Here is a 144,179-nt window from a genome sequence, read left to right as displayed (position 1 = left end):
GGTTATAAATAGGATATTACAACAGATACCAATAAATCCCAAAAGATCATTTTGAAAAATTATGTCAATAAATTTGAAAATATAGAAGAAATAGATAATTTTCTAGACTCATACATCCTACCAAAATTGAACCAAGAGTATATAAAAAAACTTAAATAGATCAACAACAAACAATGAGATTAAAGCAATCATTAAAAGTCTCCCAACAAAGAAAAGCCCAGACCTGAATGGAATCACAGTTGAATTTTATAAGATTTTTTTTAAAAACAACTCATATGAATACTCCTCAAATTATTCCACAAAATAGAAAAAAAGAAACTCTTCCAAACTCATTCTCAAAGGCAGTAGTACCTTGCTATCCAAACCTAATAATGATAAGATAACAAAAAAAGAAAATTATAGGTCAATATCGTTGATGAACATATATGCAAAAATTCTCTAAATAAAATACATACAAATTAAATTCAATATCACTTAAAACACCATGGTAAAATTGGTTTTATTCCAAGGATGCAAATCAATAAATGTAATACACCAAAAAGTTGAATTAAGAATAGAAATCATATGATCATCTCAGTAGATGCAGAAAAAGCCTTTGATAAAATTCAACATTCCTTCATGATAAAAACCCTAAAGAACAAGGGGTAGAAGGAACTTACCTCAACATAAAAAAGGTTCTATAGGAAAAATACATAACCAACATCAACTTGAATGTAGAAAAATAGAATTTCTTCCAAAACCAGGAGAAAGATATTGACGATTAATCAATAAACAACTGGAAAATTTAACTACAGCATTCAGGCCAAATATAGAAGTAAAATGGATCTGAACAGGAAGGGAGGAAGTCAAATTATCTCTGTTTGCAGGTGACATGATTCTATACTTAGAAAACCTTAAACAGTTGACCACGATTCTCTTAAAACTGATTAAAAAAAAAGTTTAGCAAACAACCATATAATTCAATTATAACACTTCCTGGATGTAAACCTGAAAGAAATGAAATCTGCATAAAAAAAGAGATAGACATATATCCACGTTTATTGTGGCAACATGCACAATAGAGAAGATATGGAATCAATCTAGATGCCAATCAATGGGTGAGTGGATGAAGAATATGTGGTACATAAAAACAATGGAGTATTATTCTGCCATGAAAGAGAACAAAATCACATCATTTTCAGGAAAGTGGATAGAAAGAGTCATCATCATGTTAATCTAATTAGACAGACTGAGAAAGACAAGTGCCACCTGTTTTCTCTTATATGTGTAATCCCAGGACAGGGGTGGGGGAGATGACATGAAAGTAGAAGTGGGACTATGAGGAAAGAGAAAGGGAACCAGGGATAGGGAGGGTAATTGGAAGAGTGAATATGATCAAAACAGGTTATGCACACTCATGAAATTGTTGTAATGAAACTCATTACTTTGTATAATTAATATTCACTAATGATTATAATAAAATGAATAAGTATTGAGATTATTTGATTGCATGTTTCAGATGATTATCTATGGGTACCAAATCTTTCGTGTGTGTGTGTGTGTGTGTACATGTGTTTTAGCACTTTTTATCCTCTAAATAATGTATTATAGGCAATATTCCGAGTAAACAAATATAAATCTACATTGTCTTATTTTTCATGATGCTGTCAGAGGCAATTTCCATTGTGGTACAGTTGGCATAGAGTGAAATGCATTAATCTTAATGCATACCTTTAAGATCAAGATGGAAATGTTCGCTATCTCCCCACCTTTAAGAAATTTCCCAATGAAATTCCTTCTACAATGTAACCTCTATTCTGTCCTCATCTACCATAGATTAACAAAAATCAATTGAATAAATACATCATAATTTATTCAACTAATCATCTTGTTCTTTATTAATGGACTTTTAAATACTTCAAATTGTTATTTTGAATGTAGTAGAATAAAGGTTTTTCTTTTTTTGTTTTTCACTATGGAAAGTGACTTGTTTTTGTTTTTTGTCTGCCTTTCTTTGCTCTATCAGGAAAATTAAATGCAAATATTTTGCCTCGCTTCCAAGGGAGGCTTCAAAAATTAATATCAACCTGACTTAACAAAAGAAAGCTACTTTTGTAAAATTACCAGTGATTTGGGATGTGGAGATAATAGATCTGCAAGACTTGTGATTGTAAAGAATAAACTTTGTAGAGAAAAAAAATGTATGTCTGGAAATCCACAAAGAAAAAAAAATATTACTTTCTTTAGATTAAAGGAGTATTGGAGAATTCAAGAGGGAGGAGGGAGAGAAGCTTTTGATTCCTCCTCAAGGTGCCTGGGAATTCATTCTAAGGCAGATGCTGAAGATAGGAAGGACTTTCTTGGATGAGTAGGGTGAGTGGAACTAGTCACTGGCCAATGCCAACCACAGTTATGAGGCCCAAGAGCCACTGGGTAGTGGAGTGTGTCCACCCAACTCCTTCTCAACTTGTTCCCCATTACAATTGGAGAAAAATGTACATGAGGGACATTCATCATCATTCGCATTGACATGTGTCTGCTCCAAGACTTCATGATTCCCATCTGATCACCCTGTGTAGACACTTTGCCTCCCCACATGCAGGATCTGCAGAGGGGGTTGGGGCCCCAAATACCTGCACTCAGTGGGGGATGTGGAGGGGTCTGAGATAAATGAGCTTGAAATCCCTGAGGTGAACATAGGTTAACAGCATCATTCACTAGAAAAATAAAAGTCATAGAGTCAGTCTCTCATTTCTCTCAGTTTTTATGCTAATCCTAATTTTCAATCTATTCATCTCGATTTCTGAGCAGCCTGAGTTACTATTTTCTCTGTAAACTTTTACGTGAGATGCATGTTCTAAAGTCACAAGAAGTCACTGAGATCATCATGTCTCTTCAGTTCCTAAGGAATTCACCCTAGATTAGGGTATCTATTATTTTCATAAATTTCTACTTGAAATTCTAGTGAGAGGAGTATATGCCTTATTCCCTCTTGTTAATCATCAGCTCCAGGAGGGCAGAATAAACAAATGGGGTATATAGCAATGTTGTTCACATAGCAAATGCTCAACAACTATTTCCTGAATGAATGAATGTCTCATTTCTTATTTTCCTTTGGAGTGACTTTGCAGACTTCTAATCACTGAAATGACTAGAACAATAGTTCTCACACTTCAAAATTATGCAGATATTTTTAGAAGGAGAATCATCTCAAGCAATTTTAATATTAATTTACATAATTTTAGATGTATTATTTAAACCCAGACAAACACAACATGCGACTCATATTCCTTACTTCAGAGCCCTTATCAAACGGTAGGTGAACATTTTGTAAATTGAATTTTTAAAAGCCCAATGCAGTAAAACTCAAATGAATGGCATTAATTTAATGTGAAGGATTAGAAACAATTTTCCTGCACAGCATGAATATGCTACTGAGTACAAGGCTGCAGGTGCTTTTGAGTTCATCTTTCGAATGCTACTACATCCATTTAACAATTTGTGTACTGCAAGGTATTCTTCCAGGCACTCTGGTTAACAGTAGCAAATGGGGTCCACAACACTCAGAGTACCTCACATTGTCAACAAGAACACAATGAAGAGGTTAGCAAAAAGACCAAGGAAGAAAGTTCCATGCATTCCTCTCCATCTCTCACACCAAGGGTTTGTACAAGATCATGCAGAGAGCTCAGAACCCAGGCCAGCTGGCTCAGAACCCATCTCATATCTTGTCAGTGAAATCTTAGATATTATCACCTTAACAGTGAGACCTAAGTATATATACTTGCAGTTTTTTAAGGCCATCAGTTTGCATTTTTATTTTCAATTTTAATTTGTCATAAACACTGCATATATGACACTTCCCCTCAACAGCAATGAGCTTTGTCCCTTCAAGGGCAGGGAACCATCTGTGATGTCTGATGAACACAGGACAAGAGTGGATCTGGGAATTAACCGGAAGATGGCAGCGAAGGGAGTGCATCATCCCCGTGCGCCGCGTCACTGTGCGGGAGAAAGACGAGGTGAAACAGCTGAAGGCTGTCTTGTTGGGAAATTCCAGCGAAATTGAGGTGCTCCAGAATCTAGTAGAGGGATTTCCATCGCGCGAGGTTCGGCTGCGGGGGCTCGGACGCGGGCGATTTCTCCGTACCGAGGGTCGCAGTGCCTGATCGGCGGATAGCCCCGCAGCTGGAGTCTGCGGAGCGTGCTGGGAAGCGGTGAGGTGCAGAGCGGGGGTGCAGCAATGCGGATTCTGGGGGCTCCTGCCAGCAGCATAATGGCCGTGCTTAGTGCTGAGTTCTGGCTTTGAGACGGAGGAGAGAAGCGATCCAGTTCGGTTCTCGACACCGGTCGGACCACAGAGGAGGACAGCGGCCGCCATCTTGGAGAGCTGATGGAATCATCCCTGTTTTCTACTGATCTCAGCTCATTCAGCTACGGAACAGGTGATTTCAGGCTGGTATTTGCCTGCGTCTCGCAGACAGATCGCTCAGGCTCAGGGCTAGAGAACCTGTGGAGAATACTCCTTGGGGCTCGCTCCTAGCAAAGCATGCACCGAGCTCTGAGCGGCCGGGTTCTGGTTCCCGCAGCTGCTTTGGCCCAGGGCTGGGGAACCCGCGGAGACTGCGTATTGAAGCCAGCTCCTAGTGAAGCGTGCATCGAGCTCGAAGCAGCTGGGTTCTGACCCCCGGAACAGTTTTGGCTCAGGGCTGGGGAACACGCGGGGTCTGCGTCTTTGAGCCTGCTCCCAGCAGAGCGTGCACTGAGCTCGGAGAGCTTAGAGCGGCCGGGCTCTGGCTCCCGGAGCTGCTTTGGCCTAGGGCTGGGGAACCCGCGGAGATCGCTCCTTGGAGCCTGCTCCTAGAAGAGTGTGCACTGGGCTTGGAGAGGCCGGGTTCTGGCTCCCGGAGCGGCTTTGGCCCAGGGACGGGGACCCCGCGATAACTGCTTCTTGGTCCGGGTCCTGCTGGGTGCAATGGGGGCCAGAGGGGCAGAGGGGAGCTGCCGCCTGCACCCAGAACAGGCCAAGTGACCCGCTGGCATGGTATCACGACACCCCATTTGCAGCTGGGGCTGAAGAGAGTAGCTGCCTACGCCTAGAACAGGACCAGCGACCCGATGGCGCGGTAGCCAAGTCACCCCATTTGGAGTAGGGGCTGTGTAGAACCGCCGTCTGAGCCTGCAAGGTAGGCAGACCTGCGACCCACTGGCAGGACAGGCCCGGTAGCCTGCCAGCGTGGTGGACACGTAGCACCGAGGCAGTCACGTCACACTGGTTGGAGTGGGGGTGGAGCAGAGCCACCGCCCGTGTCCGGAAAAGGCCCAGCGACCCATTGGAGAGGCAGTCAGGTAGCCCCATTTGGAGTGGGGGCTGAGCAGAACTGCCGCCTGAGCCCGCAAGGTAGGCAGACCTGCAACCCACCGGTGGAACAGGCCTAGAGGCCTGCCAGCATGGTAGACACGTCACACCAATTGGAGTAGGGGCCGAGCAGAGCCGCCGCCCACATCTGGATCAGGACCAACGACCCGAGGGCGTGGTAGTTATGTCACCACAATTGGAGTGGGGGCAGAGCAGAGCCGCCACCCGCGCCCGCAGGGTGGGCAGACTTGCGATCGACCAGCGTGGTAGACAGATCACCCTAATTAGAGGAGGAGCACAGCCACTACCCGCCCTGCAAGGGAGATTTTCCAACTATACAAGAGCAATATAAATAAATAGGGGGAAAATTTCAAAAACACAACAGTTTCACCAAGCAGAAAGAAACGCAAGCAGTATGAAAAGACAAGGAAAGAAAGGACCACAAGCAATGCAGGTCAACTCAACTTTAGAAGAGGTAATAGCTGCAACAGATGGAATGTCAGATAAAGAGTTCAGGATATACATGCTTCAGATGATCTGGAGTCTCAAGGAAGACATGAGACAGCAAAATCAGACAATGAAAGATCACTTTGACAAGGAACTACATAAACAAATCCAGGAAGCAAAAGATCAATTACACAGGGAGATAGAGATAATAAAAAACAAACAAATAGAAATCCTAGAAATGCAGGAAGCAATAAACCAACTTAAAAACTCAATTGAGAATACTATCAGCAGAGTAGATCACTTAGAAGATAGAACATCAGACAATGAAGACAAAGTATTTCAACTTGAAAAGAACATAGACAGCTCAGCAAGTCTGCTAAGAAACCATGAGCAGAACATCCAAGAAATATGGGGTAACATTAAAAGACCAAACTTAAGAGTCATTGGGATACAGGAAGGCACAGAGCTCCAAACCAAAGGAATAAACAATCTATTCAATGAAATAATATGAGAAAACTTCCCAGACTTGAAGAATGAGACAGAATCCCAAATCCTAGAAGCCTACAGGACGCCGAATGTGCAAAATCATAAGAGATCCACACCTAGACACATTATAATGAAGATGCCCAACATACAGAATAAGGAGAGAATTTTAAAAGCTACAAGAGAAAGGAAGCAGATTACATTTAGGGGTAAACCAATCAGGATAACAGCTGATCTCTCAACACAGACTCTGAAAGCTAGAAGATCCTGGAATAACATATTTCAAACACTGAAAGAAAATGGGCTCCAACCAAGAATCGTGTATCCGGCGAAATTAAGCTTCAGGATGGAAGATGAAATTAAAACCTTCCACGATAAACAAAAGTTAAAAGAATTTGCAGCTAGAAAACCATCTCTTCAAAAAATCCTTGGCAAAACATTACAGGAAGAGGAAATGGAAAATAACAATGAAAACCAACAGTGGGAGATAGGACAGTAAAGGGGGGAAAGTAATCAAAGAGGAAAACAAATCAGGTTTAGTAACATTAATAAACAAATATGACTGGAAGAACAAACCAAATCTCAATAATAACCCTAAATGTTAATGGCTTAAACTCACCAATTAAGAGACACAGGCTAGTTGAATGGATCACAAAACAAGACCCAACAATATGCTTCCTACAGGAGATGCATTTGATAGGAAAAGATATACATAGACTGAAGGTGAAAGGTTGGGAAAAATCATATCACTCATATGGACTTCAGAAATAAGCAGGAGTGTCCATACTCATATCTAATAAAATAGATTTCAAGCCAAAGTTAATCAAAAGGGATAAAGAGGGACACTACATACTGCTCAAGGGAACCATATACCAACAAGACATAACAATCATAAATATATATGCCCCAAACAATGGTGCAGCTATGTTCATCAAGCAAACTCTTCTCAAGTTCAAGAGTCTAATAGACCACCATACAATAAGCATGGGAGACTTCAACACACCTCTCTCACCACTGGACAGATCTTCCAAACAAAAGTTAAATAAGGAAACTATAGAACTCAATAACACAATTAATAACCTAGACTTAATTGACATATATAGAATATACCACCCAACATCAAGCAGTTACACTTTTTTCTCAGCAGCACATGGATCCTTCTCAAAAATAGATCATATATTATGTCACAGGGCAACTCTTAGACAATATAAAGGAGTAGAGATAATACCATGCATCTTATCTGATCATAATGGAATGAAACTGAAAATCAACGATAAAAGAAGGAAGGAAAAATCATGCATCACTTGGAGAATGAACAATAGGTTACTGAATGATCAATGGGTTTTAGAAGACATCAAGGAGGAAATTAAATATTTCTTAGAGTTAAATGAAAACACAGACACAACATATCGGAATCTATGGGACACATTGAAAGCAGTTCTAAGAGGAAAATTCATTGCTTGGAATTCATTTCTTAAAAAAAGAAAAAAAAAACAACAAATAAATGATCTCATACTTCATCTCAAAAGCCTAGAAAAAGAAGAGCAAAACAACAGCAAAAGAAGTAGAAGGCAAGAAATAATTAAAATCAGAGCTGAAATTAATGAAATCGAAACAAAAGAAACAATTGAGAAAATTGACAAAACTAAAAGTTGGTTCTTTGAAAAAATAAATAAAATCGACAGACCCTTAGCCATGCTAATGAAGAGAAGAAGAGAGAGAACTCAAATTACTAGCATACGGGATGAAAAAGGCAATATCACAACAGACACTTCAGAAATACAGAATATAATCAGAAATTATTTTGAATCCTTATACTCCAATAAAATAGAAGATAGTGAAGGCATAGATAAATTTCTTAAGTCATATTATCTGCCCAGATTGAGTCAGGAGGATATAGACAACCTAAACAGACCAATAACAATAGAGGAAATAGAAGAAACCATCAAAAGACTACCAACTAAGAAAAGCCCAGGTGGGTATACAGCAGAGTTTTACAAAACCTTTAAAGAGGAACTAACACCAATACTTTTCAAGCTATTTCAGGAAATAGAAAAAGAGGGAGAACTTCCAAATACATTCTCCGAGGCCAACATCACCCTGATACCTAAACCAGACAAAGACACTTCAAAGAAAGAAAACTACAGACCAATATCTCTAATGAACCTAGATGCAAAAATCCTCAATAAAATTCTGGCGAATTGGATTCAAAAACATATCAAAAAAATTATACACCATGATCAAGTAGGATTCATCCCTGGGATGCAAGGCTGGTTCAATATACGGAAATCAATAAATGTTATTCACCACATCAATAGACTTAAAAATAAGAACCATATGATCATCTTGATAGATGCAGAAAAAGCATTCAACAAAGTACAGCATCCCTTTATGTTCAAAACTCTAGAAAAATTAGGGATAACAGGATCATACCTCAACATTGTAAAAGCAATCTATGATAAGCCACAGGCCAGCATCATTCTGAATGGAGAAAAATTGAAGGCATTCCCTCTAAAATCTGGAACAAGACAGGGATGCCCTCTCTCACCACTTCTGTTCAACATAGTCCTCGAAACACTGGCCAGAGCAATTAGAAAGATGAAAGAAATTAAAGGCATAAAAATAGGAAAAGAAGAACTTAAATTATCACTATTTGCAGATGACATGAATCTATACCTAGCAGACCCAAAAGGGTCTACAAAGAAACTATTAGAGCTAATAAATGAATTCAGCAAAGTGGCAGGATATAAAATCAACACGCATAAATCAAATGCATTCCTGTATATCAGCGACAAAGCCTCTGAAACGGAAATGAGGACAACTACTCCATTCACAATATCCCTCCAAAAAATAAAATACTTGGGAATCAACCTAACAAAAGAGGGGAAAGACTTATACAATGAAAACTACAGAACCCTAAAGAGAGAAATTGAAGAAGACCTTAGAAGATAGAAAAATATACCCTGTTCATGCATAAGCAGAACTAACATCATCAAAATGGCGATATTACCAAAAGTTCTCTATAATTTCAGTGCAATGCCAATCAAAATCCCAACAGCATTTCTTGTAGAAATAGATAAAACAATCATGAAATTTATATGGAATAATAATAGACACCGAATAGCAAAAACAATGCTAAGCAGGAAGTGTGAATCAGGCGGTATAGCGACCCCAGACTTCAAACTATACTACAGAGCAATAGTAACAAAAACAGCATGGTACTGGTACCAAAACAGGCGCATGGACCAATGGTACAGAATAGAGGACACAGTAACCAATCCACAAAACTACAACTATCTTATATTTGATAAAGGGGCTAAAAGCATGCAATGGAGGAAGGATAGCATCTTCAACAAATGGTGCTGGGAAAATTGGAAATCCATTTGCATCAAAATGAAACTGAATCCCTTTCTCTCGCCATGCACAAAAGTTAACTCAAAATGGATCAAGGAGCTTGATATTAAATCAGAGACACGGCGTCTGATAGAAGAAAAAGTTGGCTATGATCTACATACTCTGGGGTCGGGCTCCAAATTCCTCAATAGGACACCCACAGCGCAAGAGTTAACAACTAGAATCAACAATTGGGACTTACTCAAACTAAAAAGTTTTTTTCTCAGCAAAAGAAACAATAAGAGAGGTAAACAGGGAGCCTACATCCTGGGAACAAATCTTTACTCCACACACTTCAGATAGAGCCCTAATATCCAGAGTATACAAAGAACTCAAAAAATTAGACAATAAGATAACAAATAACCCAATCAACAAATGGGCCAAGGACCTGAACAGACACTTCTCAGAGGAGGACATACAATCAATCAATAAGTACACGAAAAAATGCTCACCATCGCTAGCAGTCAGAGAAATGCAAATCAAAACCACCGTAAGATACCATCTCACTCCAGTAAGATTGGCAGCCATTATGAAGTCCAACAACAACAAGTGCTGGAGAGGATGCGGGGAAAAGGTTACACTTGTTCATTGTTGGTGGGACCGCAAATTGGTGCAGCCAATTTGGAAAGCAGTATGGAGATTTCTTGGAAAGCTGGGAATGGAACCACCATTTGACCCAGCTATTCCCCTTCTCAGTCTATTCCCTAAAGACCTAATAAGAGCATGCTACAGGGACACTGCTACATCGATGTTCATAGCAGCACAATTCATGATAGCAAGACTGTGGAACCAACCTAGATGCCCTTCAATATATGAATGGATAAAAAAATGTGGCATTTATACACAATGGAGTATTACTCTGCATTAAAAAATGACAAAATCATAGAATTTGGAGGGAAATGGATGGCATTAGAGCAGATTATGCTAAGTGAAGCTAGCCAATCCTTAAAAACCAAATGCCAAATGACTTCTTTGATATAAGGGGAGTAACCAAGGACAGGGTAGGGACGAAGAGCTTGAGAAGAAGATCAACATTAAACAGGGATTAGAGGTGGGAGGGAAAGGGAGAGAGAAGGGTAATTGCATGGAAATGGAAGGTGATCCTCAGGGTTATACAAAATTACATATAAGAGGAAATGAGGGGTAAGAGAAGAATAATACAAGTGGAAGAAATGATTTACAGTAGAGGGGGTAGAGAGAGAAGAGGGGAGGGGAGGGGAGGGAAGGGGAGGGGGGATAGTAGAGAATAGGATAGACAGCAGAATACATCAGACACTAGAATGGCAATATGTAAATCAATGGAAGTGTAACTGATGTGATACAGCAATCTGTATACGGGGTAAAAATGGGAGTTCATAACCCACTTGAATCAAACTGTGAAATATGATATATTAAGAACTATGTAATGTTTTTAACGACCAACTATAAAAAAAAAGAGTGGACCTGGGTTCAGTCTGTCTCTTGGGAGATGATCAATTTCATATAGGAAGGTGTATGGAGACTCACACACAAACTTCCTCGGTCAGGAGGAGTGTGGAGAGTTTGAAGATTAGCCTGGAGGAATCCCATGTGACCAGAGCATGCTGAAGAAGCAGGAAGCAATAGAGAGAAGATCCAGGTCCATCAGGCATGGACACCAATACTGGTGGGCCACCCATGAGGGTCTGGCTCACTACCAGTGGGAAATAGGCAGGGTAAAGGGAGAATCCCACTTATGATTACCATCTGAGGGTCAGGTGAAGAAGGCAGACCAGGGTGAAATCAGGGGGAATTCTTAGAGCCTTTTGAAGTAATCCAAAAAGGAGTAATGGGAGTCTACTCTCTGGGACCCACGTCTGAAGGTGGTAAGAGGCAGTGATGGGAAAGATGGACAACAGGAGGGATGGAGGGGTCTGGAAAATTCTTTTACTGGAGGAAGCCCACCACCCGCAACCCACTGGGGTATCCATGATTGTGAGGTGCCCAGTGTCAGTCAAAGAGAAGACTAGGCTCCATAGCAAGATACACTCTGCATTTCCTTCTGGTCTTAGCACAAATATTACCTTGACATGACCTTTAGGTCCAGACTGGTACCACTGATGGAAGAATTATTGCAGCTGGTTACCTATACATTTGAGAATTCTTTTAAATATTTATTTCTGATCTTCCATTTTATTGTTTTATTCTACTCATGTACAAGTTAAGGTCATCATGGTTTCCCAGAGGCACTGCTATAGCTATAGACTTGAACCTTTTTTTAAAAAAAAAAATGCTTCTAGCTCTGGACACTTATTTTCATCATTGACCAGATGCCTTCAGTAATGGAAGGGTTTAACTTATTATTCTCATTTCTCTTCCCCTTTTAAATCCTCACTTAAAGCTCTGACATTAAGTTGTCTGATTCTGAATATAGAAACTTAATGAAAAGAGAAAAGAGATGCCAGTTTCTAACTATTAAAAATAAGTTATTATTTTAGATAGCTCAGAGGTTCTTTATATATCCCTGGCCTTTGACAGTACCAAAATCATTTTGTTCAGGTTGATGCAGCTTTTGTACATCTGAATTTCTAAAATTATCACAAGGAAAAACAGCAATAATTCTTTTTTTTATTGGTTGTTCACAACATTACAAAGCTCTTGACATATCATACTTCATACATTAGATTGAAGTGGGTTATGAACCCCCAATAGCAATATTTCTAACAGATTTTTATCACTTCGTTGAGGGGATACATTTAATGCAAGTTTAGAAATAGTTATCTTCATAAACATACATGTGCATAAAATTTCTATAAGTCTTACATGTTTTACACATAAGGATTGTATATAATAATCTTTAAAAGGCCACAGTTACATTCTTATAAGCAAAAACAAACAAAAGAGAAAGAAATCAAAAGAAAAACTCCTCCATGTCTTTAGGGCAGCAGGAGATCAAAACACTGCTTTTCTTTTCCCCATAGAGTAAAACAAATTAGCTTAATCAGACACTGCTGATATATTCTATTAGCCAAGGTCTTATTTGCAAACTACAGAAATCGCTCTATTCAACTTAGTAGAAGGAAATTTATTGGAAGACCCATTTAGCCTTGCAGAATTGATGGACACAGTATCAGAAGGAATTAAGAGGGTCTTCTGAAACTCTGAAACTAAATGCAATAACAGGGATTAGATTTACCTTCCTGGAGAAAGCACAAATAGACAAAATATGTGAAACCATGTTTTCTAAGCCCCAAAACATCAGGCAATGGAAGACAGTGTTCCCTGAGAGACAGAAAACAAATGATGAGAGTCTTGTACTTACACTAGCTTGCAGCCTGGAGAGAGTTTTATTTTATATTTATTAGGTTTTCTACATTTTAAAAGAGCTGTAATAAAAGAAAATAGGGAGAAACATATTTCACAGAGATCATGTATAGCCTGCAAAGTGTAAAATTTATACCTGTTTTACTCCTCACAGAAAATGTTGGCCAACACTTGTTCAGCCTTTCCAAACAATTGAACTACCTCAGAGAAAGAAGTTTGAGAATATTTATAAGAAAAGGTACATATCCAAAACCCAGCAAGGTAAAATTTGCAAAGGCTGGCAATCCACAGAAAATTGCAAGTCATACCAAGAAGGAAAATATGATCTATAAAGTTGAGAAAGGAATCAATAAAAAATGATCCAGGACTGACATGTATACCAGAATAACAGACAAGAACAATAAAGCAGTTTTCATAATATGGTGTATATGTTCAACCAGTTCAGTAAAAGAAGGCATATTTTAGAAAAGGTCCAAACTGAATTTCTAGATAGAAAACTGATCTGGACATCTGAGATAAAGCAAAAACTGGAAGGAATTAAAGGTATTTATGTTACAAAAGAAAATATTAGTAAACTTGAAGTCAAAATAAAAGAAACCTGTGAAAAAAAGTGTGGGGAAACAAACATCTGGTACAACTTCACACACCTAATAAATTTATGTCCTTGAAGTTCCCCAAAGAGGATGTGAACAAACTGGGTAAAGAAAATAAAAACAACTTGAAGAAACAATTGATGAAAAATTCCAAATTGCAAGCTCAAACAACCCTAATCACATGAAGAAACATGAAGAGAATTATGCTAAGGCATGATATCATAATCGAAGTGCTCAAAATGATAATCAAGAAAACATATCCACAACACCCGGGGGAAAATAGGTCAAGTTAAAAACTGATCGATATAATTTATCTTTGATGAAGACAGAAATGAGAAGAGCAATGTATGGAAAAGAGAAAAGTTGTCAGCCAAGAATTCTATATTCAGTGAAATTATCTTTCAAAATGAAGGTAAAATAAAATCTTTTCTAACCTAAGAAGAACTGAAGGAATTTGCCCCAAGAAGACCCATACTACATGAAATGGTAAAAAATTAAAAAAAAAAAATTCTTCAGACAGAAGCAAAGTGATTCCAGAATGAAATATGAATCCATAGAAAGGAAGAAAAAGCAGAAAGAATTATACAAATAAAAGCAAATAAGTTTAATTTATAAATATATATACTTTGTACTGGGGATTGAACTCAGGGGCACTTTACCACTGAGCCACATCCCCAGCCCTATTTTGTATTTTATTTGGAGACAGGGTCTCACTGAGTTGCTTAGTGCCTGCCATTGCTAAGGCTGGCTTTGAACTTGGGATCCTCCTATCTCAGCCTGCAAGCTGCTGGGATTACAGGCATGTGCCATCGCACCTGGCTTATCTAAATATTTTAAAATGCAATTGGCAATTTACACAGAAGCAACAATATAACTTGGGTTTATGACACATGCAAAAATAAAAGATAGGACAACAACAACACAGAAGCCAGGAGCAAAGAAAGAGAATGTCACTAAGGTGCTTACACTATAGGTTAAGTGACATGACATCACTTCAAGGTAGAATCCAAGCATATTAATATGTATATTATGCCCTAAGGCAACTACTAAATTAACAAAATAGAGTCATAGTTACTAAGCCAATAAAGGAAAGTAGAATAAAAGAGGAAAAAGAAAATAACATATATTATTTTATAAAATATTTTTTAGCTGTAGATGTACATAATATCTTTATTTTATTTATTAATTTTTTGTGGTGCTGAAGATTGAACCCTGTACCTCACATGTGTGAGGCAAGTGTTCTGCCACTGAACTACAACCTCAGCCCAAAATAACATGTAAGTAGAAAACAAATAACCTAATCCTAATTATATCAATAATCACATGAAATGTAAATGTCTTAAATTCACCAATTGAAAGAGATACCTTAAAACTGATAATAGGCAATACAATGTGGATATAAAGACACATAAAGGTCTAAGATGAAAGGATGAACAAAGATATAACTTGTCAACAATAGTTAGAAAAATCCTGGAGTAATAACTATATTAATATCAAAGAAGATTTTGCAGAAAAAGTATTACAAGAGATAAGGCAACCCATTTTGTAATGACAAAGGGGTCAATTCAACAAAAGTACAATGGTCATACACTTAATAAGTTTCAAATTATATAAAGCAAAAGTGGATAGAACTGAAAAGTAGATAAAAATTAACTAAAAAGTAGAATAACAAACCATAAAACTATATAAGAAATTATAGTACACTTTGGCTTGGGCAATGAGTTTTTAGGTATACCAAAAACATAATTCATTAGAATAGTCATTAAACTGGAGTTTACCAAAAGTTAAAACTATAGTACCTCAGAAGGATATGATTTAGAAAACATATAAGTCAGAATTCTCTAGAGGACTAGAACCTATAATGGAATTGGAAAGTGCTGTACACAGCTCCAAACATAAAAGACTATATATATAATTACATATATTATAATTATAGAAATATGATTTATTACATTGGTTTGCACAGCAAGAAGCTGGATAGTTTCACAATGACTGTCTCTGCAGCTGGAGAGCTAGAGGAACCAGTAGCTGTATAGTCCAAGAAGTTGGGCCCTCAGAATAAGAGGCATCAATGATGGAGTCCCAGTTCCAGAACTGAAGGTCTGGAAACTCCCTGGAGAATTTGCTGAGTTTACTTTAGAAGAGTGAAGGAGCCAGATCCTGATGAAATCAGGTGATTACAGCAGCAATCAAAGTACCTTCTGAAGAAGAACCAAGTTCATACCTACTGCATTCTCATTCTTCCACTGTTTTATCTATCCAGGCCCTCAACCTATTGGACTGCGCTACCCATATTTAGAGTGGGGCTCCCTCTCAGTTTTCTGTGTCACATGACAATCGTTCCTAGAAACACCTTCATCAAAACATCCAAAATCCTTTTAATCTTAGGCATCTCTTAATATAATCAAGTTGGCAATTCAGATTAACCATCACAGAGAATGAAAATACAACCATAAACTGGAAAAATATTTATGAATCATATTCCTGATAAGAAAAAATTTATGGTAATATGTGTGTAAAGTACTTTCCAAATTTAATAATAATAAAACAAACCAACAAATAAATGGAAAATACTTTGTATAGGCACTTCACCAAAGGTGAAACATAGATTGAATATAAGCACATAAAAGTGATTATTATTAGTCATTAGATAAATCCAAATTACAACCACAATGAAATAGAACCTACATTTATTTGACTTTCAAAAATTAATAAGCTCCACAATTCCAAGTATTGGCAAAGCGGAGGCATTATATGGGACTGTCATATATTTTTTTGATAGACTATACATGGCACAACCTTGTGACTCAGAGGTAGAGCACTAACCTAGCATGCATGAGGCACTGGGTTCAATCCTCAGCACCACATAAAGTAAAATAAAGACATTGTGTCCACATATAACTACAAAATAAATATTTAAATATATACACCAACCACCTAATGTAAAACATAGTACATGAATGTTCCTGGTAACTTCATTTAGAATAGTAACTTCATTTATTTTAAATACACACACATACACACACACATATGTACATTGCATACCATTGAGCAGTAAAAAGAAATATGATATTAATACATGCTATACCTTGGATGAATCTCAAAATACTGAGTGGAAGAAAACAAATATGCATTTACTCTACATGATTCTAGTCAAACAAAACTTCAAAACAGGCAAATTAATCAAATGTGACAGCAATGGTTGCCTGGGAGTAGGAGCCAGGAAGGAGTAGGAGGTAAAGAGTACCAAGGAGCCCAAGGAAACTTTTGAAGGAGATGATTGTGACTGTAGTGATGGTTTCATGGGTGTACACAGTTGAAATATATGTATGTGTGTGTGAGTGTGTGTGTGTGTTTTTTTTTGTTTTTGTTTTTTGGTACTGGTGCTTTACCACTGAGCACATCCTCAGCCTTTTTTTTATTTTTATATTTTTTTGTTTTGAGAAAGGGTCTGGCTAGGTTGCTTAGGGTCTCACTAAGGTGCTGAGACTGGCCATGATCTTGAAATCCTCCTGCCTCAGCCAAGCTGCTGGAATAACAGGATTGTGCCACTAGGAGTGGCTGAAAATGTATCCTTAAAATATGTGCATCATTTTATATTTATTGTACTTTAATAAAGATGTTAGTATACTGTAAAGGAAGTTGGCACATGTGGTCAGGAAATTGGCAAACAGATGAGAATCAAGAACAAGGAGCACAGGGGTATTTCGAAGCCAGCAGAGAGGACAGGTCACTGTTGACCCTGCTGTTGCTGCCGCTTCTGGAGGAGTGTATCCCTCATCTGTCAGAATCCCAGGAGAAAGATTCTGATTGGCTGTGCTGATACCACGTGACATCCCCCGGTAGTGCCCCCATTTCCACAAAGGGGAGGGAATACCTGGGATGATCCAAAAGAAATCTAGGGAGGGTGTTTGGAAAGGAAATATATGCAAAGGCAAAAACAACAGTCTCACTCTAAGTGGCTTTGGGGATTTTGTTGCTATTCTCTGGGCATTTATCTTCTACCCCTTGTGAAATTTGAACACTGGAGAACCTAATGCATCTACCTTTCAGTTTGATTATTGAGTTCTCACATTCTTTGTTATTTACCAAGATTTAATGTTACATAGAATGTCTGTAGTGGTGTGGCACACCCCCCAATATGTGTGTGCATATTCACCAAATATCCATCCCTGAACGAGTTCATAAATCCCCTGGGTCTCATAACATGGTGTTTTGCTGTTCACTTCTCCTCAGGAAGTAAAAATGTTTGGATGTTTGTTCTCTCACACCCAATGGCATTCTTTATTCATTTACATTTAATAAGAAATCATCGGCACTCTCTGTGTACCTGACAGTCTCAGTTCTGTTATTATACTACAAGCTGAAAAAGCTTCTTCTTGACATACTGACAGCACTGGATTATACTTTTTCCTTTGTTTGTAAAACAGGGACTCAACACTCCTGCCTTGGAAACGTTCACCCATGGATTCTCCCACATTCTCTGCTAACAGTAGAATTTAGGGCAACTGATCAGAGGCTGCAGTTAGTAGACTGGATGAAAAGCCATTTCTCATGGGGTTATTTCTGCCTCTTGTGCTTCATTACACAGAAAACCCACTTTTCTGTGTCTTAATTTCCTCAACCACAAAGAAAGAAGAAACTATTTCTTTTGTGAACACAGGAAAAAAGATTCAATGACTAGGTTTAATGGGTGCATTTAATTTTCTACCTAAATCAATTACTAAATATATTGTAATTTGCAAAAAAGAAAGTGTGTAGTTTTAAGGTTGCCAACTTATATAAACCTAAACATTAGAATACACTAGTGTGAGTGCAGTTATGACTACAAAAGTTCCTTTGCATATCATTTGAGAAATAGTTCATGGTACCACCAGAAAAAGAATGAAAATAACTTTAGGCTGAATTGAAACTGTAATGTTGAAAACCTTGGTTATGTGAAAGAGAATACAATTTGCAAGGAATCAACTCAACAGATAAATCCTTGAATTCATCTTTAAACTATATAAATATGGCAAGTCAGGCAAACTGTTATTTACTTATTGCCTCTGGATATTGCTATCAATAAATATTTGGTAGTTTTTTCCTCCTCTTCTTTGAGAAACTATCTTTGTAGAGCCTTGTCTGAAAATCATGTCTTTGCATCTAATAAGTGTCTTAATCTTTCTGTGCTGTTTGTGTAAATTAATGTACAGAGGAGACAAGGTATTTAAGTGGCACATAAGCTACCACTTGCTCATTACAGGCATTATTAATCAAGTGTGAAAAATCTTTCTTATGGAATTCACACTCTGATTCAGGATCATTTTCATTGCAGAATATTCCTGGGCTCCATTTTACTTGGTTTTATTTAATGCCATCTATATGCCAGGCACTATTTTAAATATTTACCTATATTAACTAGTTTAATTATGATTCATTCTATGAGGCACAACTTATTTTACAGATAAGGAAAATTTCCTATTGAGTAAGCAACGGAGCCTGAAATCAAGCACCTTCTGTTTTTCTCCACTTTGTTACTTTTCCTGTGAGTTCTCTAGAGTCGACTTCAACGCAAACTTGGTTAGTACTGAAAACATGCCACAAACTTTTGATAGTGATAAGCATCCTCTGCTCTTTGGAGATTTTGTTTGTATCATGTTTTAGTTCTTTGCCATTTTATTCCTAGCACTGAGTCCAGGGTCTGGAATAAAATGGACACTCATTCAATATTGATTGAATAAATAAGAGCTGTCATGTCCATAGCCAGTATTACTAAAATATGCTTTCAATTTTTTTACTTTTATGCCACATCAGGCTATATTCTGCGCCATCGTGTTGGTCATTTTGTTGCAGACAATGTTCTGTCTCAGATCTTCACTGAGACAGTGATATTTATTCCCATAGTAACAATTTCTTTGGACCCCACATGTAAGAGTTCAGCCACGGGGAATCCTTAATTGTAGGAGTGGTAATGATGCTTTGCAGGACCTGACTTTTGCCATGCAAGAGAAGCAGCCTGAAATGAGAGTGGTCAATTGCCAATCTGGGAAAGGCAGGGAGGGACAGAGGAGCAGATGCTCTTGAGGATAATTAGTAGAGACTTGCAGTGACTTAGGTGGTTATTTAACTAAAAAGAGAAATAGAACAGAAGCCAAAATTGGATTATTTTGTGGGGATTTCATGGTGAGTCACTAAACAGACCTTCACAGTGACACAAATGGAACAAATTGGTAAGCCAGTGTTTATACTAAAGCATGCAGAATTTGAGTCAAGGTAACTCATATCCAATGACTTATCCTACCCTTCAGTTCCACCAACCCTTATTTCTTATGCTTTAGCACAATAAACTATGGCCCAACTTACCCAAATTATAGTTGACAATATAAAAACTCTAAATAACCAGAAAAGCACATATTTGGTATGTGATTATTAGAGGTTTTTTGTTTTTGTTTTTGTTTTTTTTATAAACAATGACAAGTGTATTTGAGGAGTAGATTGCAAAAAGATTGCTTTGCAAATTTCCTGGTATATACATCTGATAACCATAACTTGACGTGATTATGTTTCTTGAAAATGCCATCCAACAATGAAGGCTTTGGGCAGTTTTGAATAGTGAAAATAAGAGCATGCTGACATCAACTGAAGTGTTGATAAGAAAAGAAATAGGGCAGAAAGGGAACAAAGATATACTCAGAAAAGGCCACCAGTGGAGCTAAGAAGAATCAGAAGAGGGGAGGTATCGGGGGAACTCCTGGCACATGCTAATTGTACTATGGCCACCAGCTGCCTCATTGTGATCACAGTACAACTTCTCCCAAAGCATGGGTTACCAGCTGCCACCCTCCAGGGATAATTCAGCACAGTTCTGAGAGGTAAGCATTCCATGATTATGCTGAGTTGAGAGAAAGGAGACTAAAATAAGATGGAGTCACTCTTGTCATAATTTGAGGGAACCAGTATTTTTTATTTAAAAATAAACAATATTGTGTGACTTAGTAAGATGTAGAAAGAAGAGAGTGTCAATGAAAGGTTGTGTTTGCAAGAGATACCAGCATAAAAAGATACCGGCTGCTCATACAGTATGATGGCCCCTGACTGGTAGAGCAATGGTTTCTGACAGTTCCAAAATCAAATTGTGAATTTTGCCTATGAATTTTATAGATGCTTTGACTGATATTCCCCCACCTGGGCAGCCTCTGACCCAGCTAGCATTCTCATACTATTTTATAATAATCCACTGATCATTCTTCTCAGGTCTGTCCATTTCCAAAGAGTCCCAGACACCCAAACTGTTTCTGTCTGTCTCCTGGGGACTGAATTGTGTTCCCCTCCAAATTCATATGCTGAAGCCCTAACCCTCAATGTGATGATTTTAGAGAAGAGACCTTTGGAAAACAATTAAGTTTAGATGAGGTCATAAAGGTGGAGCCTTCATGGTGGAGGCTCTACATATGGCCCTATAAGAAGAGACACTACTGAGCTTTCATCCTCTCTCCATCTGCAGGAACTGAGGAAAGGTCAATTGAGAACACACAAGAATGTGGCTAGCTGTAGTCCTAGGAAAGAGCTCTTGCCAGACACTCACACTTTTGGCACATTGATCTTAGACTTTTAGAATTCAGAACTGTAAAAAATAAATGCTTACTGTTTAATCTATGGTATTTTGTTATAGCAGCTCAAGCTGACTGAGACACCCTCTTTGGTATCATCCAAAAGTAAAACTAAGAAAGTGTGTTATACAAAATGCATGTCCTTTTCATTTAGGAAATAAAAAGATCCAGGTTCTGTCAAGAATAAATCATGTAGGTAGACTACATAATCAACTACTCTACCCCACAAAATGAAGGATTTCGTTAGATGATCTACAAGAGTAGTTCTAACCCTCTCATCTGACAGTTTCAGGATCTTTTTCAAGAGCTGCTTGTTTGTCTGATGAATACAATTGGCATAAGGCCTGTAGGAGATACCCTGAAAAGGGGACTTCTTCAGTATTCATTTATGTACTCTGTGGCATTTATCTCCACTATTAATGATAGAAAAACAAGAGTTGGCAAGTTGACCCTCTGATTCTGCAGCTGCTGACCCCTGGTAGAGAATGTTAGAACAGAAGCGGGCCAGCCCTGGAGGCCTGGATGAATTCCAACAGCCATAAATATAGCTTGCCTGTGGTTGTTGCCCTGGGTAAGAACGGAATTGCCCATGTCTCCCATGCTGCTGAGCTGATGCTGACAGTGTTTCTGCAAAAGAAGAGTTGAACCCCTTAGGGTAGACTACACAGTGTGCATAACTGGACATGGCACCTGATGGTGGTTAATGTCATGCTGATATCTTCTTGGGGATTTCCTATAGACAAAGAATCAATGTGGCAAAATCCGAAAGGCAAATGTCTCCATTTCCTGTCATCCAGGGTCTTGAATATATCCCCAAGGCTATGTTCTAGGGTATTATGACAATTATTCCCATGCATTTCAAAAACCTGAGCTCAACTCTATTCTGGGATCCCTGCATTTCATTATTTCAGTCCCTGACTAAATGTAAATGCTATATAATTGCAACGTTATACTCAAAAAAAAGAAAGAAAGAAAGAATGAAGGAAGGAAGGAAGGAAGGAAGGGAGGGAGGGAGGGAGGGAGGGAGGGAAGGGAGGGAGGGAGGGAGGGAGGGAGGGAGGGAGGGAAGGAAGAAAGGAAGAAAGGAAGAAAGGAAGAAAGGAAGAAAGGAAGAAAGGAAGAAAGGAAGAAAGGAAGAAAGGAAGAAAGGAAGAAAGGAAGAAAGGAAGAAAGGAAGAAAGGAAGAAAGGAAGAAAGAAAGAAAGAAAGAAAGAAAGAAAGAAAGAAAGAAAGAAAGAAAGAAAGAAAAGAAAGAAGGAGACTTTTTCCCCCCTCAGGCAATAGGGAAAGGAAGGCAAGTTAAATGACATTCCTTTTAAGTTTTTCTCATCTTTTCCTATGCAACTATATTCTTGTTCATCTAAATTCTAAGAGGATGGAGCTAATGTAAAAGGAACTCTGAAGTCCATGACAAATGTGAATGACTGAGACAGATGAAGGATGCCTTTCAGAATTATTTGGACCAAAAATAACTTCAGTAATTCTTACAGCTTTCCTGGGAAGCAATGAAAAATCACCCAGGGAGCACTTTATTCACAAGAATAGGACCTTTGCTTCTAAAAAACAGACTCTTAAAACACTGCAAATCAGGAAAAAGTTTAAAGTGATAGCATATGACAATGACCAGGGTTGGATTCTGGAGAATATTTTAATGTTAAATTTGCAAAATCATTGTTAAATCTGTAGATTCTGTTGCTAGAAAGGCAAATTTTATATAGGAAAAAATGCCCTTTTAAATATTAATTTTAGAATTTAAGTGTTTACAAGAAGTCAATCTTTAAATATGGGAAACAATCATGTATCACATGAACCTAAAGTTCTTTTTCTCAATCAGGAGGGATTATGCTTCCCAGGGAACACTGGGTAAGCTCTATAGAGATAGTTGCCTGATACTAAAGAGTCATGTGAATTCCAGTGGCCAGAGATACCACTTAACAATTATCAACACACAGAACGACCTCACAGTAAAAATTATTGAGGCCAACAAGGCCAGAGTGTGGAGGTTGAGAAACCATGACTTATGGAATGTAATTTGGAAACACGGTAATAGAGATACTGAGCCAAAAGCAGCCAAATCTCCAGAAGAGGGTATTTTCATCAGGTAAGAGAATATGATTAATGATTTGAAAGACATTTCATTTCAGTGCTATGATTAGATCCATTTATTGGATTTAAAATTTATAACATAGTCTGAAGAGTTTACAGATTCCACATATATTATAAAAAGGCCACTCCATGGGAAATACAACACCCACACTGTCTGGACCCACTCCTAACGATAGGAACTTAAACTATTCCTGTGTTCTCATGGGTTGATGGAAAAATATGAGTTTGAAAACTCAGATGATAAAAGCACATTAACATTATTTTCAAAGTTCTGGTTGGTTAAATGTTTGCTAAGTAGAAAATGCTAACTAATTTCATCCTCACAGGGCTCATGACATGGGTTGGAGAAGAAAGTTGATGAGTATATTTATCACTTACTTATTCACTTATTAAAGGAAAATTTATTGACTGCCTACTGAGTGTCAGGTCCTGGGATGCCACCAAACACTGTGATTGGTCATCCTGCTGTGATGAGATAGAACTTAAGAGTCAACATGATAAATGGTCTACAGGGTGATCATACTAGTATAATAATTATTATAGTGAATGTGGGGGTATAAGTCAGGGGAGCCTACCTAACAATATCTAGAAGTCAGCAGAGGCCTCTGAGGAGGTGATTTTAAGGATAGGTAGAATTATTCAGATTAGGACCCAGAATATAGAAGCATTTCAAATAAAACATCATTATTGCCCTCTCTCCTTCAAACAGTTATAACAGTCAGAGAATGCAAATTAAGTAGGGATAACAAAATGAGAAAATAAAATGTTCCTTACTCTCTTGATTCCTTTAGCACTGTTCTAGGTTCCTGTTCTAACGATTGGATTTCTGCTTCTGGAAACCATTGCTATAGCATTTCTCAGAAGTTCCAGGATATTCGTTGAATTCTTCTTTCTCTGGCTTCCCTCCATTTGCTATGGAATCTAGAGATAAAGACATAAATCAAAGAACCAATTGTGAACAAATAGTACTAGGAAATAATTTAAAATATAAGGGGGGGCATTATTTTGATAAGCAGTTTACAAACCAAAGAGGTGCAGGATTCCAGATAAATCGAAAGTGTGCTCTGAAAGAAGAAAGAGAGGGGATGGTTTACATAGAGGATGTCTTCTCCCACCCGTATTCCCAGTCCAGTCAGCTATGCAAATGAGGAATGCAAGTGTGCATGTAAAATATTTTACAATATTTTGATCATTTTGACCCCTCTCAGATGCCTTTATCCTCTCCCCTCTGATATCCTTCCTTTTTAATTTTTTAAATTTACTTTTATTTGTTCTAAGTAGTTATATAGGACAGTAGAATGCATTTTGCTATATCATACATAAATGGAGTATAACTTCTCATTCTTTTAGTTGTACATGATGTAGAAATACAATGGTTGTGTAGTCATATATGCACATAGGGTCATAATGCCCAATTCATTCTACTATCCTTCCTGCCCCCATACACTCTACCCTCCATCTAATCCAAAGTACCTCTATTCTTCCCGAAACCCTTGCCCCTTTTTGTGAATTAGCAGTTACATATCAGAGAACACATTTGACTCTTGATTCTGTGGGATAGGCTAATTTCACTTAGCATAATATTCTTCAGCTATATCCATTTACTGGCAAATGCCTTAATTTCATTCTTCTTTAAGGATGAGTAATATTTTATTGTGTATATATACCATATTTTCTTTACCCATTCATCCATTGAAGGACACCTAGGTTGGACCCACGCTCTGCTTTTGTGAATTGAGCTGCTATAAACATTGATGTGGCTACATCACTGTACTATGCTAGCTTTAAGTCCTTTGGGTATAAACTGAGGAGTGGAATAGCTGGGCCAAATGGTAGTTCCATTCCAAGTTTTCTGGGGAATCTCCATACAGCTTTCCACAGTGGTTGTACCAATTTGCAATCTCACCAGCAATGTATGTATCTGCTGTTTTCTCCACATCCTTGCCAATGTTTACTATTGCTTGGATTCTTGATAACTGCCATTCTGACTGGAATGAGATAGAATCTCAGTGCAGTTTTATTTTTTAAATTTTTTCTAATTAGTTAGACATTACAGTAGAATACATCTTGACACATTGTACACAAATGGAATACAGCTTCTCTTCCTCTGGCTGAACATGGTGCAGAGTCACACCAGTAGTGTAATCATACATGTATATAGGGTCATAATGTCCATCTCAACCCACCATCCTTCCCAACTCCACACCCCTTCCCCTCCACACAATCCAAAGTCCCTTCATTCTCTGCCCCCTCCTCCATTATGTATCAGCATCTGATTATCAGAGAAAACATTTGACTTTTGGTTTGTTGGGACTGTTATTTTACTTAGCATGATATTCTCCAGCTCCATCCATTTACCTGCAAATGTCATAATTTTGTTCTTCTTCAAGGCTGAGTAATATTGTGCATATGCACCACATTTTCTTCATCCATTAATCTGTTGAAAGGCATCTAGGTTGGTTTTATAGTTTAGTTGTTGTCAATCGGACTGCTATAAACATTGATGTGGCTGTGTCACTTGGTATGCTGATTTTAAGTCCCTTGGGTATAGACTGAGGAGTGGAATAGCTGAATCAAATGGTGATTCCATTCCAAGTTTTCTGAGGAACGTCCATATATCTTTCTATAGTGGTGGCACCAATTTGTAGTCTCACCAGCAATGTATGTGTGAACCTTTTCCCCCACATCCTTACCAACACTTATTGCTGCTTGTACTCTTGATAATTGCCATTCTGACTGCAGTGAGATGAAATTTTACAGAAGTTTTGATTTGCATTTCTCTAATTGTCAGAGATGATGGATTGTATTTCTTCTTCTGTGAAGTGCCTGTTCAGTTCCTTAACCCATTTATTGACTGGGTGATTATTTTTTCTGGTGTTAAGTTTTTTGAGTTGTTTATATGTCTTGGAGATTAATGCTTTATCTGAGGTACATATGAATAATATTTTCTCCCATTCTTTAGGTTCTCTCTTCACATTATCGATTATTTCCTGTCTTCAGAAGAAGCTGTTTAGTTTGAATCATCCATATTGATTCTTAATTATACTTTTTGTGCTTTATGAGTCTTGTTAAGAAAGTCAGTTTGTAAGGTGACATGCTGAAGATTTGGGCCTACTTTTTCTTCTGTTAGGCACAGGGTCTCTGTTCTAGTTTTTGGGCCTAAATCTTTGACCTACATTCAGTTGAGTTTTGTGCAGGGTGAGAGATGGGGTTTAATTCCATTTTGCTGCATATGGATTTCCAGTTTTCCCAGCACCATTTGTTGAAGAGGCTATCTTTTCTCCATTGAATGTTTTTGGCATCCTTTTCTAGTATGAGATATGGGGGTTTGTCTCTGTGTCATCTATTCTGTAGCATTGGTATAAGTGTCTGTTTTGGTTCCAATACCATGCCATTTTTGTTACTATGGCTGTGTAGTATAAATTAAGGATTTGTTTTGTGATGCCTCCTGTTTCAGTTTTCTTGCTAACAATTGATTTGGCTATTCTAGGTCACTTATGTTTACAAATGATTTCATGATTGCTTTTTCTAGTTATGTGAAGAATGTCATTGGGATTTTGATAGGAATTGCATTACATCTGTACAGTGCTTTTGGTAGTATGACTATTTTGACAATGCTAATTCTGTCTACCCAAGAACATGGTGGGGGGGCTCTTTTAGTCTTCCAAGGTCTTCTTTAATTTCTTTCTTTAGTATTCTTAGTTTTCATTGTAGAGGTTATTCACATCTTTTGTTAGAATGATTCCCAAGTATTTTTTTGAGGCTATTGTGAATGGGGAAGTTTCCTAATTTCTCTTTCAATGGATTCATCACTGATGTATAAGAATGTATTTGATTTATGAGTGTTGATTTTATATTCTGCTACTTTGCCAAATTCATTTATGAGTTCTGGATATTTTCTTTTGGAATTTTTTGGATTCTGTAAATATAGACTCGTCCTCAGGAAATAGTGATAGTTTGAGTTCTTCTTTTCCTATTTGTATCCTTTTAATTTCTTTCTTCTATCTAATTGTTCTGGCAAGAGTTTCAAGGACAATATTTAATAGAAGTAGTGAAAGAAGACATCTTGTTCCAGTTTTCAAGGGGAATGTTCTCAAATTTTCTCCTTTTAGAGGAATGTTGAGTTTAACATATGTAGCTTTCACAATGTTGAGGAATGTTCCAACCATCCACAGTTTTTCTAGTGTTTTGAACATGAAGTGGTACTGTATTGTGTCCAATACTTTTTTCTGCATCTATTGAGATGATCATATGATTCTTACCTTTAAGTCTATCAATGTGATGAATTATATTTATTGATTTCCATATGTTGAACCAACCTCACATCCCTGTGATGAACCCCAATTGATTGTGGTTCACTATATTTTTAATATGTTTTTGTATGCAATTTGCCAGAATTATGAGAACACTGATACAACATATCAAAATTTCTGGGACACTCTGAAGGCAGTGCTAAGAGGAAGGTTAATTGCATTGAACTCATTAATTAAAAGAAGATATAGTCAATGAATAAATGACCTAACATTACATCTCATAACCCTAGAAAAAGAAGAGCAAATCAACACCAAAGCAATAGAAGACAGGAAATAATTAAAACCAGAGATAAAAACAATAAAATTGAAACAAAAGAAATTATCTAAAAAATTGACAAAATAATGTTGGTTCTTTGAAAAAAATAAATAAAATTGAATCCCTTAACTACATTAACAAAGAGAGAAAACCCCCCAAATTACTAAAATTCATGATGAAAAATGAAATATCACAATGAACACTACTGAAATACAAAAGATGATCAGAAACTATTTTGAAAATTTATACTTCAATAAAAAAGAAAATATTAAAGACATTGACAAATTTCTAGAGACATATGACCTACCAAAACTGAATAAGGAGGTCATACTCAATTAAAACAGATAAATTTCAAGTAATGAAATAGAAGGCCCTGTCAAAAGCCCCAGAAGACTCTGTCAAAAGCCCAGGACAAGAGAGATTCTTAGCTGAGTTCTACAAGACCTTCAAAAAAGAATTAACCCCAATACTCCTCAAATTATTCCATGAAATGGAAAGTAATGGGACCCTTTCAAACTCATTCTATGAGGCTAGTATTACCCTGATACTCAAACCAGACAAAGACACATCAAGGGAAGAAAACTTCAGATCAACTTTCCTGATGAACATAGATGTAAAAATTCCCCTTCCTTTTGATATGTTCTTAATTATTGATTTACTCATCAAAATTCTTTCTGGACATAGTTATTGAGAATTACTGACTTCTCTCATCTTTAGCTACTAATAAAATACCACAGAAGTAGCTAAAGATGAGAGAAGTCGGTAATTCTCAATAACTATGTCCAGAAAGAATTTTGATGAGTAAATCAATAATTAAAATTATTTATAAGTAGGTTTGGTTTTAAGAAAACCTGGGCTGGTACTCAGATTTGGTGTAAAATGGAGATGATTTGACTAATTCAATTAGCATGTTATTCTTATTAAAAATTATTAGTGCTATAAATATTCTAACTAGAAAATTCATCAGGCATAATTTTCACTCACACTCCATGAAAAATTTTTCATTATTTTGAACAATTAATAGCTACAATGGTTATTTGCTAAGTGTGCATGTACATACACACATACACACACACACACACACACACACACACATACACCCCACATACAAGTACACACCAGCAAGTAGGAAAATTTATTCTACTGACCCACACTTGACACAATTGGATATAACTGAAATATTCAGAGAGGAAATCCTAAATTCAAAAATCACTTTAACTCACAACATGCCAAAAGAGAGGGGAAATATGTTTTATTGGTCCATAATAATAATACAATAGTGGGTTTCATTGTGACATGTGTGTACATGAACATAAAACATTTTGATCATTTTTATTCCCTAGTACCTCCCTTGCTCTTTCCTCCCTCTACAAATACCCTTCTTCGACTCTACTAAACTCCTTTTTATTTTCATGAAATACATTTTTCACATTTTCTCTCTTTAGCTTCCACATATGAGATAAAGCATATGGCCATCCACTTTCTGAATCTAACTTACTTTGCTTAACATAATGTTTTTCAGTTGCATCCATTTCCCTGAAAATGTCATAATTTTGTTGAGGTCAAAATAAAACTCCATTATGTATATATGCCATATTTTCTAATTCCATTCATCTGTGGATGGACACCTAGGCTGATTTAATGACTTGAAAATTGTGAATCATGCTGCTATTAAACAGGGTGTGCATATATCTCTGTAGTATGCTGATGTTAGATTCCTAATCTTTTGAGGAACCTGAGAGGAATTCATTTTATATCCATAATTTGTGTAAGTTTTAAGTGATGATGGGTATGAATCCCCTCAGCAGCAAATCAGTGTGAAGGGAGCCCAGAGTGCATGCCACAGATGGATCTTATGCTTAATAGAATAGAAACCACGTTATTTAGTTGTCAGGATTTTAAATATAATGAGTCATTCTTTTACAAAAAGGCAAAGAGTTTGTATTAAGTATTAGCAAGAGAATAATCTTCTTTAATCAACTTTCAGCTAAAATGATAATGAACAGAGAAGATGAGCTGATTAATCTTGGCCTTTTGCTTGAAAAAGGGAAAGAGAATATATATTTCTTTCTTATTTAGTAAAAAGAAAAATAATATGGAAGGGGCAAAGATGTATAATTTTCCTTCTTATTTCCAAAAAGTAGGACATAAAACAAAGCCTTTGGATTTCCCTATAGAAAAATCTCCATTGACTGTCTGTAAAATAACATCCAGATGATTTTATACGAAGTTTAAAATAATTCTGTGACAGGATTACTATTTATATATTTTTACTCTTTTAACAAATGAGGAATTTCAGCTCAGAGTGATTAAATATTTTTATAGGACTATAAAGCTATTTTATATGGTAAACCTGACAGATGATTAGAGATAGCACCAATTACTTGTCCATGTGACTCTGATTCTAGTACCAAGGAACATAGAGGAATTGATTCATCTTTCATAGATTGAACAGATTCATGGACACTAAATAAATGCTATGAAGTTTTTCAATGGAAGCCCAGGAGAAGTGCAAAAGGAATAGTTAAAATTTGTTTCTGAGTAAAGAGGTAGACCAGAAGACAAGGAGATGTTCACTTTTCAGGCCTGACCAAGCTGATGCAGGGATTCATGAAGAACAGCAAAAGCCAGGGAGTTAGGAACAGCTGAAAGAATGGGAAACACAGTGGTTCTTTGCCACTATGTGTTCATACACAGGGCAGAAGGAGGTGGGGCTGGGGGTGGCCAGGGAAAGTGATGAAAAAGGAGTCTAGCCAAGTAGGGGAAGAACAAGAAGTGTTTTAATGCTTTTGCTAAAAATTTCAGGTTAAGTTTTCCAACACTCAGAAACCATGAAAATTTTAAGCACATTAAAAATGCTCACACTAAAAGTCCACTATTTTCAGAAGAGATAGGGTAATGAAGAGCAAGGCTGGGAACTGAAGAATAATTGGGTTCGTGTTTTGATTATCTAGACTAGACCATGACAATGGCCTTGGGCGTCAATGTGCATTGCTTCTTCATGTTTTCCACACTGTTGCATATCAGTTTTAGTGTTGTTATGTAAAGCAACACTAATATGCAGCTAAAGAGAGAAAATCCTTTCAACTGAGAAAAATGATTGGCATTATTTTTAAGAGGAAAATAATTAGTACATTCCATAGAACAGAATCGCCATTAAAAAAAAATGAAAAGAGAATAATGGGCAAAGATAGAGTCAGATAATAATTTCAAGTGGCCATCAAATATATGCAAATAAATGTCCATAACAACTACTAATTTATGAATTTAAAATTATGAGGAACATTCTATCATAGGTGTAGCACTTAAAAATAAATCCATATTTGACAAGGAAAATGCTCCAAATGCTTTTGGTGAGACCGATTTGAATTTTGGTTGATTGACTCCATAAATAAGGTGGATAATAGCTATGAAGAAGTACAGATTTTTTCACATTATTCATTTGAGTAGTTCAAGCTCTGGGGATTTATATGAGTAAACAGCAAAGGTGGCCTAGTATGAAGGCTAAGAGCAAGAATGCTGGGCTTGGATTGCTAAGGTTTAAATCTAATTGCTGATCCGGGTGCCATGGTGCAGGCCTGTGATCCCAGCAGCTCAGGAGGCTGAGGCAGGAGGACAGCCAGCTCAAAGCCAGCCTCAGGAAAAGTGAAGTGCTCAGTAAGTCAGTGAGACTTTGCCTCTAGATAAAATACAAAATAAGGCTGGGAATGTGGCTCAGTGGTTAAGCACCCCTGGGTTCAATCCATAGCACCAAAATAAATAAACAAGTAAAATAAGTCTAACTGCTGCAAGGTCTTGCATAAGTTACATAATTTTCCTTTCTCAATTTCTTCAACTGTAAAATGTGAATCATAATATGACCTGATCGTTCCTTTCCAAAGCTGAAAAATGTATTCCCTTGCGTATATGTACTACATTTTGTTTATCCATTCATCTGCTGGTGGACATTTGTGTTGTTACCATCTTTGGCTATTATGAATAATGCTCTTATGCATGTGGGTGTAGAAACACCTGTTCAATTCCCTGATTTCAGTTATTTGGGGAATCAAATCCAGAATCAAAACTATTAGATCTGATGGTAATTCTCCATTTAATTTTTTTTGGGGGGGCACTGAGATACCATTTTTCACAGTGACTACACTATTTTACATTTCCACCAGCAATACATAAGACTTCCAATTTCCCGACATCTTTGCCAACATGTGATTTTCTGTTTCTTTGTTGTTGTTTTGTTGTTTTTAATAGTAGCCATCCCTAATGAATGTGAAGTGGCATCTCTTTGTGGTTCTGATTTGCATTTCCCTAATGATTAGTGAGGATAGTAGAGGATAGGAAAGGTAGCAGAATACAACAGTTACTAATAGGGCATTATGTAAAAATGTGGATGTGTAACCGATGTGATTCTGCAATCTGTATATGGGGTAAAATTGGGAGTTCATAACCAACTTGAATCTAATGTATGAAACATGATATGTCAAGAGCTTTGTAATGTTGTGAACAACCAATAAAAAAAATGATTAGTGATGGTAATGAATACACTTTTATGTGCTTTTAGCCATCTGTACATCTTTTTTAGAGAAATTTCTATTCAAGTCCCTCGCCCACTTTTAAATTGGTTTTGTTGTTGTTGTTGTTGTTGTTGAGTTGTAGAAGTTCTTCATGTGATTTGAATAGTAATCTCTTATCAGTATATAATTTGAAAACATTTTGTCTCATTATGTGGGTTGCTTTCATTCTGTTGACACTGTCTTTTGATACATGAAAATCTTTAATCTTGATCTTGGGAATTGTCCTCTTGCTCTCATGCTTTTGGTGTCATATTGAAGAAATTATTGGTGAATCCAATATCATAAAACTTTCCTATTGTGTTGTTTTCTCATGGTTGAATATATTTTAACTGACTTCTTTTTAGGTAATCTTTTATTAATTGATCTAAGGAGTAAAAATCCTCATGGAATACAGTTTTTAATTTCTATTTCACTAGTTTCTCAGATGCCAAAAATAACCCCAATATTTATTCAGTATGACAGTAATTTAAAAAATAAGAAATGCATTTATTTTGAGGTGGGTTAAAATAAAGTGGGTGAAAGATCTTAAGGAAACCAGTCTGATACACTGAACTACAGTTCATTCATGATACTTCTTGTAGTTATGGGCAAATCTCTTCTCAAATAGATGTGTTTTGTTTGTGGCCCATGAACAACAATATATGAACTGTATCGAGCCACTGTGGATTAAGTGGTTGTTGGGAAATGAGTCCCATCTGTTAAAGCAGAATATCTAAGAAGTCATTCATCACATTTATCTGTATTCAGTCAATGTGGACATAATGGAACTAAATTGTAGAGATGATATTATGGAACCAAACACTGAAGGGCTTATGCAGCAAGCTACTTAACAAGCTGCTAAATGAGAGGCTGCCTGCATTTTGTATTCAAGAGCAAAGAGAAAATTTTAAAAAGCCAATACAATTTTTGACTCTTCATTTATATCTTTATTCCTAAACTATTTATTGACAATAAAGCAATTCATATTATGGTTTTGGAGGTTCTAGAGTCATTATGGTAATAATGGAAAAAAATTGAAGGAAATTAAAGATTTGATACCCTCCCTCAGGTCAAGAATACTCTTTTGCTTGATTTAATGAATGTACCCTGGCTTTAATAAAATTGTATTGGTGCTAGGCTGCCAGGGAAATTGAATTTGTCCTTTTAAACAAGTGGTGCTGGAACAACTGTATGCTCACATGTGAAAGAATGAAATTGATCTCCGCTCTAATACCAGAAACCAAAATTGACTCAAATTGGATCGAAGTTTAGAAGAAAATCTTAGGCATGAATCTTTAAGATCTCGAGTTGGGCAAAGTCTTCTTAGAAGCACATAAAAGTACAGCTGACAAAAGAAAAAAAATGGGTAAATTGCACTTCATCAAAATTAAACATTTTATTCTTCTAGGGGCACCATCAAGAAATGAGAAGACAAAGCACAGAATGAAAAAAAAATGTTTGCAAGAAATTAATCTTTGAAATTTGCAGTTTACGGAAATTCCTAAATGCATCCCACCTGAATGATTTTTTAAAAAAAATTATGTTCTTTTTAGATATACTTGACAGTAGACTGTATTTTGACATATTACACATACATGGAATATAGCTCATTCGGATCACATTCTTGTGGTTTTTACTTCAGTGAGCCTGACAGCTGACCAGTTGAGGCATTCATTCATTCACTCTGGGTATTATTGTATGCAAGGCACTGAGAATACAAATTCAAAAAACCCAAAACACTTACTCTCAAAGTTCACCAAGTAATGGAATGTGGGAGGGGTTAAATACAGTAAGTGAAGGAAATATGAAATCTGTGCATTGGGAGCCAAGTGCAGGGGACTCTTAACTCTATCCGTGTACGTGGACTTGGACTTTTACATCAAGGGGAAGATCAGGAGAAGCTTTCTTAAAGGGTGAGTTAAGAGTTTACTAAGTGGACAAGGGAAGATATCAAGACAAGGATGCCTTTTCTTCCTTGAACTCATGTGGACTTTATGGATTGTTACTCTCATGTTCATTAGAAAGGCCCAACCCAGGCCAGGTGCAATGGCACACGCCTGTAATCCCAGCATCTCAGGAGGCTGAGGCAGGAGAATTGCAAGTTCAAAGCCAGCCTTAGCAGCTTAGCAAGGCCCTAAGCAACTCAGTAAGACCCTGTCTTTATTTTAAAATTATTTTTTAGTTGTAGATGGACACAATAACTTTTTTAAATTTATTTTTATGTGGTGCTGAGGATAGAACCCAGTGCTTTACACAGGTGAGATGAGTGCTCTACCACTGAGCCCCAGCCCCAGCCCAAGGCCCTGTCTTTAAAATACAGAAAAAAAAATAGCGGGATGAGGATGTGGGTAAGTGGTTAAGCACCCCTAAATTCAATCCCGGGTACCCAAAACCAAAAGAAAGGCTCAACCAGGCTAATTAGCTAAAGTGTGATTTTACTAGCCATGTTCATAAAGTACCCTTTTGGTCACAGAATTAAAGAGTTTTACCTTCTTCCTTACCTTTTCTGACAGATCTCTGTCATTGTCTGCCAGATCTCTAAGTTTTATGGACAGTATTTTCAAGGCAGTCAAGAAACCTGAGCTGGCATCCCTTCCTTATTACTTAGTAGCTATACACTCTGTAATTCTTGGTTGCCTGTAAATTGCACAAAAGCTATGACTATCTAACTGATATGGTTCTATAGCTCTCTCTAGAGCATATAAAGCAATCAGTGTACTTAACATATCATAAAAATTCAATACATGGTAGCTAGTATTGTTATGTGTTTTATTTTTTTTATTTTGGGGGGTACCAGGAGCAGAACTCAGGGGCTCTTGACCATTGAGCCACATGCCCAGCCCTATTTTGTATAAATAAAATTTTCTAAATTTTATTTAGAGACAGGGTCTCACTGAATTGCTTAGCATATCAATTTTGCTGAGATTGGCACTGAACTTGCCATCCTCCTGCCTCAGCCTCCCAAGCCACTGGGATTACAGGCATGCACCCATATGTTATGCATTTCATAATCACATTTGCTTCTATAGAACTGATGAAAATATTAGAATATTCTAATCTCATAGGTTTTTCACCTCAGTGAGTAGGACCTACGTTGTTCAATAAGTGTACTGTTTTCTGACATATGTAATAAAGGCATGGAGAAGCACAAAATAAGTCCTCTGTTAAAATAAATATGCCAGAGCTCAGACCCACAGGGACAAAGGACTAAGGAAATGAAAATTAAAATAAGCAAGAGAATCAGGCCACATATGAAAAAGAGAGGACAGGTCAAAATGTCTCTTTGAAAACAGATAGTCTGGGAAAGTTGGAGAGCTTGCTGAAGTTAGAGGTCAAGCACATCTGCAGACAGAGGCATCAGACAGAAGCCAGGAGCCAGGAAATTACCAGGTACTGAACCATATTAGCTGGTACATGTTTCCTAATTTAGAGCAAGCACATCTCTTTTGAGTTCAGTCCCCAAGAAGGAAGGTGGAACATTCTCACTAATTTTCCAAATTGCTTTGCAGACTGATCCTCTGCCCGACTTGTCTCTTTGGAAGCATTTCCTTTGAACAAAGAAGATAGACCATATATGTGTATTTGTGTGTACACACACACATTTATATACAAAAACACGAATACATATATGCCATATTCCTACCACATACATTGCAAATCTCTTCCCGAGTTAAATAGCCTCAATGCCATTTCTTTCAGTGTGTGGTTGCTTTCGCTGAGACTACTCCTAACATGCTTCTCCCTGTAGCATCCATGGATGGAAGATTGCCAGTTTCTCACATGCTTCTTGGAAGCTGGGTTTGGATGAATGCTAAAATATGTTCACTGGAAAGTGGGGAACTGACGTTCTGACATTGAACGGCTACCGAGCTTTGTATGGTTTTTCAAAAAGCTATTCCATGGAGGCAGGCAAAAATGCTTTTTGGAAAATGTAGATATGCAGAGTAGAAGGCACCATTATCACTGCCAGTACAAGTTCCTGCCTGTCCAAAGAATGATCTTCATTCACAGATCTCCCTTTGTCCAGCCGCTTTCTTTCTATAATAAATGGAATGCTCATTCAGTGTCCCTCTCCTGAATAAAGGCCATTATGTCCTCACAGTATGATTTTTCCAGACCTACTTTTAAAATTGCTTCTGAAAAGAAAAATACACTACAATTTAGATTATTGGTATTGTAATTAATAAGCATTTGTATGCTCTTTTAAAAATTAATGTACTGTTGATCAACTGGGAAAGAATCCCCTTGAACTTAATGCCAGGGGTCGTGACTTATTCGTTATTGCTACCCAGTGAATTTAGACCAATAATTACAGGACTGGTTATGAGACATCAGAGAGAAATACTTGGTTAAGAGTAATAAAAAAAAATTAGATGCACCCATTTTAAGTTCACTCATCTTTCTTGCACAGAGTAATCTTTTACAGTGATTCTAATTTTTTAAGAGCATGTTTAATATGATTCTTTTTTAAAAAAACATATTTGGCATCAGTATTCTTTATTATGATCATAGGCAATATAGTCCCATCTATGTCTCTGACACAAATGGATTGTTTTATTCTCATTGCCCAAACACATCTGCATCAAGGAGTTTCAAAAACAGAATCAGAGCTTTTATCCTCCACATGAGAGGCTTGTTATTGGGTCCTCCTTGCTATTTCTTTGGTACACTCCACTTTTAACTACTGCTTTTCAAAACATAAAACTGGAGTAAATTAAAAAAAAACAACATTTTTTTTAAGAGTTTGCTAGATACTAATACTTTAGAGAATACCAAAGAAATACTCAATTTCAAGGGGTCTACACTGTTTACAGGGAGATGATGTGAATTTAAATCTTTATTCATGACTAGCAGTCATCACTAAAAACAATCCTCTGCTACTTGATAATTAAAATATCTTCGGGAAGAAATGAGAAAACAAAGACCATTTGTCCTTAAAGTAGAATGAGGGTTCAAAGTATTGAGTTCTAATTTTTCTTACTAACTTTCAACCCTCAACCCTTTACTGAATTTTTTTTATATAAAAAGTTCATAGGTTGAAATGATTTGTTCTTTTGAAACCTAGAAACACCTTCCCAGGGCAAGGCTATTGTGGTGACTGTTCTTCAGCCTACATGTGTGATAAATTTGCTAAGTGTATATTTTATGTAGTCAATCCAGAACTACTTGAACTATTATGCTCCCCATATAAAAGACGAGTCATGGAGACATACAGGACTTGCCCAAGATGTCATTGCCAGTAAGTAACATGTACAAGGTCATGTGACAGAGCAGGGTCTACTTCTGTCTCTGATGGACTCCACAGCCTCTTATCTTAATTGCTTCAATTTACTTCTCAGAGATTCTGCAAGGTAAGAATGAAAATAATCAAGAGTCTCAGGTATTTTATCAGCTATTCACATTTCGGGGTGAGAGAAACCCCTCCTCACTAAAGTGTATGGGATTGATCTGATAAAGGAAGCTCCATATAACTGAGAGGATTCGAGAGTGAGAGAGGAAGGAGATGCATAATTTGCTACTGATTTTTATGTCAAAGTTTTTATGGTGGTCATCGTTAATTATCAAGTTTAATTTCTTAAGGAAAGTTGGTATAGTACTTCCTCCATGATGGAAAAATGATGCAAGCATCTGGAGGGAAAGAAAAATGACATTTTTCAAATAAAACAAAAAAAGAACAACTAAAATAATGTTGAGAATTTTTTATCCAAATTATATTATACAATAGGCAAATTTGCATATAAACTTTCTTTCTTTTCAATAAAGAAAACAAAAAGTTATCCAGTAGTTCAATAATATGTATGTAGAAAAGAATAGCTTTGGTTGTCATAAGTATTTGTCATAATGTGATAGCTTGAGGAAACCAATAATACAAAATATTAACATTACATAATTGGAGCTAACCCTCTGAAAGGTAAATTGCTTATAGTTTTTTAAAACATAATTCCATGTATTTTGTAAAATATTTTTAAAAATCTCATTCTTGTCATCAGTGCAACTCTTCCTGGTGTTATCACAAATTATGCCTGATTACTAACAGACTGCATTTAAGATGCTGAAAAATACCACTAGATTATATAAAATGCATAATTTTACTTAGAAGATGTTTTCAACAGTATTTGTGGATTGTTTCCCCCATGGACTAAGAAATGCATCTTTTATTTAACTTTAAAAAAAAGGTCCCCAAAGAAGGAACCACAAAGGTCTGCACTACTTAATATTAAAAATAGACATTATTATTGTTGTGTGTATATGCGTGACTGTATGACCAATGTGATTCTGCAACCTGTTCACTCAGAAAAATGAGAAATTATATCCCATCTGATTCAAATGTATGATTTGTCAATATCATTGTACTGTCATGTATAACTAATTAAAATAAATTTTTAAAAAAGAATTGTAGTGCATTCCACTGTCATAAATAAATAAATTAAATAAATAAGAGAATCAGCAGGTAAGATTTCAGGAATGTTGAAGGATGAGCTCAGTGAATCCACCTTCCTGGTTAAAGCAACAAACATAATGACAAAATTATCAGTAGCAATAATTTCAGACCTCCAAAGATCTATAGAAGACACAGAACAAGATGTTTAATCAAGAAAACCAGCTAAACCTGGGACACTATGGCTTCCTTCTCCCCTCTTCAATCCCATGGAGCAGTACTGGCCTCATATCCAACAAAAGAGACTGAACTATTTCGGAATTTTGTTAAAAGTCCCATTCCCAGAGAGCATAGCCATTATTTTGGCTACTCTCATAGCTTCCTAGAAAATCCCTAGTCCTAGGGCATTGATTATTATTAATCAGACTCAAAACTCAGCTTTGCAGAAAAAACTTTAGCCTCAAGGCATTATCAAAAATAATAGCAACCCACTGGAATTGTTCACATCATAGCTGCCTAAATCCTGAGCAAACAGGAGACTGAAAAAAAATCTAAAAGGAAGATGTAGGTACTGCATAATATACTTTACAAATTTCTGACAGGTTCATAGGTATCTAAAAGGTTGTGAATATTGACAGGCTTCTTTGCATGCTCAGCAAGAACTGGGAAAAGTGTGGGCTTGTTATTCACTTATGCCTGATCTCGAGACTTTTTGCAGATAGGAACTGAAAGCTAAGGCTGACTTATAAAAATGCCTGAAATTGTGAAGGTGTCATTTCCCACATAAGCCTCCTTGACCAAATAATCAAGATCTGCTGGGTCAAGCTATTGAAGGAAATACTGATTATTATTGGACCATTAAATAATGATAATTCAAGGTGACACCCTAGGATGTCAGGCTTAAAAATGCAAACAAGAATTTTAAAACAAAATGAAAAAAAGGAAGGCAATAATTTGGATATAGTTTGAATGTGTTCATCAGAGGTCCATGTGTTGGAAGTTTGTTCTTCACTGTGGTAGTGTTGGGGTGATGAATCCTTCATGGGGTGGGGCCTACTGGAAAGTGGTTCGGTGATTAGGGGCACTGCCCTTGAGAGGGATTAATATTATTCTCATGGGATTCTGTGAGTGCCCACAAAAGCTAGCTGTAATTTTTACAAAAGCAAGCCTGACCCCTGAATGCTTCTGGCTGTTTTGTCTTGCCATGTGATCCTTTCTGTCATGGTAATTACCTTTCTTCTCCTCCATGTTGTAATGCAACCAAGGAGCTCTCACCATGACACTGGTGCCATGCTGTTTGGGTCCTCTGATCACTAGCATCATGAGGAATAAAAAACAAACCTTTTTATAAGGTATTAAGTACCCATCCCCAGGTAATTTGTTATCACAGGAAACAGATTAATACAAGGAACAAGCAAGAATTCAGTGATCTAAGATGACAACAAGAAAAAGCTGATTCCAAGATTGTTACAATATATTATTTAAATTTCCAATTTCACCAAAAAAGTTCTAAGACATGCAAAGTCACAGGAAAGCAAGCAGCTAGTAGAAAATAATTCTGAGGGTCTCAGATGTTGGACTTAGTCGACGAAGATTATTTTAAACATATTCAAAGAGTTAAGGAAATCACAGATGCAGAAAACTAAAGATGCAGAATTAAAGAAAGTGATGGAAATTGTGTCTTACTAAGGAAATGATCAAGGAAATAAAAATTACCTAGAAATTATTTTTTTAAAAAAAGATTCAAATAGAAATTCTGAATTTGAAAGTAAAGTAATTAAAGAGTTCACAAGAGGCAAAAGAAAGAACCAACAAATATGAGGATGGGTCCATAAAGTGATATGGAGGCAGGGAGGAGGAGAAGTGGGAAAAGGAGGGAGAGGAGGAAGAGGAAGGAAGAGAAAGAAGACAGAAAGAAAGAGGAGAGAGAGGAACGAGAGAAGGGAGAGGGGAGAGAGAGAGGAATATGGAGAGGGAGAAGGACAAAACAAAACCCTATGCAAATATGCAAAATTGGAGTCCAAGAAAAATAAGAGAAAGACAATGGCAGAAAAATTGTATGAGAATAAGTTTCCAAATTTTATGAAAATCATTAATCTATACATCCAAGTGGTTCAATAAGCTCCAAGTCGAATAAATTCAGATTTATTTATTGTATTGCATTACAAACTGTTACGAAATCTAGGACAAAAATAAGGTTTTGAAATCGGTAGAGGAAACACTTTTTGCCTTAACATGCTCCAAGAGTCTTCAATGAGATTAACACACATCTTATTGGAAACAACAAAAATCAGAAGGCAGCAGGGTAATGAAGTCAAGGAGCAGAAAGTAAGAGTGTCAATCAGAAATTCTATACCCAGCGAAAATATCTTTCAAAAATGGAAAGAGAATAAAGTCCCTCTCAGATAAAAAAAAAAAGAGTAGATTTGTCATCAACAGACCTGTCCTATAAGAAATACTAAAAGGAGTATTTCAAACTGATGAAAACATCAACTCGTGTTCACACAAAAACAAAAACACACCACCATGAAAATAATTATATAGATGAACATAAAGGAGATCGCAAACTTTTAGAATTCTTTCAATCTGATTAAAAGACAATGCAAAATTTAAAAAAAATGAAATGTGATAGACATCATTATCCAAAGTATGTGTATGAAGACATAAATTGGTCTCAACATACTTTATATACAACCAGAGATATGAAAAATTGTGCTGTATATGTGTAATAAGAATTGTAATGCATTCTGCTGTTATTTTTTAAATCAATAAAAAATGAATCAGGTGGGCTTATAAAAGAAATAAATTATATGTTAAAACAGCACAAAAAGTAGGGCTGAAGGAAAGAGCTATGTTGTGGCAAAGCTTTTGTGTACTAGAATTTAATTAAGAGTAATTTGAAGTAGATTTCCTTAAGATGCAAACTTTATTCTCCCCAGGCAATACTGATGAAATAACTCAAAAAATTAAAAAGAAAATTAAAGGATTAAATGGCAGACTAGAAAGTGCATATGTGAACAAAAAGGAGTAACAAAGGAACAGAGGAACAAAAATGATGTAAGACACACAGATCACACACAAAAAATAGCAAATGCAAATGCTAATATATTAGTAATTCCTTAAATTTCAATGTATTAAAACTTAAAAAATCAAACACTATTACACTGGATAAAAGGATATCATCTGAATATACGCTGTCCATAAGAGATACAATTAGTTTCCAAGACATAAAAATGTTTGAAGTAAAAAAATTGAGATAGAGACTAAGTGCAAACAGTAACCTAAGGAGAGCTGGGGTGGCAACACTAAGATTAAACAAAATATACTTTAGAATTAAAAAAATTTTCCAAAGACAAAGAACTGTATTTTATAATTGAAAGAAGGGTAAATTCAGTAGGAAGATATATAAACAAATATGAACCAAACAATGGAATCACAAAATAAGTGAAGCAAACACTGATGGAATTAGAGGAAGAAATGGGTAATTCAACAATAATTCTCCAATCTTAATAACAGACACACGAAATAAACAGAATACCACCAAGAATATAAAAAGAACTTCATCAATACCATGAACCAATATGACCCAACAGATAACTACAGACCATTCCAAATGCAGACTATACATTCGTTTCAAGTACACATAACATGTTCATTGGGACAAACCATGTAATAGAACATAAAAGGAATTTGAATAAATTTTAAAAGATTAAAGTCACACAAAGTATGCCCTTGGATCATAGTGAAATTTATTTGAATTTCAACAGCAGAAACCTGAAAATTTCATAAATAGAAATTAAACAATAAATTTCCATTTAACCCATAACTCAAAGATAGAACAAGGGACACTAGAAAGCATTTTGAACCATACAAAAGTGAAAACATGGATGAACATTTTCAAAGATCTGTATGATATAGGATTATAGTAAATAACAGTGTATTATATTCAGTATTTTTGCTAATTAAATAGATTAGAGCTGTTCATACCACTGGGAAAATGGGGAACTGTGAAATAATGGACATATAAACTTATTCCACTATAGTGATTATATATATGATACATATAATTATATATGTGTGTATGTATATGTACATAATTTTATGTATTTTAAATATACACAATAAAATTATTTTTAAAAATTAAAACAAAAATGTATGGAATATAGTTAAAAAGAGTTCATAAGAGAGTTCATGAAATCTAGAGTATCATGTCTGTTATTAGAAAAACCAATCTCAAATCCGTGACCTAAACTTTCACCCAAATAACTTGAAAAATAAAGGCAAACTCAACCCAAGGCAAGGAAAAGTAGAAATTGATAAATATTAGGGCAAAAATCAATGAAATAGAAAACAACAAAATGGATAAATATCAGTGAAAACAAAATTTGTTCTCTTAAAGTAGTTAAGACAAATACAATGTAATGTATTTATATAATGGAATACTATTCAACAATGAAAAGAGGAATAAGCAAACTGATACATGCTACAGCATAAGTGGACCTGATAAGTGAAAAGAACGGTATCCTTTAAATGGGTGAAATATATAATGTATAAAATATAATCAATAAATTTTTAAGTGATTAAGCAGTAAACATGCCCTGTCCCCTAATTCCTATGAAGCTGAAAGGAAATTTGATTTGTCACAGTGAAAATGCCCTTGAAATTTATAAACATTAGCGCATCCTCACAAGGCTATCAGTCCAAATTATACTGCAATAGATAAATCTTAAGTGATGAATTAAATTCAAACTTGTTTCCTAATACTCAGTCTGAGCATTTGACAGGTAATATAAATGAGTCATCATTCTGTACTCAAATCTTTAAGAACACTTAATGAGAAATGAGCATCTCACAAAGAAAAATTGTTTCAAAGAAATGAGCCATCATGAGTAATAACCAACAGAAGCAACAGTGTGTGTGTGTGTGTGTGTGTGTGTACACATATATATGTAATAAAAAAAGTAATTTATCAGGAGTTTATCAGGAATCACCATGCTTAACTGAAAAAATTATATATTAAAATTGGAGAAGTTGAATAACACATTAGATACAGCTACAGACAGGAATACTAAACTTAAAATATGTCAAAAGAACTACCTAGAATACCTCACATAGAGAAAGAAGAGACAGAAAACAGAGGCTATAAGACATGGAAATAATACTCATTATTCAATGTTTGGAAAGGAGATGGAATAAGAATGAAGTAGATGCAATGTTTGATGAGATAATGACTCTTGGTTGATTGTAAAAATTGTTGTGAATTTTCACCCCTCCCTGTAAGCATATCCTTTTGCAATGGGACTTTGGCGAGACTCCGATCAAGAAGTGAAAATGGTTTTCCCATACTTTGAAAATAGGCTGCTCTCTGAACTTGCTTCAGTCCAGAATATAGGAGTGAGAGACTGTTCTGAGCATCTGCGTCAAGATGTCAAGATGTCAGGATCTGTCCCACCTTTCTTCTTAGCACCTTACTACTGTCAGAGAAAAAATTTGCTATTATTGAAGAATAAGATTCCATGTGGAGAAAAATCCAGTTGTTTCAGTTGAGGACATCCTAGCCAAGCTTATGGTCAGCTGCCTCCAGGGATGTGAGCTAGCCCAGCCAACATCATCAGAATGGACTCCCTGTCTCGTAGCTGACACCGGACCCATCAATGAATCCATTCAAAATGAGCACTTCCCTGGGGACCTGGGAGATTTAGAGGTAAGTCCTTATTTGTACACTAAGAAGGAATGAAACATATACTGTGCATTTTTGTGAGTAAAATGATAATGAATCAGAACATCAAAAGCATAAACTGGGCATAGCAGCTCATGGCAATAATTCCCATGACTAGAAAGGTCGAGGCAGAATTGCAAGTTCCAGGCCAGGCTCAGCAACTTAGTGAGACCCTCAACAATTTGGTGAGATCTAGTCTCAAAATTAAAAAGAACTGTATATGTACACAGTAGTAAAGTTCCCTGGGTTCAACCCCTAGGACCAAAATAAAAGAAAAAAATAACATTGAAAATGTAAACTGATTGCTTTTAGCTGTATGTAATGCTGAACCGTAAAACAAAAAACAAACAAACAAAAAAAAAAACACAGTAGAGATGAGCTAATAGGAAAACTTGCCATCATGCAAATGTAACTTAGAAGAAATAGATAGGATTGGGAAATATAAATATATTTTTATTTCCTCATTAGTAAAATTTTCTAATGTAAAATGAGTCCTGAAGGCTTAAGATAAAAATCAAGAGTGCAATAATGAGGATCTTTCTAAAGAAGGCTGAGAGAATTTTAAGTTTTTTATGGCAGGCTTTTCCAGCTAGATAAAAGGGATTCAAAAAAATGGAGTGTGTAACCTCACATATGTTTAATATCAAATGTAGTAATTGAGTCTAGAAGGAAGATTATTCAAAAACAGTTGTAGATATGGTATTTGAGGCAATCTATCAGATATGTAGGATATCACAAAATTTGTAAGTAAAGTGAATTGGCAAAAAAAGCACTGAGTCTAGATTGAAAAAATCTGAGAATATTCATACTGCAGTAATGCCACGGTGCTTCTAGCTTGCTGTGAGCAAGAATCAAGTTGAGAATGATACTCGATTGTCAGCTGCCTCTAGTCAATCTTTAGAAATGGTCAAGAAGTTAAGGCAAAAGGATGGATGTGTTAGATGGAAACTATGAGCCATCAAAGAACACCCACATTATTATTTGAGAGTGATTTTCTTTATACATTTAAAAGCTTATTTTAAAATTTTCTTAAAAGCTGCCATTCTGACTGGAGTGTGAGGAAATCATAGAGTTGTTTTGATTTCCTTTTCTCTAATTTAAAGAGATGTTGAACTTTTTTTATATATTTGTTGATTGATTGTATATCATCTTCTGAGAAGTGTCTGTTCAGTTCCTTAGCCCATTTATTTATTGGATTACTTTTTTTTTTGAGTTCTTTATATATCCTGGAGATTAGCATCTGATGTGTGTGTGGTAAAAATTTGCTCCAAAAAGAATCTGCAGGCTCTTTCTTCACCTCAGTGATTGTTTATTTTGCTGAGAAGAAGCTTTTTAGTTTGAATCCATCCCATTTATTAATTCTTTTTTAAAAATATTTTTTAGTTGTCAATAGACCTTTTATTTATTTATTTATATGTGGTGCTAAGAGTCAAACCCAGTGCCTCACACATGCTAGGCAAAGGCTCTACCACTAAGCCATAACCCCAGCACCCCATGTTTTGATTCTTGATTTTAATTCTTGTGCTATAGGAGTCATGTTAAGGAAGTCAGAACCTAATCCAACAGGATGAAGATTTGGGCCTACTTTTTCTTTTATTAGGCACAGGGTCTCTAGTCTAATTCGTAGGTCCTTGTTCCACTTTGAGTTGAGTTTTGTGCATGGTGAGAGATAGGGGATTAATTTCATTCTGCTGCAGATGGATTTCCAATTTTCCCAGCACCATTTGTTAAAGAGGCTATTTTTTCTCCACTATATGTTTTTGTCATCTTTGTCTAGTATGAGATAACTATATATATGTGGGTTTGTCCTCTATTCTATACCATTGGTCTGCAAGTCTATTTTGGTGCTAATACTATGGTGTTTTGTATCCAAACAACAATAAGTGTTTGTGAGGATGTGGGGAAAAAGACACACTCATACATTGCTGGTGGGGTTGCAAATTGGTGCAACCAATCTGGAAAGCAGTATGAAGATTCCTTGGAAAACTTGTAATGAAACCACCATTTGGCCCAGCTATCCCACTACATCACAAGAAAATGAAAAAAGGATTTAAAACAGCATATCACAGGGACACAGCCATATCAATGTTAAGAGCAGCACAATTCACAATAGCTAAATTGTGGAACTAACCTAGATGCCCTTCAATAGATGAATGGATAAAGAAATTGTGGTATATATACATAATGGAATATTACTCAGCATTAAAAGAGAATAAAATTATGGCATTTGCAGTAAATGGATGGAGTTGTACAATATCATGTTAAATGAATAAGCCAATCCCAAAAAACCAAAGCCCATATGTTTTTTCTGATATGTGGATGCTGATCCATAATGTGAGTGGGGGTGGGGAACATGGGAGGAAAGGAGCATCTTTAGATAGGCCAAAGGGGAAGATAGGGGTATGGGGTTAGAAAAGATGGTGGAATGAGATGGACATCATTACCCTAAGTATATGTATGAAGACACAAATGGTGTGACTCTACTTTGTGTATGACCAGAGAAATAAAAAATTGTGCTCTATGTGTGTACTATGAATTGAAATGTATTCTACTTCATGTATAACAAATTATAATAAATAAATATAAAGAATAAAATTTGGGCCTTAAAGTAAAAAAAAAAAAAAGTGGTGTTTTTGGCCTTAAAGTAAAAAAAAAAAAAGGAGGGGGGACTGATGTTTTCTAAAACATCGATTATATTGGATCATTATTTATAGGATCTAGCACAGAGAAGATATATTAGTATTCCCATGGAATTTTTAAATGACTATCCTGAGATATTGGAATTTAAAACTCACGGTTTAGATTACCCAACTCATTCATTTGTATTATATCATTTCTGATAGAATACTGAGGTAACAAGCACTCTGTGAAATCTTCACTGAAAATATGAACAATGTATCACTCTGATGGGATAAATGTTGTAGGACAGTATCTATCATCTTTCTCTTTCTCTCTCTGGTATCAAGCATTGAACCCAGAGTTACTTACTCACTAAGCCACATTCCCAGCACCTTTTAGTTTTTTATTTTGATATAGGATCTTGCTAAGTTACCTAAGGCCTTGTAGAGTTGCTGAGACTGGCTTTAAACTTGTGATCCTCCTGCCTTAGCCTCCAGAGCCACGGGATTACAGGCATGGGCTGCTGTGCCTGGCCCATTATTTCTCTTGGTCTGAAGTTTTGTCCACTACATCACAAGTTGCCTCTAGTCCTGCTGCAAAATAGCATAAATGCAAGAAATACCCAACTCTCTTCATTGAATCAGAGAGGAAGAAATGCTGTTCCATTGTTTTCAATACAAGAATTTTCTATTTCCTATACAATTTCTATATTTACATGGATTATATTTCTGAGCAAAATGCCACCCATAAAATAGTATTCACTTTTCTTTAATACATATAATAAACTGTAAAAACTAAAAGTATACTAACAGTTAAAGAACAGGTCATCAGTGCTACAGAATTTGTCTGCTTTACAAATTCATCATGTCATACTAAACAAAGGCACCATACATATACATTGGAGAAAGATAGTTTCTTCAAAAAATGTTGCTGAGAAAACTGGAAATCCATATGTATTTATGAATGAATTTTAACCCCTCTCTCTCACCCTGTACAAAAACTGGCATTTCACAGAAGAAGAAATATGAATGGTTAACAAATATATGAAAAAAGGTTCAACATCACTAGCAATTAGAGAAAAGAAAATTAAAACTACACTGAGATTTCATTTAACTCCATTCAGAATGGCGACAATCAAGAATACAATAAACGTTGGCTAGGATGTTGGGGAAAAGGTATACTCATACATTGCTGGTGAGTCTGCAAATTGATGCATCCACTCTGGAAAGCAGTATGGAGATTCCTCAGAAAACTTGGAATGGAACCACCATTTGACTCAGTTATCCCATTCCTCAAAATATAACCAGAGTACATAAAATTAGCATACCACAGTCACATCAATGTTTATAACAGCTGAGTTCACAATAGCTAAGCTATGGAACCACCCTTCAACAGATGAATGGGTAAAGAAAATATGGTATATATACACAATGAAATGTTACTCATCCATAAAGAAGGACAAAATTATGGCATTTGCTAGTAAATGTATGGATCTGGAGACTAACATGCTAAGTGAAATAAGCCAGTCGTAAACAAACCAAAGATCAAGTGTTCTCTTTAATATGTGAATGTCAACACACAAGAAGGTGGGGTAGGGAGAAGAAGTATAGAAGTTCATTGTATTAGTCAAAGGAAAATGAAGGGAAGCGAGTGCGGATAGGAATAGGAAAGACACTAGAATGAACAGGACATAACTTTCTTATGTTCATATATGAATACACCACCAGTGAAACCCCACATCATGTACAACCACAAGACTGGGATCCTAATTAGTTATATGTATAATATATTAAAATACGCTCTACTGTATTATATATATATGTGTAATATATATGTATAATATATGTATAATATATAAAATACACTTTACTGTATTATATATCTAAAAAGAACAAATAAAAAAAATTTAAAAAATTCATCATGTACCATGATTTATGTTTTAATCCTGGCATTAAGAATACAATTTAAATCAATAGTGTTTTCTTCTTACTGAAAGTTCTTGGTTTTAATATTATTATATGAAAACAATCAACAGGTGAAAATTAAGTCTCTTTACAGGTTTTTCTTTAAAATACAAATCATACTGTGAAATCAGTAGTGAAATAACAGATTCAGAATTTGTTGGGCTACTCTTACTAAAACTCTATAAAATCTAAAAGAGCCAAAGTCTGATGATAACCTTGCATGATTATAACTCCAGGACTGCATGTGCCTTTTCTTTTGTTGAATGCTTAAAGGCCTGACAGTTTGATGGAGTGAATTTAACATATTTGGTCTTTCCTTTCTAGCAGATGGCAAGTTAAGACAAACAATGTTAACAAATGATAGAGGAATAGAGAAAGGCTACATTTCCAGTTGCTCTGTGGCTTGTGGTTCTCAGCAAGGTGGGTAAAAGAGGGATTTCACTAACATTCAATATTTGGCAATTAGAGTATCTTAGAGACTTAGAATTCAGGTGCATTGAACAAAGAACAAGAAAGAGTACATTGGAGTCCAGCCAGCAGCAATAGCAGCTCTGGCAGCAAAGGGGAGGTATGACAGGAAGAGAGGAGTACCTTGGAGAGATTTGGCATGGAAAAACATGTAGATCAGAAAAACAGCCTGAACTTAGCTGGTCCACAGTTTGCACAGAAAACTGGTGTTTGAAAAGTGCTTTCTGTTCCTCAACTGGCAAACAGAGAGCTCAGGCAGGGGTCATGTTCAGGGGACCATGCTGCAGCTTGCTGCTGTGGGAATCTGGGAGATGGTAGCAAACGTTGCCATATGGACTGTCAGGCACCTAACTCGTGGCCTAGGGTGTACCTAGCAGAACATGAATGAAACAGACACAAGGAAGATTGTGCCCTGGGGAATTCAAGTCAGTGAAACGAAGGGGTATCCAACTTGCTGTTCCTTTGAGTTTGGCAACTCACATAACAGGATGAAGAGGATTGAGGAACTGAACAGGTGGGAGTGAATACACTCAGGGACTCAGTCTGGGAAGACTGTGTTCATTGGAAGCAATGTGTGTGGAAGGTTTGCTCCTCGGCCCCATGAGTAGAATTCCTGGGAGGTTCCTGAGATTCAGACTCCCAACAGAAATCAGCAACTGCTGGGCCCTAGAGGTGGTGCTGATTTAATCTCTCCAGAGTAGTTGCCAACCATAAATTCCCCACGGCCTGATTAGACCCTAAAGCCCAGTCAGAGGAACTCCTCTCTTAGAATTCTGCAGCAGCCCTACCCTAGGAGTGCAGCCATCTGTTCTATGAAGACAAAATTGCCATGACAGTACTTTCCATTCTGGTGAGAAGGGAAGATGGGAGATGTTTCAACCAGCTTCAGGGTTAGGACACTACAACTGGCAGCAGCTTGGTGAGCAACACAGAAAGGAAGGGGTTAAAAAAAAATCAGCCCCTGTGCGTGCACACACACACACACACACACACACACACACACACCCCTCCCTTCCTCTCTCTCTCAGCATATAGCCTAAGAAAAAATGGAAAGCATAGTGAAGCATAGGCAGTAGCCATCATTCTTATCAACTGTCATAACCACCACAGTGGACAATTCTTTTTTCCATTAAGAATGTTCTTTTCTTTCTTCGTGTGTGTGTGTGTGTGTGTGTGTGTGTGTGTGTGTTCGTTCTTGCTGTGCTGATTGGTTCATGGAACTATATGCACATTTGTCCACATTTGTTTCTATTTTTTCTTATTTGTATTATTTTTTGAAAATATAGTTACTTTTCCTTGCCTTATCTTTTAAGGGTTAAGGTGTTTGGCTGATTTGTGTTTCATTTTTGTTGGTTTCTCTTTCTCTCTCTCTCTTTTCTTCTCCCACTAACAGCAGATTCTCTTGTTCTTTCTCCCTTTATGTTGTTTTTCCTATTTTTTTCTCCTCTTTCTTTGTGCTATCATTTGCTAGGTCTCTTTTATATCCTCTCTTTTCATATTTTGAACATTCTAAATGCTATTCTACCTTCCTATCACATTTTATTTTCTCTTCATGAACAGTATTTTTACCATCTTTTAGAACTATTTGGTTTATATAACTTCTGCTCCCACCATTTATGTGGTTGCAGTTATTACTGCTGTGGAAGATATAGTTGACTGCTATTTACAGTAATGCCAGATCTAGTTTATGGGTACTTATTATTTTTACTATTGTTATTGCTGTCCCCACACTTCCTTCTTTTGGGGAAATTAGTGTTGCAGATGTCATAGTAGGAAGTAGGAATTTATTCTAATGCTGCATATTATTTGCATTGGTTGTTGCTAGAATTTGTTTCCCCTTTTCCTGTGATGTGTTGGGACTCTATAGGGACAATACAAGTTTACAGGGTAGGCAGTTGCCGAACTAAACCCAGTCAAAAGGCAGCACACCTTGCTCTGCACACAAACTAATGACACTCAAGCTTTAGCTACACTTTAACAAAAAGGAGGAGGAGGAGGAGGAGGAGGAGGAGGAGGAGGAGGAGGAGACAAAAGGAAGAAGAAGGAGGAGGAGGAGGAAGAAGAAAAGGGAGAAAAAAACTTTTGTCTCATATACGAGAAAGCAGACTCCAAACTAAAATTAATCAGAAGAGACAAAGAAGGACACTTCATATAGGTAAAGAAAAAATATCCAACAAGAAGACATAATGATAGTAAATATTTATTCCCCAAATATTGGGCACCTAATTACATAAAACAGACACTACTTGAGTACAAGACTCAGATGGACCCAGTATAATAATATGGGGTAATTTCAACACATCTTTCTTACTAGTAGATAGATCATAAAAATATAAACTCTGTAAAAACTCTTTGGACATGAAAGCTCTTATAAAATCTAGTGAACTTTATAGATATCAATAGAATATTTCATCTAACAACAGCTGTTCATGGAACATTCTCCAGAATACTCTATATTTTAGACCAAAAAGAAATTTATAGCAAATATAAAAAATATAATTCCTGTATTTTATCAGATAATAATGGGATGAAATGGTAAATCAACAACAAAAATCCCTACAGAATCTATATAAACATACTGAAATTAAACAACACATTTTTGAATGATGAATGGGTGATAGAAGAAATCAGGGGAGAAAAACAAATGGAACCAAAGAATATTATGTAAAGCAATGTGATTCAAACTCAGAAGGTCAGGGGTCATATGCTTTCTTTCATCTATGGAAGCTAGAGAGGAAAAAGGAAAAGAAAGTTGTTGGGAGTGGATCTCATGAAAATCGAAAAATCAGTAAAGGGACAAGGAGGAAGAAAAAGGGGAAGAGAAAGAGGAAATATTGACTCCATTATATTTGTGTTCATGTATTAATATGTAACAACAAACCTCACTTTATGTACAACTATCACAAGCTAGTAAAAAATATAGAATTTTTTTTCAACTTTGGACTATTGCCCAATTAATTTCACAATGTGAATCAAACAGATATGATCCCCTTTTACAAAAGGCAACATGGTCCAGGAAAAAAAGTCCCAAATTAAAGCAAAAATATTGTTCCATTAAGTATCTATTATTTGCTGTCTATTTTTAAACTCTAAGAACTAAAAGTCTGTTGAATATTCTACTTGTATATTTGAGGATTTGCTATGATGATTAAGTGTGATAATGTATGTAAAACATTATCATGTGTATCTTCGCTATAGAAGAATAAAATATCAAAAATCAGAAGCAGTGTAAACTGCCTTTCTTGTTTAGCTGTTTAGTCGTAACAAATAATAGCTTGGAATTCAGTGGAGAGTACAACAGGAGAGGGAGAGAACAAGGAGAGATTAGATAAAGAAGAAGGAAAATCTGGCTCATGGAAAGCTTCCAGATATACTCTTGGAGGAAAATGTTTTTAAGTTACTGCAAACAAAAAAATACCTATGAGACTCAGACTTCTTTTTTTTTATTGTTGGTTGTTCAAAACATTACATAGTTCTTGACATATCATATTTCACATTTTGATTCAAGTGGGTTATGAACTCCCATTTTTACCCCATATACAGATTGCAGAATCACATCAGTTACACTTCCATTGATTTACATATTGCCATACTAGTGTCTGTTGTATTCTGCTGCCTTTCCTATCCTCTACTATCCCCCCTCCCCTCCCATCCCCTCCCCTCTTCAAGACTCAGACTTCTTGAGGATAAAAGTCTGATGCATCCTTTTTCTCTTGCATAGCTTAGTAAGATTATTACATGTAGGTTTCTTATCTCAAACTCTCTGGGGGAAAAAGTTCATATTTTATATTGGAGGTGCAAACTCAAGGCTTTAGCATATCTTCATTTTTTTTAAAAAACTGAAAATAAAGGAACCAAGTTTCCCAGGAACATAACAGTTCCCAGCCACATGTCTCTTGCTATGGTTAGATAAGTGTCCACCAAATACTCGGGTATTAAGTCTTGGTCCCCAGCTGGTGGCTCTATTGGAAAGTGTTGGAAGTTAGGAGCTAGTTGGAGGTCTTCTGGTAATTGAGGGAGTTTTCTTGAAGAGTACATCAGGACGCCAGCCTCTTTCTCTTGCTCTCTTTTTATCTTGGCCATGAGGTGAGAGTTTTGCCATGCAGTACCATCATGATGTGCTGCTGCCTCACCACAAGCCCAGAAGCAAGGGGCCAACTATTTGTTATAGTTTGGATGTGAGGTGTCCCCCAAAAGCTCATGTGTGAGATAAGGCAAGAGGGTTCAGAAGGGAACTGAACCCTGGGTTTGAGAGCCTTGACCCAATCAGTGAATTAATCACCTGATGGGATTAACTGAGTGGTAACTGAAAGAGGTGGCCATTAGCGGCATGTATTTGGGGTATATATTTGTATCTGGTGAGTGGAGTGTCTCTCTCTGCTTTCTGATCACCATGTGAGCTGCTCCTTCCTTCTGCCAAACTCTTCCACCATGATGCTCAAGCCCTTAGGAATGGAGCTGGCCTTTGAAGGACTAAGACCTCTGAAACTGTGAGCCCTTAAATAAACTTTTCCTCCTCTATAGTTGTTCTGGTCTGGTCCCCTAGTCACAGGGTGGAAAAAAAAACCAAAATACAAAAAAAGAAACTGACTAAAACACTAATCAGGGACTGACACCTCCAAAACTGTGAGCCAAAATAAACCTTTTCTCTTCTAAGCTGATTCTCTCAGGTATTTGTTACAGTGATGAAAAGCTGATGGACTTACCCCATCACTGTTTTGCTCATCAGACATGGAATTCCATCAAAGGGTTCAGAAAACAGTCACTTTTCCCATAAAATTCAGTTAATAGTGTTGCACAGTTTAAATTGTATTTATAGACCCCAAATTTTTGTATACTTTTTCCTCAACTAATTTTCTTCCTACACAGTTAGGCTTTTTGCTTGTGTTTCTGTAAAAAGCAGCTTGCTACCTTGCTCCATTCACCCAGTGAGTCAATGAAAGTTTTTCACGTTAAAGAAAAGAAGGAATTTTGGATTAGAACTAGAAAATTCAGTTTGTGTGGGGGGGAAAAATGATAATGATTTGCCAATACTGTTGCTATGCAACCACTGTAAAAACCTGCACTACAGTGAAGTGTAACTTCATAAGTGGGGGATGGTTTAAAAAGAATATGTTTAGACACTGTTAGTCAAGGCAGCACCTGCTGGGGCCTCCTAGAAGGAACAGGCTGGGGAGGAAGTTGTGGGCTTCATAAGAGTTTATATATATATTTTAAAAGCAAGTCCAAAAGTAGACTCATGAGATTATTTCTTAAATTCTATAATTACCTCAGGTGGTACATCTGGAATGCACAACTAATTTTGATTAAAGCAGTAATGAGCCACCGATACCAGTTATGATGCAAGGGAGACACATTGCCATTTAGATTTTTTTAGAAGTTTCAACTGTAACTGAAATAAGATTAGGTTTTAGTGACTGAGAGAACATGGTCACAAAGATAACTAGAAACATTAACTCTATAGCTTCTGTATGAAACTCAATATTTGATGAATATTTTAAAATAAGAATTATTTGAAGAAATTTTAGAAAATCTAAAATAATATCATCAAGTATTATGAAAACTATTTCTTGGAGATATATTATCTGAGTGCATTCTGTATCATTTTACCTGAGTGTATTCATGTACTTTTTGTCTTTTTCTCTGGGGTGCCAAATTGTGGCCTGAAAATTCACATATGAATAAAGACCTTCTATTTTTCCTTTCTTTAGGAAGAAAAAATGCAATGGGAAGATATGTATGGCCAGGGTTCTCTAGAAAGAACCAGTTGGAAATAGAGATAGAGGGATTTTGAGGAATTGACTTTCACAAGCATGGAAACTGGCAAGTCCCAGGAACTGCAGGGTAAGTAGGCAAACTGAGCACCCAGAAGAGCAAATGGTTTAGTTCCTGGCTGAATCTGAAGGCCTCAGAATCAGCAGAGTTGATGGTATAGGTCTAGTACAAAAGACCTGTGGGCTAAGATCCCATGTTTCCTCAAATAAAGAAAAAAGCTGATGTCCTAGCTGGAAGACAGGGTGGAGGAATCCCATACACTGGGGAAGGCAAGTGTTGGTCTTTTTGTTCTATTTGGACCTTCAACCAACTGAATGAGGGCCTCCTGATGCTTAGTGTACCAATTTGAAAGCTAATCTCTTTTTTGTTCTAATTAGTTATACATGACAGTAGAATGCATTTTGACACATCATACATAAATGGAGTATAACTTCTTAATCGTCTGGTTGTACATGATGTAGAATCACACCCATCATGTAATAATCGTATATGGACATAGGGTAAGAGTGTCCAATTCATTCCACTATTCTTCCTACTTCCACACCCCCTTCTCTCCATTCACTCAAAGTACCTCTATTTTTCCCTAGCCCCCACCCCCTCCTTATTGTGAATTAGCATCTGCATATCAAATCAAACATTCAGCCATTGGTTTTTTGAGACTGGCTTGTTTTGCTTAGCATGATGTTCTCCAGTTCCATCCATTTACCTGCAAATGCCATAATTTCATTCTTTTATAAGCTGAGTAATATTCCATTGTATTATATATATATATATATATATATATATATATATATATATATATATATATATCACATTTTCTTATCCATATTCATCTGTTGAAGGGCATCTAGGTTGGTCCCATTGTTTGGCTATTGTGAATTGAGCTGCTATAAGTATTGAATCTTATCCAAAAACAACCTCACAGAAACATCCATAATAATGTTTGAATAAATATCTTGGTGCCTCATGGTTCTATTAAGTTGACACATAAAGGTAACTACCAGAGTTCTTTTTTGAAATGTTCCCCTTGCATTCAAGGTCCTCGGTGTCTGGTTTCTGCTTAATTTATTCAAACTGGCTTAACTTAATCATCTGCCTTATCCAAGTTCTGAGCCAGCTCCACTGTCACCTCTAGGAAGTTTTCATGGATTTCTTTAGCTTTCACACATCTCTCATCTCTCCTATAGAGTGGAGTTTGCACCATCTAAGTTTTTAGTCCATTGGAGACTGTCCTTTACCATTTGCTTTGATTGTATTTGAAATAATATTCTTAATGGAAGGAAGGTTTGTTGAGAGTTACATTGAAGCCCTGTCTATACTGACATACCACACAGTCTTCTCAAGGCTCTTCTGCAATAGGAAAAAACTTATCTGAGAAAGAAGGACTTGTAAACAAGAAGAAAGCTACAGTCTTTATAAACTTACTTTTAGAAGCTATAAGACATCATTTCCCCCATGTTACATTTGTCACAAGCAAGTGCCTAAGGTCAGCTCACACTGATTGGGACAGCTTCACTTCTTGAAGGAATTATCAAAGAATTGTTAGAAATATTTTTGAAACCATTACGAGTTAAGCAGCAGTCCTCAGAACAGTTGAAAACTAAATTGAATTTTTAAAGATTAGTTAGGAGAGAAGGGTAGCAAAAAACGTATTTTGGGGTGAAAGACCAGAATATGGAAAAGCAAGGAAACATGAGGAAGCATAGGACGTTGAGATAATAGAATGTTTCCACGTGATCTGCCTTAAGTTGGTATTCCTACAAAGGGGCAAATGGAAGATAGTTTTAGCTAGCAAGTCAACAGGCTGCATTAGGCAATCTAAGCAGAAAAGTGATATGACCATATTAACTCAAAATTAAATTAAGGGAATGTAGAAAAAATTATTTGGAGGTAGGAGCCTATAGAACAGAAAGAACACTGAATATTTTATGTTTGGAACCTAGGTAACCTAAGTTATGGGTCTTAATTAAAGTAGTGATAACAGTATTAGTGTGGAAGTGTAATAATAAAAAGGTGTGAAGTATACTAGGTCACTAGGATCAACAGGTATTTCTTGCAGGTTAGGCATGAGAAAGAAGGGAGGAAGGAATGAGGGATGACCCTTGGTTTTTAAGCATGAGAAATTAAGTAAACTTGAGGTGGAATTTTTAAGAATCAGGATAACGAATACGTACTGAGGTTCCCTGAAGGAACTGCTAGTGGAGGTGTTCAGGAGGTTTGCTATCCAGCTTCTGAGATCTGGCTGTAAAGCTCTAGGGACTACAGCTGAACAACTGGGAAGTCACCTCTGTAATGATGTCTGCTGAAAACCAGGGAGATGAGAACGCTGAGTGAGAAGACGGGGGGGGAGCGGAAGGGAGATGAAGAACGGGAAGAAGAAATGACCTGCAAAGGAGGGAAGGAATCCTTACAGAGTTAACAAGGGGAAAGTTGTCTATCATCTCCTCAGAATATACAATGGTGCTAAATCCAGAAAAGCCACTTACTAGAAGCTTGTCAAATGGCTGACTGACCTGACCATTAATGTGGACCAAAACCAATCTCTAATCTGTCTTTTGGGATGATCTTAAAAAAATAAATCAGCTGATAGTCCTTTTGAAAATATCTCCCAGTTTTCACTTTATATGTTGCAAGCTTAGGCATGACAGTTATCTGCCTTATAAAACTCTTCATAAAAGTTCCAGTGACTCATTTGGATGAAATGTTATTGATCCGTAAGAGTCAAAAATTTACCTCAGTTCACAAAAAAGCACAATTATTGTACTATTGGTTCTCAGACAGAAATACTAAGTGCCCATGACATCAAAATGTATTTTTTAAGAAACAAAATTCTAGGTTAAAAAAAGTCCAAAAATTAAATACCACCCGGATTTCAGTTATTCATCTCATATAATCTGTAAATCTGATTACCAATTTTATGAAAGAGTTTGTGTTTCTGGCTATATAAATTACAGTAGCATAGCCACAACACAGAAAACTAAAAATGAAATTAAAAATAATAATTCACTATGCAAAAATTCTCACTAATTAGGTGGTGATAAGTTAGATTACTGCACAATTAGGTGGTGATAAGTTAGATTATTGTGTCTTTGAAATGCAAAAAAAAATTAATTTAAATTCTCTGAGAACTAATCAGTAAGTTGTCATACAATGAAGTAATCACAAGATTTCTCCTATGGCAACAATTAGAATACAAAAGAATGATCTTTGTCATTTACAAAAGCATAAAACCTAGAGAAAAAGAAAAACTGGCAATGCTTGTGAAAAGAAAGTTACAGAATTTAAGTGGAAGATGCAGAGAAATAAATATAATATATTACTATTGAACAGTTAGTACTTCCAAAATTCATATAACGGTTTCATTTAATCATGATAGTATTTTTTGTAGACTTGGGGAAAAAAGGTTTTAACATTCATTTGACAACATGGAAAATATAAAAGATTTATCTTCGCAAGTATTTAAAAGTTTATTCTCACTAATTTAAGGCTCTCTATCCATCTCTCTCCAGCCCTCTCACCAGCATGGAGGCTATCTTTGATATCAGAAGGTCAAGACAACATACCTCATTCTCAGTTCCTTGTGTTCCTTCCGACCACTTGTCTGTAAGCTCTACTTGTTCATCTTGTTCCGCAAGCTCTAGTATATCCAAGGATCTGCCTCTCTACTTCACTTCTGTAGTGAGCTTCACAAAAGCAAGAATCTAGATGGATCAGAGCATAAGGCAGAGCCCAGGTTTGTTCAATAATACTCAGCTATCAATTGCTCTTACACTAACTAGATTCGGTGTTGCTGATTAGACTCGTTAAACTGCATTGCATCTTGTTGGATCGTATACTACAATGGTCCCTCAAACTCTCACCATATGCAGACTGTTTCTCCTCTTCCTCTTGACATTTGGTTTTGCACTAAAAGTATAAATTCCATAATTTTGCACATTGCCTTATGTTCCCCCGAGAGACTTCCAACAGCCTACGGATCCTTCAACTCACAGTCACCAGCAGCTCTTACTCAAAGCTTACCACAATACAGCAATTTAGTGGCCTGTTCCAGGCATACTGTAAGCCCTCATCTCTTACTCCCTCACCTCTGAGACAGTGCCATCCATCCATTCAGCTTCCCTGAAAGACTTCTTAATCAGCTGCCTCGAATTGGAGGCCAAAGCTCCAGTGAGTTCAGTTACACCTGGGAAAGAAGAGACTACAGTTAAAACAAGTATGACACTTAATTGTGGATAATTTAAATTGAGGTACAAACAATTTAAATTATATATTACTATTGAAAAGTTAGTACTTCCTAAATTCATATAATGGTTTCATTTAATCATGATAGTATTTTTGTAGACTTGGAATCCACAAAGGGCAGCCAGCAAATCTGAAACAGGAAATTAGCTCAGGATCTTTCACCCAAAAGTTAGATCTATGGCTCTCTTCTGGAGCAGGGAGAAGTATAAATCTCTCTGGTTGTCTCTCTACATAAACACCTGGATCAATCCCCACTGTCTTTGCTTCATACCACGATGCCACTCTGGTACCTAACAGCTGCAGGCCTGCTGAATTTTCCTATGTCAGTTGCAGGATTGACCTCCATCTTCCCTAAGTAATACACAGCAAAGCCCAAGGAAATTTCAAATAGCTATTAATTCAGAAAATTTCCCCAGAATATATAGAATTGCATGCCATAATCAACCCTCAGAACATCTTCAGGTAGACATTTCAAAGACAGTTGTGAGTGCTCTTCCCTTCTTTTTTTTTTTTAGTTTTTTTTTTATTGTTGGTTGTTCAAAACATTACACAGTTCTTGATATATCATATTTCACATTTTGATTCAAGTGGGTTATGAACTCCCATTTTTACCCCGTATACAGATTGCAGAATCACATCAGTTACACTTCCATTGATTTACATATTGCCATACTAGTATCTGTTGTATTCTGCTGCCTTTCCTATCCTCTACTATCCCCCTACCCCTCCCCTCCCCTCCCCTCTTCTCTCTCTACCCCCTCTACTGTAATTCATTTCTCCCCCTTGTATTATTTTTCCCTTTCCCCTCACTTCCTCTTGTATGTAATTTTGTATAACCATGAGGGTCTCCTTCCATTTCCATGCAATTTCCCTTCTCTCTCCCTGTCCCTCCCACCTCTCATCCCTGTTTAATGTTAATCTTCTTCTCATGCTCTTCGTCCTTACTCTGTTCTTAGTTACTCTCCTTATATCAAAGAAGACATTTGGCATTTGTTTTTTAGGGATTGGCTGGCTTCACTTAGCATAATCTGCTCTAATGCCATCCATTTCCCTCCAAATTCTATGATTTTATCTTTTTTTAAAAAATATATTTATTTTTTAGTTTTCAGCGGACACAACATTTTGTTTGTATGTGGTGCTGAGGATCGAACCCGGGCCGCATGCATGCCAGGCGAGCACGCTACCGCTCGAGCCACATCCCCAGCCCGATTTTATCATTTTTTTAATGCAGAGTAATACTCCATTGTGTATAGATGCCACATTTTTTTATCCATTCATCTATTGAAGGGCATCTAGGTTGGTTCCACAGTCTTGCTATTGTGAATTGTGCTGCTATGAACATCGATGTAGCAGTGTCCCTGTAGCATGCTCTTTTTGGGTCTTTAGGGAATAGACCGAGAAGGGGAATAGCTGGGTCAAATGGTGGTTCCATTCCCAGCTTTCCAAGAAATCTCCATACTGCTTTCCAAATTGGTTGCACCAATTTGCAGTCCCACCAACAATGAGCAAGTGTACCCTTTTCCCCACATCCTCGCCAGCACTTGTTGTTGTTTGACTTCATAATGGCTGCCAATCTTACTGGAGTGAGATGGTATCTTAGGGTGGTTTTGATTTGCATTTCTCTGACTGCTAGCGATGCTGAGCATTTTTTCATGTGCTTGTTGATTGATTGTATGTCCTCCTCTGAGAAGTGTCTGTTCAGGTCCTTGGCCCATTTGTTGATTGGGTTATTTGTTATCTTATTGTCTAATTTTTTGAGTTCTTTGTATACTCTGGATATTAGGGCTCTATCTGAAGTGTGAGGAGTAAAGATTTGTTCCCATGATGTAGGCTCCCTGTTTACCTTCCCTTCTTGTATGTCTCTTCCATCACGTCCTACAAACCTTTACACTGCAATTTATACCTGAGAGCAGAAACTGCCATTCTCACTCATATGTCTGCAGCATAGACCCTGCTACATAGGGCTTTCTCTTGTTTCCACCAACTCCCAATAGTGATGCCATCTGGGGACCAAGTCTTCGACATTGGGGACATTGTAGATCAAATTTGTAGCAGCCCTCAATGACAAACATTTCCTGGATTTGAGAATCTCCATCCAATTAGCATCTAAAACCAGGGAAGGGTTAGCATTGATTTGTGAAGGAAACATCAGTAAAAGGACAGAGACATGAATGCAAAGAAAACTAATTTGGGACACAATTACAGTGTTTCTTAAAGGAGAAAGGGTGAAAATAGGAATGGATTGGTTTGATTTAATTAATTCTTGGGATGCCCAGGTCATCTATTTTTACTTTTGTTCTCTTAAGAGGTAATATTTATTGTACTGTTTAGAATGTGTGAGTTCTTAGCCTCCACCAGCCTTTGCCCTCATTTGCTCTGTGAATTTCTTTTCATAATATTGAATTCTATACTAAAGTAGATCTGGCATAATGCCTTTTTTTAAAGAGCATCCTTTCTAAGATTAGAGTAATTTTTAAGTGTTTCAAAACATGCTTTTCTTTTGTTTAAAAGAATAACAGTATACTTAATTTTGCTCTATTTGGACCCATAGAGTCATATTTTAATTTGGATTTTTATTATATATCTTCTTATGCTTTTTCCCTTTTTTTCTGTGGGCATCTCCACAGAGTTGGACCAAGGTGCTTTAAATGTTTCCCTCTTTTATTTATTGAGATAAAATTTTCTAGTTCTTGGATGCTTTATTTTTGTTGAAGTGCATTCTTAAAATTTCAGTTATTAAGGACTGGGGATGTGACTCAAGCGGTAGCGCGCTCTCCTGGTGTGCATGCGGCCAGGGTTTGATCCTCAGCACCACATACAAACAAAGATGTTGTGTCTGCCGAAAACTAAAAACTAAGTATTAAAAAAATTCTCTCTCTCTCTCTCTCTCTCTCTTTAAAAAAATTGAATTATTAAAACCATTCACAGTTTTAAATTATCTTTTTTTTTTGTTAGGCAAATGTACCTTCAAGGATATCCTTCTGTAATATGCACCACCTTAACTTAGAATTTACAGAACACCTGTACCTGACTACAAGGTAAAGGTCACTATTTGCCTTTGTAAATTGATTTTGTCTAAAGTTTTATCATACCATTTATTAATTTTTCATATCTATGCCTATATTTATTGAAAAAAATCTCATGGGTCCTGTTTTCAAAAGATGTATCTCTTTCTTCTCAAAACTCCTTTTAAAATCTTCTAAGTAAAAGCAAACATGTTTGGAGTAGTAGAAGGAGACTTTTATTTGGCTTCAGGTAACATTAAAATAGTATAAAACAGTTAAAAAATCAATACTGAAAAATTGAGGTGGAGACATATAAAATAAATGAGCTATCTTGTAGATCTCTGTTTCTCAGCATGGTAAATACAGTTAATAATGTATTACATGCCAACAGTGTAGATCTTAAATGCTCTTATCACCAACAAAAATAAATAAATAATAACTATCTGAGGTGATGGATTTTTTTAACTTGATTTAGTCATTTCACAGGGTATACACATATCAAACATTCTTGTCATACAGTTTAAATAGAGACGATTTGTCAATTTTGCCCTGATAAAGCTGGAGGGGGAGTGCAATTTTTTAAAAATGAATGATATTAATACTTGTGAGTAAAGATAGTGGAGTTGTATGTGTCCCAGATCTGAGGGTGCCTCTAAGGTTGAAGATGTGCTTAGGAATCAGATACATTTTCTCAGAGGCCAGAGAAATTCCAGAAAACTAAATCCACCTGTCCAAAAATATTACCAGCATACAGTAAGAGACAGGAAAAACACAGGGAAGGCATGACAAGGAAAAAAGAGAAGAAAAAGAGAACAGATAAGAAAAATAAAAGAAATAAAGGATCATTATTTAAACTAAAGGAAAGAATAGTAGAAATGATAGGGAAAAAAAAGATGCTCCAACATGTTTTAAAGTGCTTGGAACAGGAATAAAATCAAATACATAATTACAAATTTATAGGTCCTTTTCAATGAAATCTAGATAATTTTAATATTTTCCAATAACACTATCCATGTAATTTTCAAACACTCTTAGCTTTTGTCTAATTTTGCTTTTGGGAGGAAGGTGAATATTTGAAAAGAGGATTTATAAAACACACTGGTTTATTTTGTACTGTGGTTACTTTTGGCAGTATATGATGAATTTTTCAGATAAAGTAATAATTTCAATTATTTTAACAAACTTACGAAGATGAAAATAGAATATCTGTAAATGATCCCAGAGAAATGCTGTTAACTCTCCAAACCTCAGTCACTTTATCAATAGAGGGGAGCATATGCTATCCGTGCCTCATTTCCCATGGTTATTAAAAACTTAAATGAGATGCCCTGTAAATGATGGATAGTTAGGAGAACATCAGCATCATCAGGAAGAGACCCAGCGTAGAGAACTCAGAATATAATGACATGTACTTCAAGAGGGCAGGCAAAGCAGTCTCTGAAATCTGTAGACTTTTACAGCCAATCCTAGATTGGCAGCCTGTTTAAGAGATGTAACTGTTTCAGTGAGCCTCTTCACCACTGTGACCAAGGCACCAGGCAAGAACAACATATAGGGGAAAAGTTTATTTGGGGCTCAGAGGTCTCAGTTCAGAGATGGCTGACTCCATTGTTCTAGGTCTAAGGTGAAGCAAACCATCGTGGTAGGAATCTGCTCAGAATAGGGCAATCATGAAACAGAGTGTGTTAGTCAGCTTTTCCTCTTCTATGACGTGAAGACCCGGCCAGAACAACTGTAGGGGAAGTAGGGTTTATTTAGGGGCTCAGGGTGTCAGAGGTCTTAGTCCACAGGCTTCATTCCTTAGAGCTCCAGATGAGCAAAACATCATGGAAGAAGAGCATGGTAGAAGGAAATGGCTCACATGATAATCAGAAAGGAGAGAGGGAGAGAGAGAGAGAGAGAGAGAGAGAGAGAGAGAGAGAGAGAGAGAGAGAGAGAGAGAGAGATATCTCCACTTGCCAGATACAAATATATACCCCAAAGCCAGGCCCCAATTCCCACCTCCTTCAGCCATACCCTACACTTCAAATACCACTCAGTTAATCCCTATCAGGGGATTAATTCACTGCTTGGATTAAGACTCTCTCTCACAAACCAGTCATTTCTCCTCTGAACCTTTATGCATTTTCTCACACATGAGCTTTTGGGCAACACTTCACATCCAAACCATAACGCAGAATGAGCTCTGCTCACCAGGGACAAAATATAAAATCCAAGGGCATGTCCTCAGTGATGCAAATCCAGCAGCTATACCCTAGCTACCTATACTTCCCACCAGTTAATTCCTACTAGTGGATTAGACCACTGATTATGTGACAACTCTTATATTCTAATGCTTTCACCTCTGAATGTTCTTGCATTGTCTCACACATGAGTTTTGGGGGGATGCTTCATATCTAAACCATAAAGGTATCTATACAATGGAAGGAGACCTTGTTGTACCATGAAGATAAATGCAGACCTTGTATAAATGAAACTCCTGAGTTTTCATCTCTTAACAAAGAAAATGTGGATTATTTCTATTGCACATATTTTATTTATATATTTTTATTGCTTCCTTTTTAGTTATATACGACAGTAGAATTCATTCTGATAAAATTGTACAAGCATGAAATATATGTTAGTGTAGTTAGGACCCCATTCTTATGGAAGCACATCATAATAAGATTAACTATGGTGTATTCATATGTAGGTAGATAGATAGATATACAGACAGACAGACATAGGAAAATTATTTGGGATTTATTCCAGTGTCTTTCCTATCTCCCCTTCCTTCCTGTTATTCCCCTTGGTCTAATATACCAAATATCTATTTTTACCCTCTCCCCCTTAGTGTGGATTAGCTTCCAATATCAGAGAAATTATTAAACCTTTGGTTATGGGGACTGGTTTATTTTGCTGAGCAAGATAGTCTCCAAATCTATCCATTTACTGGTAAATATAATAAAATCATTTTTATTTTTTTTATTTATGGCTGAGTAAATACTCCATTGCGTTTGAGTGTGTGTGTGTGTGTGTGTGTGTGTGTATACACTTCTTCATTCATTCATCTGTTGAAGGGCATCTAGGAAGCAGAGAGATCTCCACTTGCCAGATACAAATATATACCCCAAAGCCAGGCCCCAATTCCCACTAAGTAGTTATTGTGAATTGAGCTGCTATAAACATTGATGTTGCTGTGTCACTGAGTTATGATGATTTTAACTCCTTTGGATATATATCAAAGAGTGGGATAACTGGATCAAGTGGTGGTTCCATTCATAGTTTTTTTAGGGAATCTCCATACTGCTTTCCAGAGTGGTGGTACCAATTTGCAGTCCCACAGCAATATATGAGTTTACCCTTTTCCCCACATTCTTGCCAATATTTATTGTTAACTTTTTTTCTTAATAATTGGCATTCTGACTGAAGTAATGTAAAATCTCAGTGTAGTTTAATTTGCGTTTCTCTAATCGCTAGAGATTTGGGGCACTTTTTTCATATATTTGTTGACTGTTTAAATTTCTTCTTTTGATGAGTGTCTGTTTGGTTCCTTTGCTCATTTGTTGCTGGGATCATTTGTATTTTTGTTAAGTTTTTTGAGTTCTTTGTATATGCTGGAAATCAATGCCTTATCTGAGGGGTGGGTGGGAGAGATTTTCTCCCATTTTGTAGGCTTTCTCTTCATGCTCTCAATTGTTTCCTTTTCTATGAAGAAGCTTTTCAGGTTGATAGCATCCAATTTGTTGATTCTTGATTTTGCTTCTTGTGCTTTAGGAGTCTTGTTGAGGAAGTTGGTTCCTAAGGTGACACACTGGAGTGTTGGGCCTACATTTACTTCTAGTAGGTGCAGTGATTCTGCTCTAATTCCTAGGCCTTTGATCCACTTTGAGTTGAGTTTTGTGCAGGGTGAGCTACAGAGGTTTAATTTAATTCTCCTACATATTGATTTCCAATTTTTCTAGCACCATTTGTTGAAAAGGGTATCTTTTCTCCTGTGTATGTTTATGGTGCTTTTGTCTAGTATGTGATAACTGTATGTTTGTGAGTTTGTATCTGTGTCTGTATCTTCTACTCTATTCCATTGGTGTTCATATCTGTTTTAGTGCCAATACCATGCTTTTTTGTTACTATAGCTCTGTAGTCTAAGTTAAGGTATGGTACTGTGATGCCTCTTGCTTCACTTTTCTCACTAACGATTGGTTTGGCTATTCCATTCCTCTTATTTTCCCCAATGAATTTTATGACTGGTATTCTATTTCTGTGAAGAACATCATTGGAATTTTAATAGCAATTGCATTAAATCTGTAAATAGCACTTTTGATAGTATGGTCATTTTGACAATATTTATTCTACCTATCTGAGAACATGGGAGATCTTTCCATCTTCTAAGTTATTCAATTTCTTTCTTTAGTGTTCTGTAAAGGTCTTTTCATTGTAAAGGTCTTTCAACTATTTTGTTAGATTGATTCCCAAATATTTGTTCTATTTTTTTGAGACTATTGTGAATGAGATAATTTTTCTAATTTCTCTTTGAGCTGATTCATCATTGATGTACAGGAATACAATAGATTTATGGGTGTTTATTTTATATCCTTATACTTTGGTGAGTTCATTTGAGAATGCTAGAAGTATTCTGGTGGAGGATTTGGGGTCTTCTAAATATAGGACCATGTCATCAGCAGATAGTTAGAGCTCTTCATTTCCTATTCATATCCTTTAAATTTTTTCTTTTGCCTAAATGCTCTGGCGAACATCTCAGGGATTATGTTGAATAGAAATGGTGAAAGAGAGCATCCCTGTGTTGTTCCAGTTTTTAGAGGTAATGCTTTCTGTTGTTCTCTGTTTAGAATGATGTTGGTCTTGGGTTTGATATATATAGCTTTTACAATATTAAGGTATGTTTCTACTATCCCTAGTTTTTTCTAGTTTTGAATATGAATGGATGCTGTATTTGTCAAATGTTTTTTCTGCTTTTATTGAGATAATCATGTGATTCTTGTATTTAAGTTTATTGATGTGATAAATTACAGTCATTGATTTCCATATGTTGAAACAAACTTACATCCATGGGATGAAGCCCACTTGACCTTTTTAATATGGCTTTTTTTTTACATTTATTTTTTTGTGTATTTTTTATTTGTTTTACTTAGTTACACACGACAGTATAATGATCTTGACATATCATACATTTAATCAGATGGGATATAATTTAATATGTTTTTGTATGTAATTTGCCAGCATTTTAGTAAGAATTTTTGCTCTATGATTATCAGGGATGTTGGTCTGAAGTTCTCTTCCCTTGTTGTATTTTTGTTTGTTTTTGGTATCTAGGTGATATTGGCCTCAGAGAATGAGTTTGGAAGTGTTCTCTCCTTTTCTATTTCATGGAATAATGTGAGGATTATTGGTATTAATTCTTCTTTGAATTTCTGGTAGAACACGGTTGAGAAACCATCTGGTCCTGAGCTTTTGTGTTGGTAGTTTTTTGATGTTTAAATTTTCTATGTCCTCCTTTTTCAATTTCAGTAGGTCGTACGTCTCTAGAAACTTGTCAATGTCTTCATGAATTTCTATTTTATTGGAGTATAGATTTTCAAAGTAGCTTCTGATTATCATTTGTATTTCAGTGGCATGCATGATGATATTTTCTTTTTCATCACAAACTTTAGTAAATTGAGTTTTCTCTCTCTTTTTCTTCGTTAACTTGGCTAAGGGACTATCAGTTTTATTTATTTTTTCAAAGAATCAACTTATTTTTTCATTTATTTTTTGGGGGGAGAGAGTACCAGGGATTGAACACAGGGGCATTAGGCCACTGAGCAACATCCCCAGCCCTCTTTCATATTTTATTTAGAGACAAGGTCTCATTGAGTTGATAAATGTAGTTTAGAATTGATTTTACCTGTCTTTTTTATTTACTTATGGTTTTAATTTGTATTAGTTTCTCCTTTGATTGACTATTCTTCTAGTATAGTTCCTACCTCTGTGGTAGTAATTTTTAATTTTTATTTCTTCTTCATGAAACCGTTATGGAGTATGTTTTGTATTACAGGCTTTCTATTTGTGAATTATTTTAAGTTTTTTTTTCATCATGGAAGGTTTTTATTTCATAATCAATTCTGTAGCCTGAGTTTGCTGGGTATAGTATTCATATAGGCATCCATTTTCCTTCATAGTGTGGTATATATTTATATTTTTCCAAAATCTCCTAGCTTTTAAGGTCTGGCTTGAGAAATCAGCTGAAATCCATATTCATTTAGCTCTAAATGTAACCTTTCATTTTCTTTAGCATCTTTTAAAATTCTATCCTTATTCTGTATGCTACATATTTTCATAGAGATGTATCTTGGTGTGGGTCTGCTGTAATTTTGTATATCTGGTGTCTTATATGCTTCATGTATTTGATTTTCCATTTTATTCTCAAGGTTTGGGAAATTTTCTGATATTATTTTATTGAAAAGATTTTGCATTTCTTTAGTTTGTGTTTCAGAGCCTTCATCTATTTCAATGAATCTTAAATTTGTGCTTTTCAGGTTATGATAATTTCTTGAAAATTTTGTTCACGGTCTCTTAACATCTTTTCTTCACGGTCAACTTTATTTTTAAGATTACACATTGTGTCTTCATTGCCTGAAACTCTATCTTCCCAGTGTTCTAATGTATAAGTGATGCTTTCCATTGAATTTTTAATTTGGTTTATTGATTCCTATATTTTGAGGATTTTTTTTTTAAAAGAGAAAGGAGAGAGAGAGAGAATTTTTTAATATTTATTTTTCAGTTTTCAGTGGACACAACATGTTTATTTTATTTTTATGTGGTGCTGAGGATCGAACCCAGCGCCCCACACATGCCAGGTGAGCTTGTTACTGCTTGAGCCACATCCCCAGTCCCCGATTTTGAGGATTTCTGTCTGGTCTTTTTCAGAATCTCAGTCTCTTTATTGAAGTGTTCATCCACTTCCTGTATTTTCTCTCTGATTTTTACTCCTTATATCATCTTGTACCTCAAAGATCAGTTTAATTATAAATTTACTAAATTCCTTCTCTGACATTTCCTCCAATATGGTATCAATAGATTCTATGATCATGGTATATTAGTTTGTTTGGCATCATTTGTTCCCTTGCTTCTTTTATGTTATTTGTGTGTCTACCCATTTATAATTATGCATCTGAAGTATCAGAGTTTCTACCCTATGAACTCATAGTTTCCCTGAATATTTAGTACCGCATGGCCTAGGAAGCGATAAATAATAACAATAATCAATGTAAACAATATACAGCATTAAACTAAATACTTAGTTCACACTATGACATACCTGTACAATGTCAATTTGCACAATAAACAGAGGTAGTATTGCAAGTGATTGCCAATATTAAAAATAGTAAGTTTGCTGTTTCAAAATAAGGTATACAGGGAGAATGAAGAAGAGATATAGGAGAGAAATTAGAAGTTAAAAAAAGAAGAGTGAATAGAGAATTTGTAGAATTTGTAGAATAAAATAGAATTTGTCTTTTAGTAAACAGAGGAAGAGAATCAAGATAAATAGACAGGAGAAAAACAATACAAAACAAAACCCAAATATACTAATCAAAAACCCTAACCCTCAAAAGACAGAGTCCCCCAAAATAACTACCTTCAAAATATGCTAGGAATGAGAAAAGTGAGACAAATATGTATATTTACATATATTCATGAACAATAAAAAGAGAGATATACAATAAAAAAATGAGAGAGAGAGAAATAAAAGAGAGGAAAAACAGATTTTAATGAAAAATTAAGGAATTGTTTCTGTTGGGATTATAAAAAAATTATTAAGGATAATATGTGTCGGTTGTGTGTTCCCAAGTGTTTTTCTTTCTGTGTTTTCTTGAGGTATGTTTTTTTTTAATTGGTTGTTCAAAACATTACATAGTTATTGATATATCATATTTCACATTTTGATTCAAGTGGGTTATGAACTCCCATTTTTACCCCGTATACAGATTGCAGAGTCACATCAGTTACACTTCCACTGATTTACATATTGACATACTCATGTCTGTTGTGTTTTGCTGCCTTTCCTATCCTCTACTATCCCCCCTCCTCTCCCCTCCCCTCCCCTCTTCTATCTCTACCCCCTCTACTGTAATTCATTTCTCCCCCTTGTATTATTTTTCCCTTTCCCCTCACTTCCTCTTGTATGTAATTTTGTATAACCCTAAGGGTCTCCTTCCATTTCCAAGCAATTTCCCTTCTCTCTCCCTGTCCCTCCCACCTCTCATCCCTGTTTAATGTTAGTCATCTTCTCATGCTCTTCTTCCCTACTCTGTTCTTAGTTACTTTCCTTATATCAAAGAAGACATTTGGCATTTGTTTTTTAGGGATTGGCTAGCTTCACTTAGCATAATCTGCTCTAATGCCATCCATTTCCCTCCAAATTCTATAATTTTGTAATTTTTTAATGCAGAGTAATACTCCATTGTGTATAAAAGCCACATTTTTTTTATCCATTCGTCTATTGAAGGGCATCTAGGTTGCTTCCACAGTTTTGCTATTGTGAATTGTACTGCCATGAACATCGATGTAGCAGTGTCCCTGTAGCATGCTGTTTTTAGGCCTTTAGGGAATAGACCCAGAAGGGGAATAGCTGGATCAAATGGTGGTTCCATTCCCAGCTTTCCAAGAAATCTCCATACTGCTTTCCAAATTGGTTGCACCAATTTGCAGTCCCACCAACAATGTACAAGTGTACCCTTTTCCCCACATCCTCGCCAGCACTTGTTGTTGTTTGACTTCATAATGGCTGCCAATCTTACTGGAGTGAGATGATATCTTAGGATGGTTTTGATTTGCATTTCTCTGACTGCTAGCGATGGTGAGCATTTTTTCATGTACTTGTTGATTGATTGTATGTCCTCCTCTGAGAAGTGTCTGTTTAGGTCCTTGGCCCATTTGTTGATTGGGTTATTTGTTATCTTATTGTCTAATTTTTTGAGTTCTGTATATACTTTGGATATTAGGGCTCTATCTTAAGTGTGAGGAGTAAAGATTTGTTCCCATGATGTAGGCTCCCTATTTACCTCTCTTATTGTTTCTTTTGCTGAGAAAAAATTTTTTAGTTTGAGCAAGTCCCATTTGTTGATTCTAGATATTAATTCTTGTGCTATGGGTGTCCTATTGAGGAATTTGGAGCCCGACCCCACAGTGTGTAGGTCGTAGCCAACTTTTTCTTCTATCAGATGCCTTGTCTCTGGTTTGATATCAAGCTCCTTGATCCATTTTGAGTTAACTTTTGTGCATGGCGAGAGAAAGGGATTCAGTTTCATTTTGTTGCATATGGATTTCCAGTTTTCCCAGCACCATTTGTTGAAGATGCTATTCTTCCTCCATTGCATGCTTTTAGCCCCTTTATCAAATATAAGAAAGTTGTAGTTTTGTGGGTTGGTTTCTGTGTCCTCTATTCTGTACCATTGGTCCACCCGCCTGTTTTGGTACCAATACCATGCTGTTTTTGTTACTATTGCTCTGTAGTATAGTTTGAAGTCTGGTATCACTATACCACCTGATTCACACTTCCTGCTTAGCATTGTTTTTGCTATTCTGGGTCTTTTATTTTTCCATATGAATTTCATGATTGCTTTCTCTATTTCTACAAGAAATGCCATTGGGATTTTGATTGGCATTGCATTAAACCTATAGAGAACTTTTGGTAATATCGCCATTTTGATGATGTTAGTTCTGCCTATCCATGAACAGGGTATATTTTTCCATCTTCTAAGATCATCTTCAATTTCTCTCTTTAGGGTTCTGTAGTTTTCATTGTATAAGTCTTTTACCTCTTTTGTTAGGTTGATTCCCAAGTATTTTATTATTTTTGAGGATATTGTGAATGGAGTGGTTGTCCTCATTTCCATTTCAGAGGGTTTGTCGCTGATATAAAGGAATGCCTTTGATTTATGCGTGTTGATTTTATATCCTGCCACTTTGCTGAATTCATTTATTAGCTCTAATAGTTTCTTTGTAGACCCTTTTGGGTCTGCTAGGTATAGAATCATGTCATCTGCAAATGGTGATAGTTTAAGTTCTTCTTTTCCTATTTTTATGCCTTTAATTTATTTCATCTGTCTAATTGCTCTGGCCAGTGTTTTGAGAACTATGTTGAACAGAAGTGGTGAGAGAGGGCATCCCTGTCTTGTTCCAGATTTTAGAGGGAATGCCTTCAATTTTTCTCCATTCAGAATGATGCTAGCCTGGGGCTTAGCGTAGATTGCTTTTACAATGTTGAGGTATGTTCCTGTTATCCCTATTTTTTCGAGAGTTTTGAACAAAAAGGGATGCTGTACTTTGTCGAATGCTTTTTCCGCATCTATCGAGATGATCATATGGTTCTTATTTTTAAGTCTATTGATGTGGTGAATAACATTTATTGATTTCCGTATATTGAAACAGCCTTGCATCCCAGGGATGAATCCTACTTGATCATGGTGTACAATTTTTTTGATATGATTTTGTATCCGATTTTTGCGTCTAGGTTTATTAGAGATATAGGTCTGTAGTTTTCTTTCTTTGAAGTGTCTTTGTCTGGTTTAGGAATCAGGGTGATGTTGGCCTCATAGAATGAATTTGGAAATTCTCCCTCTTTTTCTATTTCCTGATATAGCTTGAAAAGTATTAGTATTAGTTCCTCTTTAAAGGTTTTGTAAAACTCTGCTGTATACCCATCCGGACCTGGGCTTTTCTTAGTTGGTAATCTTTTGATGGTTTCTTCTATTTCCTCAATTGATATTGGTCTGTTTAGGTTGTATATATCCTCCTGTCTCAATCTGGGCAGATCATATGATTTAAGAAATTTATCGATGCCTTCACTATCTTCTATTTTATTGGAGTATAAGGATTCAAAATAATTTCTGATTATCTTCTGTATTTCTGAAGTGTCTGTTGTGATATTGCCTTTTTCATCCCGTATGCTAGTAATTTGAGTTCTCTCTCTTCGTCTCTTTGTTAGCATGGCTAAGGGTCTGTCGATCTTATTTATTTTTTCAAAGAACCAACTTTTAGTTTTATCAATTTTTCACTTGTTTCTTTTGTTTCTATTTCATTAATTTCAGCTCTGATTTTAATTATTTCTTGCCATGTACTACTTTTGCTGTTATTTTGCTCTTCTTTTTCTAGGATTTTGTGATGAAGTATGAGATCATTTATTTGTTGGTTTTTTTCTTTTTTAAAGGAATGAACTCCATGCAATGAATTTTCCTCTTAGAACTGCTTTCAATGTGTCCCATAGATTCCGATATGTTGTGTCTGTGTTTTCATTTATCTCTAAGAATTTTTTAATTTCCTCCTTAATGTCTTGTATAACCCATTGATTATTCAGTAAACTATTGTTCATTCTCCAAGTGATGCATGATTTTTCCTTCCTTCTTTTATCATTGATTTTCAGTTTCATTCCATTATGGTCAGATAAGATGCATGGTATTATCTCTACTCCTTTATATTGTCTAAGAGTTGCCCTGTGACATAATATATGATCTATTTTTGAGAAGGATCCATGTGCTGCTGAGAAAAAAGTGTAACTGCTTGATGTTTGGTGGTATATTCTATATATGTCAATTAAGTCTAGGTTGTTAATTGTGTTATTGAGTTCTATAGTTTCCTTATTCAACTTTTGTTTGGAAGATCTGTCCAGTGGTGAGAGAGGTGTGTTGAAGTCTCCCATGATTATTGTATGGTGGTCTATTAGACTCTTGAACTTGAGAAGAGTTTGTTTGATGAATATAGCTGCACCATTGTTTGGGGCATATATATTTATGATTGTTATGTCTTGTTGGTGTATGGTTCCTATGAGCAGTATGTATTGTCCCTCTTTATCCGTTTTGATTAACTTTGGCTTGAAATCTATTTTATTTGATATGAGTATGGACACTCCTGCTTGTTTCCAAAGTCCATATGAGTGATATGATTTTTTCCAACCTTTCACCTTCAGTCTATGTATGTCTTTTCCTATCAAATGTGTCTCCTGTAGGCAGCATATTGTTGGGTCATGTTTTGTGATCCATTCTACTAGCCTGTGTCTCTTAATTGGTGAGTTTAAGCCATTAACATTTAGGGTTATTATTGAGATATGGGTTATTCTTCCAGCCATATTTGTTTATTTATGTTACTCAATATGGTTTGTTTTCCTCTTTGATTATTTTCCCCCCTTTACTGTCCTACCTCCCACTGTTGGTTTTCATTGTTATTTTCCATTTCCTCTTCCTGTAATGTTTTGCTGAGGATTTTTTGAAGAGATGGTTTTCTAGCTGCAAATTCTTTTAACTTTTGTTTATCGTGGAAGGTTTTAATTTCATCTTCCATCTTGAAGCTTAATTTTGCTGGATACACAATTCTTGGTTGGAACCCATTTTCTTTCAGTGTTTGAAATATGTTATTCCAGGATCTTCTAGCTTTCAAAGTCTGTGTTGAGAGATTTGCTGTCATCCTGATTGGTTTACCCCTAAATGTGATCTGCTTCCTTTCTCTTGTAGCTTTTAAGATTCTCTCCTTATTCTGTATGTTGGGCATCTTCATTATAATGTGTCTAGGTGTGGATCTCTTATGATTATGCACATTCGGCATCCTGTAGGCTTCTAGGATTTGGGATTCTGTCTCGTTCTTCAAGTCTGGGAAGTTTTCTCGAATTATTTCATTGAATAGATTGTTTATTCCCTTGGATTGGAGCTCTGTGCCTTCCTGTATCCCAATGACTCTTAAGTTTGTTCTTTTAATGTTATCCCATATTTCTTGGATGTTCTGCTCATGGTGTCTTAACAGTCTTGCTGAGCTGTCTATGTTCTTTTCAAGTTGAAATACTTTGTCTTCATTGTCTGATGTTCTATCTTCTAAGTGTTCTACTCTGCTGGTAGTATTCTCAATTGAGTTTTTAAGTTGGTTTATTGCTTCCTGCATTTCTAGGATTTCTATTTGTTTGTTTTTTATAACCTCTATCTCCCTGTATAGTTGTTCTTTTGCTTCCTGGATTTGTTTATGTATTTCATTGTTGAAGAGATCTTTCATTGTCTGATTTTGCTGTCTAATGTCTTCCTTGAGACTCCAGATCATCTGAAGCATGTATCTCCTGAATTCTTTATCTGACATTCCATCTGCTGTAGCTATTACCTCTTCTAACGTTGAGTTGACCTGCATTGCTTGTGGTCCTTTCTTTCCTTGTCTCTTCATACTGTTCGCGTTTCTTTCTGCTTACTGAGACTGTTGTGTTGTTGAATTTTCCCCCTATATATTTGTATTACTCTTGTATAGTTGCAAAGTCTCCCACACAGGCACCGGCAGGGGCTCTGCTCCTCCTCCAATTGGGGCACTGTGCCTACCACATCGGCAGGCTGCTGTGCCTGTTCTGCTGGTTGGTAGCAGGTGCGCCTACCTTGCAGGCGCGTGGGGCGGCTCTGCCACTCCCAGGTTGCTGGGCCTGACCTGCTGGTGGGTTGCAGGTCCGGCTACCTTGCAGGCGCGGGGGGAGGGCGCACACCTATTTGTATTTAGACAGTTACTCGAAATGGAGGACGTAATGCTTGGGATGAAAGTTGGGGGGAAGGGGAAGGTAGGTGCTCTTGAAAAGAAAGAAGGAGAGGGAGATAGATAGCATAGAGGAGCATGGAAATAGCAGTAAAACTTGGAAGGGGAGAGAGAGAGGGAAAAGGGAGAGAAAAAATTAAAATGAAATAGGAAATAAAATTAGGTCTTAGAGATCCATTTTCTTCTCTTCCCGTAGGCAAAGCTGTGCCCTCCGGGCTGAGTTTTGCCCTCAATGTGTCAACAGCAATCCCTGTAAGGCGGTTCCTGGGAGTCTCTCAATCCTGTGGTCCAGAGCCGTCTCACTTCTACAGCCCCTCCTCCCCTTCCTCCTGCCAGCCAGCCAGGTCCTGCTCACCAGAGGCAGTTCCCCAAGGATTTGGTTACACTTTCAGCCCCACCGAGTGCTCTATTTCCCTAACTACTGAGCACTCTGGCTGTCATTCATCTAAGCCCCAGTGCTGTGGAGCTGTAGTCTGGGAGTCAATTGTTTAATTTTTTCCAGACCCCTTTGGTGGGCACACCTTCGGAATCTGGCATCTAAGACCATTGGTGTCGCTGCTGGTGGTAATAGGAGTTGGGGGTCGAGGATCCCCTCTACTTCCCTCAGCCCCTACAGTCACAACCACACTGCTGGCGGTAGGAGGAGTTGGGGGTCTGGAGTGTCCTCTGTTTCCCTCCGCCCCTACCGTCACACCCTCTCAGTTCGTGGTTGGGGGATTTGGGGGTGGGGAGTCTTCTCTGCTTCCCTCTGCCCCTACAGTCACGCCCTCGTCACTGGCAGTAGGGGGAGTTGGGGGTCAAGTGTCCTTTGGCCCTTATGGTCACGCCCACGGAGAGATTTTGAAGTTTCCCGGTTGTTTGTATCTGGTGTGGGTGGGAGTCACACACCTGCTAAAGTAGATTCCGCTGGGAAGGAATCTCTTTGGCCGAACTTTGGTGACTTCCCCTCTCTGCTATGGCGGGCCCCTGGCTCCTTGCCGGAGTGTCCGAAGGGAGGGGTGGAACTGGCTTGTCTCTGGTCTGACACAATCTCTGGTTTTAGTTCCCAGTTCGCTATTTCGTAAAGGGTTGGTTAGATTCCCTTCACGCTGTCTGGGGGGGGTGAGCCATTCGCCGGGTGGGCGGGGCTGTTAGTAGAGCCGGGAGGGCACAGGCTGTCTGCTGGGCCAGGCGGGGACACTTCTCGCTGTGCAGGGCCGCCGGGGGCTGCCTGTAGAGCCGGGTAGCTGCGGCCGCGTGGCTAAGATCCAGGCGGGTGGGGTGGCCGTTCGCTGAGTAAGAGCAGGGCCTCCCCGGGACGGCGAGATGGTGGGTGCCGTCTGCAGGTTCGGGCGGGCCGCGCCGCTCGGGGCTGCCCGCCGCTTTCTGAAGCGGCTGGTGGCCGTGGGATTGTACCTCTGCACCCGCCGGGGGGCCGCCTGTAGAGCTGGGCAGCTGCGGCCACGTGGCTACAAGCCTGGCAGGCGTGGTGGCCGTTCGCAGAGCGAGAGCAGGGCCTTCCCGGGACGGCGGTATGGCAGGTGCCGTCTGCGGGTTCGGGCAGGCCACGCCGCTCTGGGCCGCTGGCCGCTTGCAGAAGCGGCTGGTGGCTGCGGGACTGGACCTCCGCGCCCGCATGGCCGGCCAAGATCCACTTGTCTGGGACAAAGTGACACTTCTAATAACCCTACCAATTCCCGGCAGGTCCCCTCTTAACGGAATTTTGCTAGAAGTTCCTCAGTAGGTAGACTGCGGCTCTTCCAATGGGTCTTTCTGATCCCGTTAATGTGGAGACATTGGAATCGCTGCTTCCTCGCTGGTGGCCATGTTGGATCCCTTGAGGTATGTTTTGCACACAAGAGTAGTAGCCACAGGCTTTCAAGTCCTTCCTCTCTGTGTTGCTTGTAAAGTTGCCTGTTGGAGTTCAAAAATTCTCAGTTTTCCCTTCTCAGCAGTGTTCATTGGAGCATGTTGGAAAGTGGTGTCAGCTTTACTCTCAGGGTGGTGTCACCATAGACTTCTGTGAGAAGAGTTTCTCAAGGCAGAGTTTCTGAAGGTGAGGTTTAGGTCTAGTTAGGCCTTTAGTGCTTTTTTAAATGGTGATTGGTCTGAAAATTTTGAATCAGTGCAATTCTAGAGTCTGGCAGGTGCCAATCCACCCTGGGCACCGGCACTTTAGGAGTCTCCCCTGGGTTCTGCTCATGCAGTGGAGGAGCTAATCTTTTGCTCCCTGTGCCTCCCTTGAGTCCTGTCCTTCCTGGCATTCTGGACTCAGTCCCCAAGCACACACTCATTGCCACCCACCCAGTTGAATTTCCGGCTTGCCCCAGCTGGTTCTGTGAGCCACCACACTCAAATGGTGAGAGTAATCCAGGATCACTAGGGTCTGAATGTCTTCTATTTTCCTGAGTAAAACTCTCTGCATCTAAATTTCTTCTGGTTTTCTAGTCACACTCTGAGTTGCAAAATAGGCCTTTGCCGGGTCTGATTTTTGGGACTAGTGTGTATTACACATGTCTGGGTGCCAGGGTTTGGTTCCACACTGATCGCTACTGTAGTGGAAGCAGAAAAAATGGCATCTACCTTGGTTTTATGTGCTCAACCAGGAGATGCACAATGTCTTCTTTCCTGACTGAGAATATAGTGTAGCTCACCTACTAGATCACTCCAATAGTGCCCTTGATCTCTGATTTGTCTGTGTCAATGCCACCTGAAATGCAAGTTCTCCTCCTCAACTTACTTACCAGTGGATCTGCTCCAGCAGTTGCTGGTGCTAGTGAAGGGTTTTCTTCGCTAATTTTATCATGTCCAAACTTCTGAACTCCTACACTGTTCTGAAAGTCCAGTATTAAATCCCAGTAAAATACCTCCTATAACCAACCTCACTGAGAAGCCTTTTATTCACTTTCCTGGTCTCACACCTTGGAGCAGCAACCACCTCTACTCTGCATGTCCTCCATGATCCTCCATTGCCTGTTTTAGTTTATTTGTTTTTTCTAAATATTTCATAATGAACAGATTTGATTTTACATTCAGAAAAATGCTTATTTTATGTAAATAGATATAATGAGGGGGTACCCTGACAGAATTCTTGTAACAAATAAGATGTCATAATAAATGACTGTAGATATGGGTTTTTTTAAAGCACTGTATCAGGTGGGCAAAAATAGTGATTATTTCATCCAAACATTCTCACTTGAGAGATGAATCACCTGATGTCTAAAAGATGATGTTATTTACTTATACCTGTGATGGCACAACTTTCAAATTTTCTTCTTCACATTGGGTTCAATGTAACACACAATTCAGAGCACTGTGGGCGTTAAGCCTGGAGAATGGTATCTAGAGAAGGAACTTCTGGGAGCTGCAGGAAGGGATTATGGCAGATGAGCTTAAGTGGGCTGAGTCTTCTGGCTGTCTGCTTCTCTTACATCAAGGGGTAGGAGCACCTAGCAGCCAGTGGAAATGGTTTAGACAGAAAAAAATAATAGAAAATAAAGAAAAATTCCTCCAATGACTTGGGACAGAAGGAAGGTTGGAAATTAAAAAAAAAAAGAAAAAGAAAACATGCAAAAAGAAAATAAGAGAAGGAAGTGGAAAAGAGAAACTAGATGCCACTTGCTGGTTTGTCTATTCTGTTATGTAACAAAGATGTGTGCACCGTATAGAACGTACAACTGGGACCACAAATGGGAGCGAACTGGACTCCTGACTCCTCCAAATCCTAGCTATTACTTGAGAAATCTGAAAGTTTAGTATAACATCTTCAGATTTATTAATAAATGATTTTTCTTTTACCAGATATGTATTGAAGACCTATTATATGATAGGTATTGAACTTGTTATTCACTTATTCCCTTCCCAAACCTACATACTACAGAGTCATTCTACATATCACTAATTTACAAAAGAGGACTTGAGGACTTAGGAAGCTGCTTAAGAAGTTTGCCCAAGGTCACAGAGCCAGTAAGCAAGGGAATCTGGACTGAAATTCAGGTCAGCCATCCTCCCAAACCGTCAATTTTTACTACATCTTGTTTCAAAGCAGCAAAGAATGGATTATGGTGCTTATCTAAGCTATCAGTCCTAAAAGTACCCAAACCTTATATCTTATGAAATATAGATAAAAGTTACAAAAAAATCTGTCTGTCTTGATTAACAAAGTGCTTGGCACTTAGGTACTCATAACAAGTATGGACTGATGGATTATTGTTTTTCCTTCCCTCCCTCCTTCCCTTTTTCTTCCCCATTCTCTTCTTTTACTCATTGCATTGTCTGGTGAGTTTTTCACTGCATAGCATTTTATTTTTCTTCATTTTATATCAACTGCATATGTATTCATTCAGTGTTATATAAATATTTTCAACATGAGTTCATGAGCAATGCTAATCACTCTTTTAGGAAGTAAATATGTTTTTAAAATGTTTTTATTAGTGCACTATAGTCTTTTATGAAGTAAATATGTTTTTAAAATGTTTTTATTAGTGCACTATAGTCATCCATTTTTATGAAGTGAATATGTTTTTAAAATGTTTTTATTAGTGCACTGTAGTCATCCATAATAGTGAATTACATTTTGACATATTCATACATTCATATAACATAATTTGCTCCATTTCAATCCCCAGTATTCCCTTTCCTCCTCCCCCAACTCCCCTGGTCCTCTTCCTCTATGCTATTGATCCTCTTTCTATTTATTTATTTTTTTTTTTACTTGTTCATTGTAGTTATACATAAAAATTGGGACTCACTGTGACACATTCCTATGTGCACATACCATAACTTGGTCAATTTTATTCCTTGGTTTCTCCACTTTCCTGACCCCTCCTCTCCCTCGTGATCCCTTTCTTCTATTAAATTGTTCTCCCTTCTAGTTTCATGAGATATCCTTTTTATTAATTCATCATTTCTCACCAACTTCTGCACATGCTCTCATGGACCCTTGACTTTCTGAGTCTTGCTTATTTTGTCGAACATAATGTTCTCAAGTTCCATTCTTTTACCAAGAAATTATTTACTTTCATTTTTCTTTATGGCTAAGTAAAATTCCATTATATATAAACACCAAAATTTCTGTATCCATTCATCTGTTAATGGTCACCTAGGCTTACTCTATAACTTAGCTATTGTGAATTGCACTGCTATAAACATTGGTATACACATACAGTGTGCTGATTTTAGTTCTTTAGCATACATTTCAAGAAATGGAGTAGTTGGGTCATATAGTTGTTCCATTCATTTTTTTCTTTTTGAGGAATCTCCACACTGCTTTCCAAAGTAGTTGTACTAATTTCCAGTCCTACTAACAATGTATGAGTATACATTTACCTCTACATCTTTGCCAACATTTTTTTGTAGTTATAGATGGGACAGCATGCCTTTATTTTATTTGTTTATTTTTATGTGGTGCTAAGGATTGAACCCAGTGCCTCACACGTGCTAGGCAAGTGACCTGCAGCTGAGCTACAGTCCCAGCCCTTTCACAACATTTAATGTTATTTATATTTTTGATTGCCACTCTGAGTGGAGAGCAATAAAATCTGTGTAGTTTAGATTTTTATTTCCCTGATTGCCAGAAATGTTGAACTTTTATATATGTATAATTTGTTGGTCACTTGTATTTCTTCTTTTAAGAAATGTCTCTTTAGTTCATTTGCCCACTTATTGATTTGATTATTTGTTGTTTTTGAGGCTAAGTTTATTGAGTACATTGTATGTTATCATTATTAGTCCTTTTTGGAAAAGTAGCTGGCAAAGATTTTCTTTCATTTTGTAGACTCTTTATACTGTTAATTGTTTCCTTTGCTGTGCAGAAGCTTTTTAATTTGAGGCCTTGGCCTCTTTCTTTATATATGTTTTACTTTTCATTTGTATGAGATTTGAAATTGTCCTCTTTTTTATAATACATTTTGTTATATTTTGGTTTAATTACATTTATTTTCTATGATTTAAAATCTGTACATCCTTCCACTATTTTTTACTAAATTACTTTGCTTTTAAAACAAATTTTCAGAATTATATGCTTTAATTATTAAGAATAAGAATTTAGCACACATTTACTACTGTACTTCCCACTGTGACCTCTTGTAAGTCTTTGTTTAGATTTCCTACCAGGGTGCAAAATAGTAGAGAATTAATTACTAAAATTGATGTAGATACAGGGATCACATTTGTAGTTTAAAAAGGAAGTGTGGGCTGTAAAAAGGGTAAAAATAGATTTTCTATTCTCAATACAGTACCCAAAGTAATCCTTTCTAAACCTATGTCAGAACATGTCATTTTTTTTTTCCTTCTAGAGTCTTCCAGTATTTTAAATTCACTCAGAGTAAAAACCCAAGTTCTCACAGTGGCCTATTAAACCTAATACTGTCTGTTTTCCAGTACCTACTGGACCTGTTTCTCGCTATTTTGCCCCTCAGCGGATGCCGTCTGGGCACACTGACTTCCTGGCTATCCCTTACCACCCTTTAGTCAAACTCTCACTCTCAGGCTTTTCTATGAGCTCCTTCCTCTGTCCAAACCATTCTTCCACCAGCTATGCCCATATGCACGCTCCCATGTCCTTCCAATTGTGATCAAATGTTATATTCTCACAATCTTATTTAAAATCCTAGACCCTTGAATCCTTAGTCTTATTCTTACTTTTCTTGTATTTTTTTTTTTTTGCATAGCTGTAGCATGCTTATTTCTGGTAGATAGCATAATTTTACCATATTTTGTTGTTTATTCCCCTCTCCCTACATTAGACTATCAGGTCAATGTGAAAGAGAATTCATCAGGTTTTCTGCCACTTCTTAAGATACTCATTTACTAAATTAAGCTTAGGTTTTCTGCCAGACAGAGGAAAGGGAATGGTAAGATGTTATCGCAGCTTTCAAGCATAGGCCAAAATGAAAGACTGCTCAATTAGCTTCAGCACTGAGGTAGTGACCTGTGTTGGTTAACTTTCTGTCACCTCAAAAATACCTGGGATAATCCATTTAAAAGAAAAAAGTTTCTTTTAACTTAGAGTTTTAGGGGTTTCAGGCCTTGGTCACTAGGACACGTTGCTTTTGGCTTTTTGTGACATAGTACCTGTTGGTGGAGAGCATGTGGCAGAGAAGACCTGTTCACTTCATGAGAAGGTGGGAAATGAATAAGGGGGCAGAAAGGGGCTGGGGTCCTCATATCCCCTTTGAGGGCAAACCCTGTTATCTAACTTCCTCTCACTAGGCTCTGCCTCCTGAACTTTTCATTGCCTCCAACAGCACCCCGCCTGGGAACCAGGCCTTCAACATTTGGGGCACATTCAATATCCTAACCATAGGATGGATGAAGGAAGCTCTCTGACCCCACATGAATGCCACAGTGAGTAATGAGCACTCCCAGTGAAGTGAGCAGGTAGGGTTGATGCTTGGTCAGATTGCTGGGTATTTAAAATATAAAACTAAAGCTCTGGAAGTGTAGGCTTTTCTACATACCACCTTTGGTTGAGATGAGAAAAGAACGGGAGTTTCCAAAAGAGTCAAGAACCTGCTGCAGACATAGATCAAGAAATCATTCATGGGTAAGATCTAGCCATAAAAACCATTTTCAATTGTCATTTAAAAAATCTCAACCGTATAACAATACTAGTCACAGTGTTAATAGGTATAGCAGAGATTTCCTAAAAGTTCAGAACAAACGGGAAGAAGATGACATAGATGAAATTGTGTAATTAATATGTATTTTGTACTTTATGCAAAGAATTATACCAAGCATTTTATCATATATTCTCTCAAAACTCCTTTTAAAAGAAAAATTCCATGAATCTTTAAAAGCTCCTCATTATCCAGAAGAGGAAAGTAAGGCTTCGAGAGGTTATGTGGCTTTCCCAAGACCCATAGTGGATATGGGTCTCAAGTTTATCTCAAGTCTCTTGTCATATTCTAGGTTTCTTCTTCAACTATGGTTATTTTTTCTGATTGAACAGGTGCAAGGTAAATCTACTGGAGTCCTATCAGAAAGTAACAGCAGGAAAAACTATCATGAAAGAGATATGAAATGTTTTCTTATTTTGTAGTTGATAAGGAATGAAGGAAGGAAGGAAACATGTAATGTTAAATTCAATCCAGCCAGAATTGAGCAGAGAAGATGTTGTTATTATATAGGAAAATCATTTTGTGGAAAGTGAATTTAAAAGTCAGTATTACCTGAAGTTTGTGAGAAAAAAAAAGGAAGCCAATGTGACAGAGAAAGAGCTTTGAGAAATTACAAGAGAACAGAATGTCTAGTGGCAAAGGAAGTTGTGGTGTCCTATCATAAGGGTAAGGCAGAGGGAATCTAACATTAAGGAAGTTACTGGAGGAAATAGAAAAGAGAGTTGGAACATGTCGTGAAAACAAATGAATGTGTGAAAAGCTGAACACTGCAAATATGTAAGCATATCTTTGAAAAAAAAGATAAGCAAATCAAATTTATTTCCAAACAACAGCAAAAACCATATTGATAAGTGCACTGATTTTGAGCTTTCACACCAATTAAACAGAGGAGACCCTCCCTAAGGAAGAGTGCATTGTATTTGCCATACTAATAAATTGGACTTCTGGAGGATAAGAACTCTTGCAATGTGGGGCAATGCATTGTGAATTAGAGAGCATAAACGCCAGAGATCTTGATTTCAAGATGTGAAACACTTAGAAATGGAGGCTTCCATTTAAAGATACAGCCTAGAAATACTGAAATATGAAACAACCAAAAGAGGGAGTCTGTCAATTAGACAGGATCTAGGTACAAGAACCAGTTGAGGATGGGAAACAAAAAGTGATCAAACTTTTCAATAGCATTATAATTTTTCTCAGAAGAAAGAAGTCATGAAAGCAACATAAAAAGGTGAGAATGTTAAAAACTACATGAAAAATGCGACAGCCCTGCTTCCCTTAGGATGTCAGAAAATGTTCGAACAATTATAGAAAGAAAGCAACAGTGCCAATGACAATAAAGAATATAATTATGTTTCTAGAAGAAGATGTTTTTTTTTAAACAGAGAAAATGTAGGAAAAAGAAAAATATTTTCAGTTGGAACATCGATAACAGAAATGAAAGAGCAAGAGGGTTTAATTCTGACTGGACACAGTAAGATGATAAGAAAAAAGATGGACTAAGAATTAGAAGAGGGTGGGTGGCAGAAGTTAAGACATCTAAAAAGGATGAAGGAACCAAAAGACTATGGACATTTAATTTTAAAAGTATTTATGTAAACATTTCCTGGGGTGGTAGTGGGGAGACAGTAGGTCAAATGTGAGACACCAGACGGAAGACCCAGAAAACAGAGACCTTAACAGAAAGCATCAGTGTTGAAATGTGTCATCTCTGAATTTTATACAGGAAATTTGAAGAAAATGACATAATCCTTTCATGCTTTCCCCCTAGTTGTTTCTTGAGCATAAGTAAATAATAGCATAGAAGAAATTTATAAATAAATTATTTCTTTTAAAGAGAGAGGTTTGATAAAGCTTATGATTGGTCATGCCAGACGTTTCTTTAAGCCGTCTGACTTAACAGCGAAGTTGCTGAAATGTCCATTTTCTACAATCTTCACAATGAGCTGTAATTTATTCTCTCACCTCTATGCCTACACTTAGGACTTTAGTTCCTAGAAGATGAAAATCACTTCTTAGTACACAGTTTGGATCGCTGTGTACCAGCAACATCATGTTTTACGGATGTTCAATGAAGGAATCAGATGGGTGAACACACCATCCATTGGTGCAATTAGCAATCTTGTGTGAAAGAATGAATGCAGGTTGCTGCCAACTGTTCAGTAAAATAACTCAAAAGAAAACCCTTCAATGCTGACAGTAGTAACAGCCCAAGTTGAAAAAGGATTTGGTGCCCAGTTAAACTGTGTACAGAGGACATCACTTTTAGTATTATTTCTTTGATACAATCTAAATACTAAATAAATACTTCTAGTCTTCAGAATTGTGGGAAAATATTTCCTTTTCCTTAAGTTCTGCCTTCATGTAGCATTATAAAATCTCAGAGGCTCTGCAGTGACCTCTCCATTCCTTAAAGAGAAACGTCATTTGGTTTGTTTAACCCAGCATCTCTCAATCTCATGCACCACAAAATACCTGCCTACCTCTCTCTCTCCTCCCTCATTCCTTTCCTTCCTGCCTTCCTTTTCCCCTTTACATTCCATAAAGTGTTTATTTATCAGAGTGCCTATCAACTTCAGCAGTAAATGGACTGCACATATTTGGAGTCATGATAGTACTATTCAATATAGTAGTCATTAGCCAGATATGGTTATTTAAATTTAAATTAGGTGAAGTGAAAATTTTTTAAAAAATTAATTTTCAGCTACAAAATCCATACTTCAACTGTTCAGAAGCTACATGTGGTTAGTGGCCCCTATAGTAAATACAGATATAGAATATTTCATCATCATAGCAATTTCTATTGGGGTGAAATACTTCCTAGAAGACTCAGTTGGGTAGAGAACTGGATTAACAGATATGAAATAGAGTGAAATGTGTTTTTTGTTTGATAAAGGGATTTCTTTGAGGGAATAAAGGTAGGAGAAAAATTAGCATTGCAGTTTAGGTTATGCTGTGTTTGAGGTAACTCCAGTTTATGCAGCGCTGCTATCTGATTCTTTAGATAAATGTTCAAGAGAAAGGCCAGGCTTGTAGACTTGGAGGATATCATTCTTCATGACTATTATCATCATACACGTGGCTACTAAATCCATGGAAGTAGAAAGATGCACTTACCATTTGATACAAGAAAATCAGACAATGAAAGAGGGACTATAACTCCGGAATATAATCTTTAGAATACTTCAGAAGCGAACAGGAGAAATAGCAGAGAGAATAAACAGACTGGCATGGGAGAGAACTCAACTGAAGCATGCTCTTAGAGAAGGGGTGGTTTAAAGATGTTAAGGACAGCAGTGAGTCCCAGGGAAACAGAATACAATGTGTCACTTGGATGTAGAAATATGAAAGATATGGGTGAGATTTGTCAGTAGGATTTCACAAGATTCTTGGGAAGAGAAATCAGATTCCACTGTGTTGAGGATCTGTTGATTACATTTTGATGATGGAGGCTGCAAATGAAAACATCCACAGTTGCTTTTAAGGAGAAATCAGAGAAGGCTCCCCTGCCCCCCGGCCCAGGTGGAAGAAAACTGAATACACTTGTAGGGTCTTACCAGCTGCCCAGGCTGACGAGATGAGCTGGGTTCAAAAGAGCTGGCTGCAACATTAAACTAAGAAAATGGCGAAGAAATCATTCAACACACGGACATGAGTTTCTCAGGCGAGGGTGGGACTGCTCTGTCACCCTAAGGGTCAGCTGGGAAAGAGAACGTGCACCCAGAATCCATTTATTTTATAAGAAGGACCCACAAAGCAGATTCGATGGAATATTCTTCACCAAATAAGACAAAGGATAAAGTTTCAAAGGTGGAGTCTTGCTTTGTGATGTTTTGTAGTCTGCAGATTGATTGACATCTTGGAAACTCACACCCATCTCCGGTGCTGTGTGGGCAGAGCAAGAGGAAAGGTGCACTTGCATCACTTGCATCCAACAGCCCAATCAGTGTGCAATGCAAGACTTTTCCCTCATACAGGTCCAATGCTCATAGCTCACACACACAGCCCATGGATGGCTCGCAACCATAGGGTAAGGGAAAAGACTCCCTGAAAAGGAGAGGTTCAATGATAGAAAGGAGGAGAGAGGTGCCTGGGAGGAAGTAGAGGTAAGTGCCAAGAACAGGAGAAAACTGACAAGTCCCTATGGTGATGGGTTCAAGCGAGCTTAAAATTTCAGTTAAAGTAAGTAGATACAAATAGATCTATATATTGATAAAAAGATCAAAGGAAGCCATGCTTGGACCAATGCAGAAAATATTTCAAGAAGCAAAGACATAATTAACCAATTTCTATATATCATTGATCCAAAAAGAAAAAAAGAGGAGGGGTAAAAAACATAGATAAAACATTTATCTTTCATCATGCTTGACAAATGGTGAAATAGAAATAGACATAAGTGCGTGTCTATGTGCAAGATGAGGAGAGGTGTTGTCATTCACTGCTTATGTTCTCTAGTTCCTTGATTAATTGGGAAGTGAGTTTATCTCCTGGGAGTGAAAGAAGTGATGGTTGGTTAAAGTTGATGATGAAAACAATAAAATAAAATCAAGCGTAGTTTTATTTTCACATCCCAAATGCCTTTGAATCGGAGCTAATGGAAATAGGTTCACACCACCATTGCTATTTCATTAGACTTACTGAGTGACAAACTTTATGAGTCTCTAGCAATACTAAATAGATAAGGAAGGGTTCAAACTGATGGGTAATTGTGGAGGGAGTGTAAGAGTTGGAAAATCATGCCTTAGCAATTATGAAGAGGGATTATGTCAAATCCACCAATGAATGCTAAATCTAAGGAGAAATATGATGGGGAGAAAGATAGTAATATGGTCTTAAAATGTCTTTCTGCTGATTACTTATTAGTTGTAAAGGGGGAAAAAACAAGCTGCAGTTAGTAATAAGGAGAGAAATCAGGCCAAACCTGGACCAATTCATGGAGTCAATAAAAGTCAGATGAATATCATGAGCTTCTGACAAGGGTACCTCTGGACATCAATGCATAATATTGATCTAATTATGAGGACATGTCATAAAAGCCAATTGCTAGATATTCAATTAATAAAAAGGAGAGGTTGAGAATGTATTTGTCAAGAATATCAATGTCATAAGAGGAGAGAAAAGCTCCAGAAACATTTTGGACTAAAAAGAGCTAATGAATCATGACACCTAAAAACAGTACCCTACTTTAGATCAGATCCTCTATGGAAGGGAACTATTTTGCTATAATAGACATTTAGTAGGTGAACTGGCAAAGTGGAATCTGGACATAAGATTAAATAAAAATGTTATAGCATATAAATTTATGAAGTTGGTAACTGTACTGTGGTTATATAAGTGAATATCTCTAATCCTTCTGTGTGCTTGTGTGTGAGTGTGTGTGTGTGTGTGTGTGTGTGTGTGTCAGATGATAGACATAGAAATGGGGGGAAAGGAGAGAGCAAAGAGCAAACGACAAATAAATATGAGTGTTGCCTGTATTACTTCACTTTTGCAAAATTTTCGAGTTTGAGATTATTTCCAAAAATATTTAAGTGTAAAATTGTGACAGTAACTACAGAAATAGAAGCTGAATTATAATGTACAGCAAAGGTCTTCAGAAATAGTGAGACTTGAGCTGGGCCACCAAGTGGACAAAACAGGTAAAGGTTTGACAAATTGTAGCGATAACCTGGGTCGTTCAATGTGTGTGAATATAGTAGTCCCCTTGCCCTGAATCACCCTTAAATCTGGTGTAATGTATATCAAGATAATGCAAGATAAAAGATGTGGCAAAACAAATTTAAGCAAAGATATAACAGGGAAAGTAAAGAAACCTACATGTAAATAGATTATCATTAGCAGATTAGGGGGGATAGTAGGGATAGGAAAGGCAGCAGACACTAGTATGGCAGTATGTAAAAACGTGGATGTGTAACCGATGTGATTCTGCAATCTGTATACGGAGTAAAAATGGGAGTTCATAACCCACTTGAATCAAATGTATGAAATATGATATGTCAAAAGCTTTGTAATGTTTTGACCAACTAATAAAAAAAAAGTGATTTCTGCTTTTTTTATTTTAAATCTCTGGAGGCTGTATTATTGTGCCTTGCTGAACATGAAACAAAACCAACCCCACAATTTTTATAAGAAGAGAAAATTTCCCACTTGATTAATCTCTCTAAATATTTGGTAACTGATGTAAATGAAATGTTGGAGACTTCTTTTTCAGTCCCTGAAACAATCATATTTATTTTAATTATTTTATTGTTGGTTGTTCAAAACATTACATAGTTCTTAATATACCATATTTCACAGATTGATTCAAGTGGGTTATGAACTCCCATTTTTACCCCGTATACAGATTGCTGTGTCACATCAGTTACATTTCCATTGATTTACAAATTGCCTTTCTAGTGACTGATGTATTCTGCTGTCTATCCCATTCTCCACTGTCCCCCCTCCCCTCCCCTCCCCTCCCCTCCCCTTCTCTCTCTCCATCCCCTCTACTATAAATCGTTTCTTCCACTTATATAATTTTTCTCCTACTCCTCCTTTCCTCTTATATGTAATTGTGTATAACCCTGAGGCTCACCTTCCAATTCCATGCAATTTCCCTTAACTCTCACTTTCCCTCCCGCCTATCATCCCTGTTTAATGTTAATCTTCTTCTCCAGCTCTTCCTCTCTACCCTGTCCTTGGTTACTCCCCTTATATCAAAGAAGACATTTGACATTTCTTTTTTAAGGATTGGCTAGCTTCACTTAGCATAATCTGCTCTAATGCCATCCATTTCCCTCCAAATTCTATGATTTTGTCATTTCTTATTGCAGAGTAATACTCCATTGTGTATAAATGCCACATTTTTTAATCCATTCATCTATTGAAGGGCTTCTAGGTTGGTTCCACAATCTTGCTATCGTGAATTGTGCTGCTATGAACATCGATATAGCAGTGTCCCTGTAGCATGCTCTTGTTAGGTCTTTAGGGAATAGACCGAGAAGGGGAATAGCTGGGTCAAATGGTGGTTCCATTCCCAGCTTTCCAAGAAATCTCCATACTGCTTTCCAAATTGGCTGCACCATTTTGCAGTCCCACCAACAATGAACAAGTGTACCCATTTCCCTGCATCCTCGCCAGCACTTGTTGTTGTTGGACTTCTTAATGGCTGCCAATCTTACTGGAGTGAGATGGTATCTTAGGGTGGTTTTGATTTGCATTTCTCTGACTGCTAGCGATGTTGAGCATTTTTTCATGTACTTGTTGATTGATTGTATGTCCTCCTCTGAGAAGTGTCTGTTCAGGTCCTTGGCCCATTTGTTGATTGGGTTATTTGTTATCTTATTATCTAATTTTTTGAGTTCTTTGTATACTCTGGATATTAGGGCTCTATCTGAAGTGTGTGGGGTAAAGATTTGTTCCCAGGATGTAGGCTCCCTGTTTATCTCTCTTATTGTTTCTTTTGTTGAGAGAAAACTTTTTAGTTTGAGTAAGTCCCATTTGTTGATTCTGGTTGTTAACTCTTGCGCTATGGGTGTCCTATTGAGGAATTTGGAGCCTGACCCCACAGTATGTAGATCATAGCCGACTTTTTCTTCTATCAGACGCCGTGTCTCTGATTTAATATCGAGCTCCTTGATCCATTTTGAGTTAACTTTTGTGCATGGCGAGAGAAAGGGATTCAGTTTCATTTTGATGCAAATGGATTTCCAGTTTTCCCAGCACCATTTGTTGAAGATGCTATCCTTCCTCCATTGCATGCTTTTAGCCCCTTTATCAAATATAAGATAGTTGTAGTTTTGCGGATTGGTTACTGTGTCTTCTATTCTGTACCATTGGTCCACTCGCCTGTTTTGGTACCAGTACCATGCTGTTTTTGTTACTATTGCTCTGTAGTATAGTTTGAAGTCTGGTATCCCTATACTGCCTGATTCACACTTCCTGCTTAGCATTGTTTTTGCTATTCTGGGTCTTTTATTATTCCATATGAATTTCCTGATTGTTTTATCTATTTCTACAAGAAATGCTGTTGGGATTTTGAATGGGATAGCATTGAACTTATAGAGAACTTTTGGTAATATCGCCATTTTGATGATGTTAGTTCTGCCTATCCATGAACAGGGTATATTTTTCCATCTTCTGAGGTCTTCTTCTATGTCTCTTTTTAGGGTTCTGTAGTTTTCATTGTATAGGTCTTTCACCTCTTTTGTTAGGTTGATTCCCAGGTATTTTATTTTTGGGGGGGATATTGTGAATGGAGTAGTTGTCCTCATTTCCGTTTCAGAGGATTGGTCGCTGATATACAGGAATGCATTTGATTTATGCGTGTTGATTTTATATCCTGCCACTTTGCTGAATTCATTTATTAACTCTAATAGTTTCTTTGTAGACCCTTTTGGGTCTGTTAGGTATAGAATCATATCATCTGCAAATAGTGATAATTTAAGTTCTTCTTTTCCTATTTTTATGCTTTTAATTTCTTTCGTTTGTCTAATTGCTCTGGCCAGTGTTTCGAGGACTATGTTGAACAGAAGTGGTGAGAGAGGGCATCCCTGTCTTGTACCAGATGTTAGAGGGAATGCCTTCAATTTTTCTCCATTCAGAATGATGCTGGCCTGTGGCTTATCATAGATTGCTTTAACAATGTTGAGGTATGATCCTGTTATCCCTAATTTTTCTAGAGTTTTGAACATAAAGAGATGCTGTACTTTGTCGAATGCCTTTTCTGCATCTATCCAGATGATCATATGGTTCTTATTTTTAAGTCTATTGATGTGGTGAATAACATTTATTTATTTCCATATATTGAACCAGCCTTGCATCCCAGGGATGAATCCTACTTGATCATGGTGTATAATTTTTTTGATACAATTTTGAATCCAATTCGCCAGGATTTTATTGAGGATTTTTGCATCTAGGTTCATTAGAGATATTGGTCTGTAGTTTTCTTTCTTTGAAGTGTCTCTGTCTGGTATAGGTATCAGGGTGATGTTGGCCTCGTAGAATATCTTTGGAAGTTCTCCCTCTTTTTCTATTTCCTGAAATAGCTTGAAAAGTATTGGTGTTAGTTCCTCTTTAAAGGTTTTGTAAAACTCTGCTGTATACCTGTCCGGTCCTGGGCTTTTCTTAGTTGGTAGTCTTTTGATGGTTTCTTCTATTTCCTCTATTGTTATTGGTCTGTTTAGGCTGTCTATATCTTCCTGACTCAATCTGGGCAGATCATATGACTTAAGAAATTTATCGATGCCTTCACTATCTTCTATTTTATTGGAGTATAAGGATTCAAAGTAATTTCTGATTATCTTCTGTATTTCTGAAGTGTCTGTTGTGATATTGCCTTTTTCATCCCGTATGCTAGTAATTTGGGTTCTCTCTCTTCTTCTCTTCGTTAGCATGGCTAAGGGTCTGTCAATTTTATTTATTTTTTCAAAGAACCAACTTTTGGTTTTGTCAATTTTTTCAATTGTTTCTTTTGTTTCGATTTCATTAATTTCAGCTCTGATTTTAATTATTTCTTGCCTTCTACTTCTTTTGCTGTTATTTTGCTCTTCTTTTTCTAGGATTTTGGGATGATATATGAGATCATTTATTTGTTGGTTTTTTCTTTTTTTAAGGAATGCGCTCCAAGCAATGAATTTTCCTCTTAAAACTGCTTTCAGTGTGTCCCATAGATTCCGATATGTTGTGTCTGTGTTTTCATTTATCTCTAAGAATTTTTTAATTTCCTCCTTGATGTCTTCTATGACCCATTGATCATTCAGTAACCTATTGTTCATTCTCCACGTGATGCATGATTTTTCCTTCCTTCTTTTATCGTTGATTTTCAGTTTCATTCCATTATGATCAGATAAGATGCATGGTATTATTTCTACTCCTTTATATTGTCTAAGAGTTGTCCTGTGACATAATATATGATCTATTTTTGTGAAGGATCCATGTGCTGCTGAGAAAAAAAGTGTAACTACTTGATGTTTGGTGGTATATTCTATATATGTCAATTAAGTCTAGGTTGTTAATTGTGTTGTTGAGTTCTATAGTTTCCTTATTTAACTTTTGTTTGGAAGATCTGTCCAGTGGTGAGAGAGGTGTGTTGAAGTCTCCCATGATTATTGTATGGTGGTCTATTAAACTCTTGTACTTGAGAAGAGTTTGCTTGATGAACGTAGCTGCACCATTGTTTGGGGCATATATATTTATGATTGTTATGTCTTGTTGGTGTATGGTTCCCTTGAGCAGTATGCAGTGTCCCTCTTTATCCTTTTTGATTAACTTTGGCTTGAAATCTATTTTGTTTGATATGAGTATGGACACTCCTGCTTGTTCCCGCAGTCCATATGAGTGGAATGATTTTTCCCAGCCTTTCACCTTCAGTCTATGTATATCTTTTCCTATCAAATGCGTCTCCTGTAGGCAACATATTGTTGGATCTTGTTTTGTGATCCATTCAACTAGCCTGTGTCTCTTAATTGGTGAGTTTAAGCCATTAACATTTAGGGTTATTATTGAGATTTGGTTTGTTCCTCCCGTCATATTTGTTTATTTATGTTACTAAACCTGATTAATTTTCCTCTTTGATTACTTTCCCCCCTTTACTGTCCTACCTCCCACTGATGGTTTTCAATGTTATTTTCAGTTTCCTCTTCCTGTAATGTTTTGCCAAGGATTTTTTGAAGAGATGGTTTTCTAGCTGCGAATTCTTTTAACTTTTGTTTATCGTGAAAGGTTTTAATTTCATCTTCCATCCTGAAGCTTAATTTCGCCGGATACACGATTCTTGGTTGGAGCCCATTTTCTTTCAGTGTTTGAAAAATGTTATTCTAGGATCTTCTAGCTTTCAGAGTCTGTGTTGAGAGATCAGCTGTTATCCTGATTGGTTTGCCCCTAAATGTAATCTGCTTTCTTTCTCTTGTAGCTTTTAAAATTCTCTCCTTATTCTGTATGTTGGGCATCTTCATTATAATGTGTCTAGGTGTGGATCTCTTATGATTTTGGACTTTTGGCGTCCTGTAGGCTTCTAGGATATGGGATTCTGTTTCATTCTTCAAGTCTGGGAAGTTTTCTCGTATTATTTCATTGAATAGATTGTTCATTCCTCTGGTTTGGAGCTCTGTGCCCTCCTGTATCCCAATGACTCTTAAGTTTGGTCTTTTAATGTTATCCCATATTTCTTGAATGTTCTGCTCATGGTTTCTTAACAGTCTTGCTGAACTGTCTATGTTCTTCTCAAGTTGAAATACTTTGTCTTCATTGTCTGATGTTCTATCTTCTAAGTGATCTGTTCTGCTGGTAGTATTGTCAGTTGAGGTTTTAAGTTGGTTTATTGCTTCCTGCATTTCTAGGATTTCTATTTGTTTGTTTTGTATTACTTCTAACTCCCTGTGAAATTGATCTTTTACTTCCTGGATTTGTTTCTGTAGTTCCTTGTCAATGTGATCTTTCATTGTCTGATTTTGCTGTCTCATGTCTTCCTTGAGAGTCCAGATCATCTGAAGCATGTATATCCTGAACTCTTTATCTGACATTCCATCTGTTGCAGCTATTACCTCTTCTAGAGTTGAGTTGACCTGCATTGCTTGTGGTCCTTTCTTTCCTTGTCTTTTCATGTTGCTTGCGTTTCTTTCTGCTTGGTGAAACTGCTGTGTTTTTGAAATTTTTCCCCCTGTTTATTTATGTTGCTCTTGTATAGTTGGGATATCTCTCTTGTAGGGCGGGTAGTGGCTGTGATCCTCCTCTAATCAGGGTGATCTATCCACTACGCTGGTTGGTCGTAGGTCTGCCTGCCCTGCGGGCACGGGTGGCTGCTCTACTCTACCCCCACTCCAATTGCGGTGACGTTCCTACCACGTCCTCGGATCGTTGGTCCTGATCCGGATGTGGGCAGCAGCTCTTCTCCACCCCTACTCCAATTGATGTGATGTGTCTACCACGCTGGTCGGCCTCCAAGCCTGTTCCGCCAGTGGGTCTCAGATCTGCCCACCCTGCGGGCCTGGGCGGCAGTTCTGCTCAACCCCCACTCCCAGTGGGGGTACCTAACTGCCTCTCCAACGGGTCTCTGGGCTCCTTCCGGACGCTGGCGGCGGCTCTGTTCAACCCCCACTCCAACCAGTGTGACGTGACTGCCTCGATGCTACTCATCCACCACACTGGCAGGCTGCCAAGCCTGTCCTGCCAGTGGGACGCAGGACTGCCTACCTTGTAGGGTCAGACGGCAGCTCTTCACGGCCTCCACTCCAAGTGGGTTGACTTGGCTACCCTGCCGTTGGGTCGCTGGTCCTGTTCCAGGCGTGGGCGGCTACTCTCCTTGGCCCCAGCTGCAGTTGGGGTGTCGCGATACCACACCGGCGGGACCCTTAGCCTGCTCTGGGCACAGGAGGCAGCTCCACTCTGCCCCCCAGGTCCCCGCAGCACCCAGCAGGACCCGGACCAAGAAGCAGTCCCTGTAGGATCCCCAACCCTGAGCCAGAGCCGCTTCGGGAGCCAGGAGCTGGTCTCTCCGATCCCCGCCACGTTCTGCTAGGAGCAGGCTCCTCAGGGCAACCGCCGCGGGTTCCCCAATCCCAGGCCAAAGCCGCCCCGGGAGTCCAAGCCTGGCTGCACCAGACTCTCCCTGCTCGGTGCCCAAGCCTGGCCGCACCAGACTCTCCCTGCTCGGTGCATGCTCCGCTGGGAGCAGAGTCTAAGACGCACTTCCCGCGGGCTCCCCAGCTCCGGGCCAAAACTGTTCCAGGAGACAGAGTCCCGCTGCCCCTCGTCGCAAGTTTCACTTGTGGCTGGCCTCAGCTCGCGGTCCCCGCAGGCTCTGCGGCCCTGGGCTCAAGCAGCCACGAGAGCCAGAACCCAGCCTCTCCGATTCCTGCCACACTCTGCTCGGAGCAGGCTCCACAGAGGTACCCCAGCCTCAGGCCCAGGCAGCCCCGGGAGCCCGAGCCTGGCAGCTCCAACCTCTCCCAGCTCAGTGTACGCTCAGCCAGGGGCAGGGTCAAAGACGCAGTCGCCGCGGGTTCCCTAGCCCCGGGCCAAAACTGTTCCGGGAGTAAGAGCCACGCCGCCCCTCAGCGCACAATCCACTTGTACCTGGCCTCCGCCCGGAGTCCCCGAAGGATCTCCCGCCCTGGGCCAAAGCAACCCAGGGAACTAGAATCTGGCCGCTCAAAGCCTGGCGCCCGCCTTGCCAGGGGTGAGGCCTGAAGAGTATTCTCCTCAGAGTTTCCAATCCCGAGCCTGAGCGATCTGTCTGCGCGACGCAGGCAAATACCAGCCTGGAATCACCTGTTCTGTAGTTGAATGAGCTGAGATCAGTAGAAAACAGGGATGATTGCATCAGCTCTCCATGATGGCGGCTGCTGTCCTCCTCCGTGTTCCGACCGGTGTCGGGAATCGAACTGGACCGAGTCTCTCCTCTATTTCAAAACTGGAACTCAGCACTCAGCGCGGCCAGTGTGCCACTGGCAGGAGCCTGCAGAATCCGCTTCGCTGTAATCCCTCTCTGGTACCTCACGGCTAATTAACTCGGGCGCGTCCCAGACTCCATCCACGGGGCGGTCCGCCGACCAGGTACTGCTTCCCTCCATGCGGAGAAATCGCCCGCGACCAAGCCCCTGCAGCCGAATCCCGCGCGCTGGAATTCTGTCCTCTAGATTCTGAAGCACCTCAATTTCACTGGGGATTCCCACCAAGGTAGCCTTCAGCCATTTCACCTCGTGTTTCTCCCGCACAGTGGCGCAGCGTACTGGTGTGCTGCACTCCCTTCGCCACCATCTTCTCTCTCTTCCAATCATATTTTTAAAACAATGTTTTTGATCAAATCTCATTCACTACATATTCATATTATCATAATTATTAATAATAATTGCAAATATTTTAGAGGATACTTCTTCAGTGTTTTTCCATAAAAATACAAGGGAAAATATCAATCACACAAAGTGTACCAAACATCAGTGTATACTCCAGTATAACTCAAGGATGCTTTGAGATTGATTGCTGCTATATTTTGAATATATTAGGAACATAGATTTTATTTTGGACATAGTTTCATTTTCTAGAATCCTATTTCAGATGAACAGGCCCAATGAGGAGATTGGTCCAATAATCAACCTGCCACTTTAGAGAACCAGTGATTATTACCCTCCCAAGAAAAGATAGATGAAAAACTAGGAATTTTTATGGTGCTCTTTCAATGATTAATTATAAATGGTCCATATACCTGGCTTTTTTTTAAAATCCTCTTTCTGCTTTCAGCTGAGCATTTACACATTAAATATTTCATGTCTGTTCTATTGGTAGCACTACAGTGGAAATCCATTTGGAGGAGACGTTTGTTTCTCCAGCCATGCATACAGATAAGCCTTTTGACTGTTTGCAGGTGTTGGCCTATCTGGTTTCTGCCTCTCAGCAGTGTTTTGCTTGCCTGGCCACACTGGCACTTTCTACCCAAAGTCTGAGTCCTCTCATTAATTTCCAAAGTGTTAAGATTCGTGTTGCCATCCAAGCTCCCATATTGCTACCTTTCTAATAAAATTCTCCATTCATTAAATATTCTGGGTTGAAAACTTTGACACGTATAGTTATAGACACCAATTCACACCAAGAGGAAACCTTGAATTGTGGAATCTAGTCCCTGGAAAACCCAGAAAGATATGTTACTTGCAACCTATGTTGTAAATAGCTTTCTCCCCATAGAACATTCAATGCAAATTAGAGAAAACCCCTCCGGATGGTAGTATAAATGTAGTCCCCAAATGGAACTTGGAAAAATATCCTGTTATTAGAAGTCTATTGTAATAACTCTTGTAATAACACCTGGATATCACAGGGAAGATATGTGGTAGTGGTGTCTGTAGTTTAGAAATATATCAGATACACACTCAAATTCTACAGGTATTTATCTATGTACTTGTTGAGCAACAATCAAGAAACACAATGAGGAGAAGCAGGAGAACCAGGAAACATGGTATGAAGGACAGACAGATTGTAGTAGTCCCATTGCCCAGATGGGTCTCATGTAGATTGAGGTGCCACACATTCTCTCTATACTATGTCAGATTTGTTTAGCCAAGTTTACAGAACTATAAAAAGAAGAAGCTACACAGTATAGTAGTTAATAAAATAATGTCAATCTGTATGGCTTTGTTCTAATGAAACAAATTTCAGGGAACATTCTCAGTACATATAAGAGCCTGACTGATCTAAGGAAATCACTGAAATCTTGTTACAGACAAAGACTTTGTACCTAGGATTTATATTTCCATCTTGAAAGACCAAGTACTCAGTATATGCACTTTTTCTTGAGGGTATGTTAAAACATACAAAACCCTAATGGTTCTTAATCCAATTTAACCTTTAGAAAAGTCACCCTTTCATCTTGAGAGGAGAAATGAGAGTTAAGCTCTCAAGTTTCTCTGCCTTAGGTGAATGGGATAAATAAAATGGTATGTCCAGATAATAGAATATTATTTAGTGATGAAAAGACATGAGCTTTGAAACCATGTAAAGACATGGAGGAAACTTAAATTCATATTACTTATTACTGATGAAAGCAGTCAATCTGTAAATGCCATATGTTGCATGTTTACTACTATATGGCATGAATATTCTCTCTGATATGCAGATGCTAACCCACAATAAAGTGGGAGGTAAGAATAGAAGTTCAGTGGGTTAGGCAAAGGGGAATGAAGGAAAAGGAGGGAAGATGGGAATAGAAAAGACAGTAGAATGAATTGGACATAACTTCTCTATGTTCCTATATGAATACACAACCAGTGAAACTCTACATCATGTACAACCTCAATAATGGGATCCTAATTAGAATAAATTATATTCCTTGTATGTATAATATGTCAAAATACACTCTACTGCCATGTATATCTAAAAAGAACAAGTAAAATTATTGGAAAAAAAACTATATAGCATTCTGGAAAAAGCAAAAAGTATGGAGACAGAAAAAAAAATATTAGTGGTTGCCAGGAGCTGAGGGGTACTAGGGGGTGAATAGGCAGAGCACAGGGTATTTTTTTCTAGGGAGGCAGTGAGGGTCTGGACAAGGACTTGAACACATGTAATCAGAATAGTGAAATTATCTTGTATTATATCACAGTGTTGGGATCATATCATTATACATTTGTCCAAACCCACAGCATGCACATCACCAAGAATGAACCTTAATATGAACTATGAGCTTCAGTTGATAATGATGTGTTAATGCAGGCTTATGTGCCTTAACAAATGTACCACTCTGGTGCAGGGTATTAACGTGGGGGAAGCTTTAGGCTTGTGCAGGCAGGAAGTATATGATAAATCCCTGTGCCTTCCTCTCAATTTTACTATGAACCTAAATCTATTCTAAAAAAAAAATCTATTCTTTCAAGAGTTTGAGTGCAAAGTGTCAACCTAATTGAAAGAAATAAAAAATAATGGTCTAGATGGAAGACCATTACAATGTTCCCCAGTGGTTGGAAGTAGAGTGGTGTTAGAAAAAGTGAACAAAATTGAGTGAATTTTTAGAAATAGAATTCACAGGTGTTGACTATTGTTTTTATATATAAAGACCTGGGCATTCATAACGACTGTTTCTGCTTGATACAATCAGTAGATTTCATAGCATGATGACTAGCACCATCTCAGTAACTACTAGACATTTGTTTTTATTATTGGTAAAACTGGTAGGGACAGCCGTGGTGGTAATAGTAATATGCTTTTATTTACTTGAAAACTAGACATCCAAATAATTGCTTGAATTTTCTCAGAACTTGACATCTTATCAATAATCATTCCCCTCCCCAGAATTCAAGTTACTTTTCCATGTTGGAAACTTCTGAAAACTTCAAACAAGTATAATACCATTATGAGAACGGTCGTGACAAATGTAAAGCTCTCTGGTGAATTACGGACTGACCTGCATAGTGTGGTTTCAAGTGTAGAACAAGGATCAGGGAATTGAAATGGCCTGGATAAACACCCATGCAGGATCATCCAAACGCCACATGACAGAGTTTTCTGAAGATGAAATTGGCAAGATAGTGAGTTCTCAGCCAGTTGGAGTTTGGGATCAGATTCGTGTACCCATTAGTCAGACACTGTGGTGATTCCCGACTTGGCAATTTTGTAAATGGAAAATTTGTCAAAAAAGAGATTTTTGTGTTCCATCAAACATCACTGCTAGAGGACTTTGAAGCATAGGTATTGTCAGATTAAACAGATTTGTAGAACCCAGAGTTAATAAAAATAAGTGTTCTTCATCTTTGCTGAAGGTTCTTTAGGACTTTATGTGTCAGAATACACTTATATTTGCTTTTTTAAAATATATTTTTAGTTGTTGATGGATATTATTGTCTTTATTTTTATGTGGTGCTGAGAATCGAACCCAGTGCCTCATGCATGCTAGGTGAGCACAGCACCACTGAGCCACAACCCCAGCCTCTATATTTGCTTTTATTTCCTCCTTTTCACTTTCATTTTACATTTGTTGCTTTCCAGTAGTTTTCACTGGACTTCCTTGAGAAGGATACGACCCCAGCCTTATTCATCTGTTATTTCTTAATAAATTTAGTACAATATTTTCACATGTCAATCACTCAATAAACTGTCACTAAATGCCAGTCCTGGGAAGCTACAGTACACGGTTACAGTTATCTTTTTCAATGAGTACACCGAACAGCTTCCTAGCCAACTAATTGAACCAATGAATCTTCTGTCGTTTCTTAAGTCACATCTAGGGAATCATTCAGGGAACAAGTTTGCTGGAAAATGTCTCTAAGATTGCATTACTATAGAAACAGGGAAATCCCTTATCATTTATTATAATTGGTAACTTTTATGCAAACAAAACTATCAAATAACTAACACACGCTCAAATAGCCTGCTTAGCTTGCATACGGCCCAAGTGCCTGTCATATAAACACTTTTTAGGAAACTCCACTCACTGTGTGGGGGAAATACCAATTATGTGAATTCTAGAAGACTGTCAGATTTCCAAAATACAAATTGAGTGTCATCTCTAAGATAATTTTTTTTTTAAATTTAAAAATAGGGTAATGATGGAATTGATAAAATTGCAAAAGTATTATCTTCTAAATGGGAGTTTTTGTAACAATCTCTTCTAAATGAAATTTTGCAAGCTACTGCTTTCAACATTGCCCTGAAATGTAGTAAGACATTAAAATCTGAAGCAAAAGAAATTAAAACAGTAAGTGAGGGGAAGTATGTTGCTGAAGTCCCACTTCTCACTGTGTGGGTAGTAGCATACAGATCATTGTCATGAGTCTTACAGCACTACTGGAGATAGAGGACCTCTGCATGCATAAGCTTATAGACTTACCCCCCAAAAAACCTTCCCAGCCCTCTCCAGCTCTGAAGCGTGAGGTAAGAGATGGACTTGTTCAAACAGAAAGTCTACTTTTATTCTAATGCTGCTGTCATTTTCAATCCCCCATGCTTCCCATCATATTTATTTATTTTTTTGATTGGTTTCTGTAATTTCTTTCTTTTTTTTAAGCATCAGAAATTTATTGGTTGCTCAAAACATTACATTGATCTTGACATATCATATATCATACATTTGTTTCAAATGGGGTATGAATTCTTATTATTCCCCTGTGTACAGATTGCAGAATCACGTTGATTATACAGCTACATTTATACATACTGCCAAACAAGTGTCTGTTGTATTCTGCGGCCTTCCTATCCCCTTCCTATCCCCCTCCCCTCCCTCTACTCCATCTACCCTAGCTCATTTCTCTCACTCTCTCTTATTATTTATTTATTTATTTCCCTCCCCTTTGACTCACATCCTCTTATATGTATTTTTGTATAACAATGCAGGTCTCCTCCCCTCTTCCTTGCAATTCCCCCTCTCTCACCCATTCCCTCCCACCTCTCATCCCTGATTGATGGTAATCTTCTTCTCATGCTCTTCCTCCCGGCTCTGTTTTGAGTCTCCCCCTTTATATCAAAGAAGATATTCAGCATTTGTTTTTAAGGGATTGGCTGACTTCACTTAGCATAATCTGCTCTAATGCCATCCATTTCCCTGCAAATGCCATGATTTTGTTGTTTTTTTATTGCTGAGTAATATTCCATTGTGTATATATGCCACATTTTTTTAATCCATTCATCTGTTGAAGGGCATCTAGGTTGGTTCCACAGTCTAGCTATTGTGAATTTGCTGCTATGAACATCGATGTAGCAGTGTCCCTGTAGTATGCTCTTTTTTGGGAATAGTCCGAGAAGGGGAATAGCTGAGTCAAATGGTGGTTCCATTCCCAACTTTCTGAGGAATCTCCATACTGATTTCCAAATTGGTTGCACCAGTTTGCAGTCCCACCAGCAATGCACCAGTGTACCCTTTTCCCCACATCCTCGCCAGCACTTGTTGTTGTCTGACTTCATAATTGCTGCCTTTCTTACTGGGGTGAGATGGTACCTTAGGGTGGTTTTAATTTGCATTTATCTGATTGTTAGCGATGATGAGCATTTTTCCGTATATTTGCTGATTGATTGTATATCCTCCTCTGAGAAGTGTCTGTTCAGGTCCTTGGCCCATTTGTTGATTGGGTTGTTTGTTTTCTTATTGTCTAATTTTTTGACTTCTTTGTATACTCTGGAGATTAGGGCTCTATCTGAGGTGTGAGGGGTAAAGATTTGTTCCCAAGATGTAAGCTCCCTATTTACCTCTCTTATTGTTTCTCTTGCTGAGAAAAAACTCTTTAGTCCTTCTTCTTCTCCCTTGTTTTCCATGAGAGCCTTGTTGGAATAGAAGTGGATTTTCTTGAGTATCCAGTTTTTAATTTTAATAAAATCAATGTGTTAATGAGCCATCTGTTTCTATAACAAATACCTGAAGTGATCAAATGGATGAAAGAAGAGGTTTATTTTGGATCACAGTTCCAGAGGTTGTGTTTAATGGTTCATTGTTTGGGGGCCTGTGGCAAAGTAGTGCATGAGGGTGGGGAGAGCATGGTGGAGCAGAGTTGCTTACCGTATGGCTGAGATGCAGAAGAACAAGGAAGAGGAAGAGCCTGGGGTAACCTCAATCCCCTTCAAAGGCATGCTGCCAGTAAACTAACTCCCCCCAGTCCTCAAATGCTCCACCACCTTCCAATAGCACCATGGGCTGGGATCAAGCCTTTAACAGATGGGCCTTTAGAAACATTAATCCAAACCGTAGAAAGCCAGCTTATCAGTTATTTTTCCCATGGTTCCAAACCAGAGTTATTATATATACAAAGCTATTATATATTATATATTATTGCCATACCCGAGGTCATCTAGATTTTCTGCTGTACCATCTTCTATAAGTTTTAAAGTATTTTTGTTTTTCCTTTTTGAACTCGATTATCATCCTCCTTCAGCTTACTGAGCCACTGGGATCATAGGCTTGCACCACTGTGCCTGGCTAGTTTTAACTTGCATTTAGTTCTTTGATCCATTTCGAGTTAATGTTTGTGAAAAGTGCAAAATTTGTTTCTAGATTCTACTCTTTACATGTGGATGTCCAGTTGTTCAAATACTGTGTGTTGAAAAGACTTATGTCTATCACATCCTTCTGTGTTGGCTCCTTTACATACTTGTATCATTTTCTTATTTATATGCCTCTTTCTCCATCTTCAACATATAGAGAATACTTAAACACTTGCCATATAAAATTACAAATTGCATGCACATACGGTTCAAATATTTTGCAATGAGCTAGTTGCAATGGTCTGTGTATATCATAAAGATATACATCATCCAGATGATACATATGTGCTACATATATACATGATATATGCACCATATATTGAATATATAAATGAACAAATGAATCAACTTCATGGAGAAGTATATTATCTCTGAGTTAACACTTATTCGTATCATGACACTTTTATTTCAAAGTGAAAGGGAAATCAAAAGCAAATCTACCAGAACTTTCATTGTCACTTTTAATCCACTATTTGTTAATTTTTGTGGAATTGCACCCCACCCCCACCCCCAGCTTTCTTTTCTTATGCTCTGATTCCCTCTTGGACCCTGTGGTGTCCAGAAGTAGAGCATTTTAGAAAAGGTAAGACAAGCATATCAAAACAGGAGCACTTAGTCTTCTCCGTAAAATGTCATTGATGGACTTGTTTTCATATTGCTCATGGAGGGTCATGAATTTCTGCTGGGGAAATTCTTACTTTGGGAAAATAAAGCTCCTGACCTGGAAGAGGCCTGATCGCTGCACAGGGTAATTGACTTCATGTCTGGGACCAGGGCAGGCTTCAGCGGTGAGCACAGCTGGTGATGGCAGGTTGCATTCCATCAAGAGGGAATGAGATTTCTTCTTGGTGACCAGGAAAGGTCATCTCGAGGCTATGCATGCTCACTTCTAAGCAGGCCATCAAGGGCCTTGTGGTGAGAGGCTGTGGTCCATAGCACACGGCTCAACACCCCAGGCTTTCCTTCTCTCTTTTTCTTTGACTTTGTAGGAATAGCATTTTATTCCAGAGAAATCAAAATAACAGAGTAGTTATTTGCATCAATATCAGAAAAAAGTATACATTTACAAGACCCAGGGAATTTAAAAGCTGGCAAGGGTTTGGGGAGGAGCTTATGGAAGGGGACACTGTGCTTTCCAGCGTAACTGACCCAGAGCCACAGAAACACTAACCAGGGCAGGCTTGGGTTAATAGAACTGTGGCTGCAGGAGGAAAAGGATTTGTGGGTTATGGAAAATTGAAAGTGCAAAATGAAACATGTAGGAATGCAATTATCTTGGAGAGTGACCTGTTATAAATGGGAATATCATTCAGCTGAGATTCTGGTTGAGGCCCATACTTCACTCATTGCACAGGTACCAGATCCTCAGGGTCTAACGTGGGATACCAAGTGAAATAATGAGACTGCATAGAAAAATTGCCAAAAGTAAGAGGCTTTCGGTAAGGCACAAAATCTAGAGGGGCTTCCCAAACAAATCTCTTAAGATTTGCTACAAGACAAGAATATTCTAGATGGTTGTCTTCAGAAGAAGAGACAATCTGGACACTGGAAAATCAACCCACCCCATCCTCTCCAGTAGGATACAAAATTTTTAATGGTGTTATTTGCATGATCATGGAACATTTCTCCTGGCTGGGCATTAAATTCCAAAGTTGGTTTGGACTAAAAACAGTATTTATCTGGCATTCTGACAAAGACGCTTTCAAGTCTCTCAATTTTCCTCCAGATTGTATACATGTTCTGATGTGTTCTATAATCATCAATAACCATATGCATCTAGAACGTAAGTTACATTGGCTTCTGGGGAATGACAACTCTCAAGTGATGTATATAGTAAAAGGAAATTGGATGCTAAATGCTCAAGTTGTTGCATTTCTATGATTTGTTCGTTTTGTGAAGTTTTGCACATGAAATAAATGCTATAACATTTTTTTTTATGTCCTGTCGCTTTCCTGGAACTGTAGGAAAATGTGAAAATAGATAAGTCTTCTCACTCAGAAGCTGTTCAAAGAGGCACATTCCAATCATGCTCCAGCTTGAGAAAGCAGTGGTTGAAACAGATGTAAAAATAGTAAGGAGATGTTTTGTGTATATTTGGAGTTTTCTTTTTTATGTAATATATTAGCATTCTCTAGAGATACAGATATACATACATACATATATATATATATATATATATATATGTATATACACACACACATATGTATATATATACATATATATGTATTATATGAATATATACAAAGAGATTTATATGAAGGAATTGAATCACCCCATTGTTTAAGCTTAGCATGTCCAAAATATGAAGAGTGTTATGGACTGAATATATGTGTACCCCTCTACACCAAATTCATATATTGAAACCTAATTCTAATATAGTCTTGGGAAGTGGAGCTTTTCAGAGGCGATTTGGCCATGAGTGCTCCATCCTTATTAGTGAGATTACTGGTATAACAGAGACCCTAGGGAGGTAGCCAGCTCCTTCCCCCATGTGAGGACGGAGCATGAAGGTGCCCATGTGAGCCAGAATCTGCTGGCTTACCTGAATCTGCTGGTGCCTTGATCTTGGACTTGCCAATCTCTATAACTGAGAGTGTCTTAGGTGCTACCTCATTATTACCCATACCTAATTATGGTACCTGGTATTTTGTTATAACCATAAAAATGGACTAAAACAATAAAGGAGGCCAATAGGCTGGAGGTTCAAGTAAAACTTGCAGTTCAAGTTCCAGAGCAATCAGGATGGAGCCCAAGAAGAGCTAAGTGAAGTTCAGAGGCTGTCTGTTGGCACAGTTCCCTCCTGTCTAGAGAATGTCGGCCTCTTGTTCTCTTCAGACCTTCAACTGATGATGTGGCCCATCCACAGTAGAGAGGGCAATCGGCTTTACTCAAATTCCACTGGTTAAAATGTTAGTCTGATTCAAAAACACCCTTGCCCACAACAATGTCTGAACACTGTTGGCTCAGCCAGGGTGACAAATGAAGTTAACCATTACATATAGGAACAAGGGAACTGAGATTAGACTTTTACACAAGGGAAGAGAAAACTGATTGGAAACAAGAAGGGAGTCTTAATGTTTGAGAAATTTAAACAGAAAAAGAGACCAGTTATATGTGGTATAAAATTCAGAATTCTAATCCATATGTAGTGGAATAAAATTTAACCCCATCTCTCACCCTGCACAAAATTCAAAGTGGGTCGAAGATCTAGTAGGCATTAGACCAGAAACCCTATACCTACTGGAAGGAAATGTAGGCCCAACATTCTGTGATGTTGGATGGGATCCAACTTCCTCAACAAGACTCCTAAAGCACAAGAAGTAAAATCAAGAATCAATAAATGAGATGGGATCCAACCAAAAAGCTTCTTCACAGCAAAGGAAACAATCAAGAGCACTAAGAGAAAAACCTACAGAATGAGAGAAAATCTTTATCACCTAGACCTCAGATGGAGCATTAATCTCCAGGCTAAAAAAGCTTTACACCCAAAAAACAAATAACCCAATAAATAAATGAAATGAACAAGCATTTCACAGAAAAAGAAATACAAATGGTCAACAAATATATGAAAAAAATATTCAACATCTCTAGCAATTAGAGAAATGCAATTTAAAGCTTCACTAAGAGTTCATCTCACTCCAGTTGGAATGGCAATTATCAAGAATACAAGACATTAAGGATGTGGGGGAAAAGTTTTATTCATACATTGCTGGTGGGACTGCAAATTGGTGCAACCACTCTAGAAACCAGTATGAAGATTTCTAAGAAAATTTGGAATGGAATCACCATTTGACTTAGTTATCCTACTCCTCAGATGTACCCAAAGGACTTAAAATCAGCATACTATAGTGATACAGTCACATCAATGTTTATAGCAGGTCAATTCACAATAGATAAACTATGGAACCAACCCAGATGCCCTTCAACGGATGAAAGGGTAAAGAAAATATGGCATATATAAAGAATGGAATATTACTCAGTTATAAAGAATGAAATTATGGCATTTGCAGGTAAATAGATGAAACTGGAGACTATCATGCTAAGGGAAATAAGCCAATTCCCCCAAACAACAAATGTCAAATGTTCTCTCTGATGCTAACACACAATAAGAGGGGAAGGAAAGAATAGAAGTTTATTGGGTTAAACAAAAGGATATGAAGGAAAGGGAGGGGGATGGGAATAGTACAGACATTGGAATGAATCTGACTTACCTTTCCTGTGTACATATGTGAATATACCCCAGTGAATCCCGCCATCATGTCCATCCCCAAGGCTGAGATCATAATTAGAATAAAACTATCCCATGTTTGTATAAATATGTTAAAATATCCTCTTCTGTCATGTATAACCCAAAAGAACAAATTTTTTAAATTAATAAATTACAATTCGGGTGCACATGTGACTGGACAGTGCAGTAACCATGACATAAATAAGCTGAGAGAGAAGCCACTGTTGGAAGTGACTTCTAGTGTCTAAGGTGCCCTGCTAGTAAGTACAACTCCCTAAATATCCATTGTCCATGTTAGTCCCAAGTCAAGAAGACATGGTTTGCATGGAAGGAGAGGAGCAATGGTCTCACTAAAGATGCCTGTGACCTTTTCTGATAGTCGACTGTGATCCTCCTTTGAAAGGAACAGCAAGAGCCACCACCCTGAGCAATGCTGCAGGCCCAGATCAAAAAAGACTTTAGAATAACAGGAAACACAAAAGAAAGAGCCACTGTTGGGGGAACCTTGTAGTATACTCTCATCCTTCTCACTGCTCAGTCGCAGCCCCATCAGGAGGACACCTGGTCAGTTCAAGGACACTACTTCAGGAAAGTGAAGAACTTTGGATTCCACATGGAGACTCCCTTTCTTTTTCTTTTGGCTTAAGTTGGACTGCTAGCGCATCTTGAATTCTCAAAAGTCTGTGCAGTTTGTGCGCTGAAACAGCCCCAGGTCTTCCGTCTCACGTGTACAAGTGGGAAGTGGAGATAAGTCTTGGAGAGTGGGGAAGGACACAAGGACACCTGCTTCATTCCCTGTGGCCTGTAGGATAGGAGCAGTCTCACCTTTGGCAAACTTTCAGAACTGAGACGTTCTTTCCATAGAAGAGCTCTTGTTGGGAGTGATGCAAAATGTAGCAGGATTGGCAAAATAGAAAACAGATTGTCCACAAAAAAAAAAAAAAAAAATCAGGGAGCTAAGCCAGCCCAGGAAATTTAAGAAAGCAAACAGCCAAAGGTCAGCATTACACAGAGATAATAGGAGAGGAAGGGAGCTTCTGTGTGGTTGCAAAAATTATCTGACCCAACTTCCTTTTAAATATTTAGGGAATCTTAAAATTTGTGTAAAAATAGACAATAAGAAAATATTGAGGCCCCAATCCCATCTGAAGTTTCTCTAACAACAAAGACATATTATAGGTACAAGGAAGATAACAATTAATATGGCTCTCAGAGATCAGGAAATATATGCTTAAAGAAAAAAAAATCAAAATTACCAATACTATTTCAAAACAAGCTAAGAGAAATTAATAAAAATAAAACTGCAAATATTTTCAATTCAAGGACTTTCTATTGATTATTTCTTCTGTGAAGCCATTTTAGAAAATCATGTGAAAAGAACACTAAACATGATCAAACTCTTGGTTCCCCAAATGATACCGACCCACAGCGAAGAGGGGAACGTAAAATTCAATCAGTTGCAAGATTTTTGTTTTTAAAAATTTTTGTTTAAATGAAAACACTGACATAGTCAAGTTTTGAGTTGAAGTTACCCCCACTAGCCGACCATGGACCGAATGTATAATCACACTGCGGATTTTACTTTGGAGAACTCCAAAATACCTGGTAGTTTACTATTTTTCTAGCAAGTCTCAAATAAAATCAGAGGTGAGGTACTGGCCAGACTGCCCTGATCATTCTGGAACACAAAAGGCTGAGAGAGTGAGTATTTGCATTTTAAGGGAAACTCTCCAGAGCCACTGTGATTGGATCACAATAGGGAAGGCACATTCACAAGCATTTTAGGCTGCCATGTTTGTGCATGAGAGAACTAGGGGCCCCAATGGAGGAAGGAACAGAGAAGTAAAGTGTGGAGAGCCACAGGAGAAAGGAATTTGACCTCCTTTTCCCAGCAGCAGATTGCTGACCCCTCTTCCCTCTTTTTTCTACTTGAGAGACACTCAACACTGGGATTTGGCAGTTTCCCTGGCTCTCTATCTTCTCACTCATAGCAGGACATTACATGGTCCTGTCCTATGCATGGTGCTGCCCAAACATTGGGAACTATTCTGATCCCTTTTCCCAGGCCACAGAGTCATAGTTCAATACTCAGTTAATCCATATCCAATAGCCTTTTCCAGATAATTCCAGTCTGATTGAGTTCATCAACTAGGATTTTTTTCTTTTCTAGGACAAACCTCTCATTTTTTTTCTTTCTTTTTTAATCTGTTGTTTTTAGATATACATGACAGTAGGGTGTAATTGGACATATTATAGGTACATGGAGTGCAACTCATTTCAATTTTGATCCCAGTCTTGTGATTGAACATGATGTGGAGTTACACTTGCCACGTATTCCTATATGAGCATAGAACAGTTCTGTTCAATTCATTCTACTGTCTTTTCTATTCCCTCCCTTCCTTCTCTTCATTCCTCTTTGTCTAATACAATGACTTCTATACTTCCCCTTCCTACCCTCCCTTGTTATGGGTTAGCAACCACATATGAGAGAACATTTGGCCTTTGGATTTTTGAGACTGGCTTATTTCACTTAGAATAATATCCTCCCGTTCCATCCATTTACTGGCAAATGTCATAATTTCATTTTCTTTATGGCTGAGTAATATCCCATTATATATATATATATATATATATATATATATATATATATATATATATATATATATATATATATATATATCACATTTTCTTTGTCCATTCATCTGTTGAAGGGCACTTAGGTTGGTTCCATAGCTTAGCTATTGTGAATTGAGCTGCTGTAAACATTGATGTGACTGCATCCTATAGTATGCTCATTTTAAGACTTTTGGATATATTTTGAGGAGTGGGATAACTGGGTTAATTGGTGGTTCCAGTCCAAGTTTTCTAAGGAATCTCTATATTGCTTTCCAGAGTGGTTTCACCAATTTTCAGTCCCACCAGCAATATATGAATGAGTCATTTCCCCCACATCCTGGTCAACATTTATTGTTATTTGTATTCTTGATAATGACCATTCTGATTGGTGTGAGATGGACTCTCAGTGAAGTTTTAATTTGCATTTCTCTAATTGCTAGAGATGTTGAACATTTTACCATATATTTGTTGACTATTGTATCTCTTCTTTTGTGAAGTGCCTCTATTCTGTTTTTTGCCCATTTATTGGTTGTGTTATTTGTTCATTTTGGGTGTGTGTGTGTGTGGTGTGTGTTAATTTTTTTTGAGTTCTTTATATATCTTGGAGAGATTAATGCTCTTTCTGAGATGCAAGTGGCAAATATGTTCTCCTGTTCTGTAGGTTTTCTTTTCATGCTCTTAATTGTTTCCTTTGCTGTGAAGAAGCTTTTTAGTTTGATCCCATTTACTGATTCTTTTACTTCTTGTGCTCTAGGAGTCTTACTGAGGAAGTCTGTACCTGAGCTGTCATGGAGAGTTGGGCCTACATTTTCTTCCACTTGGCACAGGGTTTCTGGTCTAATACCAAGGTCCTTGATCCACTTTGAGTTGAGTTTTGTGCAGGGTGAGATCTAGGGATTCAATTTTAATCTACTACATATTGATTTCCAGTTTTCCCAGCACCGTTTGCTGAAGAAGCTATCTTTTCTCTAATGTTTTTTTTTTTGGGGGGGGGGATTTTATTTATTTATTTTTTATTTTATTTTTTTAAATTTATTGATTATTTAAAGCATTACAAAGCTCATGATATATCATCTTTCATACATTTGACTCAAATTGTGTTTTGAACTCCCATTTTCACCCCAAATACAGATTGCAGAATCACATCTGTTACATATTCACATTTTTACATAATGCCATATTAGTGACTGTTGTATTCTGCTACCTTTCCTATCCCCTACTATCCCCCTCCCCTCCCCTCCCCTCCCATCTTCCCTCTCTACCTCCCCTGCTGTTGTTCAATTCTCTCCCTTTTTTCCCCTCCCCCTTGCCCCTCATAACCTCTTATAATTTTATGTATCATTGAAGGTCTCCTACCATTTCCATATGCTTTCCCTTCTCTCTCCGTTTCTCTCCCCCCATTGGTCTTTGTTTACTATAGTCTTTTCCTAATGCTCTTCCTTCCTGTTCTGTTCTTAGTTGCTCTCTTTATATCAAAGCAGACATTTGGCATTTGTTTTTTAGGGCTTGGCTAGCTTCACTTAGCATAACACACAATTTAAACAGACCAATAACAAAGGAAGAAATAGAAGAAGCCATCAAAAGACTACCAACCAAGAAAAGCCCTGGACCGGATGGGTATACAGCGGAGTTCTACAAAACCTTCAAAGAAGAATTAATACCAATACTTTTCAAGCTATTTCAAGAAATAGAAAAAGAAGGAGCTCTTCCAAATTCATTCTATGAGGCCAACATCACTTTGATCCCAAAACCAGACAAAGATACTTCAAAGAAAGAAAACTACAGACCAATATCTCTAATGAACTTGGATGCAAAAATTCTCAATAAAATTCTGGCGAATCGAATACAAAAACATATCAGAAAACTTGTGCACCATGATCAAGTAGGATTCATTCCTGGGATGCAAGGCTGGTTCAATATACGGAAATCAATAAATGCTATTCACCACATCAATAGACTTAAAGACAAGAACCATATGATCATCTCGATGGATGCAGAAAAAGCATTTGAAAAAGTACAGCATCCCTTTATGTTCAAAACACTAGAAAAACTAGGGATAACAGGAACTTACCTCAACATTGTAAAAGCTATATATGCTAAACCTCAGGCTAGCATCATCCTAAACGGAGAAAAACTGAAGGCATTCCCTCTAAAATCTGGAACAAGACAGGGATGCCCTCTATCACCACTTCTATTCAATTTAGTTCTCGAAGTACTAGCCAGAGCAATTAGACAGACAAAAGAAATTAAAGGCATAAAAATAGGAAAAGAAGAAATTAAATTATCGCTATTTGCGGATGACATGATAATATACTTAACAGACCCAAAAGAGTCTACAAAGAAGCTGCTAGAGTTAATAAATGAATTCAGCAAAGCGGCAGGTTATAAAATCAACATGCATAAATCAAAGGCATTCCTGTATATCAGCAACAAAACCTCTGAAATGGAAATAAGGAAAACCACTCCATTCATAATATCCTCAAAGAAAATAAAATACTTGGGAATCAATCTTTTCTCTAATGTTTATGGTACCTTTGTCCTGTATGAGATAACTGTATTTATGTGGATGTGTCTCTGTGTCTTCTATTCCATTCCATTGGTCTTTAATACTATTATGGTGCCAATGCCATGTGGTTTTTGTTACTATAGCTCTGCGGTATAACTTAAGTTCTGGTATTGTGATGACTCCTGCACTACCTTTCTCACTAACAATTGCTTTGGCAATTCTGGGCCTTTTATTCCAAATGAATTTTATGACTGATTTCTACAAAGGCATCATTGGAATTTTAATGGGAATTGCATTAAATCTGTATAGTGCATTTGGTAGTATGGCCATTTTGACAATATTAATTCTGCCTATCCAAGAACATGGGAAATCTTTCCATTTTCTAAGTTCTTCTTCAATTTCTTTCTTAGTGTTCTTTAGTTTCCATTGTAGAGGTCTTTTCCTTACAAACTGGGCAAGTTGGGTTTCTCTGCTCCTTGTGAGTATGCTGGCTTGTCTGCTATCTCTATCCTTTTGCTCATGTCCAAAGAACTCTGGCCTGGCCCTATTTCTGGTTGCCTCCAAATATTTTAGTATGTTGTCTGCTTCTTGATTCTCAGGGGCCATGACTCAGTTACCAAATGTAGTATTCCTGGCCTGTTGCTTGACCTCTGGGACACTAATGATGGTTTGCCTGGGCAGCATACACATGCTTTGAAAACCATGTTAGCCTCCCCAGTTGGACACTTTCGCCATTATCAACATCTTGGACCGTCCGTCCATCAACACTCTGCCTATCTTAAGAAGTCTGAGAGATGGTGTGGTCCTACATTTTGTGGTGTGCAGTAAACTGGTCAAGTAAATATTTACAAGTCAGAGCAAGTCAAGAATTCTCCTGAACTACTTTATCTCACGTCCATATTCAACCCCTCAGTAAGTCGTTAGTTTTCAAGCCATATACCAAATTCTACCCCTTCTCTCCACATTTCTTAGCTGCCATCCTGGTCTCCATAACAGTCGTCTCTCACCTGGTCTCTGACAATAGGTTCCTGATTTCATTTTTATCTCCTAAAGCTTTTCTCCACAGAGTAGCACAGGGATGATTTTATCAAATGATGTTATTCCCCTGCCCAAGACATCCCTATCACTTCAATTCCATCATAGAAAACTGAGAATCTTTTCCATGGCCTCTGAGGCTCTCCATGTTCTGGAACCTGATGTCTGACGGGGCTTGTCTTCCAGAGCATTTTGGTGCCTCATTCACACACCACTCAAATCACACTGGACTCCTTGAGTTTCCTCAAAAAACCAAGGTTCTTCCTGCTTGAGAACTTTGAAACTGACTAGTCCCTTACCTGGAACATATCCCTTCACTTTTATAGAATTTGCCTACCTTTCTTTCTCTCTCTCTCTTTCTTTCTCTCTCTCTCCTTCTTTCTTTCCTGTTTTGATCTGACATGGCATCCCCCCCAGAGGCCTTTCCTTGACCACCATGTCTGAACCCACCACATTATATGCACCCACACCTCCTGCTAACATTCCCAATCCCCGCCTCTGTTCATTTTTCTTCGTGACACTTCTTGATATTTGACATTAGTTTTTATTTCCATTTTGATTTATTGCTTGTTTGTCCTACTGTGATGTGTGGTTTATGAAAAGAGGGACTTGATTCTTTTTTCTTACTGCTATACGTCCAATTATCCAGCAGCACCTAACAGTAAATATTTTGTAAAAGCTTATTTGATTAATGTGAGCTGATCAAGAGAGACTGGACAGGGTAAAGGAGAGAAGAAATTCACCAATAATAGGAAAATAGAAATGAATTCCTGAAGGCCAAAATGTTCAATGTTTTAACTAGAGACTGATTTGGTCACCCTGAGGGAATAAAATTAGAAAAGCTCACTTTCTTTCAGTTAAAGATTCTAAGCAATGCTCTAAAATACACACAGTTCTTCATGGGTTTTTCCATCATAGTGACTATTTCATTTTTCCTATAGTTACTATTTATTTTAAATATCTTATGTGGAAAACATAGATATGTAATATCTCTGGTATCCCACAAAAGATTTGAAAGACTAATATTATTAGCCTAATTTTGTTATAAGTAAACTGATGCAAGGCCACAAGTTGGTAATTAGAGGAAGGAATATTTAACATTGACTAAAACATCCATGTTTCTTATGTTAAAATTCACAGAGAAGAAACATTTTTTTTTAGTTTTATTGATTTTATTTTTGTTTAAATACATGACAGCAGAATGCATTACAATTTTTATTACACATATAGAGTACAATTTTTCATATGTTTGTATATAGAGTATGTTTGTGCCAATGCATGCCTTTGTACCTGTATTTTTTTTTGCATTACAATTCTTATTATACATATATACCACAATTTTTCATATCTCTGTTTATATATAAAGTATGCTGACACCCAATTCGAGTCTTCATATGTACTATGGATAGTGATAAAAAAAACTGGTTAGATTCCCTAAATGAAAAAATAAATGGTGAGGCTAAATGTTAAAATACGGAGGTAGTGATTTCTTTGGCTTGCCTAATAACAATCTAATAACAACAAAGAATACTTGAAGTAGGAGAAAAGAGACTGGACTTCCCAAGGAATTTTCAGCAAGCAGGCTTATTGGCTACAACTGGCCAGTCAAGAGTGTGGCTTGTTCCTGAAACATTCTCTGGAGAAAGATTTTGGAAATTCTTTGATCTTTATACCCAGTAGTGGGGGTGCTGGGAGGTTAACATGACATGAACTCTCTATTTCATCCCCTAGACCAGATACAGGTTCCACAAGTTTCTGGGTTTTTTTGTTTTTGTTTTTGTTTTGTTTTTAACCAAGAAAATAAATATCTTTTTGTACAACTAGCTTGCATATACTACTTAATCGTACCTTTTGTGTGCAAACCTGGCAATTATAAGAAAGAGGAAGCTTCAAACCACAATGCCTTCTACAGACATCCTGCCTGCTGATACTCTTTGTAAAAATCTTTCTGATGAGAGGAGAAACCTAATTATAGCAAGGGTCTTCTAAGTGAGGGTCTCTTGCTGCATCCAGCATGGCCAAACTTGTTGGTTTTGGCCAGGGGGAAGGGGACTAAGAAAAATAAAGACTCACACACGCAGATGATTTTGATGATAAATCTGGGGTCAGGTGGAGTTCAGCTTTCTGATGGAGAAGTGGATCTAAAGAGTCACGCCACCAAACATTCCTTATAGATGTCTCATTATCAGGTTAAAGACTATGCAAGCATTATTCTTGAAAGTATTCAGGAAAGTTATAGAAACTAGAAACATCTATGCAGCTTTTCCACAGTTGAAATCCATAGTTGCAGTGTTCAACCTTAGGAGCTTTGTGTAGTGCTCAAGAAGGTCCATTGTTTAAAGTTACTGTAAAGCAGGCACTCTCAGTAGTAGCAGAGCTGCTGAAACTTCATGGTTGTCTATCAAGAGAATTCCTCTTTCCCTGGAGATCAAGGTGCCTGAGATCAAGGTTGAGACTAGTAAGACTCTTGCACAGAGCCTCCTCCTGCAGGGTGTTACCAAAGGAGCTAGGCATCCAATGCCTTTGCATAGAAACATTCCCAGGCACCAGGCATGCCACAGCCATGAGGTCATCAGAGACCTCAACTGTTAGTCACTGCTCTCCCATTCTCTGTCACAGCTCTCCACAGTCTCTGGCCAGCTTTATACTGACATTTTCATTATTTGAATTTTCAAGAATTTTTCACAATAATTTCTTCATTTAACTCTATGTCAGCATATTTCCTTTCTCCACCATTTATATAAAAGTAGATAGTCAGCATAGTTTAAATGTTTTTATTCATGCCTCTCCCCAACTAAATCCTAGCAGAAGGGCTATACTTCTTCCAGAACACAAAGATAAAATAGTCAACTGGGAGACCATATGAGTTAGCCCAACACAGAGCATATATTTTCAAAGTTATCAGTGTAAATTATGTTTAACTATAATTTACTTTCTGATTTCTTGAAAGGACAGATAAACAACTTAGTTTTGGCTGAGTGGCTTAAACTTCAGCATGAGTAACTCCATTTTGGTTTGGTCTGCTGAGCCTAGTGCAGGTACGTAGTTCAAACCAATGGTGTCTTATACATTTTATTTAACAACTATAATGACACCTAATCTACAGAGGTGTCATTTGGTTTGAGTGCATCTAAAACACTGAGAATAGTGTCAGACACATGGTGAGCATCAAAAGGTGTCCTAGCTAATATTTTATAGCCTGAAGTTATGTGCTTCATAGATAACCCCAGGGGATGGGCCTGATTCAGGTTTCCTAAGTTATGAAAGACTTTCCCTGTGAAGGTAGCAACACTGTCTTCTTCCTGTGGGAAAGAGTTGCATGATATGTCTGTAAAGAACATTTTTAGGAGAGTTGTACCAAAGCAGAGAAAAGCCCGTAAAGCCTTAGAAGATCAGATGCACAGGAGCAAACGGTGAAGTATTTTAGGAGGAATTACAAAACTTACAATAACGTCCTTGAACACAGGGGGAAAAGTCAAATAGGAATTATGAGGAGGCAGACTGGAATGTGCAAAGTTGATGTTCCTTCCCGTTCTGAGAAGCTCGGTACATCTTAAGGTGCTAACGATGTTCCAGCCAATATGGAAATAGTCCTATTCACAGTTAGACCCCATGAACGACTTCTGAGGGAACAAACAAAAGAAGTGACAATTTGAAGAGAGAGTTAACATCAAGGTGAAGGTGTCGTGGCAAAGGAGTCAAGGACAAATGGTTGTTAATGAAGTATCTGAACAGGAAGTTAGAAAAGCAAGTATGGCACTTAAAAAATTGATGAGGTCAATTAGAGGTTAAAAAAAAAAAAAGCAAAGGTAGCTTGGAAATCCTAAGGCATGATTAGAAACACTCATGAGAATAAAACAAAAGTAAGGAGCTAATTATTTGGATTAGTACAATCCAAAGCGCCCAGGAAATAGGTTAAAAAAAAAAGTCTCAATTTCAATTCACTAACTCCTTTCCATCTTTTCTTCCAAAGTTCCTCTCTTCTTCCTCCCTTGAAACCTCAAGAGCTTCAGGCTTCTATTCTTTTCAGGGCATCCTGCTGAAACCTGAGACATTCCACAAAATTCATTTTTCCTCTGACTCTCTCCTAAGACTGGCCCGTAATGTCTCTGCACAGCAGGAACTGGGATCAGATGAAGGAATGCTCTCTCTAAGCTAATATCTCTTTCATAGTTGGCCGGAGTTTGTCCTCCAAGTCCATGTGCTGGAAGCTTCGCCCCTCTGGGGTGATGTTAAGGTGGTGACATTTTAACAGGTGGGGCCCAGGGAGAGGTAATTAGGTCACAGGGCTCTACCCTCATGAAGGATTAATGCTGGTCTCAGGGAACCAGGTGGGTGTTGTAGGCATGAGTTAGTTCCTGAGAGAGTGGGTTGTGTTATAAAAAGTGTCTGCTTTTCCTTTGATCTCTCCATACTGCCTCCCCATGTGATACCTTCCTCTCACATATGTTCCACCTTGATGCAATCCATGACTTTTGATATGCCATGAGGTCCTCCCCATAGCCAACCAATTGCCAGCACTATGCTCTTAGACCTCCAGAAATATGAACTAAGTCAACTTTATGTGTTGCACAACCTCAAATATTTTGCTGTCGCAACACAAATAGTATTAATGCACCCCCTGTGTGTGTTAGTACTTAGAAATGTCTTCTAATGGTGGTAATTGATACAACATGAGAATCCACAGAAAGACAAAAACAAAGACTACCTCCAAGCTCTCAAGAAAAAAATAAATAAGACCTATTATGTGGTAAGACCAGGCAAACACTGAGGCAATTCTGATCAGTATGGTTTCTAACATGTGTCTTAAGGATGCATGTACTAGAAATTCAGTTTTTTCAAATCTTGTAATTCAATCTCTTTCACTTTAAAAATATTAATCAAGCCAGGTGTGGTGGTACACACTTGTAATCCCAGCAGCTCAGGAGGCTGATGCAGGAGGATTGCAAGTTCAAAGCCAGCCTCAGCAAAAGTGAGAGCTAAGCAACTCAGTGAAACTTTGTCTCTAAATAAAATGCAAAATAGGGCTGGGGATGTGGCTTAGTGGTCGAGTGCCCTTGAGTTCAATCCCCAGTACCCAGTATGTGTGTATACATATATCCAATGTATATATAATAATTCATATATATATATAATAATTATTATTGTAATGTTAATTTCACAGATAAAGACCTGCATTATTTTATCTTAGGAAAAATCCAAGGTGTGAAATGACTCTCCATTTTTAATTTTTTTTAATATATATATATTTTTTCAGTTGTAGAAGATACAACGCCTTTATTTATTTCTCTGTATGTGGTGCTGAGGATGGAACCGAGCCCCACACATCCTACGTGAGCATTGTACCTCTGAGCCACAACTCCAGCCCTTTTAATGTTACTGAATGCTTCTTGTGTAAGAAAGTTTCATTTAACATATAAATATGGAATTCAGGTTTAGTTAGATGTTGCTATTTGTACAGATCTTTTGATCACCTATTTTTAGGTTCAACACTGACACTCCTATAAACCAAAGACAGATTAACAAGAGAAAAGCTTAGCATGGTCATTTAACCAAACTTCAATGCAACACAGGAGACTTTGGAACTAAAGATGCAAACACCAGGCAAAACTGCACATTTTTATGCTACAGTTGGAAGAAATTTGGACAGTTATATAGAATCATGATTGGATGGAAGTGGATGTGATCTAACAGTAATACACGGGGGGGGGGGGGGGGACTTAGCAAGGCTTCCATGTCCCTTCATCTTTATTCCCCTCCTCCAGGCATGGTGCTTGACACCTGTTCTGTGAAAGTCTCCAGACCGAAGGGGAAGAATTCTTTTCATTGACCTCAGGAGAGGAGGGCAAGAGAAGGTCAGTGATCTTTCTGCTTATGCCAAGGAGCCCTACTTGGAATACCTTGTTCGGAGGCTTCCACAACCCATGGGACAGTGCAAAGAGTGCAGCTTAGCCAGGTCATACCAGAGTCAAGGAACTAGACCTTCTGGGTCGTTGAATTCCCATCCCCTCATGGCCATCCTGTGAGATAATTTTTATGGAAGTCGGGCAGAAACCCCAAAAAGCAAATCTCAAAAGACGGGAATGTGTGCACTGTCAGCTGAAGGGACAGAGCCCTCCGGGTCTTCTGAGGACCAACCTGTGCCATTCCTCTGCAGTGTCTGGTTGGCAGTTTTTTATTCAACTCAGGGGGCCCCCTCTCTTTATAAATGCCGTGTAACTGTCAGTAGGTGGAACTGGATCAAGAAGTCAGATCATCTTTGTGCTTTCTGAAAATAAGGATTAAGGACAATGTTTCATAACCCTTTCCAAACAGGCAAACTCCACCCAACCTCTTAGTGCTAGATCTCTCTCCAACTTGCACTTTTACTTTAGACAGGTCACATCATTTTCACTCTATGAAGAGTTCCTGTGATAAAAAAAAAAAACCCTCACAATCTCGCATAAATGTGCATGGAAACTGCCACCGTTCCAGAACATCTGTTGTGCACATCTGCCTCACATTTCTCTTCTAGAAATTAGAGCACACTATGGCCCCTTTCTCCCTCCCACATGGACTTAATCACAAACCTGCAATTTATTAAGGAAACAAGTTATGTAACATTTCAAGGGGCTTGCGGGGCAGGGTGTGGAACATTCTTGGCTTGCATGTGTCTGTTTTACTTTATTTCTTCTTTGGAGAAAAATTTCTACTGTGACTCCTTTAAGATTTTTTTTTTAACAATTAATTAGCTTGGAGACAGTATTTTGTTTGGAGTAACTTAAACTTTTTTCAAGCTATGACTCAGGGTAGGTTAGAAATGTTGTGTCTAATATGGAGGAGATGACATGTGTCCAGTGTGCTCTTGGTGACACTCAGATGCTAACCCTTTGATCCAGAGAATTTACCCCTTCAACTGTCTGCTCAGCGACTGCCTTTGAGCAGATGAAAGTCAAGCTCTGATTTCCTCGTTCTTGTACATTATGTCCAGGCTTGGGGGAAGCTCTGCTGAAACACTGGAGAGGGCTCTCTGATGACCAAAATTATTCTGCCACCTAAAATAACATCCTTTCTTCCACGCCTCGCCATAATGTAGCCGTGTTGGAGAAGGTTAAAGAGAGAGAGAGAGAGAGTGTGGAGGGGGCAGGAGCTTGGGGCAGCTGGAATACAAAGCTATAATATCTTTGGATTTCCTTATTGGGCACTAACCTTACCTGCCACTGGCTTCAGATTGGACATGCCATTTTGATAACATAATGACTATTTACCAGCCCACTTCAAACACTGATTCTTAGGAAGGCGTACTTTTCTTCTTTTTCCTTTCTGTCTGCCCTTCAGTATGCATGTAAGTCTTTTTAATGAGACTTCCAACCTTGTGGCACACTGTTAAGCATCTGTATGTCAATCATCCTCTCCGGTTCCTACCAGATGCCCCTGAAATAGACCACTGCCCACAAACCGGCAGGTTGGGGATGCTGATGGCTGTGACAATTAAAAGAGGCTAATTAGCCCACTAGAGCGGTGGCACCCTTGCCTTTTCTGTGCAGACACCGTGCAGAGTTTGCTCCAGACATTTATCCGCAGCAATGTTGCAGGCTGTTCTTTTTTAACCCTGAGAGGTGAAAACAAAATAGGAACTAAAATTGGAGTGTGCAGAGCCATCTGGATCAGATGTGACACCGACAAGATGGCCTGGCAACTTTTCCAATCCTTGTCATGCAAAGAGAGCTACCGAGAACCCAGAGAGCAAAAATCTATCCAAGGGAATAGGGGTGATAAAGGGGATTCCACACTGCAATTTCTCTGTCCAAAGGACCTTGCCCAGAAACACCTAAAAGCACTCTGCACTTCTCTTTTCCTGATTCTGTGTCATTTTGTCAAGTCACAGTGAAGCTTCCTGTGTGTCCTTCTAATAGGAGATCTAGCAAGAATCCCCCAGAAAAGTTTCAGTGTGTGAATTTCTTCTTTTGAAAACTAGGAACGGGCACATTCAATAGCAGTAACATTTCATTTCTAGGCTCCTACAATCAACTTGATGTTATGGGGAAAATAGATTTAGAAACATGATTTTTTTTTAAACAAGGATTGAACCCAGGGATACTTTACCACTGAGCTCCATCCCCAGTCCTAGTATTATTTATTTTTTATTTTGAGATAAGTTCTTGCTAAGTTGCTGATGGTGAGACTGGCCTTGAACTTGTAATCCTCCTGTCTCATCCTTCTGAGATATTGGGATTATAGGTGTGCACCACCACACCCAGGTAAGGATCTGATCTTGATCTGAATCACAGATTGGCTCCTTCTGGCTGATTGCCCTGAAGCAAGTCCTTGATCCATCTAAGCCTCAATTCCCTCAACTGCAAAGTGGGCATAATACTGTTAATTGTTGCCTTGCTTAGCCCACAATAACAATAAAATAAAGCATGTGAAAATATCTTGTACTATCAGCTACTCCACATGTGAGTCGTCGTTCCCTATTTTTTAAATAAAAGTATTTTATCTTTCTAAGTGTAAAATTAAGTCTGTTTATCCTAAAAAAATTTTTTCAGAAAACATAAAGCAGATGAAAATTATTTCTATTTTCAAAGAAATAACCACTGCTAACATTTTGATATTTTTCCTGCCAGACATCCTTTATGCACATAGTCTGAGTTTACAAAAGTGGCATCACACTATACAAATCGTTTGTAAAATGCAATTTTTATTTAATGTAATGTGAAAATGTAAGCTATTATTATTTTTACTATGAAAAAGAAAGCAGCCTAGATACAAATTGAAGACAGCACAAATATAGGCAGCATATGGCATTTCTCCACTGTGTCAAAGTGAATTATTCATAAGCATTTGTCAGAAATATCCAAGGTTACTGAGCTATTCTAGAACAAAGGGAACAAATGTTGAGGCAGTGATTGCTACATGTTCAATAAGACCGGTTTCCTTTTCCTTTTGGGCACATGGCAAAGACGTATTTGCTAGAACCCCTTGCCTTTAGATGTGTTCTGTGAGATTTAGCCAACAGAACATGAGTGAAAGAAGGATGTGTCAATTCCAAATCAAGTGGTTGATAGAAGGTTATGCCTTTGCTGTGGAATCCGTCTTCCTCTGATAGCTGAATAGAAGGAGTCTGTAAACTGAGGTCTAGGAATGACCATGAGGTGCACCTCCTGTTAAGCACATTGGTCTTCACACAATAGGAAATATACCTCTCATATCATGCTATGTGCCTAAATGAATACACCACAGTAAATTCCACCTTTATGTATATCTATAAAACACCCAATTGATTTTTTTAAAAGTAAATAAATAGAAGGAAGGTCAGTAAAGTAGAGAAAGGGGAAAGAGGATGTGGGAGAGAAAAAGTAGAACTACTGAGAGAAAATGGAGAGAGTTATATTCCATGAATGTATGAATGTGTTAAAATGGGCTCCACAACTATGTATAACCATAATGCACTAGTAAAACCTTTTAAAGAAGAAATACATATTTAGTAAGTTACTGAATTTCAGAATATTGTATTCAACTAATTTTACTTAGCATAAACAAACATTTAACACAGTTAGAACTAACAAGTATAGTCATCCCTCAGTATCTATGGGAGATTTTTCCAGAATCAACCGTACCACAATCCCCAGATACCAAAATCGGTGATACCCAAGTCCCTTATATAAAACAGCAAGTATTTGCATATAATCTGCACACCCCCTAACATATACTTTAAATCACCTCTGGATTACTTATACCTTATACAATGTTAGTGTTATATGTAAATAGTTCCTATACTGTATTATTTAGGGAATAATGACACACACAAAAAAGTCTGTACATGTTTAGCATAGATTTCTTCCCCAAAATACATTTGGTGCATCATTGGTTGAATCAATGTGGAATCCATGGGCATGGAAGGCTGATGGCATAGACTGAAATTTGGTGCAGAGTCAGAATTTTCCTTACATGTAGACAAAAGCTAAAAATCTTTGAGTGTTTTAATTTCTGCATTGAAGAAAAGAAGTCTCCCCTTTTTACTTACTTGATACAAATAAGTTTATCCCTGCTGCCTTATTAAAAATTCATAAATGCTATTCCTAGAGACAAAATCTTCTTCCTATATATAAAATTTAGGCTGAAAAAGCAAATATCTTTAAGAGAGACAACACATCTATTTTACCCTAAGGTGTGAACAATGGAAATAATTTCTACAGCTAAAATATAGGGAGAGGCAAAAGAAAGGAGAGAAACAATAAGAACCTGAACTGAAAATGAAAGCATAATACAGAGAAATAAAAGAAGGATACCAAAATGGATAGTTCAAAGTTCAGCTATTTCAAACTGTATCTGAGAATAGTCAGAAGAAGTATGTCAATTGAAGGCACAATGCCTAGCGTAATCAAAACCACGGATAAAGAAGTGTTAATGTCAGAAATTGTGAAGAGTCTAAAGTTAGTAACTTAACTTGTAAGTTAACTTGCCACAGTATCTCATGGATGCTAGTAGAAGACATGCAATCCGTAGGCAGAGACAAAGGACTCTTCTCAAGGCACAAAAATCTGCATAAGCTTCTTGTTCCCTTGGTTTTCCCCCACACCCCAGCACCAAGAGGGAATATGTAGAAGGAGACCAATTGGGCTCTATGTCTCAGCTGAGGAGACCTGAATTTAGGGAACCCCAATGTTTTATAATGGACTGCAAATAAACTTGACAGAGATTTTTCCTGGAAAGAAACATTATCATTATTAGACAGTAAATAAACCCACCATCTGTTTCAGAGAGGGACAGCTGCTCCATTTATAAGGCTATCTGTTACACCATATTCCTTAGAAAGGTAGCTCACAAGAAGATGCCTGTAGGGCTGGGGTTGTGGCTTAGCAGTGGAGCACTTGCCTAGCACATGTGAGGCCCTGGGTTCGATCCTCAGCACCACATAAAAATGAATAAATAAAATAAAGGTATTGTGTCCAACTACAACTAAAAAATTATTTTTTTTTTAAAAAGAAGGTATCTGTTCTAAAATGTGCAGAAATGTGAGAGATCATGGAGCATCTTCTCAACAGTTAATTTCAACCTTGGAGTATTTACCATTTCAAAGATTAAACACAGACTAGTATGTTGCTGGCTTTGAATGAAGGTGGTTGCATTGACTACCAAGAAATCAGAAAGGAGAGAGTATGTGGTTAAGAACAATGATTTGGAATGAGATGACCTTGAAATAGAATCATGTTTCCATCCGTGACTTGGGGGAAAGTTGCCTGATTTCTATCATCTTCAGTTTTCTCTTCTCCAAAATGTAAATGGTAATACAAGTTTCAAACATTGCAAGCAATATGTAAGTAAAGCTGACCAGTACATAGCATAGTATTTGATACATGTTATTATTGCTTCATCTCTGAAGGAGTCATATGCAAATATTTCCTCAGTACCTAACATTTTGCCTGTAGATTATTAAGGATGGTGTTAGACATAATGAAAAGAGGTATAAGATTCCCTGTACTCAAAGAATGAATTAGACTATAAAAAATGGTGCAAAAAAAACTAGTAGAGATTTAATTACATGGACTTAGTACCATATGTTCTATGAAAGTAGGAACTTTCCCTCTCTGTTGATCCTTAATAGTATCTAGTACATAGTAGGTTTTCATAAGATCTGTAGAAAGAATATTGAAAAAAAAATAGTTAGAGAAGAACAATAAAAACAAAGTATTATTAAAGACAGTGAGACTTAGGCTGTGTTCCCTAAAGTTTTCATGAGAGAGGAAATGTTTAAAATAACAGTATCTGTCCATCCCACAGGGGCAAACAGAGGGCTTCTTGCAGACAAAGTGGACGTTATTGGATCCGCCTGCTCTCCTCTCTGATTGTATTGACAGTGTAAACTTAAAGACTTCATGGACTACGGATGCTGGTGAGGAAAAGCAGAAATCCTGTGAGGAGATCAGCATGGACAAAGGCTCTGCTGGGCAGGGAGTGTGGATGGTATCAGGAAATTGGACTGATGCAAGGGAACAAGATTTTGGAGAATTTTTTTAAAAAATATCTTTCTTGAAGTATAATTTGCATGCCATAAGATACATAGAGTTTAGTTGTAAAATTTGGTCCATTTTAGGAAATGCATACAACTATGCAAGTGTTCCCACAATCCAGCTTTATAAAACTTTCACGGCCTCCCAAATGTTCTTTGATGCCTGTTTGCAGTCCTTTGTTCCCATCCCGGCAACCATTGGATCAATTTCTATCTCTAGTATTACTTTTCCTAGATATTTCACATGAATGGTTCTATATAATCTATGTTCTTTTGTGACTGACTTTTTTCACTTAGCATAATACTTTTTCCACATGCATTATCAGCAGATCATGCCTTTATATTATTATATAGTATTCCACTGTATGTGTATACCATATTTTGTTTATCAATTCACCAGTGGGTGATTAGGCTATTTCTCATTTAGGTAACAGTCTGTCACTTTTACTTTGCAAATCTATAGACTTTTGCCTCTAGTCCCAATGGATTTCACCCACCCTGGCAGCAAAGCTGCTGACTTTGTGACCGGCATCATTTTATAAACCTCCCATTCTATCCAAAGGAGCTGCGAAAGATTGCCCTAGACAAGAAGGTCACCTATTCTTACCTGAAGATCTACCATTTTTTTCTTAAGAATAAGTGCTTCCATTTACTTCTGACCTTTCTGTCAATTCCAGTGCCCTAAAATTGTTGTTTTTAACAGTTTTGCCCAGAAAAGAGGCAGAACCTCTTCACATTACTCTAACCAGAAGACCCTTTGTCATGAAGGATTTCGAAGGTTATGATGTCAACCTGATTCCCTGAGAAGTGAATAGGAAGGCATTATCCTGAGTTTTGGAGGACACAACCTGTGTTGCTTCAGAGATATTAGGTGTACAGGAACATGAGGAGGCAGCTGGAGGGGAAAGATTTCAGCCAGGAAATTCTTGTCTTCATGAAATAGGGAGGGTTTTAAAATCTTAATTCAATTAAATACAGTGCAATTAAATTCTGCAGAGTTTTATTTAAATATGGATTTCTTCTCCACATGGCAACTTTTATGCTATTTAGTATGTCCTTTTTGAGTTTATAAGATGCTTTCTCATCTGCTCATTACTCTGCTCCTCTGCATGTCCATTTAGGATAAAATTTAAAATTACAGAGCAGGGCTCTTCCTCCTGTGCTATGATTCTGTTATTACTAAATATATTGACAGTGCTATGCTTGCTTTGGCCTGTAGGCACCCTCATATACTGCTTCCTCCACTGGGAACTCTCTTCTTTCTTTCCTTTTGTCACTTGGCAAAATGCTACCCATCCTCTGGTCACAGTTAAAATATCACATCCTTGCATGGCAGCTTGAGAGTCTTTCTGTGCAGTTCACAAGCCATAATATAATTCTGTACCTGCACATCTATTTCTTTCATTAGATTTGAATTCTGTACAGATAAGGCCCTCACCACATGGTTCCTCAGAAATAGAACATGTCTTTGGGAAATGTATATGTCACATTTCTGTTGCTATAACAAATACTTGAGGTAATTATAAAGAGGAAAGGTTTATTTGGGCTCGCAGTTTGAAGGGCTTCAGCCATGGTCACTTGGCTCTGCTGTGTCTGGGCCTATGGTGAGGCAGAAAGTCATGGTGGGGAATACATGGTGGAGCACAAATGTACACTTCACATCCAGGAACAAAAGGGAAGAGACCAGGGTCTCACAATGCCTTCCGAGGACATGTCCCAGTGATCTAAATCTCTCACTAGTCTCCCCTTCTTAATTTCTACCACCTCCCAATAGTGCTAAGCTGGGGGCTAAGACGTTAACACATGGAATTTCGGGATGGTTTAAGATAAAAAACGATAAGAGCAATATGCTTCATGCTTTTTTTTTTAAAAAAAATGGGAAATTTATAAAATGCTTGTTAATAGTACCAACTCCTTGTGACCTTTGGCAAATTGCTTAACCTAAGTCTCAGTTCAAGTTTTAAAAAATGGAAAAATCATTATTTTTGTTGTAAAGATTAAATAGGAAGATGCACTTAAAAGCTCTTAGCAACAAGCACCTGGCATATAACAAATGCCCAATAAAAGCTAACTATTAATCAGAAGCGAATTAAAGTCATTGTTGGTAGCAATGGAAAACTGTGGGAAGCGTATCTGGCTCCTGGCCGCTGGTCTTCTGGTCTCCCACTGTGTTAATTCCAAGGCTGTTATTGTCCCTGCCAGTCAGCCCTAGCCTGCAGTTGAGCAGCGGGCACCAGTGCAGGGACACTCCTGTTGCATACAACTTCTCCTGAGGACCTTGCTTCAGCTGGGAGGAATGATTCCTGAAACTGCTCTGTAGTTTGATTCTCTTTCTACCTTCCCCTCCACTATTCCTCGCCTACAGCTCCTTGGATAGGTGTCAAGCTAAGGCTGTCTCTGCTCATTTTTATTCTTCCACAATCCTTCCCTGATTCCTCTAGAACATGCATGTCTGACCTCATCCTGGTATCTGCTTTTTAGAAAATTCAAACAAACACAGTGCCAGGGTGGGTCCAGGAACACAGAGATTGAAGAGGGGGTTGGGGCTGCCATACTTGTTGCCCTGAGGACAAGGAGGATGATAAGCTGAGTGGGGTGTGCTGCACACAGCCCCCAGGATACGTGGTGACCCCATGTCTACAGAACTCTTGGTTAGGGACCTGGAAAAACCATCCTGGTGGAGGAGACATGCTTCAAGGACAAAGATTCAGACACTTGGAAGATATGGGGAGTAATCACTGCAAGGACAGCAGAGTTTGCCTGGTTATTAAGTTGTATCACGACCCCACAGAAACTGAGGGTCATGAATAAATAATTAAGGAAAGAGTAGAGCCAGAGGCCTTTCTGGTTTCTTTCAAAGTGGCCCTTATCTCCCACAGTGAAAGGGCTGACTTAGCTAAAGACAGACTCGCCTGAACTCACAGAAGTTTAAGTGCTCATCCAAGGCAGTCTGTCTACTAAGTCTGGAGCCCCGGTTGAGCAAACTTGGCACCTTGATACATGGAATAGGACATTTGAACAGAGTTTGGCTCGATGGATCTGGGAGCCTTGGAGCTTGCTTAGATGGCCTGTCCCTCTCTCCTAGGGGCTAGCACTTTTTATGTGGAAGGTACAGCAGAGCCCTCGGGAGGCATGAGCTGGACTCACCTCCTCTCCAGGGATCCAGGCTGATAATTAGAGTTAAAACTCAACATAACCCAACTAGGCATGAGAAGGTAGGAAACAGATTATATATTGCAAGGAACTATAAAGGTTAACTTTCATATAACAGTGATAGTCATAGAAGTATCCTTGGGAGTGGACTTTGAAGGTACTTGATGAAGGAGGCTCATGAGAAGCCGCCCAGTATCACTAAGAAGGGTGAGGGCTGAGAGCAAGAGAGGCTGTCATAGAGCTGGGTTCACTACTTAGGGGCTCATCAGGTTTGAGGCAATGAGGACCATGTGGTGAGACTTATGGGCCAAAAACTGGGAGGCTGAAACTCCTATAATGTCTGGAAAAGTCAGAAGTGAAGTCCATATGGATTGACCCACAGAGGTGTAAAGATGATTAATACACCATGGTATACCTAGAAGTAGAACATGCAGGAAATCAACAAGGATTCTACCTATATCTGTAGTCTTGAAAAGGCAAGAATCAAGGAGCAAAAGCCTGAGGGTAGTTGCCCCATTTTTTTTTTAAAGAGAGAGCGAGAGAGGAGAGTGAGAGAGAGAGAGAGTGAGAGAGAATTTTTAATATTTATTTTTTAGTTCTTGGCAGACACAACATCTCTGTTGGCATGTGGTGCTGAGGATCGAACCCAGGCCGCACGCATGCCAGGCGAGCGCGCTACCGCTTGAGCCACATCCCCAGCCCTAGTTGCCCCATTTTGACATGAAAATAATCCAATTCTCTGTTCAGATCCAGAATCTGCTGGGAGGAAGGAATTTGTAAACTGTGGCAAGTATAGACCTTAATGATTCCCTGATTCTTCTTCCAAAAGGAACCTATAGCCATTACTTTGGTTGGCTATCCTGGAGAAAGCAAAGGATTCAGATGTTACAAAGATGATTGAACCAGAGTCTAGTTTGATACTGATGCTAAAAAACTCAAAGTGTCACCAGAAACCATTCATAATAAAAGAGGTATTGAGCAGAGCATGGTGGTGCCTGCCTGTAATCCCAGCAGCTCGGGAGGCTAAGGAAGAAGGATTGAGAGTTCAAAGCCAGTCTCCGCAAAAGCGAGGCACTAAGTGATTCAAAGACACCCTGTCTCTAAATAAAATACAAAATAGGGTTGAGGATGTGGCTCAATGGTTGAGCGCCCCTGAGTTCAACCCTGGGTACCAAAAAAGATAAAAAGAGGCATTGATAAAACAAGCAGGGAGAGATGACTGAACTAGTTGATATTAGCTAAACATTGGCATTATCATTATGGACAGATTAATAGTGTCCACCACAGCATAGATGGAGGCTACATATGGGACCTACAGAATGAACTTCTACTTACCTAGGCTGACCTAAGTATTGTTGCCTCTGAAGATTCAGCCTGTCTGCAACAGAAATCGGTGCAGAGAGCCATTATGGCTCTCTTCCTTAAGACCAGTCTGTCAAGGTGATTACATAAAATCCTTCCACCCTGGAAGGGCCAGTCGTTTATCCTTATTGGATATTTTGGATATGAAGTGTTTTCTCCAAAATCTCCTGTTAATTCAGGAATATTCAGAGGTAAAATGGTTAGATCATGAGAGCTGTAATCTCCGTCCATTTTAGTTTGAGTGGACTGACTGTGTAGTAACTATAGTCAGGTAGGGCATGGCTGGCTGGAAGATGTGGCTCACTGTGGGCATTCCCTTAAAGGGTGTACCTTCTCTGTGGCCCCCTTCCCCCACACTCTCTCTGAATCTTCCTGATTCCACTATGAGCTCAGCAGCTTTCTCTGCTGGGCCTTTCCTCTGTGATATGCTGCCTGACCTTAGACCTACAGCAATAGAATTGGCCTTGTATGGAATGAGACCTCTGAAACCTTGAGCCCCAAATAAACATGCTCTCCTCTAAGTTATTCTTGTGAGGTATTTTGGTCACAGTGATGCAAAAACTGAGTATAACATAAGAGTAGATTCTTATTCTGGGTATTGACTTGTTTCTCCACATATACACAGCATGCAACCAGGGGACCTATTTTATAGGGAAGAAAGTGAGGGAGCAGATCCATGATGATGGGATCCACTGATTCTGTTGCTACTGTTCCTCTGGATATACCACCATTGCATGCTAAGCCTGCACTCACCCAGCTGCTCCAAGCCAGTGAGTGAGTGTGCTGAAGATATTAATATTACTGCAAGCCCATTTTCTTGGGATGTGGGACCTCTTTAATGGGTGACTTTGACTTGAGGTCTCTCCACCAACTTGATAGATGCTTCCTTAAAACTGCACTGAAATCTCACATTCTTCCTAGCCCAATTCTCCTTCCTTCCTCATTTTACTTTTTCATGTGCCTCATTCTGATAGTTCTCCCTACAAATTCTTGCTTTCTCCACTGCATCTTTCATAGGCATTCCTTCAAGAGCCTCTTACATGTCTCATTCAGTGTTGGTACCTGAATTCAGGTAGGTATCAGGCATCCACTCATAAATGTGAAATAACTTCTGGCTTTCCTAAAGGTAGGTCTTGCTAAGGAAAAAGTGAAGCCAGAACTGGTTCCCTCATACTGGGCCACACATAGTTGGCAGACACAAGAAGTTTGAGGAAACGAGATTAAACCTGGAAGATTTCCCAAGTCTGGTGTAACTGGAGCCTTGCATTTTACTGAGAGCTGTAGGCGAACATTTTAAAGAAAAACACTTTATTGACACCAAGTTGTGTTCTTTTGTGGGTGCACATTAAGAATATAGAATATAGGAGCTGGAGTTGTAGTTCAGTGGTAGAGCACTGGCCTAGCAGTGTGAGGCAGTGGGTTCCAACCTCAGCACCAAAAAATTAAATAAATAAATAAAATAAAGCTATTGTTTTCATGTACAAATATATAATATATGATATATATAATAGAATATACAATATATATGTAATAGAGTATAGCCATCCTATATGATGTAGCGTGTAGACTATGCCTTTTACTATCAAAAGTATGAGCTCTGTAGGAGCAGCACCATTGTCACTTGGAGGCTTGTCATGAATGCTAATCTTTGGCCCCATCTCAGCCCCCTGGAATGGGAACCTGTACTTAACAAGGCTCTTGGGAGACATGTTGACACATTTAATCTTGAGAAGCATGGCATACCTCAGTGGACAGGGTAAGAGTCTGGAAAATTGGCTTACATTTCTGTCTCTGCCCCATATTAGCTGAAAAATTGCTTAACATCCTTGTGACTTAACCTCTACTCCTGTTGCATGGAGGTAACTTCTACCTAGTCCTTCTCTTATTCCCAGTCTGTTTTTATTCTTCTTTGTAATTCTCTCGTTGTAGTTTCTCTGTATTTTCAGAATGTTAGCCTTCTAATTGTATTCATACCTGAAGTCTTTGTATAAGGGGCAGAGAATATACAAACACGTATCCATTCATCTACCAGTGTACACACCCCAGCTCTATTTCAATAAGACTGATAAAAGAATAAGTTTGCTTAATGGATACGAAAGTCATTTCACTACTTAAATTCTTCCCATGGCATGCCAGGCAATTGGTCATATTCCAGCCAATATCTATATGAATAGCCAATTGAAGGGTGACTGGTTTATGCAAAGTTTGTCTGTCAGACTCTCACTAATCCCTTCACTTTGCTTTATAAATAGCTTAAATATGAGTAACTGATGATACATACAAATCATTCTCCTGATAGTAACCCAAATGTCAAGTCTTGGTTTCCTTCTTACGAAACAAAGACTTGTTTTAAATTAGCTCTGTAGCCTCTCTTCTAGCTTTAAAATGCTATGATTCTAATTCAAAGAGTCATAAAACCAAAACATTTGTTATTAAATATTTAAAGCCAGGGAAACATGATTTAATGTGCTCTTTTCAGGGCCAGTCTTGGATGCAATCCGACTGAAAAGCAGACTTGACCTAAAATGGCCTCCCCAATTCTCTTCCTTTCATTTCAACAAAACCCGGGCTCAGAAATGCAAGGATGATGTGGATGAATGCTCTTAAGCAAACTCTAAATTTTTAATCCCAAGTCTCTTTTCCATTCAGTCTTACTGCAAAAATGTCCTACATCTCCATCAATTTTCTTAAGATCCATATGCATGAAATTTGGACCCCAAAATTAAACTCTGGGATTTTAAGGTTGGTTTTAAAATGAAGCTACATAACAAATTTAGATACTGAATATAAATGTGTATGACTGGGTAATTGAATCACTTAGCACTCCCCACCCTAGAGAAAATCTTTTCTACAAATTCCTTTTCCTGTAAATTCTGTGTGATTTTCTGACCATAAATCTTGATGAAACTGGTAATCTAAATTCTGATTCATTGTTCTGTACTGAATTAATAATACAAATTTACAAAGACTAATACTTCAGGAATTTCAGTACCAGCCTGTAAACAGAGTTATAAAAGTCCCTCCTTTTTGAAAACACAAATATATGTCACTATCCATATACTCATTACAGCAGATACATCATCCTCAAAGTGCTCAGCCACGTCCAGTAAGGATGTAAGATTGATGGTTGCAATAAAATTTGTCATACTTAAAACTTAGCTGCTAACTTATTTCCCACCTGGTTGTTTATGATTACAAAAACTCAGTAAGTTCATCGGGCTTATAATAAGAGGGTAAAGGATGAACCACTCTGGATAAAGTAACAGCATCAATTAACTTTTTTATAAAGAGAGAGAGAGAGAGAGAAAGAGAGAGAGAGAGAGAGAGAGAGAGAGAGAGAGAATTTTTTAATATTTATTTTTTTATTTTTTTATTTTATTTTTATTTTTTTATTGGTTGTTCACAACACTACAAAGCTCTTGACATATCATATTTCATACATTAGATTCAAGTGGGTTATGAACTCCCAATTTTTACCCCAAATGCAGATTGCAGAATCACGTTGGTTACACATCCACAATTTTACATAATGCCCTATTAGTAATTGTTGTATTCTGATACCTTTCCTGTCCCCTACTATCCCCCTTCCCCTTCCCTCACATTTTCTCTCTCTACCCCATCTACTGTAATTCATTTCTCTCCTTGTTTATTTTCCCATTCCCCTCACAACCTATTATATGTAATTTTGTATAGCAATGAGGGTCTCCCTTCATTTCCATGCAATTTCCCTTTTCTCTCCCTTTCCCTCCCATCTCATGTCTCTGTTTAATGTTAATCTTTTCTTCCTGCTCTTCCTCCCTGCTCTGTTCATAGTTGCTCTAATTATATCAAAGAAGACATTTGGTATTTGTTTTTTAGGGATTGGCTAGCTTCACTAAGCATAATCTGCTCTAGTGCCATCCATTTCCCTGCAAAATCCATGATTTTGTCATTTTTTAGTGCTGCGTAATACTCCACGGTGTATAAATGCCACGTTTTTTTATCCATTCATCTATTGAAGAGCATCTGGGTTGGTTCCACAGTCTAGCTATTGTGAATTGTGCTGCTATGAACATCGATGTGGCAGTATCCCTGTAGTACGCTCTTTTAAGGTCTTCAGGGAATAGTCCGAGAAGGGCAATAGCTGGGTCAAATGGTAGTTCCATTCCAAGCTTTCCCAGGAATCTCCATACTGCTTTCCAAATTGGCTGCACCGATTTGCAGTCCCACCAACAATGTACAAGTGTACCCTTTTCTCCACATCCTCACCAGCACTTGTTGTTGTTTGACTTCATAGTGGCTACCAATCTTACTGGAGTGAGATGGTATCTTAGGGTGGTTTTGATTTGCATTTCTCTGACTGCTAGAGATGGTGAGCATTTTTTCATGTACTTGTTGATTGATTGTATATCCTCCTCTGAGAAGTGTCTGTTCAGGTCCTTGGCCCATTTGTTGATTGGGTTATTTGTTATCTTATTGTCTAATTTTTTGAATTCTTTGTATACTCTGGATATTAGGGCTCTATCTGAAGTGTGAGGAGTAAAAATTTGTTCCCATGATGTAGGCTCCCTATTTACCTCTCTTATTGTTTCTCTTGCTGAGAAAAAACTTTTTAGTTTAAGTAAGTCCCATTTGTTGATTTTTGTTATTAACTCTTGTGCTATGGGTGTCCTATTAAGGAATTTGGAGCCCGACCCCACAATATGTAGATCGGAGCCAACTTTTTCTTCTATCAGACGCAGAGTCTCTGATTTGATATCAAGCTCCTTGATCCATTTTGAGTTAACTTTTGTGCATGGTGAGAGAAAGGGATTCAGTTTCATTTTGTTGCATATGGATTTCCAATTTTCCCAACACCATTTGTTGAAGATGCTATCCTTCCTCCATTGCACGCTTTTAGCCCCTTTATCAAATATAAGATAGTTGTAACTTTGTGGATTAGTCTCTGTGTCCTCTATTCTATACCATTGGTCCACCCGCCTGTTTTGGTACCAGTACCATGCTGTTTTTGTCACTATTGCTCTGTGGTATAGTTTGAAATCTGGTATCGCTATACCGCCTGATTCACACTTCCTGCTTAGAATTGCTTTTGCTATTCTGGGTCTTTTATTTTTCTATATGAATTTCATGATTGCTTTCTCTATTTCTACAAGAAATGCCATTGGGATTTTGATTGACATTGCATTAAACCTATAGAGAACTTTTGGTAATATCGCCATTTTGATAATGTTAGTTCTGCCTATCCATGAACAGGGTATATTTTTCCATCTCCTAAGATCTTCTTCTACTTCTCTCTTTAGGGTTCTGTAGTTTTCATTGTATAAATCTTTCACCTCTTTTGTTAGGTTGATTCCCAAGTATTTTATTTTATTTTTTTGAGGGTATTGTGAATGGAGTGTTTTTCCTCATTTCCGTTACAGAGGATTTGTCACTGATATACAGGAATGCCTTTGATTTATGCGTGTTGATTTTATATCCTGCCACTTTGCTGAATTCATTTATTAGTTCTAGTATTTCTTTGTAGATCCTTTTAGGTCTTCTACGTATAGGATCATGTCGTCCACAAATAGTGATAATTTAAGTTCTTCTTTTCCAATTTTTATGCCTTTAATTTCTTTCGTCTGTCTAATTGCTCTGGCCAGTGTTTCGAGAACTATATTGAATAGAAGTGGTGATAGAGGGCATCCCTGTCTTGTTCCAGATTTTAGAGGGAATGCCTTCAATTTTTCTCCATTCAGAATGATGCTAGCCTGAGGCTTAGCATAGATAGCTTTTACAATGTCGAAGTAAGTTCCTGTTATCCCTAGTTTTTCTAATGTTTTGAATATAAAGTGATGCTGTACTTTGTCGAATGCTTTGTCTGCGTCTGGTTCTTATCTTTAAGTCTATTGATGTGGTGAATAACATTTATTTATTTCCGTATATTGAACCAGCCTTGCATCCCAGGGATGAATCCTACTTGATCATGGTGCACAATTTTTTTGATGTGTTTTTGTATTCGATTCGCCAGAATTTTATTGAGGATTTTTGCATCTAGGTTCATTAGAGATATTGGTCTGTAGTTTTCTTTCTTTGAGGTGTCTTTGGTTTCGGAATCAGGGTGATGTTGGCCTCATAGAATGAATTTGGAAGAGCTCCCTCTTTTTCTATTTCCTGAAATAACTTGAAAAGTATTGGTATTAATTCTTTTTAAAGGTTTTGTAAAACTCCGCTGTATACCCATACGGTCCTGGGCTTTTCTTGGTTGGTAGTCTTTTGATGGCTTCTTCAATTTCATCCATTGATATTGGTCTGTTCAGATTGTGTGTATCCTCCTGACTTAGTCTGGGCAAATCATATGACTTAAGAAATTTATCGATGTCTTCACTATCTTCTATTTTATTGGAATATAGGTTTTCAAAATAATTTCTAATTGTCTTCTGTATTTCTGTAGCATCTGTTGTGATATTGCCTTTTTCATCCCGTATGTTAGTAATTTGAGTTCTCTCTTTTCTTCTCTTCGTTAGCATGGCTAAAGGTCTGTCAATCTTATTTATTTTTTCGAAGAACCAACTTTTAGTTTTGTTAATTTTTTCAATAGTTTCTTTTGTTTCAATTTCATTGATTTCCGCTCTGATTTTAATTATTTCTTGCCTTCTGCTACATTTGCTGTTGTTTTGCTCTTCCTTTTCTAGGGCTTTGAGATGAAGTATGAGCTCATTTATTTGTTGGTTTTTTCTTTTTTTGAGGAATGACCTCCAGGCGATGAATTTCCCTCTTAAAACTGCTTTCATTGTGTCCCATAGATTCCGATATGTTGTGTCTGTATTTTCATTTATCTCTAAGAATTTTTTTATTTCCTCCTTTATGTCTTCTGTAACCCATTGATCATTCAGTAACATATTGTTCATTTTCCATGTGATGTAGGATTTTTCCTTCCTTCTTTTATCATTGATTTCCAGTTTCATTCCATTATGATCAGATATTTACTGTGGGTTGCCCTATGGCATAATATATGGTCTATTTTTGAGAAGGATCCATGTGCTGCTGAGAAAAAAGTATATCCACTTGATGATGGTTGATAAATTCTATATATGTCAGTTAAGTCTAGGTTATTGATTTTGGTATTGAGTTCTATAGTTTCTTCATTCAGATTTTGTTTGGAGGATCTGTCCAATGGTGAGAGAGGTGTGTTGAAGTCACCCATAATTATTGTGTTGTGGTCTATTTGATTCTTGAACTTGAGGAGAATTTGTTTTATGAATGTCGCAGCACCATTATTTGGTGCATAAATATTGATAATTGTTATGTCTTGTTGGTGAATGGTTCCTTTTAACAGTATATAATGTCCTTCCTTATCCCTTTTGATTAACTTAGTCTTGAAGTCAATTTTATTCAATATGAGGATGGCCACCCCTGCTTGCTTACGAGGACTGTGTGCGTGGTATATTTTTTCCCATCCTTTCACCTTCAGCCTGTGTATGTCTTTTCCAATCAGATGTGTCTCCTGGAGGCAGCATATTGTTGGATTTGTTTTTTTAATCCATGATACCAGCCTATGTCACTTTATTGGAGAGTTTAAGCCATTAACATTTAGAGTTACTATTGATATATGGTTTGTACTTCCAGCCATGTTTGATTATTTATCCTTTTTTTTTTAATTTAGTTTGTTTCTCCATGATTAGCTTTCCCCCCGCCCTCTGTCATTACTGAGGCACTTCCCACTGATGGTTTTGGTTATTGTTTTTCATTTCTTCCTCATGTAGTGTTTTGCTCAAGATGCTTTGCAATGCTGGTTTTCTGGCTGCAAATTCTTTTAACTTTTGTTTATCATGAAAGATTTTTATTTCATTGTCATACCTGAAGCTTAATTTTGCTGGATACAGAATTCTTGGTTGGCATCCATTGTCTTTCAGTGTTTGAAATACATTGTTCCAGGACCTTCTTGCTTTCAGCGTCTGTTATGAAAAATCTGTTGTTAACCTTATTGGTTTACCCCTGAATGTATTCTGCCTCCTTTCTTTTGTAGCTTTTAATATTTTCTCTTTGTTTTGTATATTGGATATCTTCATAACAATGTGTCTTGGCGTTGGTCTACTGTGATTTTGTATGCTCGGTGTCCTGTAGGCATCTGCAATTTGTATATCCGTTTCCTCTTTTATTTCTGGAAAGTTTTCTGTAATTATTTCATTCAGCAGGTTACTCATTCCCTTGGTTTGAATCTGTATACCTTCCTCTATCCCGATGACTCTTAAGTTTGTTTTTTTTATGTTATCCCATATCTCTTGGATGTTTTTCTCATGATTTTTTACCTGCCTTTCTGAGTTGGCTAGACTCTTTTCAAGATGATATATTTTGTCTTCATTATCTGACGTTCTGGCTTCTACTTGCTCCACTCTGTTGGTGATACTCTCATTTGAGTTTTTAATTTGGTTTATAGTTTCTTTCATTTCTAGAATTATTGTTTGATTTTTTTTATAATCTCTATCTCCTGATAAAGATGCTTAACTTCTTCTTTTATCTCTTTATGTAATTCGTTTTCAATGTGTTCTTTCACTGTTTGAATTTGCTGTCTCATATCCTCTTTAAGGTTCCATTCCATCTGTCTAAGGTGTTCCTTGAGTTCTTTATATGACCATTTTTCTGATGACTCTAGGTCCTCCTGAATATTTAGGCTGTCCTGCATTGTTTGTACTCCTTTTCTTCCTTGCTTTCATGCTGCTCATGTTACTTCTTGTTCTGTTTGACTGCTGAGTTACTGTTTACTCCTGTAGCTGCAGGTTTCAATGAAGTTATCTCCTCCGCCGCAGTCTGGTGACGTCAGTTCTCTGCCATGGTGGTGTCTCTTGCCAATATTTATTTTTTAGTTTTTGGTGCACACAACATCTTTATTTTTATGTGGTGCTGAGGATTGAACCCAGCACCCCGTGCATGCCTGGCGAGCACGCTACTGCTTGAGCCACATCCCCAGCCCAACAATTAACTTTTAATGATCATTCCACATGTGCCTGAAATGTCTGAAGGCCTTTCCTTGTGGTAACACATATCTTCACAAGGGCCTTTTACAGGTGGAGATGGAATGCCCTATTCAATGTTACATGGCTGGTAACCATTGGAGTGACAAGTGGAACCCAGGCTGTCTGACTTCAGGGTCCAGACCTGCTGTGGTTTGGATGGTGAATATCCCCAAAGAGTCCATATGTTCAAAGCTGGTGCCCCAGGGTGGTGCTGTGGAGTGGTGGTGGAGGCTTAAGAGGCTGGGCCTAGTCGGAGGTGAGTTGGTCACGGGAAGTGTGTCCTTGAAGGGAATAGCCACTTCTGTTTTCTCCTTTCACTTCCTGATGAGATGAGTGGTTTTGCTCTACCATACACTCCAACAATGATGTGCTGCCACAGACCCAAAGCAATGGAACCAACTGAACCTGGATTTGAACTTCTCAAATTTTTGAGCCAAAATAAACCTTTTCCCTTCAAAAGTTAATTATTTCAGTTATTCCATTATAGTCACTGAAAGTTGCCTTACACAACGGCTTACCCTTCACCCTGTCATCTTAACTCCAAATTTAACATTTATTTATTAAATTTGACACTCATATTATTTTCTATGAATGTTACCAATATATTCCTACATCTTACTGTATGTGTTATGTAATGTTACATTTTTATATGATGGTGGAACTAGCAGTAGGATTGAGAAATAAATCAGTTTGATTCTTGGGCTCAGGCCTTGAGAACAACATCAATGACAATTAACAGAGATAAAAAATAACCCAAACAACAACAAAAGACCCACTTGCTGGCTCTACATCATAATAAAGATAGGGGACCTGTCTCTCATTGACAGTATACTTCTCCCTCAGGGGCTGGAAAATCAAATACCTGAAGAGATTGAACCCAGTGGAAACCGTGGGCACAGCCTGATAGGAGGGAAGGCACTCAACTGCTGAGCATGTGCCAGTCTGCAGGGACAACCACTCCACAGTGACTCTGGTCTAGGTGACCATGAATAAAGGTTAGCACAGTATTCTCAGACTCTCCGATTTGTCCAGGGAAGTTATAAATACTGAATTTTTGAATATTGATAATACCTTTAAAACCAAATTCAAAACCCTGCAAAGGCTGAAGAATCTGCTTTGGTCTTGGTCTTGAGGTCTCAGCTATCAACTTTCTCACTGGATGACACCATCCATGTCCTTGGTTTCAAAGCTGATCTAATGCTTATGACTCCCAAACTGTACTCCTGAACTCCAGATTCCATTTTCTAATCACCTCTTAGACCAGCCCTTTCCCAGAGGCACCAGACACTCAATGGATGAGTTGTTGAAAATCTTCCTTTCTATAAATCTCCTCCACCTGGAGTGATTTCTGCCTTGGCTAATTCGATCACTTCTACGCACTCACACACTGATCTTGGACTCTTCATTTATTTTAACTGCACAGATGTTATGGATAAATGAGTCCAATTAAATCTCAATCAAAATATTTCTGTAATATATCCAATAATTACCACACAAGTCTGCTGTTTAAGTAAACTGAGCATTTTTTCTAATTTCTTTAAGCTACAATATATTTTAACAAAATTTTACTTACAAGCCCACTTACAATCAATATCAGTAGACTGTGTCAGGTTGGAGTTGAATTGGAGGGATGCCCACCCACTCATCCTCAGTATCTTTTGAGATGGTACATGAAAGCATTTCTAAGGGACTCAGTATTCACAAAGCAGTTTGAAAACCAGAAAGAACCATGAACCTGCCAATTGGCTTCTCTACCTTCAGCCTTTCCCTTTGCTACACTGATACAAAAATTATCCAAAACATAGTTGTGGTCAGATTTCTATTTTAAAAGTCTTGGGGGTATACCACTAACTGCAGGGTGAAATCCAAACTCCTTCCCATGAATTCATACTCTTCCCAACCCGCCGGGTTTCTGTTCTCGCGACTAAACGGCTTGGGGGTCACTCCAGTTGAACTGGGCTAACTGGGCTGTACAAAATAACCACACAAGAGACACAAATACCTTTTTCTTTGGGGTCGCTGTGATGGCTCCTCTGACCTTAAGTATCCACAGGAAGAGAGAGAGCGAGAGCACGTGCTGACCCCTTTTATTGAGGAGAGGCTATACAAATGAGGCAAGGGGTCAGGTTTTAGGGGGCTGAGTATCTTCATGATGTCCACTGTCAGCAGGTTGACTGACACCTGGGTAGGCCACACCCAAGGGCACAGTGAGAGAAGGGGACACACACAAGGCACTTCCATAGAAGATTCTATCTTAAACAGGGCAAGGGGTTATATTATAAAGGAACAGGTGAGCGTAGCTTCACCCATGGGGCTGTAGCAAGACACACCCATGCATGAGACACTGACCCTCAAACCCAAGAAGGGTTCTGCCACATTTCTGCGACTGAGCACCTCAGCACCCAGCCGGGTAGTGTGAGTCAATCACGTGTAAGCTTGGTCTCCCACACCAACCTGTGTGTTTATCTAGTCATGAGTCAAAACTCAATTGTCAGTAGAGTCACACTGGCTGGTTCAAGTCTCTCTACTACTTTGCCCAGTAAAAGATGGATCTGGGTCTAAACTGGCATAGGCAGTAGTAAGCCTAGAAAAGCAATTGCTTCCCTAATTTGACTATTGCCCTTCAACTGTGAATGAAGGAAGAATGCATTTATTTCTGCAAGAGGAGAGGGGTGCATGTGCTCAATTATTAGATTTTTTTCAGAGAGTGACATTCACAAGTATGTTCTGTAGGCCTGTGAGAGTCACCTTGTTTGTCATTAAATTGAACTATCTCTGCTACTACTCATTAAATATTACCTATGCAATCTATCCTTTAACTAACCAAGGCACTTCTAGTTATAGTTCATGGACTACTCATTTTCAAAGAAACAGTCAATAAAGAAATGTTTTGAACATCTATTATGTGCCCCTAAATAATTAAAATCACATAAAATAGTGACATTGTTTATATGGTCAAAAATGTGATTTAATTTAGAAAAGAGAACTAAAATACTAATTTGTGAGCAGCAAAAATCAACATGTACTTAAGCAAGTAAATATTACAGATGATTAATGCCAAGGGAATTCAAGGGAAGGCGTTCAGCAATGTGTTCTAGCATTCTTAGGAAAAAAAATTCATGAAAGTGATTATTTCAAGCTGAGGTTTGGAAGGCAGCAAAGATTTATATAAGAGGAGGAAAAGGTCCTTTGGGACACAGAAATAATAGGAGCAAAAAATGCAGAAGTTAAAGACAACCTGACTTGTGACTATACCAGGATGAACAAAATGGTCTGGGCATTGGATAATGGGAAGGGCTTCAAATCCAGAAAGAGTTTCAAGTTTTTTAATGGCATGAAACATCCCTGAAGGTTACATTGTGTGTGTTTTTGCACATGTTTTTCTGAAGAAGTAATACGAAAAGGACACTGAAAGAAGAATAGTCTTGTAGACTGGTAAAGTGTACATGATTGTAGGAAAAACAATGGTGTCAAAGAATCCTGTTAAGACAGCGGGAAGCCCACACAGTAATTGAGGCCCAGTTGTGAGTGTAGGCCTGGTCCAGATTGGTTTCCATGGTGCGCATTGGAGACATCAATGTTTATAACAGTTCAATTCACAATAGCTTTTTAAGCTATGGGAACAACCTAGGTGCCCTTCAACTTCAGTGAAAAGGAAAACCAATGGTGCTTTTGAGAATCTGCATTTTAGTAATAAAAGAAAAAATGAGCAATACAAAATGACCACAGGATTTTCATCTTGAGCCATAGGTTAATACTATTCTGTTTGACAGACATAGGAACTAACTTGAGTGATGAAAAAAAAATACTCCTTTTCTTTTTTTTTCCTTATGTGCTGAATCTGAAGAATCCTCTTAACCTGGTTTCTCTAGAAAACAGAGCCTGAGGCGATGACTAAAGTGTTGATGCATTATTTCAGAGGAGGTGGAGATACAGCCAAGGGAGGGAGGAAGGATGTTTAGTGAGGCAGCACTTCATTCCTGAACTATGTGCCATCCTGCAAGGAGCCAGGGAGAGACACAGCAGGGGCTTATTAGGCATATTCGCCCAACTTCAGGACTTGGCCACACATGTAAGCTGTGAGGGAAAACCACGCTCCAGATTAGGCTGTGGGTGAGAGGAGGAAGAGACATCAATCTGCCTGGCTCCCTCTGACTCCTATTTTTCATTAGTCAAAAATCACTCTGAGGGGCATTAACTTTCCTCAGCATCTGGCTCTTAGGCAGAAGC

The sequence above is a fragment of the Spermophilus citellus genome (assembly GCF_964194105.1).
Source record: "Spermophilus citellus genome assembly, chromosome: 12".
Classification (NCBI taxonomy): domain Eukaryota; kingdom Metazoa; phylum Chordata; class Mammalia; order Rodentia; family Sciuridae; genus Spermophilus; species Spermophilus citellus.
This window is presented reverse-complemented; position numbering follows the sequence as displayed.